Source organism: Symphalangus syndactylus, chromosome X (assembly GCF_028878055.3).
Source record: "Symphalangus syndactylus isolate Jambi chromosome X, NHGRI_mSymSyn1-v2.1_pri, whole genome shotgun sequence".
NCBI lineage: Eukaryota > Metazoa > Chordata > Mammalia > Primates > Hylobatidae > Symphalangus > Symphalangus syndactylus.
The window spans coordinates 74,013,742-74,157,920 of NC_072447.2; the positions used below are offsets into that span (position 1 = coordinate 74,013,742).

Below are 144,179 nucleotides of genomic sequence, written 5' to 3' on the forward strand. Positions count from 1 at the left end.
ATGTTTGTGGGTTCTAATCCAAAAGCCTGAGTCACAGAACCTTGGAATATGAGAGCTGAAAGGGACCTCAAAGGCCAGCTAACACAAGGCTCTTATTTTCCATGTAAGAGGACTGAGGTCCAAAGAAGGGAAATAGCCTACTCCAGGTAACACATAGGTTTGTGGCAGAGAGGACTGGAATGAAGTCCTCACTATTGTGCCCAATTATATCAAACTAAGTTGTCATTTTGGAGAGGAAGCATGGTATTTTTTTAGTCCCTTAAATAATATCATGAACATGATCACTTCCTTCAGCCAGTGGTTAGGCCAGCCATCATGGAAGCATTTTCTAACACGGTTCTGTGGGGATGAAGAAAGTATTGGGCATGACAACAAAGAAAAATGGGGCTTGAAAGTCAGAACTGCATTGTAGGTGCCCAAGGAAAAAAAACACTCTCCAAAAGACAGCTACTTCTCTTGCTGTGAGAGGAGGGCGAGACGGCACTAACTGGCATTTTTGCTGAGGAGTTCTAAATTTACTAGAAAAAGGAACCAATGAACAGAAGGTAGAAGGCGGCATAAATTTGGCTATTTAATACGGGAAAAGATAATCTAGAGTTGCCTTGAGAGATAATTGAGTGAGTTCTCAGTTATTACATGTATCCAAGCAGAGTTCATATAGCCATTTGGAAATAATGCTGTGGGTATATTTGGGAGTTTTCAAGTTAATTTTACCAAAACTTATTCCTTCAAACGAAAGGCTACGTGGCTGCATTTACCCATTTAATATGTATCCATTCTATTAAATGGATAAATGCAGCCTTCTGAAGAGCCCTATGAGGCAACATAATTTGAAAGCAAATGACAACCATGCCTTCTGAGGCTTCATTTTGTTCACTATTCTTCTAACCCAAGGTAACCAAAGATAATTTGGGGGTTAGGTGCTTAGAGGAATAGGGCTGGGCCAGTGGATGGATTGATTGGAATAGTACAGGAGTTGGTAGTGACATACACACAGTCCTTTCAGAAACAAACTTGGTCAAACAATGAAACTGCCAGGTACAATCAAGTCAACCTTTTAACTAGAAAAGCCTCAAGTCATCTTCTGAAATGTGAAGTTAACACACACTTTTTTTTCTAGTAAGATCTAGCTGACCTTCAAGGTCAGCTCTAAGGCTGCTGTCTTATTCTTTCACTAATCATTCATGGATTCATTCATCCAGCAAATATTTATTGAGCACCAACTCTGTATCAAGTGCTGTGCTAGGCATTGAGGCTACAGTAGGGAGCAAGTAAAATGTAATCCCTGACCCCACAGAGCTTCCATTATAAGGTGAGGAGAGAGTTAAGCAAACAATTTCAACAAATTGTGGTTAGATGTACGGGGTGACTTGGGAGCACATCACAGGAGGACCTCACCCAGAAGCATAGAAAGTCAGGGAAAACCTCTTGGAGGAAGGGACTTCTAAACTGAGACCCAAAAATGAGTGGGTGAATGAATAGGTGAAAAAGTGATTGAGGCAGATGAAACAACATATCAGAATCTGTTGGAGGGAAGAGAGAGCACCATGCACATTGGAAACTGACAAACTGACAGAGCTCTGGCATGGGTAGGACGCATTGAGTGTGAGGAGAGGAAGGGCAAGCAGTGACCTAGAAAGATTAGGAAGGGCTGGGCCATAAAATGCCATATAGGCCATGTTAAGAAGTTTGATCTTTATCCTAGTGAAATAATAAGGAATTAATTTTCTTAATGTAACAGATATGAGTTTCTTGAGAGAATAGAAATACAAAGAAGAAAACAAAAGTGGCTTCATATTCACTTTCCAAGTGACCTTTTTTTTTAAACAAAAGTAACTAATATATAAGGCTTGAAAATCTAAACAGTTCAAAATGAAAAATTAAAGTCACGCTTCACCCAACCAAGTTACTCTCCCCAAGGAAAACCACCAGTAAGAATATTTTGTGTTATTTTCAGAAGAAATATTCCTTGTCCCCTCATGTAAGTATGTGTATATATATATATATATGTATGTGTATATATATATATGTATGTGTATATATATATATATGTATGTGTGTGTGTATATATATATATATATATGGAGATATCTGTATCTCTATGCATGACCAATCACAGTATGCTCACTCTTTTGCACATTGCTTCTTATTTAATGACATATATTGAAAATATTTTCATATGTGCATTCACACACACACACACACACACATACACACACACGCATACATGAAATATTTCATCAGTTTGAATATCATCCTTACTAGGGAGTCTTACTAATCTCATTATTATTCCAACTTTAGTCAATAAGGGAGGCATTGCTGGGGGATTTTAAGCAATAAGGATTTACAACCCCGTTTGTGTTAGGGAAAAATAGCTTTGACTGTTATTTGAAGACCAGATTATGGGGGGTCAAGAGTGGAGTCATAAAGAATTATAAGGAGGCTATTACGCTGGTCCAATTAAGAGATTATGGTGGCTTAGACCAAGTCCATGGCAGTGGAGATAGAGAGAAGTGGGTGCATTGAGAAAAAGATGTAAAATATAAATATGACAGGACTTATCGATGAAATGGTTGTAGAGAGTGAGAGAGAAGAGAGTAATCTCAGATGACATTCAAGTCTCTGGCTTGGTATATAGGAATGAGAATGCTAATTATGTCATTCAGTCATTCAGGAGGCTTATTCTGAATGACACTCACCCATTGAAAATATCCTCTCCGTACTCTAAAATGTTATATCACATTGTACAGACCTCTATTCTCTTACTTACTATGTCTATTTATAGTAATGACACTTTATTTGTACATTGTTTTAGCCTTCTTACATGCTATGTAATCCTTAGTAGTGTGGCTGGAAGTAGGCAGGTATGAGGAAAATAGAGGAAGAAAAAAAAAGACTAACATTTACTGATCATTTACTATGTAACATGTGTTGCACAGGGCCCTTTTTCAGATATTGCATTTTATTTTCACAGCCTGACTTTACAAATAACAAAACAGAGGCTCAGAGAACTCAGGTGACTTCCCCAATATCATACATTTTAGGGAGAGACAGAGCTAAGATTCAAACTAGGTTTGTCCATGCCCGGGGCCCACCATCAGGAAGCCAAATGAGAAAGTATAGAAGAGTTGGGAGGAAGAGCTGATGCCATGTATAGAGCTGCTCTAGGCAGGCAACAGAGAGGAAAACATGTTAATTGCACAGCAAGAGGAGAGGAAGCTTCACCCAGGCAAGCAGAAAGATTCTTGGGCAAAGGGAATGGGGAAATAGGTGTTGGGAGGACTCTCAGGGAGACGCCACATGAATGAGGTACCAGGAAGCTGAATACAATATATTTTTGACCTAGGGCCAAAGAGTGAATACTCGAAGACCAGGGAGGTCTGGAGCTAAAGAATCAGTCTGCAGATGCAAGTAAGCTGGTGGTGGTGGGAGGTTGGGGGGTGAGCTTCAGAGCAAGCTTCCCTTACAGCAGTGGTCCTCAAACCAGCAGCATCAGCATCCCCTGGGAACTTGCCAGAAATGCAAGTTCCTGGGCCTCACCCAAGATTTACTGAAGCAAAAACTCAATATCTTAACAAACCCTATAAGAGATTCTGGTACATGTTCAAGTTTGAGACCTACAGCCTTGGAGGACTAGGGAAAGCAGCAAGTGGAGTTTAAGAGCTAGAGTACAAGACCCAAACAGTGTACCCAGAGCAAGCCTAGGGCTGTTACACATCACAGCAATGCAGAGCAACCTTTCCAAAGCATAACAGAGTCTGCTGGTCAGAAGTGGTGGTGGGGAGTGGCTTCAGAGATGTGGTCTCTGGGGGACAACCCCCTCTTCCCTGCACCCCTCCACCTTTCCCCAGAGGTCTTCTTTTTAAGAAACTGCCAAAGACAAGCTCATCGGAGGATCCTGAGGTAAAGGGGTTAGACTGTCTGTGCTAAGGCACTACCCATGGCTTTTAATTTTCTCCTGGTACCTGATACTGTCACAAAAATTACTGTGGAAAATATAGGAAGGAAAACAACATTTACTGGGGGTCTGAACATGCTGAGCACTGTGCTAAGGGTTCACACAAATGCCAGCTGACTTAATCCTCACAATATTTCAGTCATGGAAGTGTTATTATTCCTATTCTGCAGATGAGGAACCAGAGGCTCGAAAAAGTTAAGTGATTTGCCCAAGGTCACGTAGCTCAGAGAAAGGCAGCCAAGATACAATCCTTAGTCTTTCTGACTCCAAACGCCATGCTTCTCATCCTAGACCATGTTGACTGTAATGTGAAGGTCTCTGGGGTCCTCTCCTCTTTGTAGCCACCCCAGGGCCATGTGTTACTGATGGCCATGTGTTACTGATAGATGAGTAACCTGGAAATATTGGTCGAATGAATAAATGAAAAGATGTTCTAGTGACAGAGTTTAACACATGAAGGCCCCGTAAGGATATTCTGGTCTTACGGTTTTCAAATCTGTTTTTAGCATCCTAGACATTTCTTACTGGTGCTCCGGACACAGTCACATTGTCTAGGAAACCAGTCATACCCAGCGGACAGGTTCCTCTGTCCCTTCACCCTTGCCCATTTCTATCTCCTTCCCTGCCTTACCTAGAACAAATCACTTTCATCTTCCATAAGTAGTGGGTGTTTACTAAGATTCTGTTTGGGGAAAGGGTTCTGCTGCCAAAATTAATTTTGAGAAACCCAAATCTAGACCACCTTTTTCATGTTATAGGTGAAGAAACTGAGTGATAGAAAGGCAAAAAGACTTGTCCAGGGTCACTGTGTGCTCTTTAGTAGCATAACTAGAACGTGAAGCCAGGATTCTTGAAACATTCTTCTTTTTTGACACAAATTAATACAGTTTGCGTCCTAACGAGGAAACAATTATTTAGATTTCAACAATTATTTAGAATTGAAAAATTAAAAATTATAACTCTAATTTTTGCCTTTACTATGTTCCAGTTATTGTGCTAAATAGTTAATACGTATAGCCTTATTTAAGTTCTTATAACAGTCTTATAAAATAGGTAATATTATTATCTCCATTTGAAAACTGAGGTTTAGGGGGATTAAATTACTTTAATCATAGAATCAGGAAGTGGCAGAGTTGGGATTTCAGTTCAGAATATCTGATTTCAGTTTTCATGCTCTTAACAGTGATGCCATATTGCAAATGTCTATATTGAAAAAAAAGTCTATTATTTAGCCTGCTGCTTATTTTGTAAATTAATTTTTATTGGAACAATGATATACCTTGAGAGCTACAAAGACAAATTTGTGTAGTTATGGCAGACAGAAATTGTATGCTCTGGAAATAAATGATTTAGTAGCTAGCCCTTTATAGAAAAAATTTGCCAACCTCTTGTCTGTAGACATCAACTTTAAAATGTTTTTCAAGTGACCTCCAGGAGAAGGAACCAGAAATGTACCCTGGATTTGCAGAAGAGGTGGGTGCTGTTTGTACTGTCAGTGAAATTGGTGAATGAATAATACAAATCTGGAAACCTGGCCTACCTGGCCTCCTGCAGTCTTCACTGTGTTGATTCAAGTCTATTATGACCTGTTCTTGTTGTCTTTCATGAGTCAGAGCAGAGGCCTTATCCCTTCCCCTCCCTGTCATAAATGCCTTAGAGCTTGGACTTGGATCTCAGCTTAATGAGTTTTGTCTCCACTTCCCCTTTCTTGCTTCAAGGTTCACATGTGTGCAAGGCAGATAATTCTAGGGGCTGCCATGGCTTGGCTAAGCTTCCCTTGACCACTGAGCATTTCTAAGGGAGTTGAGGCTGGTGGCTCCTCCTTCCTTCCTACTGGTGCTTCCACCTGCCTTGGTCTGAGTTGCTGTCCATGGGGCAGCGCCTAAGTGTCTGAGCACACTTAAGAATCTCTAGTGGTTTATGACCCAGACTTTGCCCTACCAGCTCAGTCTTCTGAATGTTCTCTTCCCTGGACCCTGCTCCAGACACTTTAAATTCAGAAGAGGAAAATGTGCCCAGCCTGCCTGGAGAAAAGCATCTGCTCCTAGCCAAGATCTCCTCATCACAAAGTAAGAATATCAGGTGGTGGAACCTCCATCATACCTGTCCCCTTCCTATACCTGGGTCTGTTGGGTAGATGCAGTCCTTTTTAGAGAGGCATAGTATTCTCGGACCTGTTGCCACAAATTGCTCCCCACTCATTCTTTCCCTATACTTTGTGTCTTTGAAACCTCTTTATCTTCTATGTTTAATATCTAGACTATACTTTCTTCATGGAATTCTAGGTGTGTAAATTTACAGGGCTGGGAGGGTCAATATCTAGTTTAAGACCCTCATTGTAGAAATAGAAAGAGGCCCAGAGAAGAGAAGGGAGTGGGCCAAATCCACAAAATCCACATAGCTGATTACTCCTAGAGCAAGTGGGGTGAGAACCTTGGTCACTTGACTGAAGACAGTGACTTTTCACTGTTCTCTCTTTCCACCAGGAATGGGAATGACCTTTGACTTTAAACAAATCCAGACTCCAGTTTTACCCTGAATTGTTGGGGGAACATTTTGTTTTTTTTTCTTTTTAGAATTTTCAATTCTTCCATGTCTTAGTTTTTAGGGTGTTGACCTGTGTTAATCCAGGCTATCTTCTAGCTATATCTGGTTTCTTCAGGTAGAAAATGTTAAATATAGTTAATATAAAATTTCACTCTAGAATCTGCTGGAAATGACAGAGGCAAAGTTAATGTATGTATAAAAAAATCCACCAGTGACTGGTGGCCAGTAGGCTTTCAATAATTGTGAAGTCCCTCCTACCCCCTCGAAAGTTTCTCCCCTAAGCAGCACATTGTGTGTGGTGGTTTCATGGTTAAAAGTTTAGACAGACCCAGGAAATCTCTCTTCTCTTTTACTTTCTAAGTGTGTGACCTTGGACAAGTTACCTTCCCTCTTAGAGCTGAATTTTCCTCAGTTGTAAAATAGAGAGAATTAGAGTATTCATCTCACAGGATGCTTGTGAGACTTAAATAAGAGAATCCATGTAAAATGGTTAACATAGGGCTTAGAATGTAGAAAAAAAGCTCTTTGTTTTATTGCCAGTTTTATTTTTACTTATGACCAAGCAGCCATGACCTCAGAATAATAGTCAGGGCTGACAATTGTGCTTCAGAGCAAGAAGGGAAAGAGCTGGTGAGATGGAGGCTCTTTCCATTTCTACTTCATTTATTAAATGGAGCTGTTGAAATCTACCCATGAGCTTTGGCTGGCCACACTGACAGTGTCCTCCTCTCAGCAAAGACCAATTAGCAAGTCCTGATAACAGAAGTACAACCCACCCCCTTGTAATTCCTCCTGAGATCCTAACCAGGATTTGTAAAACACCGGGATTTGGGTAAAGAACCATCCCGGGTTTTGTATAAAACCAGGCCCCAGAGGAACAGGACATTCCAGTAGTTTTGTGTCTGGAAAAGAGGGCACCCGGCCCTTCCCCCTCCCTCATCCTCCCATCCCAGTAAACCCTGCCAAACTGGAATCCTGGACTTAATTTAGGAGAAAGGCCCTGTAACCAAGATACTGACTGAACATGGCTGGCGGACTCAGGCTGGGGTCTGCAGTGCAGCATTAATGGGCCGCTGACATGAATATGGAGTAGTTTTCTCTAGCAAAGGTAAGCTTTCTTTTCTCTCTTCTCAAACCCTACCTCACCTGCCTTCCTGTGCAAAAATGTTTATTTAGCTGGGTTTAGGGGGGTCCTGGCCACTAGGAGAAAAAGTCAGTGGCCAAAAAGTTGGAGGAGGTTTGGCTAATGTGCAGGAAAGTTAAAGGAGACAATAGGCTCCTTTTGTTCCTCTCGCCAAAATAGCCAGGACTACACTGGCTTGTCTGTTTCAGGGCCAATCCTGGAGCCATACAGAATAGTTCATTTTCCTGTCGAAACAGCTTGCTCATCTTCTGTCTCACAGGTTGAGGAATTTATTGAGGTGATGGGTCTGAGGATTATATAAGTGGGAACTCAAATACTTAAAAATAACCATGTTTGGTTTCATATTTTGAGACCAGATTGGCACAGAGTAAGCCAATAAATGATAGCTGAACTAAGCTAAACATCTGAATTTGAGTAGTCTTAGTTTCTACATAGCAAAAATCTTTTAGAAATCATTGGTTCAAATTCTGGATATTTTTAACAACTGGCTGCCTGACTTTGAGCAAATCCCTGCACCTCTCTGGTCTCAGTTTTTTATATATCAAATGAGGGTGATTGAAAAAGATGGTTTCTAAAGGTTTCGTGCATGTGTGAATCTATAACACATTCAGTTTTTCATTACTCAGCATCTATTATATGACAAGCAATTCTTTTGCTAGGGACTCAAATATCCATGGTTTTATTTGGGCCTCAAGACAATTCTGTGAAATAAATATCATCCCATTTTTTGGATGAGATGACTAAGGCTAAAATAATTTATTGAAAGGTCACATAGCTATCACAGACAAGAGATGGGATTTGAATCAAGGTCTTTAACTTCAAATCAGTGTGTTTTCTATCACAGAGTTAAGAAAGCAGAGGACCAAAAGGTGAATTTTGATGGAGGTTTTATTAGGAAGGCTGCTGAGAGATTGGAGACAGGGCCCCAAAGATGGCTCAGCATTCCCTTATTCAGTTGAGTAATCCTTCGTTTAGGATGAGCCTGTCTAGCCCAAAGTAGTATAACTGAGAAAGGGAGATGGAGGGAGAGAAAAGAGCATTGTCACAATAAAGGAACAGTTAGAAAATTCTAGGGAACACAGCAATGCAAATTGTTATGAATAATAGGGACCAGACCCAGGTGACACTGGGATGGCAGGAAGGTAAGGTAAAGGTAAGGGAGGCTTAACTTTATATTGGCTGATCTCTCCAGGTTGGCACAAGGTTTCAGTATATCTTAACTAAACTATACAAATAGCCTAGAATTTGTCTTTCTCTTTTCCTTCCTTTGAGTGCCTATTCCTTCTGCCTTCCTTTTTAATTTTTTTTTTTTTTTTTACTTTTTTCCAGGATTCTTTCTCAACTTACTTATTTCATTTCTCCTTTTATTTCTTCCTGTTCTTTTTCCTTATCAGTCTGGTTCTTCTCTATGGGCTTAGCTGAGAAAAAAAAAATCCTTGCCCAAGTGAAAAGCTTACACAGGGCTTTCACATCTTTCATATTATTTGACCTTTATTAAAAACTAATGAGGGGCCCAAAGTAGAGACAATCCTCATTTAAGACATGAGGAAACTGAGGCTCAGGAAGTTAGGGACTTGTTCAAGGTTATATAACCAATAAGTGATGAATCCAGAGCTAGAACTTACTTTTTTCTGGTGCCTGAATGCTTTCCACTTTACCATGAAATATCTAAGTGGTTATATTTAATTTAATTTAATTTATTTATTTATTTATTTATTTTTTGAGACCCATGTTTTGCTCTTGTTGCCCAGACTGGAGTGAAATGGTGCGATTTCAGCTCACCACAACCTCCGCCTCCCAGGTTCAAGCGATTCTCCTGCCTCAGCCTCCTGAGTAGCTGGGATTACAGGCATGCGCCACCATGCCTGGCTAATTTTTTGTATTTTTAATACAGACGGGGTTTCTCTATGTTGGTCAGGCTGGTCTTGAACTCCCGACCTCAGGTGATCCACCCATCTGGGCCTCCCAAAGTGCTGGGATTACAGGCGTGAGCCACCGTGCCCGGCCTAACATCTAAGTGGTTATAAAGGATTTTATGGGTTTTTCATTTTTTCTGCTCTTATAGTATATGATAAAACCAAATTAAACAGCAGCAATAACAATGACAAATTCAGATTTGAGGAGGAAAGAAAGGATGTCAATAATTAGAAGGAAGAAAAATGCTTATCAGGTGCCTACTAAGTCCTAGATGCTGCAAAAAGTTATCTTATTTAAATATACAGTAAAACAGTACTTAAACCTAAGTTTGTCTGACTCAAACATTCTAGTTCTTTACATTATACCATGTTGTTTCCAAGAAGAGAGTTCAGCTTGGGCTATGAGCGTTTTCATACCTATGTATATATTCCTGTATGCTTAGAATGTGTTACCATATATGGGAATTTATGAGTGTGCACATATTTGTTGCTATTCATAAAATGGAAAATCTTTATGGCCCTGGCAAGTTTCATTTCCAAACTATTTCCTTACTTGCAATAGTAATAGCCACTAATACCTTTTGATCACTTACATGTGCCCTTAAAGTACTTACAGATCTTAATTAATTTAATCCCCACAAAACTCTATGAGGTAGCTAATAGTATTAATACCATTTAAAAAATAAAGACACTGTGGCTAAATAAATGAAGAAGTTTCCCAAATCATACAGCTAGGAAAAATGGAGCCAAGATTCACTTAGGTAGCCTGATACCAAAGCCTGTGCCCTGGATGTAAAATCGAGTAAGTATTCCTTATCTCTCAAGATCTTGAGAATTATATAAGATGGCAGATATGAAAAACACATTGCAATCTGGAAACTGCTAGGGATATGTTAGGTGGCATTTCCCCCCATTCCCCAGATTCTATTGTTTAAGCCATTTGGATCATAAGTCACCACTGTTCACTGTATGCTGACGGCCTGCGCTAGTCTCTCCCAGGAATATTTTCAATTTTATCATGTGTTTCTCCAGTTGTGGAGCTCTTGCCTGGGACAGTTTTCTGTCTAGGTAAATGAGTTCAAGGCACAACTGCTTTGTTGACACCTCTCTGAGAAAGAAGATTGAAAGGGGTCCATGTTGCATTCAGACTTGGAATGAACCAAGGACACTCCCTCCCTGTTGAGGATTCCAAAGCATGACTATTTGTGTGACCATATATAGAGTTATATGTAGGTGTATGTGAGTATGCCTGTGTTTCATCGGTGAACGTGAGTATTGGCAGCATGTGAAAGCTGGAAGGACTCTTTGAGAGCTCATTACATACCACATTTTTATGGTTCTGCACTTAGATTATCACACTTCTGTGACTCCCTCAAAAGGTAAGAACTATATAGTCCAGCTTTATATAGTCAATTATTTTATAGATGGGAAAAATGAGGTGAAGAAACTTGCCTAAATTCACCCTGAACAAGTATTAGAACTTGAACTAGACCCAACTGATGGAAAAATGTATGTTTGTACTTCTTTATGTCACTTTAACAATAGCTGTTGTTGCCCATCTACTTGGCCTCCATCGCCATGTCTGGTAATAGATACACACCGAACTCTAAAAAATGACATTCTCTCTCAAGGAGTGTGTAGTCCCATCTGGGAAATGAAGACAGTTCATGAGGCAGGTCATGAGATGGAAAGGTAACAATAATACAGAGTCTGACTTAATCTAATTGGGTGCTATAGACAGTAAGTAGCCATTCAAAAGATAGTGATATGGAGAGGCTAGAGGTGGCCTTCTGGAGGAATATAGAAAGTATGATGCATGTGAGACTGTAGAGATGAATTAACAAACTGTAGCCAGGAGGGAAAAGGAAGAGGAAGGCAACCAGTGGTTACTACTGCCTACTATGTTCCAAACATGGATTATACTTGTCCCTTTCATGTAAGCTTTCTGATTTATTTCTCCAGGGCTGATATTATTAAACCCATTTTACAGATGAGAAAACTGGTTCTGAGTGGTTAAGTAATCCCCAAGGCTACACAGCTGGTCAGTGGGAGAGCCAGGTTTTGGAAAAAAGGACCCCAAAACAGATCCTCTCTTACATCAAGGACTTTCTGCCAAATATAATATGGAATGTAGGGATTAACACTTGGGTCACTGCTGCATATGGAGAGGACTGAGAGTTTGTGAAGTAGTCTATAAGTTTATTTCTTAAAAAGGGTAAATATCTGGGGATTTTCTATCCATATGTGAATCTGTGCATATATTTGATTGTCTATTTTTTATTAACAATGCCTATTTCATGTGCTTGGGTTGAAGATTTAGCGAAATAATTTATATAAAGCACTGGACATGGTGCTACTATGTAATGCTCTCTCAGTGAATAGTAGCCATTATCATCATTATCATTAATACAATCTATTAGGTATATCTCTGCCTACATGAGTATGTATGTCTGTTTGTAAAGTGATTATAACTTGCATGTAATTGCTTGTTTCAGAATGTGTGTGTTTTTCGTAGATATGGCTGTTGCTATAGGCATATGTATGTTCTCTGTGTATATACATGTGAGTGTGCAAGTATATTTTTGTGGAAGGTAGTACAGCATGGTGGTTATGCTGGCGCCACACTTCCTGGGCTCAAATCCCAACTCCACCGATTTTTATCTAGATGGCCTTGGGCAAACTACTTTACACCTCTGTTCTGCAGTTTCTCCATTGTAATATGGGGATAATAATGGTGTCTACTTCATAGGGTGGTTGTGAGGAATAAATGATTTAATCTGTGTAAAACATTTGGAACAGATGTACCATGCACATACAATAAATATAGCTTTATTATTATTATTCTGAAGTTGACTAAGATTTTATGTAACAGAGTGATTTTATGTGTAAATGGAAGTGTGTGCATCTCTGCTTTTAGGTAAGACTACATGTACCTGTGTGTGAAAGTTTATGTATTTATGTGATGTTGTCTGTTTCTGTGTTTGACTGTAACTGTGTACGGTATCACTGAGTGCTTCGTCTTAGTCCCAGGAAGTCTAACGTCCTGTCTTATGTATTGAAGTGAGAGGTTAGAATCTTGGGTCTGATTCTGATTCAGGATTAGACCTATGAAATGAATTTATGAATAGCTTTGGGAATCAGCAGACAACATTTCTTCTGAGAAGTTCAAATACTCCTCTCACATATTGCCATTTATTTTTGGTTCATTGTTAACTTTTGAAGTATAATACACATAAAGTGCACAAATCTTGTTTATAGCTCAATGTATTTTCATAAACTGAACACGTTTTTACAACCAGCATGTAGATCAAGAAACAGAGCATTACTTAGAAGCCCTCCTCTTCCCTTCCCAGTCACAGACTCCTACTTCAAGGCAAACATTATCTTTACTTCTACCAGCATAGATTACACTGGCCTGATTTTGTACTGTATTTAAATGAAATCATACAATATGTACTGTTTTGTGTCTATTTTTTTAAACATTACATTTGTCATAGTCATTCATATTGTTGTGTGTAGTTGTAGTTTGTTCATTATTATTGCTATAAAGAATTTCATTTTATGAATAAAATGCATGTATTCATTCATTATAGTGTTCAGGAATATTTTGACTGTTTCTATTTTGGGTTTATGAATATTCTAGTAAATATTTTTTGGTAAATTCTCACTTGTTGTTAAGTACAATTTATAGAGGATGAGAAGTGACAACAACAATGAGTGTTCCCCTTTTGCCCATGGGAAAGGAGAGGCAAAGGGAGAATTAGTGTTAGTGGCCCAATAAGGCTCCTGGTGCCTGTTTCCTGATTCTTGGGACAGAGCACATTCTTCCTGCTACACCATTGAGAAAACAATCCAGATCTGTATTCTGAAGGAACTAGTAATACACGATTAGCAGCACAGGTGACTTTTTAACTATGCCCTTCAAAATCCAATCACTGAGCACTTATTGAACTAAAAGGAATCAGGTAAGTTAAAGAAACTGGGCTAATTGGGTTTTGCTTTCTCAGTCACTCAACCTGGCTCTTGCCTCTTCAGTTTTCTGGACACGTAGAAAGCCCCTTTGTTCTCTTTCTTCTACACCAGCAGTTTTTATTTGCCTGTTTCCCAGAGTAATGTGGGCCATGGAGTCAGGCCACCTCCTCTGGGCTCTGCTGTTCATGCAGTCCTTGTGGCCTCAACTGACTGATGGAGCCACTCGAGTCTACTACCTGGGCATCCGGGATGTGCAGTGGAACTATGCTCCCAAGGGAAGAAATGTCATCACGAACCAGCCTCTGGACAGTGACATGTAGGTTTAATTTCTTGTGGTATTTGAGGGGAAGTTGTGGGAGCACCCTTGAGGTCAGGAAGTAGCATCTTGAGACCCCTTTCCCAGAGTGTGGTAGCAGCCAGCTCCTGATCGCTCCGAGCTGTACATACTCAGTGGCAGATTTCCTGGGAAGAAGGCTAGTTGACTCAGAAGCCAGCATTTCATCTGGAGTTTTCCGTAATATTTTTAGAGTCCTAAAGAGAATTCCATATTTGCTGTTTTCTAATCTGATACCCACAATGCTTACTTATTTAATAACAACTGTTTGACTTTAAAAAAGAATAATGAAATATATACAGTGTTTATAAGATGTATGGGTGGGAGCTATGCTTCTATAGTTTGGTGAAGCTACTGTATATTTATTTCAGATATGTGAAAATGTGAAAAAAGAAAGTAAGCCTTAGAATCAAGGAATTAATGGTAATAGCTCTCACTTATGTAATACTCTGTGACACAGACCATACTAGAAATTTACATACTTTGTCTCAACTCTCACAAAAACTCTAGAAGGAAAGTATGTGTGTAGTTATTTTATAGATGAGAAAACTGAAGCTCAGGGAGGTCAAGTGACTTATCCAAGTCCTATAACTAGTAAATGAAAGAGATAGGATTTGAACCTGGATAACGTGAATGTAAACTAATACTCTTCTCACCACTCTGTCCCTCATAGATCCCACAGGATTAACCTTTCCTGATCTTAGAAAATAGCAAGTGCTCCACAAATATCTGTTAAAGAATAAATGAATGTATGAAAAAATCTTTTGTGACTATGACTGATTTTTTCTCTCAAAAGCTTTGGAGTTTTCCAAAGTTGATTGTAACATCTCTGAGTTCTCTGAGAAGAATTAGAGTATAGTAGGAATAACAACTCTGTCTTTTTTGATATAAAGTATTCATCTAGTTTCAGAGTCAGAGTCCTTGTATTAATTTTTTTGAGGGAATAAATTCATTATCCTCCATCCCTAATACTTTGTAGTAATATTCCACATTTATTGAACTTTTACTATTTGCCACTGTCCTAAGCTCTTCGTGTATTTGAATTTTTTTTTTTTTTTAGTCACTAATAAAAGCTGTCTGAGTTAGGAACTATGATTATTTCCATTCCATTTTACAGATGGGCAAATTGTGTATGGAGAAGTTAAGTAACTTGTTCAACATCCCACTAATTTGGAAGTGGCAGAGTAAGCAATCAATCCAAGTGGCTTGGCTCCAAAGCTTGGAGTTATAAGCACTATGCCCTAAGGCCTCCCATATGTATCAGAATGATGCTAAGTCAGGCTACATTGATGAGGAGTCGATCACTTAAAGAGTCAGTCCACAGTTGGTTGTCTCTTTGTTACTACATATTGTGTCAAACTGTGAAATTGCCTTTTATGTGAGTTTAAAGTGGTCAAATATCAGCAATTTCATATGCTGATATTTGAAATTTTTAATAGTTAAATCTAAAACTTCCATGTTTTGATCAGTACAATGCCATTTCCTCTTGTTTTGTCCTAAACAAAGATAGTCACTTTTTGGTCAGTCTCCTCTGGAAAAGGAACCTCCCAAGGCTTGAAGATGGGGGGCAAAATTATGACTCTCTTTCTTCTTTCCCAGAGTGGCTTCCAGCTTCTTAAAGTCTGACAAGAACCGGGTAGGGGGAACCTACAAGAAGACGATCTATAAAGAATACAAGGATGACTCATACACAGATGAAGTGGCCCAGCCTGCCTGGTTGGGCTTCCTGGGGCCAGTGTTGCAGGCTGAAGTGGGGGATGTCATTCTTATCCACCTGAAGAATTTTGCCACTCGTCCCTATACCATCCACCCTCATGGTGTCTTCTACGAGAAGGACTCCGAAGGTAAACTGTTCCATCATTTCTTTCCCCCATGCCCAACAAATATCAGTTTTCCTTTACTGCCATGTGAAGGAGAAGAGTTGGTAGTGAAGATTTTCTTTTTTTCCTATTTAGCTGAGGTGGCAAAGACTCTCCTCAGAGTAAACAAGGGTGGGCAGTGGTATCAGTTCTGCCATTCATATACTGTGTGACTTGGACAAGTCATTGTCTCTCTCTGGGTCTCAGATTCCTTCTCAGAAATGTGAAGACACAGTCTACCTCTTAACACAAGGAACTGTTTGAATGGCATCTCCATAGAATATTTGAATATTCTATGAAAAGAAAAGAGAATGCTACATATATGAAGGATTGTCATCCTAGTGTCACAGTCTTCTGAAAGTTCCATTTTGTTTTTCCCTAAGGGGGAGTTCAGCTTATTTATCTCTACCTCCCTTATTCCTGGCCCAGTGATTTATAATACTGACAACAGTGAGTAAGAGGAATAGAAAGGGAAGTCAGAAGACTCCGGCTGGGCCACTAAATCCCTGTATGATCCTGGACAAGTTACTTTTCCTTAGTTTTCTCTTCCATACAATGGAGAAGTGAACCAAATAATCATTAAGTTGACTGCAGACTGAAATTCTGTGATTGCCTGATTTTTTATTTTAAGTGAGTGTTTGAAGGGAGGGAATTCTGTCTTCTTGCTTCTATGCCACCAGCTTTACGCTATGGCATTACCAGATCAGGCCAAGCTGTAGTTTTCCTAGTCACAGAAATTTTCCAGTGGCTACAAGCTTTCCACCCATTGCTAATGTGAGGACTGGATTTTTTAGGTTAAATGTCACCTAAATCTGTGCTCTCCTTAGGTTGTGAAGAATACTATGCAGGTCATTAGCATGCTACATTTTTTAAGACTGGACCTAGGGTTCTACATGTCAGCTCTGTCTTAATTTACGTATTTGCCACTGTCCCTCACTTATTCTGGGCCTGGGCATGTGCAATTTCATTTCTAGGTTCCCTATACCCAGATGGCTCCTCTGGGCCACTGAAAGCTGATGACTCTGTTCCCCCGGGTGGCAGCCATATCTACAACTGGACCATTCCAGAAGGCCATGCACCCACCGATGCTGACCCAGCATGCCTCACCTGGATCTACCATTCTCATGTAGATGCTCCACGAGACATTGCAACTGGCCTAATTGGGCCTCTCATCACCTGTAAAAGAGGTACAGGTCCCAAGGATCAGCTATGAGGTGTAGTGTCGGACATCTAGGGGTAGCAGTGATATGGTTGAACCACCTACATATTGGGCAGCAACCTGAGGAGTGCTAAGTCAGCACTCTTGTTTATTAGCAAGAAAAATCTCTGCTAAACTCACTTTGCACTATTTTTTTTTTTTGGCAATTTCATTACTTTTTTTCTTTGGGGGTTAGGAACAATTTTTTTTTCAATAGGTTATTGTGGTACAGGTGGTATTTGGTTACATGAATAAGTTCTTTAGCGGTGATTTGTGAGATTTTGGTGCACATATCTCCTGGAACTATACACTACACCCTATTTGTAGTCTTTTATCCCTCGCCCCCCTCCCAGCCTTTTCCCCAAATCCCCAAAGTCCATTGTATCATTCTTATTCTTTTGCACCCTCATAGTTTAGCTCCCACATATCAGTGAGAACATACAATGTTTAGTTTTCCATTCCTGAGTTACTTCACTTAGAATAGTAGTCTCCAATCTCATTCAGGTCGCTGCAGATGCTGTTAATTCATTCCTTTTTATGGCTGAGTAGTAGTCCATCGTATATATGTACCATGGTTTCTTTATTCACTTGTTGATTGATGGGTATGTGAGTTGGTTCCAATTGATTTTGCAATTGTGAATTGTGCCACTATAAACATGCATGTGCAAGTATCTTTTTTGTATAATGACTTCTTTTCCTCTGGGTAGATGCCCAGTAGTGAGATTGCTGGATCAAATGGTAATTCTACTTTTAATTCATTAAGCAATCTCCACAGTTTTCCTTGTGGCTCTACTAGTTTACATTCCCACCAGCAGTGTAGAAGTAACTGTTCCCTGTTCACCACATCCAAGCCAGAATCTACCGTTTTTTGATTTTTTTGATTACGGTCATTCTTGCAAGAGTAAGGTGGTAGCGCATTGTGGTTTTGACTTGCATTTCCCTAATCATTAGTGATGTTGAGGATTTTTTCATATGTTTGTTGGCCATTTGTATATCTTCTTGTGAGAATTGTCTATTCATGTTCCTAGCCCACTTTTTGATGGGATTGTTTTTTTTTTTCTTGTTGATCTGTTTGAGTTCACTGTAGATTCTGGATATTAGTCCTTTGTCAGATGTATGGATTGTGAAGATTTTTTCCCACTCTATGGGCTGTCTGTTTACTCTGCTGACTCTTCCTGTTGGCGTGCAAAAACTCTTTAGTTTAATTAAGTCCCAACTATTTGTTTTGATTGCATTTGCCTTTGGGTTCTTGGTCAGGAAATCCTTGCCTAAGCCAATGTCTACAAGGGTTTACCTAACGTTTTCTTCTAGAATTTTTATACTTTCAGGTTTTAGATTTAAGTCCTTAATTCATCTTCATTTGATTTTTGTATAAGGTGAGAGATAAGGATCCAGTTTCTCTTACATGTGGCTAGCCCATTATCTCAGTACCATTCGTTGAAAAGGGTGTCCTTTCTACACTTTATGTTTTTGTTTGATTTGTCAAAGATCAATTGGCTGTAAGTGTTTGGGTTTATTTCTCAGTTCTCTATTCTGTTCCATTGGTCCAAGTGCTTATTTTTATAGCAGTACCATGCTGTTTTGGTGAAATGGCATTATAGTATAGTTTAAAATCAGGTAGTGTGATGCCTCCAGATTTGTTCTTTTTGCTTAGTCGTCTTGCTTTGGCTATGCAGGTGCTTTCTTGGTTCCATCTGAATTTTAGAATTGTTTTTTCTAATTCTGTGAAGAATGATGGTGGTATTTTGATGGGAATTGCATTGAATTTGTAGATTGCTTTTGGCAGTGTGGTTATTTTCACAATATTGATCCTACCCATCCATGAGCAGGGGATGTGTTTCCATTCGTTTCTGTCATCTATGATTTCTTTCGTCAGTGTTTTGTAGTTCTCCTTGTAGAGGTCTTTCACCCCCTCAGTTAGGTATATTCCTAAGTATATATGTATGTATGTATGTATTTATTTATTTATTTGTTTATTTATTTTTTCAGCTATTGTAAAAGGGGTTGAGTTCTTGATTTGATTCTCTGCTTGGTCACTGGTAGTTTATAGAAGAGCTACTGATTTGTGTACATTAATCTTATATCCAGAAACTTTACTGAATTCTTTTATCAGTTCTAGAAGCTTTCTGGAGGAGTCTTTAGGGTTTTCAAGGTAAATTATCATATCGCCAGCAAACAGTGACAGTTTGACCTCCTCTTTACATATTTGGATGCCCTTTATTTCTTTCTCTTGTCTGATTGCTCTGGCTAGGATTTCCAGAACTAAGTTGAAGAGGAGTGGTGAGAGTGGGCATCCTTGTCTTATTCCAGTTCTCAAAGGGAATGCTTTCAACTTTTCCACATTCAGTATAATGTTGGTTGTGGGTTTGTCATATATGGCTTTTATTACATTGGAGTATGTTCCTTGTATACCAATTTTGCTGAGAGTTTTAATCACAAAGTAATGTTGGATTTTGTCGAATGCATTTTCTGCATCTATTGTGATGATCATGTAATTTTTTAAAAATTCTGTTCATGTGGTGCATCACATATATTGACTTACATATGTTAAACCATCCTTGCATCCCTTTCATACCCATCAAGTGAATATGAAACCCACTTGATCACAGTGGATTATCTTTTTGATATGTTGTTGGATTCCATTAGCTAGTATTTTGCTAAGGATTTTAGGGCCTACGTTCATCAGGGATATCGGTCTGTAGTTTTCTTTTTTTTTAATTTTATTATTATTATACTTTAAGTTTTAGGGTACATGTGCACAATGTGCAGGTTTGTTACATATGTATACATGTGTCATGTTGGTGTGCTGCACCCATTACCTCGTCATTTAGCATTAGGTATATCTCCTAATGCTATCCCTCCCCACTCCCCCCACCCCACAACAGGCCCCAGTGTGTGATGTTCCCCTTCCTGTGTCCATGTGTTCTCATTGTTCAATTCCCACCTGTGAGTGAGAACATGCGGTGTTTGGTTTTTTTTGTCCTTGTGATAGTTTGCTGAGAATGATGCCTTCCAGCTTCATCCATGTCCCTACAAAGGACATGAACTCATCATTTTTTATGGCTGCATAGTATTCCATGGTGTATATGTGACCTAGGCAATACCATTCAGGACATAGGCATGGGCAAGGGCTTCATGTCTAAAACCCCAAAAGCAATGACAACAAAAGCAAAAATTGACAAATGGGATCTAATTAAAGTAAAGAGCTTCTGCACAGCAAAAGAAACTATTATCAGAGTGAACAGGCAACCTACAGAATGGGAGAAAATTTTTGCAACCTATTCATCTGACAAAGGGCTAATATCCAGAATCTACAATGTACACAAACAAATTTACAAGAAAAAAACAAACAACCCCATCAAAAAGTGGGCAAAGGATATGAACAGATGGTTTGTAGCTTTCTTTTCTGGTTATGTTCTTTTCTGGTTATGTTCTTTCCTGGTTTTAGTATTAGGGTGATGCTGGCTTCATAGAATGAATTAAGGAGGGTTTCCTCTTTCTCTCTCTTGTGAAATAGTGTCAAAAGGATTGGTACCAATTCTTCTTTGAATGTCTGGTAGAATTCCACAGTGAATCCATCTAGTCCTGGACTTTTTTGGTTGGTAATTTTTTAACTGCCATTTTAATCTTGCTGCCTGTTACTGGTGTATTCAGGGTATCTATTTCTTCCTGGTTTAATCTAGGAGGATTGTATTTTTACAGGAATTTATACATCTCATTTAGATTTCTAGTTTATGTGCATAAAGGTGTTCATAGTAGCCTTGAATCTTTTGTATTTCTGTGGTGTCAGTTGTAATATCTCCCGTTTCATTTCTTAATGAGGTCATTTGGATTTTCTCTTTTCTTTTCTTGGTTAATCTTGCTAATGATCTATCAATTTTATTTATTTCTTTCAAAGAACCAGCTTTTTGTTTCATTTATCTTGTAGTTTTCTTTGTTTCAATTTCATGTAGTTTTTCTCTGATATTGGTTATTTCCTTTCATCTCTAGGGTTTGGGTTTGGTTTGTTCTTGTTTCTCTAGTTCCTTGAGGTGTGACCTTAGAAGGTCAGTTTGCACTCTTTCAATCTTTTTGATGTAGGCGTTTAGAACTATGGACTTCCCTCTTAGCACCACTTTTGCTATATCCAAGAGGTTTGGTTTTTATAGGTTGTGTTATTATTGTCAATCAGATCGAAGAATTTTTTTTATTATACTTTAAGTTCTAGGGTACATGTGCACAACGTGCAGGTTTGTTACATATGTATACATGTGCCATGTTGGTGTGCTGCACCCATTAACTCATCATTTGCATTAGGTATATCTCCTAATGCTATCCCTCCCCCCTTCCCCCACCTCACAACAGGCCCCAGTGTGTGATGTTCCCCTTCCTGTGTCCAAGTGTTCTCATTGTTCAATTCCCACCTGTAAGTGAGAACATGCGGTGTTTGGTTTTTTGTCCTTGCGATAGTTTGCTAAGAATGATGATTTCCAGCTTCATCAATGTCCCTACAAAGGACATGAACTCATACTTTTTTATGGCTGCATAGTATTCCATGGTGTATATATGTCACATTTTCTTAATCCAGTCTATCATCGATGGACATTTGGGTTGGTTCCAAGTCTTTGCTATTGTGAATAGTGCGGCAATAAACATACGTGTGCATGCGTCTTTATAGCAGCATGATTTATAATCCTTTGGGTATATACCCAGTAATGGGATGGCTGGGTCAAATGGTGTTTCGAGTTCTAGATCCTTGAGGAATCACCACACTGTCTTCCACAATGGATGCACTAGCTTGCAGTCCCACCAACAGTGTAAAAGCATTCCTATTTCTCCACATCCTCTCCAGCACCTGTTGTTTCCTGACTTTTTAATGATGGCCATTCTAACTGGTGTGAGAGGGTATCTCATTGTGGTTTTTATTTGCATTTCTCTGATGGCCAGTGATGATGAGCATTTTTTCATGTGTCTGTTGGCTGCATAAATGTCTTCTTTTGAGAAGTGTCTGTTCATGTCCTTTGCCCACTTTTTGATGGGGTTGTTTGTTTTTTTCTTGTAAATTTGTTTGAATTCTTTGTAGATTCTGGGTATTAGCCCTTTGTCAGATGAGTAGATTGCAAAAATTTTCTCCCATTCTGTAGGTTGCGTGTTCACTCTGATGGTAGTTTCTTTTGCTGTGCAGAAGATTTTTAGTGGAATTACATCCTAATTGTCAATTTTGGCTTTTGTTGCCATTGCTTTTGGTGTTTTAGACATGAAGTCCTTGCCCATGCCTATGTCCTAAATGGTATTGCTTAGGTTTTCTTATAAGATTTTTTTGGTTTTAGGTCTAACATTGAAATCTTTAATCCATCTTGAATTAATTTTAGTATTAGATGTAAGAAAGGGATCCAGTTTCAGCTTTCTACATATGGCTAGCCAGTTTTCCCAGCACCATTTATTAAACAGGGAATCCTTTCCCCATTTCTTGTTTTTGTCAGGTTTGTCAAAGATCAGTTGGTTGTAGATGTGTGGCATTATTTCTTAGGGCTCTGTTGTGTTTCATTGGTCTGTATCTCTGTTTTGGTACCAGTACCATGCTGTTTTGGTTACTGTAGCCTTGTAGTATAGTTTGAAGTCAGGTAGTGTGATGCCTCCAGCTTTGTTCTTTTGGCTTAGGATTGACTTGGCAATGGGAGCTCTTTTTTGGTTCCATATTAACTTTAAAGTAGTTATTTCTTCCAATTCTGTGAAGAAAGTCGTTGGTACCTTGATGGGGATGGCACTGAATCTATAAATTACCTTGGGCAGTTTTGGAGGAAATATTCTGTATGTATCTGTTAATCCTATTTGTTCCAAGGTATAGTTTAAATCCATTGTTTGTTTATTGACTTTCTGTCTTGGTGACCTGTCTAGTGCTGTCAGTGGAGTATTGAAGTCTCCCACTACTATTGTGTTGCTATCTATGGCATTTCTTAGGTCTATTAGTAATTGTTTTATAAATGTGGGAGCTCCAGTGTTAGGTGCATATATGTTTAGGATTGTAATATTTTTCTGTTGGAAAAGGCCTTTTATCATTATATAATGGCCCTCTTTGTCTCTTTTAACTGTTGTTGCTTTCATGTCTGTTTTGTCTGTTATAAAAACAGCTTCTCCTACTCACTTTTGGTTTCCTTTTGCAGGAAATGCCTTTTTCCACCCCTTGACTTTAAGTTTATGTGAGTCCTTATTTGTTACGTGAGTCTCCTGAAGCAGGAGATGGTTGGTGACTTCTTATCCATTCTGCATTGTTGTATTTTTTAAGTGGGGCATTTAGGCCATTTACATTCAATGTTAGTATTGAGATATGAGGTACCATTGCATTCATCTTGCTATTTGTTGCCTGTGTACCTTGGTTTTTTTAAATTTTTTTTTGTTTTTGCTTTTTAAATTTTATTTTTTGTTTCACAGGTCCTGTGTGATTGATGTATGCTTTCAAGAGGTTCCATTTTTATGTATTTCCTGGATTTGTTTCAAGATTTAGAGCTGCTTTTAGCAGTTCTTGTAGTGGTGGCTTGGTAGTGGCAAATTCTCTCAGCATATGTTTGTCTGAAAAAGACTGTATCTTTCCTTCATATATGATGCTTAGTTTTGCTGGATACAAAGTTCTCGGCTGATAATGTTTTGTCTGTGGAAGCTGAAGCTAGGGCCCCAATCCCTTCTAGCTTGTAGGGTTTCTGCTGAGAAATATGCTGTTTATCTGATAGGTTTTCCCTTATAGGTGACCTGGTGTTTTTGTCTCACAGCTCTTAAGATTCTTTCCTTCTTTGTCTTAACTTTAGATAACCTGATGGCAATGTGCCTAGGCGATAATCTTTTTGTGATGAATTTCCCAGATGTTCTTTGTGTTTCTTGTATTTGGATGTCTAGGTCTCTAGCAAGGCCAGGGAAGTTTTCCCCTATTACTCCTCCAAATATGTTTTCAAAACTTTTAGAATTCCCTTCTTCCTTAGGAATACCAATTATTCTTTAGGTTTGGTCATTTAACATAATCCCAGACTTCTTAGAAGCTTTGTTCATGTTTTCTTATTCTTTTTTCTTTGTCTTTGTTGGATTGGGTTAATTTGAAGACCTTGTCTTCAGGCTCCAAATTTTTTTCTTCTACTTGTTCAATTCTATTGATGAGACTTTCCAGAGGATTTTGCATTTCTGTAAGTGTGTCCAATGTTTCCTGAATTGTTTTTTCTTTATGCTATCTATTTCCTTGAATATTTCTCCCTTCACTTCTTATTTTTTGGTTGTTGTTGTTTTTATTATTTTCATTGGGATTCACCTTTCTCTGGTGCCTCCCTGATTAGCTTAATAACTAACCTCCTGAATTCTTTTTCAGGTAAATCAGGGATTTTTTAAAATCTTGGTTTGGTTCCATTGCTGGTGAGCTAGTGTGATTTTTTTGGGGTGTTAAAGAACCTTGTTTTGTCATATTACCTGAGTTGGGTTTCTGGTTCCTTCTCATTTGAGTGGGCTCTGTCAGAGGGAAACTCTAGGGCTGAAGGTTGTTCTTCAGATTCTTTTGTCTCAAAGGGTGTTCCCCTGATCTCTCCCTCCTTTTTTATGGATGTGGCTTCCTGTGAGCTGAGCTGCAGTGATTGTTATCTCTCTTTTGGGTCTAGCCACCCAGCAAGTCTACCTGGCTCTGGGCTGATACTGGAGGTTGTCTGCACAGAGTCCTGTGATGCGAACTGTGTATGGGTCTCTGCTGTGAATACCAGCACAGTATTTGGGGTGTCTCCCGAGTCCTGCAGGAGCAGTCCATTCCCTTCCGAGGGTCTGTGGGTCCTCTTGGGATTCCTGGTGTGTTCGTGCAGGGTGCTGGAGCTAAAATTCATGACGCAAGCCTCCACATGCTGCTCTATCCGTCCGAGTCTGAGCTGCAATCTAGTCCCGACTCTTGTCCACCATGATGATCCTAGGAACCTTTTTTAAAATTATTGTTATTAAAAACAACAAAACACCAAACTTTTCTCCTTTTTATTTTTTTCTTGCTTCACTTTTAAATCTCAAATTAGTCATTATAGGAGTCAAGTCACATTGAAATCAGATATGTAGTAAGAGTTTAGATATGGATAAGATTGAAAGTGTGGTCATCAGGGTTTCAGAGGATTTTGCTAACAATAGGATATGTCAGACTTGAAGACCAGAGGGTGGCAGGAATGTGGTCAGATTCAGGTCCTGGGTTGAAGACATAGGCAGGGATGGTGGGAGGGAATTATTGTAGATCTTATGTGTCCTAACATCAAGTCCTAGGTTCAACTGAATTGGTGGTTTTAAATGGGGAGTTTGGAAATGGAAATTAATCTAAGAGGGTTATATCTGCTTTTCTGTTGCTTACAGATTCTTAAGATCCCTCTCTTTCTATTCCTTTCTTATGAGTACCCCTTTCAGCTTACTATTGCTAAGGAAAGGATCTTTTCAAGGGAAACTTTCTTACTTGCCCTAGGAGCCCTGGATGGGAACTCCCCTCCTCAACGGCAGGATGTAGACCATGATTTCTTCCTGCTCTTCAGTGTGGTAGATGAGAACCTCAGCTGGCATCTCGATGAGAACATTGCCACTTACTGCTCAGATCCTGCTTCAGTGGACAAAGAAGATGAGACATTTCAGGAGAGCAATAGGATGCATGGTGAGTTGGGAAAGGGTGGCCACATTGTGACAGGGCACATTGTTGGAGGGTATCCACTGGGCCTAGTATTTGGTGGATGCTTTCACATACATAGTCCTTTTTAGTCATCACCAGGACAAGGAGTAGTAGATGGCTCTTCCCTGTTTTACATGTGAGGACACTGAGGCTCCTAAGATTATGCAGCAGATAAATGGCACAGCTAAAATTCCAACTCTGATCTCTCTGACTGCATAGATTGTGCTCTTGCCGTTAGGCTATTCTGCCTCATAATGTGGAATAGCACACAGGCTAAAGTTATATACTATATGCTCAATTACTTTGCTGTGGGTTGCCCACTGATACAATTAATTAATATTGATTTGTTTTAAAAAGGAAGAAGTTAGCAGAATTATCCACTTTGTGGAGAAAAAATGGTTTCTTTCAAGCTACCTTGCTTATATCTCCCATCCTACTCTGTTCTTATGTCTATAAGGGCATTGACCATATTAATTAAATTAAAAAAGAAACTAAAGGCACAGAAGACCCGAGGCATGAATAGTGAACTGATTTTAGGAATATAAACAAGTCAGTTTTGTTTTTGTTTCATTAAGGAAGTCATTTACTGGCCATTCGTCACAGGGGTGGGCTAAAAACCATACAGTCCCCAAAGGAGGCAGAAATTCAGAAGGAAGATGTAAAGGATGGCTTGGACAGCTCAACTTTTTCTTGAATTTTATATCAATTGATTATAATAGCCATGTTAATTAGTCAGCCAATTTGACAGTTGTCCTGTGGAAATTTTTAGAATGAAACCACCCTGAAAGAATAGCCTGCAAAATAACTAAATTCCTTAGAGAGCTTCTTCACATTTCTGGTTTGGAATATTGGCTTTAAGCATTTATTAGCTCTATGACATTGGGAAAGAAGTAACTTCACCTCTCTGAGCCTTGGTTTTCTCTCTCTCTCTTTTCTTAATGAGACTAATGATATCTGCCTATTTCTCAGGGATGTTTTTGAGATTTAAAGAAGATAATACATAGGTCAACACAGTGTGCTGCTTATAACCTCATTTAAATGTTCTCTATTATTGTCAAATGGTAAGGCTTCTTCCGTTTGGCTGTCCTTTCCTAATCCTGATATTTTCTTTGGGTTTTCTTTTGCAGCAATCAATGGCTTTGTTTTTGGGAATTTACCAGAGCTGAACATGTGTGCACAGAAACGTGTGGCCTGGCACTTGTTTGGCATGGGCAATGAAGTTGATGTCCACACAGCATTTTTCCATGGACAGATGCTGACTATCCGTGGACATCACACTGATGTGGCTAACATCTTTCCTGCCACCTTTGTGACTGCCGAGATGGTGCCCTGGGAACCTGGTACCTGGTTAGTTAGCTGCCAAGTGAACAGTCACTTTCGAGGTGAGATCCAACATTTCTGACCCTTGGGTTGTAAGAGAGAGGTATGATAATGGTTAAAGGAGGCTGGGTTTCTGGCCTGAAGCCATAAATAAGTCCTCCAGTTGAGGCATCTTGGGATAAAGGATAGCACACTAGATTAGAAGTCAGGGGACCCAGGTTTTTTCCTGAATCTGCTGGGAAACTTGCTGGATAACTTTGGGCACATCTCTCTGTGTTTAATCTTCCCCATTTTGAACATAAGATAGCTTGGGGATGGATAGGTAGACTTTTAATCAGCTTTTTATTATTTGCTTAGAATTCTGAACAATTAATACCTGGAGACATTTTCAACATATTGAACAGGGAGTGAAGTAGAGATTAATTAAAAGAGAGTAACATTTCTGTAGGAGATCATGGTGTATTGTAGGTACATAGTTACACTCTGGTTGGAACTCAATAGCAGTAGGAGTGGAAGGTTTTATTTTCAAAGGGAGAAACATTAAAGTAATGTCATTGCAGAGCAATGTATTGAGGAGCATCAGATGCATCAGAGGGGAGGAAGAACATATGAGGCAATGGAAAGAGTAGTAGTAGGTTTGTGAAAAACTTTATATGACTTTAGACAGGTGCCTTTCCATTTCTAGGTCACATTTGCCACATCTGTAAAATGGGAAAGTTGGTCTAAATCGTCTCTTAAATCCTCTTCAGCTTTCATTTTCTAGAATTATTTGATTTATGGTAAATTAGAAGGGTGTCAGAAAAATGATATGTGAGTACTTGAAGTGGATTTTAGTAGGTTAGGAGTTGTAGACTAATAGGATAATAAATCTTGGGTGTTAGGTTTGACACAATAGGGGCCAGTTACATGTGCTCCATTATCCAGGGTATGTCTTACCCCAAAGCTTCCTAGGTAAGAGAGTATAAATATGGATTGGGATTAGAGATGCAGTATGATAGTGGAATAAGCATGGACCTTAGAGACAGACATGCCTGGATTCAAATCCTGGTTCCATCACTTGTTTAGCCACCTTTGATAAATCATGTCACTTCTCTGAGCCTCTTAATAGAAGTAGTGATGTATACCTTATAAAATTGTAATGAGGTTTTAGAGTAAAAATGTGATTTTGAATCTTAAAGAATAGGGGGATGATGTAACCAAGATAGTAGATATAAGAAAATAAAATGAACACTTAAGATCTGCAGTTGAAAGATGAGAGTTTAAGTCTCAACTCCACCTCTGACTAGCTGTGCAACCTTCGGCAAGTTATTTAACCTGTCTGACCTTTAGTTTTCTTCATCTGCAAAAGGGGACATTAAAAGTCTATTTCATACAATCGTTGTAAAGAATGATAGAGGTAACATATGTACTCCCTGGGACTGAAATTTTAAAAAAGATGTAAAGCACCTGACACAGAACCTACCTAACATAACACATGTTGAAGAAAATGAATATTTTTTCCTCTCCCTTCATCATACCTCAGGTTTCTAATTTACAAATTTCAAATCTCCCTGGTATGCTGCGGGATGCTAATAAAATAATATAGCTGAGTGACCTCTATAAGTTGCTAAGCCAATATAAGACAGTGCCATCCATTGCCATTATGACTCAATGTAGTATATTCCACATTTGAAAACACTACTTAGAATCTACGTTTTCCTTACAGTCCCAAGTCTGAAGCTTTATCTTCACTGATAGAAGATGTTCTATTATTTTGGGAACTTCCCAGTTTATAAATAATTAACACCTATTTTAAATTTGATGCTCCTACTAGCCCCATGAGGTAGATTTTCCTATTCTCTCCTTTGGCAAAAGAGGGAAGCTCAGATTGAGGAAGTGACTTGCCTAAGGTCCTGCAGATAGTGCTTAAAGCTTGGGCTTGAACTCAAGTTTCCTTACTTCCGTCTCTGTGATGTTGCTACAATGTGAGCCTTTATGCAGAGGCAGGAATGAGGATCTAGTAAATGCATCAGTGGTGGTATAAGCAAGTGGAGGTACTTGAATTCTACCCTGGACTCTCTCTCTCAGCCAGGCACTTTAAGAGTGAGAGAAATTTGTTTGAGTTCATTGTAGATTCTGGATATTAGCCCTTTGTCAGATGAGTAGGTTGCAAAAATTTTCTCCCATTGTGTAGGTTGCCTGTTCACTCTGATGATAGTTTCTTTTGCTGTGCAGAAGCTCTTTAGTTTAATGAGATCCCATTTGTCGATTTTGGCTTTTGTTGCCATTGCTTTTGGTGTTTTAGACATGAAGTCCTTGCCCACGCCTATGTCCTGAATGGTATCGCCTAGGTTTTCTTGTAGGATTTTAATGGTTTTAGGTCTAACATATAAGTCTTTAATCTATCTTGAATTAATTTTTGTATAAGGTGTAAGGAAGGGATCCAGTTGCAGCTTTCTACATATGGCTAGCCAGTTTTCCCAGCACCATTTATTAAATAGGGAATCCTTTCCCCATTTCTTGTTTTTGTCAGGTTTGTCAAAGATCAGATAGTTGTAGCTATGCGGCATCATTTCTGAGGGCTCTGTTCTGTTCCATTGATCTATGTCTCTGTTGTGGAAAAATATGGAATGCTTCACGAATTTGCGTGTCATATCCAGAATCTACAATGAACTCAAACAAATTTACAAGAAAAAAACAAACAACCCCATCAAAAAGTGAGCAGAGGACATGAACAGACACTTCTCAAAAGAAGACATTTATGCAGCCAAAAAACACATGAAGAAATGCTCCTCATCACTGGCCATCAGAGAAATGCAAATCAAAACCACAGTGAGATACCATCTCACACCAGTTAGAATGGCCATCATTAAAAAATCAGGAAACAACAGGTGCTGGAGAGGATGTGGAGAAATAGGAACATTTTTACACTGTTGGTGGGACTGTAAACTAGTTCAACCATTGTGGAAGTCAGTGTGGCGATTCCTCAGGGATCTAGAACTAGAAATACCATTTGACCCAGCCATCCCATTACTGGGTATATACCCAAAGGACTATAAATCATGCTGCTATAAAGACACATGCACACGTATGTTTATTGCGGCACTATTCACAATAGCAAAGAGTTGGAACCAACCCAAATGTCCAACAACGATAGACTGGATTAAGAAAATGTGGCACATATACACCATGGAATACTATGCAGCCATAAAAAATGATGAGTTCGTGTCCTTTGTAGGGACATGGATGAAACTGGAAAACATCATTCTCAGTAAACTATCGCAAGGACAAAAAACCAAACACCGCATGTTCTCACTCATAGGTGGGAATTGAACAATGAGAACTCATGGACACAGGAAGGGGAACATCACGCTCCGGGGACTGTTGTGGGGTTGGGGGAGGGGGGAGGGACAGCATTAGGAGATACACCTAATGCTAAATGACGAGTTAATGGGTGCAGGAAATCAACATGGCACATGGATACATATGTAACAAACCTGCACATTGTGCACATGTACCCTAAAACCCTAAAGTATAATAAAAAAAAAAAAAAAGAGTGAGAGAAAACAGCCCATTTTGGAGCAGGAGTAAAGAGAGTAGTGGAGGGTGGGAGGAGGAAACACTAACAGAAGGAGGAAGGTGAGTCCTCTGGGTTAAAATCCTATTGGATAGAATGGGGTCAGCCATAATGTTCTTCCTTCAGATGGCATGCAGGCACTCTACAAGGTCAAGTCTTGCTCCATGGCCCCTCCTGTGGACCTGCTCACAGGCAAAGTTCGACAGTACTTCATTGAGGCCCATGAGATTCAATGGGACTATGGCCCGATGGGGCATGATGGGAGTACTGGGAAGAATTTGAGAGAGCCAGGCAGGTAAGAGGCAGTGGGATCCCTCTCTTTACTTCTGGGTCCAGCTCCAAACATTTATTATCTTTCTTCCAGAAATCTCTCACTTTACTCAGGGATCCAAATCATTGTCTGGCTGGGGTTATATGAACCAACTGTTAGCCAAGTTCTTGTGGCCCCCTGGAGAACTTGCTCTTGGGGAGATACAGGTAGCAAAGCTTTTTGTGGGGTTATTCCATATCCCCACAAAGGGTCCAAGCAGAGTTTGAAGTTGGTCCTACTATAATTCCTGGCCATTTTCATAAAGGAAAGCCCAGGTGGGACCAGTTCTTGTATCAGTTGAAATAGCTTTTTTTTCCAGGTTTCTTCAGTTTACCCATTATTTACATCCTTGCTCCTTCATTTCTTTTCTATAGTCTGAATGAGGCATTTGAGCAGGGGTACAAAAAGCACTCTGAGAAATGTAGGAAGAGAGGCAACCTGCTTTTTGGCTATCACGTGCCCATTCTTTTGAAGGAATTTCTCCAAGTTCTCCTGCTTCATCCATGACCCAGATACGGGCAAGATAGAGTAGGAGGTTAGTGCCCTACTCAGTTGCTGGGTCTTAAGTCATACCACTCACTGGGCAATCGATGATGACAGGTCTTCCACAGAGGAGGCACTTGATAGATAACTAAGAGAGGGGTTGGGGGAAGATCCTTCATGGTTATACTTCTAGCAGGAAATAATAGAGTAAATCTGGAGAAAACTTAGGAAAGTTGGTGTTTGAGTCTCAGCACGGATTCCACGATTTCCAACTGGGCTTATTAACATAGTGGGCTTTCATTTTGGAGTGAGAGAAAGGATTATTAATACCTAAGGGTGATTAAGGACAGATGTAGACTATGAATCTCTGGAGGGCAGAACTGGTCCCAGTGCCTGGAAATTATAAGCAAGAATATTCCAACTTACACTAAAATAGAATTCCAATAATTTAAAATATCCAACAGTAAGGGAGATTGTCTCCTCTGGATATGAGTTTCCTATTTTTGGAAAGGCTTAAGCAGAAGCTGTATATAACTTTCTAGTGGTGCTACCAAAGGAGATATCTTCACTGGTGGGAGTTAACTTAGATGAGCTCTGAGGTCCTTCCTAAACATAAAGATTCATAACTAACTTGATGAGACTAAGGATGAGATGGGCATCTATTTGATACCTAATGAAATCATATCATATTTTCCTTTTTACACATCAGTATCTCAGATAAGTTTTTCCAGAAGAGCTCCAGCCGAATTGGGGGCACTTACTGGAAAGTGCGATATGAAGCCTTTCAAGATGAGACATTCCAAGAGAAGATGCATTTGGAGGAAGATAGGCATCTTGGAATCCTGGGTGAGGAATTTTTAAATTATGAAATTCATTTACTAGAGCCAGAGTATTGAGGAAGACTTTGAAACTGAGGCCTGGACATCACTTAGGAGCACATTGTAGACCAGCATCTCCCAAAGTGAGTCTTATGAGATGATTGTTTTGTGAAAGAGTTATGAGTCTGTCCCAGCTACTCGGAGAGGCTGAGGCAGGAGAATGGCGTGAACCCGGGAGGCGGAGCTTGCAGTGAGCCGAGATTGCGCCACTGCACTCCAGCCTGGGCGACAGAGAGAGACTCCTCTCAAAAAAAAAAAAAAAAGAGTTATGGGTCTGAATGTGTTTGTAAAATCACTAAGTTAAGCAGTTAAATAGTGCTTTTTATGCTACAGGATTTCTAAGAGCCTTAGGTTTATTTTTGTTTATCATGAATCTCCACTTTTTTTTAGTGAATGTCTTCCAATACCACTGATGTACAGTACACATTTTTAGAATTCCTTCTCTAGAAGTATTCCTAAAGGGCTACATAAGGAAGTAGGATTGTATAGGTTCTCAGCAATCTGGGGCCAGTAGCAGATTGGCATGACATGCAGACATACTTGAAATAGGAGGAATGCAGAATAGGCTTAGAGTCTGAACTTGAAGAAGGTATCTAGAAGGGCTAAACCAAGGTTAGATGTGGTTTAGTAACATGATGAAACCATAAAATAAAATAGGCCAGATGGAAAAAAACTTTGGAAATTAATATAATGGACCATACTCGGGATAGGTGTGTGCCAGTTGATTCTAGATCTGATAATGGACAATAGATCTTACATCAGCTGGATAGGGAGATACAATGAGAAGAAATCCACCATAGGAAAGAGAGATGGTCGTGAGCCTGAAGGAATTATCATTGGCTGGACTTCAGTATGAGTGTCCCGTCTTTGAGATGAGGTGAAACATTAGATATGGAAATTGAATAGGAAACCAAGCTAGAAACTCTGACCAAGGGTTAGAGCCAGAATAAGTGCTCAGTTTTGGTACTTTTTGTCGGCTTCGAAGATGACCTAAGCTAGATTACATGTGGTGGGTAGTGAAGTTCAGAAGAGTCCAGGAGTTGTGGCTAGATTACCTAGTCCAGTGCCTGGATAGAAGATATCATAATTCTCTTTGCTCAGAATTGGTTTCAGATTGAGGCAAGCACAGGTCTTAGATAGGTCCACAAAGACATGTAGCTGTGGGATCTGGGACAATAAAGTAAGTGAAAATGAGATTGGGGCTGACAATGGGATGAGAGAAATTAATGGCCTCTGGTCCTGGCTGAATGGCTAATTAACCATTTAAATTTGCATAGGTAAATTCCACCTCTCTCAGCTGAAATTTTCTCATCTGTAAATTAGAGTTAATAATTCCTGCCCTATATGACTTAAAATGATGTTTGAGAATCAAAATAAGATAATGGATTTTCCAGTGTTTTCTGTAACTGTAAATTGCAATATACTTGAAAGGGATTGTTATTATTATTACAAAGAAAAGAGTTTTTTATTTTCTTCTTCACTTTCACTTTCCTTTTCTTTCCCACCTTCTTCTTCCATTTCCTTCCTTCATGTTTATCCCTTTCATCATTCTCATTGCCTCTCTTTCCCATTTTCCAGGGCCAGTGATCCGGGCTGAGGTGGGTGACACCATTCAGGTGGTCTTCTACAACCGTGCCTCCCAGCCATTCAGCATGCAGCCCCATGGGGTCTTTTATGAGAAAGACTATGAAGGCACTGTGTACAGTGATGGTGAGCCAACAGGGTTTCTAGTAAATGTGGGCTCTAGGTGGTACCATGTGTCTCTAGAAAACAAATAAATGGGAGATGGGGAGGATGAAGTAGGCAGAATTAGTTGCCATATGTGGATGTTGTTGAATGAATGAATAATATAATAGTAAAACAGGGCTAGGCTTCAATAATAAGAGAAAATTTCTTTTAAATATATTTAAATATATCCTGATTTAAAAAATAAGTTTATTATAGAACTCTGAAAAGCAGACAATTACAAAGTAAATAAGCATCATTTATAGATTGTCACATAAATTTTGATATACCTTTAAATATTTTTATGTGCTTATACAAGTCTATATACAGAGATATGTGATCATATGGTTTGTACACTTTTGCATCCTACTATTCTCAGTTACCATTGTATTGTGTTTGTTTTTCTATGCCATTATAATGCTACAAACATTTTAATGACTATAAAACACTTTATCTCAAGGATTTGTCATAATTTATTTACTTTTTCCTCTATTGCTTGGACATGTAGGTTTTTTCAGTATTTTTGAATATTGTAAGTCAGGTTGCAATGAATGAATGCATATATCCTAGCTTGCATTTTGGATTACTGCATCAGGAGAGAATCTTAGAAGTGAGAATATTGTGTAATTAATTTTTTACTTTATCTGAGAACATTAATGCATGCTAATTCTAGCCAAAATATAAAAGAAAAACTGAAAGCATAAAGAGCAAAGTTGCAGACAAATCTAGAATGAACATGCTATAAGGCAACTGGTCTAGTCTCTTCAAGAAGTCAATACTATCAATAAGGGGATTAGAGACATAACAAATGAAATGTGTGAATTTTGATTGATTCTGCTTGTAAAAATAGCTTTAAGAGACATTTTGGAGATAATCGCAAAATTCTTGATATAGACTGGATATTAGATGTTATTAGGGAATTTTCTTAGGTGGAATAATGGCATTATAGTGACATAGGAGATGCGTGCTAATATCATGATGTTTGTATTCTACTTCCAAATGATTCAACAAAAGCAAACAAACAAAAACTGTATGTATGTGTGTGTAGATGTATATACACATAGATTAGATAAATAAAGATGGCAAAATGTTAGCAATAGACTCTAGGTGATAGGTTGATCGTTGCACTATTTTTTAAAGTTTTCTGTGTATTTGAAAATTTGAAAAGTAAGAAATAATGAATGAATAAGGAAAGATAGGTTAAAACCATCCTAAATTATAGCCCCTTGTTATAAGCTATACTAGAAATATCCTTCCATATGTTTCTTTGGACGTTTTCATAAACCTTTCTTCAGAATATGTTTTTAAGTTGGGGAATTGCTATATCAGAGGATATGTACATTAAAATTTTTGGTGCCTACACCCAAATTGCTCTCTGGAAAGATTTGCAGTCCTATCAGTTTAGAGTTCCATTAGCAGTACCTGAGGAGGTCTCCTTTTCTTACAACCTCATCAGCACTGGGGAAATCTTTTTAATCTTGTCAAAATGGCAGTCTTGTAGGCAAACGACAGCATCAACAAAACTCACTGTTGTTTTGATTTATGTTTGTTTGATTATTTCATGTTGAAAATTCAGTATTTGTTGCATATATTATTCTACTTGTGCATATGAACCTTTTAAAGAAATAGCTTTGTCTACATTTTTGTGTACTTTTTTTTTCAAATTTTGTCTACATTTTTTTTCAAAAGTGTTATTCCCTTTTACATTTACACTCTTTATAGGTGAGTGAGTAGGGTAGGTGCCATCTAAACCACTTCTTACCATCATGCATTATTACAATTTGTAAAATCTTTGCTAAATTAATTTGTAAAAAAGTTATCTAGCTATTTTCAATTGTACTTCTTTGATTACTGATGGCATGAAAATTTGAAAAAGGTCTGTACATTGCTTGACCATGTCTTGTGTCCATTTTAGAAATTACAGCCTTAGTGTTTTTTATATATATGTATATATATATACATACATACATAACATATACACACTCACATGTACATAATACATATTAAAAGAAAAAAATATTAAATAATCAGAGCCGTTCAAAGATGACATGGACTATAATAGCAGGTAGTGAGTCCCCCATCACTGGAGAGTTTTAAGCAGAAGTAGGGATGTAAGAGCAGATTAATGTATGTTTTCAAGTGAGAGATGTTCCAAATAAGTCTTAAAGTCCCTTTTAGTTCCAAGGTCCTATGATTTTTGGAAAACTAAAACATAGGGAAGATTAAATTGCTGCATTTCATATAGTAAGTAGTGGCAGAACGAGAAAATAAACTCATCTCTTGACTCCTTGACCAGAGTTCTCCTCAATATTCAATATTCCATGTTGCTGCTACTGCTGCTCCAAAATGCCTTTGTAGTTCATAATCTTTATTTCACTGTTTGGAGCTGATGATTCTCATTCTAGTCAATCTAGGTAATGAGTCCTGTATTTTCCCTGCAGGCTCATCTCACCCTGGTTTGGTTGCCAAGCCCTTTGAGAAAGTAACATACCGCTGGACAGTCCCCCCTCATGCCGGTCCCACTGCTCAGGATCCTGCTTGTCTCACCTGGATGTACTTCTCTGCTGCAGATCCCATAAGAGACACGAATTCTGGCCTGGTGGGCCCGCTGCTGGTGTGCAGGGCTGGTGCCTTGGGTGCAGATGGCAAGCAGGTATTGTCAGGGTTATCTGGCTGGAAAGCCTGCTGGGAGAAGGACAAAGCTGGGTTGCTGGATAGGGGTTAAGCATGGAACTGGGTTCTAAAGTTTAGGGAACAGAAGAAAAATAATCAAGCTGGTCCATCAGAAATTAGTAGTTGGTGACCTCATGCTATCTTGCATGTTATTTTTTGTACTGACAAATATATATATCTTCCTTAGCCTTGCAGATAATTCATGATATCCTTTCATCATCTTCTTCTTTCCTCCCTCCTTCCCTCCCTGCCGCCCTCTCCTTTTCCCTCTCCCTCACCTCGGGGGCCCCTAAACCTTGCTCCTGATCCATAAATCTGCTTTAATATTTGCTTGTCTTCTTTTGTATTCAGCCCACGATTTCTAGCTGTGTAACACTGGGTGAGCTACTTAACTTCTCTTTGACTCTGTTTCCTCATTTGTAAAAACGGGATAACAATGGAAGAAGACACATTGGATTTCTGTGAAGATTAATTAAAATGATCCATATAAAGTGCTTAGCACAGTGTCTGGCACATATTAAGCACTCAGTAAATGTTAGTGGTAACAATAATTACCATTGATATTACTTATCTTTTATTTTCTAGTTTCCCCCCAAGACCCTCCCCTGCTTTTCTAGCCACCTCCCCTCATTCCTCTCCCCAGGTGATTACCAGCTCTCTTCTTTTACACTCTTTACCTCTTATTTCCTATCCTATGCTCCTTCCTTGCCCACTTTTATACATTCTTCCCTGTCAGGCTTGTCCTTTTATTCTGATTTTCTTCTCTCATCTGCAATTTGAGATTACCTAAGGAAAAACTGCTGCAGCTCTGGATAGGAGATATGGGCTCAAAATGGGAAAAGGAAAGGGGAAAGAATCTGGCATCCCTTGATCTGTAACGACACAGTCCACAACTGCTGAAACTGTTGTCATTATTCCCTCTACTTTCTTCTATTGGGCCTGCAGAAAGGGGTGGATAAAGAATTCTTTCTTCTCTTCACTGTGTTGGATGAGAACAAGAGCTGGTACAGCAATGCCAATCAAGCAGCTGCTATGTTGGATTTCCGACTGCTTTCAGAGGATATTGAGGGCTTCCAAGACTCCAATCGGATGCATGGTATGGGGAGTACTTTTGCCCTGGGCTAAATTGAGGGTCCTAAGTAAAGTCTAACTTTATCTGTAATCATGACCAATCCTGAAAACACTGATTTTATTGGTCATCTCTGTCCAAGAGGTGAGCTAGATTGAGAGATTCAACCGAACACAACAGATCTTATACTTAGTATCTTTGGGTGCTGTGTTCTGTGTTACACAGTATGGGGGAAACTGGAAGAAAGTTCTGCGAAATGAGGGTTTTGCACAAGAAATCTACAAGAGATTGTGAAGAATAAGCCAGATGATACCTTTCCAATCTTATCTCCCGTCTTCCTTATATGTTAGTACCTTGGCTCCCCCACCCCATACTCCAGCCAACTGGGGCTATTTTTCTTTGTAAACATGCTGATTCCATGCTTTTGCAGTGCTGTTCCCTTCACTTGCAATGCTCCATCTCTTGGTTCCCATTACTAGTTAGTTTCATCATTTGGAAAAAGTAAAACCATCTCATGAGCAAAGTTCATTCCAGTTAGAATTTACTGAGTGCCTAATTGGTACTAGGTAATGTGCTAGGTGCTCAGGCAGTCACATAGATATAGAAAAAAAAATGATATGCTTCCTGTTATGTCAATCCAGTGCAGGAAATAGATTTGTAAGTAAATCACCAGAAAGTATATCAGTTACAATCCATGGCAACTGATACTGCAGAATTTTGTGGGATAAAAGTTTCATGGATCAAAGAAAGAGTAATAACTGCTTTACAGAGGATATCTGAACAAAGATACGATGGATAAGTGGTAGGATGCCATAGAAAGAGACCATAAGGGAAGTTTATTCCAGAAAGAGGAAACTATGTGAAAAGTCAACAGGTATTATCAAAGCACCTACAATGTTTAAAGCTTTGATAATGCAGAGAAAAATAGAGCTCACAGGACAATTGTGTGTGTGTGTGTGTGTGTGTCTGTGTGTGTGTGTGTGTGTGTGTGTATGGAAGAGGATGGGAGGACAGACTGCAGGTAGGGGTACCAGAGAGGAGGCTATTTTAGGAGTTCAGGCCAGGGAGGATGAGGGCCAGAACCAGGGCAGTGGCAGTGAAGATGAAGAGGAGGAAACAGGTTGAGAGCTGAAGATGGAATTTTCAGATCCCCAACACGTTATGGGGGGGTGGAAAATGAGATCAATATGGAAAAGGAACAATCAGAGTGGTTGTAAAAGGACCAGAAAGTATGTTGCCACAGAAACCAAGGAAGGAGAGTTTCAAGAAATAGGGAATAGGAGAGATTGGGGTGTGTGTGTGTGTGTGTGTGTGTTTGTGTGTGTGTTTGTGGTAGTGGAGAGTTGTTCAATGTTGTCAGGATGTGTATCATGGTGGAGGTGAGGCCAGAAAGGACAGTTGAGTGCTCATCCCAAACACAGAGATATTCACGAGTAGAGTTAAAGTGGCTTAGAGAGGAAGGCAGAGGAGTTGAGGATGACTCAGCAGTTTCAAGTTGTGTGAAACCATAGTACATAGCTGATGCCATGCTCCTGGCCAGTGCTGGAGTAGTCTGGTCTCATCTCCCCACCTTGTCTTGTGTTTTTGTTTTCCAGCCATTAATGGGTTTCTGTTCTCTAACCTGCCCAGGCTGGACATGTGCAAGGGTGACACAGTGGCCTGGCACCTGCTCGGCCTGGGCACAGAGACTGATGTGCATGGAGTCATGTTCCAGGGCAACACTGTGCAGCTTCAGGGCATGAGGAAGGGTGCAGCCATGCTCTTTCCTCATACCTTTGTCATGGCCATCATGCAGCCTGACAACCTTGGTAAGTGCCTTAGCGGCTGACCCTAGAGGCTTTGTTGGGTATAGGGCCAGGAATGGGGTCGGGAAGAGGGAGGGATGGTGAAGAGATAAGAAGAGGTATGTTGAGGGTTCTAGGAAGTTTTTAAAAACACTTGTCTTTTTCTTCTTCAATGTGCTCTCCATGTTCTGGTTACTTGGATTCCCTACTCAGCTGCAGGCAGAATAGAGTTAGTAGAAGGTGGAGGAAGTTCTTTTCTGGAACAACAGAAGGGAAGTTGGGATGTCGCTCAGCTTTAGTGAAGTTCTTATATGGCAGGGAGTGGACTTGACCACAGAGAGATTTTATAGGTACAGTACTTTTATTGGGAGGAAGGTCAATAAAATGCACTTATAAGTGCTATCAAATTGATATTCTGTGAGGCTTTCTACCGACTCTCATTTCTGATCTCTCCCTCTCTCTTTCTCTTTCTTCCCGTGATACACCCCACCTCCTGCTCCCTGCCACCCCGTGTGTGTGTGTGTGTGTGTGTGTGTGTGTGTGGTGATGTAACAGTTTCAGCCTGGAAATCAGAACACAGGAGCCCTAGTTCAGGCTCTTTCATTAACTTGCTGTGTAACTTTGGTCTAACTGCTTCCCTTCTCTCTAGCTAGATTTCTTCCTCCCTTGATTCTTTCCTTTCTGCCTTCCTTCCTTCTGTCCTTTTGTCCTCCCTCCATCTCTCCTTCCCTCTATATCCTTTTTCTTCCTTTTATGAAGATACTTGACTATAATGTTTCTTCGGATTCTATGTATTTCTAGCATTTCATAATGGAGCAGTTACCTTCTTTAGTCCCTATGGTGTATTTCTTTTTCCAACCATTAGATGGCAATAGTGTTTATAAGAACAACCTGTCAGCTCCACGCAGTTCCTATTAAACTTTTGTTTCACTCCTGTAAATTCCATTCATATTTGGAGGGAAAAACATCCTTGAACAAGTGTCTTCAACACTTTAATAATATTAACCTAGTCCTGAGTTTCACAAACACTTGGCATAAAGCTGGTCTCCTCAGAAATAGAAAGGACAATTTGGAGGCTATTGCAGTTTTCTCTGTGAGAGAAGCTTGTGGTTTGGACTAGGGAAGTGGCAGTGGAAACGAAAAAATAATTTTGAAGGAATTGCTGATAGGATTTACTGATGCAATAGATAAGGGTGTTAAGGGAAATAGAAGAAGTAGATGTGGAAAGAAATGAGTAGACCCTTTCTTTCAAGGTGTTTATAAACTAGTAGAAGGGATCATTTTAGAAGAGAGGGGCACTTAGCCCTTTAACATGTGGTTTAGATATAAAGTGCATTAGAGGTGGAGAGGTGAAGAATGTAGGACTCTATTTGGGCCAAAATAGTCAGGGAGGGCTTTCTGGAAAAGAAACATGAATTGAGTCTTGGATAATGAGTGGACTTTCATAGATACTTGGGGGTGGGGTGGGCAGGTAAGTTCCAGAAAGAGGGTAACAAAAAGAATGAAGATTTCAAGGTAGGAATGAATGAGATGTGTGAGAGAAACAGTCAGACTTCCATGTAGTTGGAGTGCTAGTTGAGTTTGAGATAATGTGTGGGAAGTGGAACTGGATTGGTAGTTTGGGGCCAACTCATAGAAGGCTTTGAAAGCTAGGAAGAAGAGTTTGTAGTGATGGGATAAGCACTGAGCAGCAAAGTAAGGAAACAACGAGAGTAATGTTCTAAGAAATTTAGCTTCTTTGGATTGACATTGAGTGTGAGTATCCTTGAGGTAGAAATTTGGAGCTTAAGATCTGGTCCAGGCAACTCCACAACACAGACATTTAAGACTGTTACCTGCGCATTCCATTGTAAAAAACGAGTGAAGGACCTTCTAAAGCTCTCTTAGGTAAGCATCCCTCTGAAATCAAGACATTCTCTTTTTTTTTAGCTAACTATTGAAGTCTACTTTATTTCTTTGGTACTTGATAGGAGACAACTCATCAATGTTTTTCTTGGAATAAGAATTATTACAGCTATATTTACTTATTTATAGCATCACTTAACTGAACATTGAATATGTTCTATACTAAGCACTGTTCACAAATTATTGTGTTTAATTGTAAAACAACCAAATAAAGTAAAATAATCCTCATTTTACTGATGAGGGAACTGAAAAACACAGAGGTTTAGCAATTGCCACAAGGTTTTATGTGTGTGTATATATATATACACACACACACACAATATATTATATATATATGATTTATATATAATAAATGAAAGATAGGGTTACCAACCATGGCAGTTTGCCTAGTACTAAGGGGTTTCTAGGAATATGGGACTTACAGTGCTAAAACTAGGAACACCCTGGAAGAAGTTGGTTATTCTAGTGGCAGAGTTTAGTTTTAATAAATCCAGTGTATGTAGCTTTGGAGCTGGAGCTCTTAACCTTTGAGCTCATTACTCTCAATAAACTTTAAATACTCTTTTATCTATGTGTAGTTAAGGCAAGAGCCTTATCTGAGACTATCTGAAACTAACTATTTTCTGCAGTATGCCTAGGGAAAGGCAGGAAATCCCCCAGGCACCACCCAGGGGTGTTCTGAGTCAGATTTTTCTCTCTGATCCTCCCTCAGGGACATTTGAGATTTATTGCCAGGCAGGCAGCCATAGAGAAGCAGGGATGAGGGCAATCTATAATGTCTCCCAGTGTCCTGGCCACCAAGCCACCCCTCGCCAACGCTACCAAGCTGCAAGAATCTACTATATCATGGCAGAAGAAGTAGAGTGGGACTATTGCCCTGACCGGAGCTGGGAACGGGAATGGCACAACCAGTCTGAGAAGGACAGGTAAGCCTTCAGAAATGGAGAGATTACACTTTTAGAAAAGCATTTTGCAAATGAGAATACTGAAATTCTGAGATGAGGAGACTCTTAGGTCTCCTAAATATGATACCAACAGATTTGGGAGATGGGGCTATAATGCAGCTCTTATGAATTCTAGCTCATTGCTGCTTCCATATTGATATAGGGAGGGAATAAAGCTTGCCCACACCTTCACCCTCTTAATCTTTGTCTCTCTTCTTTCAGTTAGCTGGAAGTATTTACCCTGGGACTTAAATTTTAGAGGATTTACTCAAGGGACTGAATGTCTCAAGCTCAGCTGTCCCTTGACAAAATGGCATTGCATTTATTGAGGTACAGACTAAGATACGTAGCAGAAAATGTCTAAAACAGAGCGATTTAAATATGATAGAATTTTGTTTCTTATTCATATAATAATACAAATACGAGCAATTCAGGGCTGGCAGGTGAACCCTATCATTCTCAGCACTTGCTTTCCTTTCTGGGGCCAAGATGTCTGTTCCAGTTGTAGCTATTCCCAGCTATCATGAAGAAAGAAAGAAGTCCAGGGCAAGCAGCATTGTCTATAAGGACACAGCATGGAAGTTGTATATATCACTTTTTGTTATACTCTGTTGTTCTGAACTAATTCTTACGGTCATCCTTGGCTGCAAAAAGAGTCTGAAAAATGTAATCTCTAATTAGTCAGCCATGTGCTCAGCTAAAAGTTAGGTGATTCTATTACTAAAAAGGAAGGAGAGAACGGAAATGGAGATACAAATTAGCAGTCTCCACTACTTTGTTTTTGGTGCTGTCACTACACTTTAGCAATTTTTACTCTTTATGTTGTTCATTGAAGGTTGAAGTCTTCCTGCTAAACATCTAAAATTTTTACTTTATTTTTAATTCCTGATTTTTGATGTTCAGATAGACATACAATTATCAAAACAAAACTCCATGGAACCTATATTAAGTTTTCTATAAACAGAAGCAGATAACTGGGCTGGACATTTTTTTGAAGATTCCATCTATCACCTCTGTCTATATACATGCTAAAAGGAAAATATATTACTAATTGATATTGACTTTGAAAACACTAATTTAAGCCACAATTGAATTATCAGCAACTACTGAGAATAAAATTTGACTTTATGTGGAAATCAGTTATTTATTTAGTTCCTCTCATTTGTTTCTGATCAGAACCCAGTGAGATACATCTAACAAGATCTTATAATTAGAAAAAAAAAGGAAAAGGAAAAGAGATATTTACATCAGTGTTTTAAAATATATTATTAGTTGCTAGCATTCAGGTAGGGCCCAAGTGAGAAGAGTATTTTTAATAATTTGGACTTTTATTTTAGATTCAGGCAGCACATGTGCAGGTTTGTTACATGGGTATATTGTGTGATGCTGTTTTAGAGTATGAATGATCCTGTCATCCAGGTAGTGAGCATAATATCCAATAGTTAGTTTTTCAACCGTTTTCCCCATCCGTCCTCCCCCTTTAGTAATCCCCAGTGTCTCTTGTTAAATCTTTCTTTTAATTAATTTCAAATTTTATTTTAGGTATGGGGGTACATGTGCAGATTTGTTACATGGGTATATTAAGTGATGCTGAGGTTTGGGGTACAGATCCCATCACATAGGTGGTAGTAAGCATAGTACCCAATAGTTTTTCAACCCTTGCCCCCCACCCCAATTTCTATTGTTGCCATCTTTATGTCCATAAATACCCAATGTATAGCTACCACTTATAAGTGAGAACTTTTTTGTTTTCTGTTCCTGCATTCATTTGCTGAGAAATTAATGGCCTCCAGCTACATCCATGTTGCTGAAAAGGACATAATTTCATTCTTTTTTAAGTCTGCATACAATTCCATTGTTTATACGTACCACATTTTCTTTATCCAGTCCACCATTGATGGGCACCTAGGTTGATTCTATGTCTTTGCTATTGTGAATAGTGCTGTGATGAACATACGAATGCATGTGTCTTTTTGGTAGAATGATTTATTTTTCTTGCTTTTTTTTTTGAGATAGAGTCTCACTCTGTCACCCAGGCTGGAGTGCAGTGGTGTGATCTTGGCTCACTGCAACCACCACCTCCCAGGTTCAAGCAATTCTCCTGCCTCAGCCTCCCAAGTAGCTGGGACTACAGGTGCACGCTGCCACACCCATTTATCGTCCATTTTTAATGGGGTGATTTGTTTTTTGCTTGCTGAATTGTTTCAGTTTTGGGAAATTTTAAAAAGTGACTTCCCCTCTCTGAGCCTGGGTATACTCATCTTGAAAATGATGCAGTATAAGATGAAAGAACAGGACTAGAAAAGGAGGGAGGGAAGGAGCAGCAGACTTGAATCTAAATCCTGGCTCACTTTCTGGCTAACAATGTCACTTGTAGAGTAAGTCCTGTCATCTCTGTGCAACTGATTGCACCTCTGGCACCTACCTACCCCCCATAGACCTATTAGAAATATCAAATGATAAATCTGTTTGTAAACTAAACAGAATCCTATAAGTAGAAAATCTGTAAGATTTTATTCCCTCCCTATGTCTCACCATCTTTGCCCTCTGGTTGCAGCAGTAGTTAATACTTTCCTGCCACCTTGTACCTTGCCTTCTGTAAAACTAATTTCATCAAGACATCATTAGGGCTGGAGCTAAAGCCTGTGGCTTCTGATTCTTAGCCCAGTGCTCTTATAGTATGAATTATATACCAAATTTCTATCTGGATGATGGCAAACAAGGAAACCTGCCATCCTTTTTTTTTTTTTTTTTTTTTTTTTTTTTGACAAAGCCTCACTCTGTTGCCCAGACTGGAGTGCAGTGGCATGATCTTGGCTCACAGCAACCTCTGCCTCCCAGGTTCAAGAGGTTCTTGTGCCTCAGCCACCCAAGTAGCTGGGATTACAGGCGCAAGCCACTACACCCAGCTGATTTTTTTTTTTTTAATTTTTAGTAGAGATGGAATTTTGCCATGTTGGGCAGACTGGTCTCAAACTCCTGAGCTTAAGCAATCTACCTGCCTTAGCATCCCAAAGTGCTGAGATTACAGGCGTGAGCCACTGTGTATGGCATACCTGCCATCTTTAATTGTGGTTATGCAGCCAATGTGGTGGGAAGTCTGACATTAGAAGAAATAGGGGCCAGGTGTGGTGGCTCATGCCTGTAATCCCAGCACTTTGGGAGGCCAAGTTGAGTGAATCATCTGAGGTCAGGAGTTCAAAACCAGCCTGACCAACATGGAGAAACCCCGTCTCTACTAAGAAATACAAAAATTAGCTGGGCGTGGTGGCGCATGCCTGTAATCCCAGCTACTCTGGAGGCTGAGGCAGGAGAATCGCTTGAACCCGGAAGGCAGAGGTTGTGGTGAGCTGAGTTCATGCCATTGCACTCCAGCCTGGGCAACAAGAGCGAAACTCCATCTAAAAAAATAATAATAATAAATAAATTTTAAAAAAAGAAAAAAAGAAATAGGTCCCCCTTTTTTTTTTCTATCTGTGACATGAAGCTGGTTCTGACTTAGCTTCCCCATAAATATTCAAATGAAAATGAGGGGTTGATGGCCAAGTGCTGATAGTACTCTTTGGATTACTCTAGTTACGGTTACATTTTCCTGAGCAACAAGGATGGGCTCCTGGGTTCCAGATACAAGAAAGCTGTATTCAGGGAATACACTGATGGTACATTCAGGATCCCTCGGCCAAGGACTGGACCAGAAGAACACTTGGGAATCTTGGGTAAGGGTATTCCACTTCCCTCCTAGTGTTTAGCAACCTGAACTGCACCTAGGGAAGCTATGTTATACCAGGATGGCCCCACTATTCCCCATTCTCAATGTTTTCATATGATATACTGGAATAATGGAATATTTTATGAAACAACCATGACAATAAACAGTGAAGGGGGAGGAAGGAAATCATGAATTCTGCTGAAACATGAACCAGGTTTTACTGGGTTTTCTATATCTTCAAGGTATGAGTCTCTGAGGATGGTAAGTTGTAATAAATGCTAGGGGCAAGAGAACTTAGGAACATCAAAAAGTGAAAAACTATATATATACACAAGGAATCAGTTTTTTCATTGTACCCCTGTTTAATTATTGCTTTAAGTGTTTTCCCCCTTATTCTAGTTATGGTACAGAAGGGACCCACTGACTCCTGAAGAGATCCTCTCAATTCTATATTGTCTGCCAAACTTATCAATCCTTATCATCAATGATTCCACAGCACCTTGATTCTCTAGACCCTTGGGCTGTTAGAGGGTAGGGGTGGGAAAAGTGGAGGTAATTGGAAGTATAATCTTGTCATTGAAGTACCTTCATCCTGTGGGTAGTAGTAACAGTTTAAGGACTTCTGAATCTAAAAATGGAGCCAGCCGTGCCTTCTAGGTCTTAGAAGGATGTTTTCTCAGGGTAAACCCCTAATTCTATGAAGTGCTCGTGTATGTCCCTTTCTTTAATGCTCCCTGTGCTCCTGAATTAATGAAACTTTATTTATTTACTTATTTTTGTTTACATTAGGTCCACTTATCAAAGGAGAAGTTGGTGATATCCTGACTGTGGTATTCAAGAATAATGCCAGCCGCCCCTACTCTGTGCATGCTCATGGAGTGCTAGAATCTACTACCAGCTGGCCACTTGCTGCTGAGCCTGGTGAGTGGGGACACTTAGTGAAAGAACAAAGGACATGCATCACCTCTGCTTCAGGCTTCTGGATTTTTCCTTAAAAATTAATGTGCTTCAGACTGGAGTGGTAGCTCATTCCTGTAATCCCAGCATTTTGAGAGGCTGAGGCGGGTGGATCACTTGAAGTTAGGAGTTCAAGGCTAGCCTGGCCAACATGGTGAACCCTCATCTCTACCAAAAATACAAAAATTAGCTGGGTGCAGTGGCGCGCACCTGCAGTCCCAGCTACTTGGGAGGTTTAGGCAGGAGAATCTCTTGAACCCAGGAGGTGGAGGCTGCAGTGAGCCAAGATCATGCCACTGCACTCCAGCCTGGGTGACAAGTAAGACTCCATCTCAAATATATACATATATATATATATATATATATGAGCTTAGAGACCTGAAATAGGAATATAGCCAAAACTAAGCCACAGCCTGAGTTTTTCTCTATCAAATACTCATTTTCTCAATCCCAGAATAGGCTATGGCTTAGACTTGGCTAATATTTCTGTTTCAGATCTCTAAGAAAATACCCTTGGATACAGTATGAGCTCCTAATCTTGGCTAGAGAGTGATGTGACCTAGACCACAAGCTGATCATTCAGCCCTTAGCCCAGTAGATAAAGTTCTTGTACCCTTCTTGCAGACTAAATTCTAACCCCAGTCACATACTAAGCTCCTAATACTAAATGTAGAATGATCATAATCTTGTCAATATTCTCTTTTATTAATTCATTCATTGAATAAACACTCACTGGAGGCCTACTGGGTGACAGGAACAATTTTAGAATCTATTGATGCAGTAGTGAACACTTGCTCCTGTCTTGAAGAAACTTGAGCAATTATGATAGAAACAGGTAAACTGGTAACTATAATCCAGTGTGTTAAGTGTTAATAGGAGTTTTTACAGTGTGATAGGCATGTGAAGAAAAGGGTATTTAATCTAATGTTTGGATAGTAAGGAATGGTTTTCCAGATTAGGTGATATCTCAGCTGAGACCTAAATCAGTAGTTTTCAAACCTTAGCATGTGTCAGGATCACCTAGAGGCTTGCTAAAACACAGATTGCTGGAATCAACTTTGAAAGTCTCTGATTCAGTAGGTGTGTGATGGAGCTCAGGAATTTGCTCATTTAAACAAGTTCTCATGCTGCTAGTTTAGAAACTACACTTTGGAAACGGCTGACCTAAAGGATGAAAAAAGGGACATATGGGTGAAGGTAAAGTGTAGTGTGGAAGAAAAGCAGGGAAAAGGAAGTTCCAGATTTAAAGAATGCAGTGTGCAAAGGCCAAGAGATTGAAGTTGGTGTAAAGGAGAAGGGATAGATTCTAAAAAGATCAATGAGGTAAAATAAGCAAGATATGGTGATTAATTGGATTTTGAAGGTGAGAAAGATAAGTATTATTGAATGATATCGGTGTTTTTGGAGAAAGATTCTTAAATAATACCCAGTTTTTGATTTGGACAACCAGGGAAATAGTGATACCACTCATCAAGATAGGGAACATAAGAGAAAGGTGACTTGAGATGGAGTGGGAGGATTGGAGTATTGGATGATGATGAGTTCCCTTTTGAATTTGTTGAATTTGGTGTATTTGTAAGATGATCAAATGTAGGTATCTAGACATAAAGATAGACATACAGATCTGGAGCCCAGGAGGAAAGTATGCTCTGAAGGAATAGATGTGGGAGGCATCAACATCTAGGTAGTGGTTAAAAGCATGAGTGAACACAGTTACCCCAGAAGAGTATATTGAATGAGAAAGTAAAAATACTAAGATGAGACCCCGAGGAAGGCCAATTTTTAAGGGAGGTACCGATTGAAATGTGAGCCTGAGAAAAAGTTAGCAAAATAGGAGGAAAACCAAAATGAGATTACAGATGTTAAGAAAGGTCATGTCAAGGATGAAGTAGTCAACAGCTTCAGCTGCTTCAAAGAGTTCAAATAAAATAAGAGCAGAAAATTTTCTGTTGTTTATAGCAATAGGGAAATGGCTGATGATTTTAATAAATTGGGGAAAGAAGCTATATTAGAATGTATTAAAGAGTAATTGAGAGATAAGAGATTGAAAACAGTGAGTATGGTTTAATTTTAAGACTTAGGCAGAATAATTTTAGGTAATGAGAAGGTCAGGGGTGTGCCCAAAGTCTAAAGTAAAGTGGAGGCAAAGGACACTACAGTTGAGGAGATCTAGGGACTAATAGGCTAGAGTGTTGGATAAATCATCCACATGCACCTTGAAATCACTCAGAAAAATGGTGGGGATTGGGGTGGAAAAGAGGATGGTGATCCAGGTACTAAAATAATCAATAAATGACCATTAAGAGAGAAGGGATACATTGGAAGTTGGGAAACCAGTTAGAAGGTTGTAGTGATCTACAAGTGATGATAGTGGCTTAAACAAAGGTGATAGAAAATGAGAATGGAGACAACTATATAAATTTGAGGGATATTAAGGCAGAATAAATAGGATATTTTGATTGAATGGGTGTTGAGAAGATTAGGGAGAAATCAAGGTTCATAACCAAGTTTTTGGATTAAGCACCTGGATGTTGGTACCACTCACAAAGAAAATAAATGCAGGAAGCAGGGGGCAGTTTTTGTTTGTTTGTTTGTTTAGAGTTGGGAGATATCGACTTTATTTTTGAAAATCTTAATATGAGGTACCATAAAACATCCAGGTGGAAATGAGAGAGCTGTACGGATAGAAGATTATCATCAGTTTGAGATATGGATCTGTAACTTGGAAGAGACACCTGGGATAGCATAGAGATTTAACAGTCATAAGTAATTACAATGGATGATAGTTGAAATCATGATATGCATGTAATCACCCAGTGAGATAGTGTGTAAAGTGACAATGACATCAGCTGAGAATGAAACTTTAGAACATACTATTATTTAAGAGGAGGTAATCTATCTTAAATAATGTATAGGTTTAAAGTAGTTCTAACTGAAATCACAGTTTGATGTTTTATTTTATTTGTACAAATGTAAGGGGTATATGAGAAATTTTGTTACATGTATATTATGTATAGTGATCAAGTCAGAATATGTAGTGTCCATCATCCGAGTATAATATATTTTTGTTAAGTGTAGTAATCTTAATCTGCTATCAAACTTTGAATTCCATCCATTTTACTGTATATTTGTACCCTTTAAATCAGTTTTCTTCATCTTTCCCTTTCTTTCACACTCACTACCCTTCCCAGTCTGTTATCTACCTTTCCGCTCTTTGCTTCCATATGATCAAATTTTTTAGCTCCTACATATAAGTGAGAAAATGCAATATTTGTCTTTTTGTGTCTGGTTTATTTTACTTAAGATAATGACCTCCATTTCCATCCATGTTGCTGCAGATCATATGATTTCATTCTTTTTTATGGCTGAATAGTATTCTATTGTGTATATATACCACATTTTCTTTATCCATTCATCCCTTGATGAACACATGTTGATTTCATAGCTTTGTTATTGTGAATAGTGCTACATGAAATATATAAGTGCATGTATTCCATTGATATATTGGTTTCTTTTCACTTGAGTAAATACCTAGTAGTGACATTGCTGGATTGAATAGTAATTTTTTAGTTTTTTTAGAAATTTTCATACCATGTTTTATAGTGGCTCCACTAGTTTACATTTCCACCAATAGTGTGTAAGAGTTCTCTTTTCTCTGCATCCTTGCCAGAATCTGTTATTATTATTATTTTTTGTCTTTTTAGTAATAGCCATTAAGACTAGGGTAATATGATCTGTCATTGTGGTTTTAATGTGCATTTCCCTGATAATTAGTAATGTTGAGCATTTTTTCATATACCTGTTGGCCATTTGTGTGTCTTATTTTGAGAAACGTCTATTCATGTCCTTTACCCACTTTTTAATGTGTTTTTTTTTCCTCTTAACTTGCTCAAGTTTCTTGGTATTCTAGTATTAGTCTCCTGTCAAATGAATACTTTGTAATTGTTTTTTTCCCATTCAACAGGTTGTCTTTTCACTCTGTTGATTATTTCCTTTGCTGTGCAATAGCTATTTAGTTAAATATAGTCCCATTTGCCTATTTTTGGTTTTATTAACTGTACTTTTGAGGTCATAAATTCTTTGCCTCAACCAATGTTCAGGAGAGTTTCCCTCCAGTTTTCTTCTAGTATTTTATAGTTTCACATCTTACATTTTAGTCTTTAATCCATCATGAGATAATTTTGTTTATGGTGAGAGATAGAGGTCCAGTTTTATTCTTCTGCATGTGGCTATGCAGTTTTCTCAGCACTATTTATTAAAGAGGATGTTCTTTCTCCAATGTAAGTTTTTGTCAGTTTTGTCAAAGATCAGTTAACTGTAAATATGTGGCAATATTTTTGGATTTTCTATTCTGTTTCATTGGTCTATATGTCTATTTTTATACCATGCTGTTTTGATTACCATAGCCTTTTAATATATTTTGAAGTCAGGTAATGTAATGCCTCTAGTGGTTTATTTATTTATTTATTTGTTTATGGCTCAGGCCTGCTTTGGCTATTTGGGCTCTTTTTTGGTGTCACATAAATTTTCAAATTTTTTAAAAGTTTTGTGAAGAATGATATTGATATTTTGAGAGGAATTGCATTGAATCTGCAGATTGCTTTGGATAATATGGTCATTTTAATGATATTAATTCTTTTGATATTTTTTCATTTGTTTTTATCCTCTTCAATTTCTTTCATCAGTGTTTGTAGTTTTTATTGTAGAGATCTTTCACCTCTTTGGTTAAAATTTTTACTATGTATTTTTATTATTCCTAGGTATTTTATTATTTTGTATAACTACAACTGGATATATTTTTGTACTGCAATGAAATTCTTGTTTGCAAAGTTCATTTGGAAAAATAAAGAATACCTGGGCAAGAAGAGCCAAAACATTAAAAAAAATACTAATGAAATCACACCAGCATAACCCAATAGTATAGCATATTATAAAGATGAAGATACAATAACTAAAATGACATGATACTGTAAATAAAAATCAGTAGGACAAAACAAACACTCCTGAAGCAGACCCAAGCTTCTGCCTTTGTCAATAGCAATGGGAATACAGATAATACTAGTCTATTACTAACTGCGCACATCTGCCTTCTAGAACTCCATCAGCTTCAGACAAGAAAGATGTTAATTTGATTAGTCAGAACCTAAAATGTTTGCCAGAAATGTCTTACCAGTGGGCAGGATTACCGTTTCTTTTATCTCAGCACTCCCTATTGCACTGCCCTCTTCCATGTGGTAAGTTGACCTATGCCTGCAACTGGGTAAGCTGGATATGTGAATTAGCACAGGGTCTGTGCTGTAGATCTAGCTATCTTAATTTAATGAAATTTGAGAGTCATTAGCATGTAGGTGATATTTAAAGTCATAATATGTATGAGATCACTCAAGGAATGAGTTATACAGTAAATAGTGACCAAGGTGGCTGGATTAATTCAGGTAAGAGATGATGGCAGCTTGGACCAGCCTGATAAAGTGGAAAGAGTGAGAAGTTTTCTAATTCTGGATGTATTTTGATGGTTAAGACAATTAGCTGGTGAATTGGGGTTTCTAGATACTGTCTTTTTTATTTTCAGTAGTTGCTATATTTTAGTCATTAATCCCTTCTAGGTTTTAAACATGGCAGATATCTTTTCCTGATTTGTCATCCACTTGTTAACTTTGTTTGTGATATCATTTGTTGAACAGATATCCTTGATGTGATGTGATCAAATCGATGGAATTTTGGCCTCATAATTTGTGCTTTTGAAATTTTGTTTATCAAGACCTTCCCAACCCTTGGTCACAAAGACGTTCTGCTGCATTATCTTCTGTTAACTTTATAAGTTTCTTTTTTCACATTCAAATCTGTAATCAGACCAGAGTTTGCATTTTTATATGCTATTAGCTATAGATCCATTTTAATTTTTCTTTATATAGAAAGAAAATTTTCTTAATACCATCTTCTAAACTATTCGACTTTCCCCCCTTTGAGTTGCTTTGCCACCATTATTTCATGTTTAGTTTCTGTAAATACATTAATCAGTCTCTAATCTATTCTGTTATATTTGTCTATTCAGTTCTTGCAACAATATCATATTATTTTTATTATTGTGGGTTTGAAATTTGTCTTAATATTTGAAGAACAAACCTCTTTTATGCAGGATTTACTTAGGTGTATGTTATTTTTCCGTATAGATTTTAGATTAAGTTTCAAGTTTCTCAAATACAGCTAAAATTTTGATTGACATTGTATTAAATTTATAGATTAATTTGGAGAGAATTTACATCTTTATATTATTTGTTGGAATGGATTTCCATTTATTCAGATGGTCTTCTATGACTTTATAGTTTTGTAAAAATGTTGTCATAAAGGTTGTACATATGGCTGGTTAAGCTAATCCATTAATGCTTCTTAGTTTTTCTTACTAGTTTTAAATTATATTTCTAACAGATTATTTATAATATAGAGAAATGCTATTTATTTGTGTAAGTTGAACGTATATCTAGTAGTCTTCTTGAACTCCCTTTATTAGTTTTACTAGTTTGTTGATTCCAGAAATATTGTGAGTTTTATTCTTCTATCTCTTATTCCTTTCCATTTCCATATATGTTTGCCAGGATCACCAATACTAATGATGGTAGTGGTCATCTTCAACTTTCTCCCAATCTCAAGAGAATGCATGTAAAGTTTCTCTCTGTTTGCTATGATTTCCTTTTGGAAATTTATTTAAATTTCCAAATGAACAAAAATTTGTTTAAAATTTTAATCAAGGTAACTGACCTAAAACCTTCAATAGAAGAAGAATTTTAAAACCATTTTCGGGGTGGAGGAGAAAATGGTGGATAGGAAGACTAACTTGCAGCTCCCACTGGGATGGACAGAGCAGCATGTGGAGATCCATATCATGAACTTTTGCTCCAGGAACTACCGCAGAAACATACCACTGAGAGAATCCACAGACCCTTTGAAGGAGGTGCATTGCCGCTGCAAGCTCCATGGGACAGCCAATGGACTGTGAGTTGTCTTGCTTTCTCAGTTGGGAGGCTTATAGCCTGGGGAAAGTTCTCAGCCCTGCTCACCAACTACCTGGAAATAAATTCAGTGCTGCTGGGGAGGCACAGTGCAATTGAGACCAGCCTTTTCGGCTGTGGGCTGTCATCTTTCTTTCACTTCCTTGGTGACCTGTGTGATGCAGCAGAGGCAGCCATAATCCCCCTAGGAACATAACTCCATTGGCCTGGGAACCACACTTGCATCCCCCAAAGCAGCCACAGAAAGCCCTGCCCAAGGAGAGTCTGAGTTCAGGCACACCTAATTCTGCACTCCTGGTAGCCAAAGACAATGAACACAATCTCTTAGAGGCTCTATAACCCTGCATACAACCTGATAAAACTAAACACTTACCCAAAGGCAACCCTATGAGAAGCATGTATCCTCCCTATACACCTGCAGCTGATGTGTTCTTGAAAGCACCACCTCCTGATTGGAGGCCAAACAACACAAAACCAATGCACTTAACAAAAATACAACCAAGGACCCTTACATAGTCCACTTCACTCCCCTGCTACCTCCACTGGAGCAGGTGCTGATATCCATGGCTGAGAGACATGAAGATGGATTATATCACAAGATTCTTTGCAGATACTCCCCATTGCCAGTCTGGAGTCCAGTAGCTCTGCTGGGTGGCTGGATCCAGAAGAGAAATAACAATCACTGCAGTTCACCTCTCAGGATGTGGTGCTCTCCCCTTTCCCTAGGGGAGAGGGAGCACCCTGTGGGACAAAATAATTTGAACAGCAGCCGCTGAGTCCCAGATCTTCCCTCTAACATAGTCTACCCAAATAAGAAGGAACCAGAACACCAATTGTGGTAATATGACAAAAGAAATTATTTAACAATCCCCAAAGATCAAACTACCTTACCAGCAATGGATCCAAATCAAGATAAAAATCTCTGAATTGCCAGAAAAAAAATCAGAAGGTAGACTATTAAGCTAATCAAGGAGGCACCAGAGAAAGGTGAATACCAACTTAAAGAAATTAAAAACATGATACAGGATATAAATGAAAAAATATCCAGTGAAATAGACAGCATAAGGACATAGTTACAGTATGACAAAATGCACTGAAAAGTCACAGCAATAGAATTGAAGAAGTAGAAGAGCTTCAAAGTTCAAAGACAAGGCTTTTAAATTAACTCAATCCAACAAAGACAAAGAAAAAATAATTTTTAAAAAAGCCTCCAAGAAGTTTGGGATTATGTTAAATGACCAAACCTAAGAATAATTGGTGTTCGGGAGGAAGAAGAGAAATCTAAAAGTTTGGAAAACATATTTGAGGGAATAATAGAGGAACATTTCCCTGGCCTTGCTAGAGATCTAGACATCCCAAAACAGGAAGCTCAAAGAACACTTGGGAAATTCCTCTCAAACAGATCGTTGCCTAGATACATAGCTATCAGGTTATCTAAAGTCAAAACTAAGGAAAGAATTCTAAGAGTTGGGGGGCAAAAGCACCAGGTAACCTATAAAGGAAAACCTATCAGATTAACAGAAGATTTCTCAGCAGAAATCCTACAAAGTAGAAGGGTTTTGGGTCCTATCATCAGCCTCCTCAAACTAAACAATTAGCAGCCAAGAATTTTTTAACCAGCAAACTAAGCTTCATAAATGAAGGAAAGATACAGTGTTTTTCAGACAAACAAATGCTGAAAAGAATTTGCCACTACCAAGTCAGCACTACAAGAACTGCTAAAAAGAACTCTAAAACTTGAAACCAATCCTCAAACTACACCAAAATAGAACCTCCTTAAAGCATAAACCTCACAGGACCTATAAAACAGCAATAATTTAAAAAGCCAAGGTATTCAGGCAACAAACAGCACAATGAATAGAGCAATACCTTACATCTCACTACTAACATTTAATGTAAATGGCCTAAATGCTCCATTTAAAAGATACAGAATAGCAGAACAGATAAGAATTCACCAACCAAGTATCTACTATCTTCAAGAGACTCACCTGATACATAAGGACTCACATAAACTTTAGGTAAAAGGGTGGAAAAAGATATTCCATGCAAAGGGACACCAAAATTGAGCAGGAGTAGCTATTCTTATATGAGACAAAATGAACTTTAAAGCAACAGCAGTTAAAAAAGACAAAGAGGAACAGATGTAATATAATAATAAAAGGACTAATCCAACAGGAAAATATAACAATCTTAAATATATATGCAGCTAACACTGGAGCTCCCAAATTTATAAAACGAGACCTAAGAAATGAGGTAGACAGCAACACAATAATAGTGGGAGACTTTAATATTCCACTGACAGCACTAGATAGGTCATCAAAACAGAAAGTCAACAAAGAAACAATGGACTTAAACTATACCTAGAACAATTGGACTTATCAGATATTTACAGAACATTTTACCAACAACTGCAGAATATGCATTCTATTCATCAGCACACAGAATGTTCTCCAAAGTAGACTATATGATAGACAAAGTCCAAGATAGACAAAACAAGTCTCAACAAATTTAAGAAAACTGAAATTATATAAAGTACTCTCTCAGATCACAGTGGAATAAAATGGGAAATCAACTCCAAAAGGAACCCTCAGAACCACTCAAATACCTAGATATTAAATAACTTGCTCCTGAATGATCATTGGATCAACAATGGCATCAATATAGAAATTAAAAAACCTTTTGACATGAGCAATAATAGTGACACAACCTATCGAAACCTCTGGGATACAACAATAGTGGTTGCAAATGTAGCAGGACAAGCTACAGACAAAACCCATCAGACACTGAGTTAAAGAAGGAAGGGCTTTATTCAGCTGAGAGCTTCAGCAAGACTCATGTCTCCAACAACCGAGCTCCCTGAGTGAGCAATTCCTGTCCCTTTTAAGGGCTCACAACTTTAAGGGGGTCCATGTGAGAGGGTCATGATTGAGCAAGCAGGGGGTACGTGACTGGGGGCTGCATGCACCAGTAATTAGAATGGAACAGAACAGGACAGGGATTTTCACAGTGCTTTTCTATACAATGTCTGTAATCTATAGATAACATAACCGATTAGGTCAGGGGTCGATCTTTAACTACCAGGCCTAGGGTGTGGCGCCGGGCTGCCTGCTTGTGGATTTCATTTCTGCCTTTTAGTTTTTACTTCTTCTTTCTTTGGAGGCAGAAATTGGGCATAAGACAATATAAGGGGTGGTCTCCTCCCTTATTCCCCCACTTTGAGAATCTCACTCAATAGTGGGAGTTCTCACTTTCATTCTCACTACCTATGTCTTCTTGCAAGACAGATCGATAGTGATTCATATAGTACACTTGTGATGAAGTATTTTGGTGAACTAAAGTAGTGATGAAGCTTTTTATCATTTGAAGAAGTACAGGTAGCAAGGGAGCAGTAAGCAGGTTTCTATTACTATTATAACTCCTATTAGAAGAGTTTTAAATCTTTTTAGCACTGAAAACCACTTTCCAAACATGGCCCCAGGATCAAATCCATGCCACACTTGCACGGGCACATGTGCCAGTTTTGTCATATTTCTAACTATGTCTTCAACTACTTGCCTTTGATCATCTATGTGTAGACAGCAATTAGTAAGGTTAAATTTTCTACAGACCCCTCCTTCAGCTGCTAGAAAATAGTTGAGAGCCAATCTATTTTGATAGATAGCATTTTTCATCTGAGTTTCTTGCCAGGCCAGAGTAGTCAAGGCTCTGCTGGTCTTATTAGTGATTATTTCTAAGACAGCTTGTAACCGTATGATTCAGTTGAGCATGTAAATAGGGGTCAGGTATCCCCACAAGCCATTTTGTGCCTAAGTACCAGGGCCATAATATTGTATGATTCTCTCAGGGGGACATTTATCATCTTTTTTATTTTCTATAGCTATGCTTCTCTTTTTGTGGGAAGCACAGACAGGGAAGCCCAGGAGTTCACCTGTCTTTATAGGCAGTAGGAAGAAAGATGGTTTAATAGTGCCAGTAACACAACTACCTGCCCACTGGTCGGGTATTTTGGTGTAAGCTCTATGCCCACATATCCAGTATAATCCAGTGGGGGCTGTCCAGTCCCAGTGGGACGCTGGGTGGGTTCACACAGTTTGCAACTTTGGGGATTTACTAAATGGATTTTTCTTAGTGTGGTTTGAACTCCACTAGGTGGCTGTTTTTGTAGTATTATTATACAGTTTTTGCCCAAGGCAGCTGAGTCTTCCCACAGGAAAGGTGAAGTCCTTCCTAACTCTTGCTATACAGTATTGTCTAATGATTGAGGCTTTTAGGACCCAGAAGTTATCAGGGTGATTCTTTTGAGCCAGGAATTCATCAGGAACTGGGTCTGTAGGTACTAATTATTTGGCTTCTTATGGCCATTGATCTCCCATTACAGTTCTCCTACATACATAACATGAAGTGACATTGAGATACTGGGATACATGCTCAGCTAATTGCAAAAACAAATTTCTTGTTTTTCCTGGAATTTCTGGTACTGGCACATTCAGTTTATCATAGAAGGTTTGAAATACTGGCTCAGGAGAGAGTTTATAAACTTCTCCTCAAACCACGATATTTACTCGAGGATCCAGTCCAGCTGCATTGATTCCTAGGTCTACACACTCCCCTTTTTTCCAGCAAGGATCAAGGGGGTTGGTTATTACTAGCTTTAAGGGGTTACACTGACCACTGGTACAGGAAGGGCCACTTTTCCTTTTCTGAAGGTGGACAGCATCCTTTTTATTTTTTATCCAAGTAGCCTAAATGACACAAGACCAGTATCCACATTCATTTCCACACAGTCCTAACTCATGACAAATGTACTTATTTTCTGCCATATAGCCTCTTAATTAAAAGAACCACATCTTATTCTTAACTTATTACTATTAATAACAGCACAGGCATCAAACTTCAAAGTGACTTGTTTGGGCACCCCTTTTTCTTTTGTTTCAGCTAGCACTTTACTTGTATCATTTGTGAGCCCCCACCAGTCCTCAGTCCTTAATCTTACTTCAAAATCTGTGGTCATGGGAGGCTCAGATGGGTCATAACACATCAGGTTGGTCATTTCCTGGGCTACATACCTTGCATAGGATAGCATGATACAAACAAGTTTTTTTTTTTAGATTCCTGGTACACTTATAATAATCATAAAATAATAGGACTGTAGCAAATTTTTGTCCTACCTCAGTAACTTGATGTATACACTGGGAACAGTCCTCATTCTGAGGGAGGTCAGTTAAAGTCCTTACTGCACAAGTCCAAATTTTAAGGAAAATGAGTCCCGCAATGGGTTTTCTCATGCTTCAGCTGTGCGTGGACCAGTCAGCTTCCGGGTGTGACTGGAACAGGGCTTGTCATCTTCTTCAGAGTCACTTCGCAGGGGTTAGAACAGCTGCTGCTGTCCACATACTGCTCACAGTCTACTGATGTTCAAGGATGGTGTCAGAGGTTGGGCCTGCTAGCATAAACTGAGTCAAACACCTCCACACAGTTATGCTTGACTGGGCTCTCTGATACTGGGAGCAAGGTGGCGGGGTTAAGGGTGTTGCAAACTTCAATGGTTATGTGGAGATTTTCACATAGCAAGCTTTGGTACTTGGTTAATCTAGCATTTGTTAACCAATGATGTCCTTTGGTAGTCATTTAAGTTACCACAACATGGGGGGCCTTTATATTCAGATTTTGCCCAAGGGTTAGTTTATCTGCTTCTTGTGCTAACAGGGCCGTTGCTGCCAGGGCCCTTAGACATGGGGGCCAGACTTTGGAAACCCCGTCTAGTTGTTTTGAAAGACAGGCCACTGGCTTTGGCCAGGGCCCCACAGTCTGGGTTAAAAGTCCAACTGCCATTTTTTCTCTTTCTGACACATAGGATGTATAGGGTTTTGTTGGGTCAAATAGCCCCAGGGCTCAGGCTGACATGAGTTTTTCTTTTAACTCATGAAAAGGTCATTGCTGTTGGTTGTAATAGATGTAGTACATTTTTATTAACTGTCTCCTACCAAAATATTGACTCAAATCCTGCAGCTATTTGATTTCAAGCTTTTAATTGGTCTGGTATTCTCTGTGGGACTCCAATGGACACGAGAGTCGAAAGACCCATAAGGGGTTTCTCTTGCATTACGATGTCTTATTTTTCCTCCCTCTGGTTGATGAAATGCCAGGGTGAAAGGGATAGCCAATTGGACTAATGTACAAGTGCCACTCCAGTTATTCGGCAGAGTGCCCAGTGAAGGTCCACCACAATACCACCACACATCTGCTCGGGGATGAACAAGGGCTGACTGATTGGTAAGCTCTTGAAAGTGTTTAAGCTCACTGCATCCTCTCAGATCTCCAAGGAATGCTAAGTTTCCTCCCTGTCATGAGAGACACAAAGTGAACTTATGTTGGGAGACAGAGGTTGGATGGCCCTTGGGGGCTGACCCACAGGGTGCCAGACTTTGGGATATAGCAGAGAGAGCTTGGCATGACTTATTACTCCAGGCTGTAGAATCCTGGAAAAGAGCTACCATGCAGCCCACACCTGGTTGACTGGAGGACCACCTTAGTGGAAAGGGGACAATCTGGGCCTCTGGCTTGCCATGTGCACAAGCATAACAATTGCTTTTGTTTGTTTAATGTGTGGATGGAATATTTGATCCATTCCAACCAGGCATTTGCATCTTGGTATGCTGTCTTAATTGCCAAAGTTTGTTTTAAGTCTTTAACTTCTATGATCCTCTAGTAAAATGAATGTATGATTTTGGAAAATTACAAAAACTCGTTGGGGCAGTCCATCCTTGCTCTCTAGTGGTCCACAGAATGTTGGACCAACTACAGCATAAAAGCTCTACATTTGGGGAGCAAGACTCCTGGTTGACATTGGAGTCTTTATTGAAATTTCCGCAGATTAAATGGTCCTGATTTACTAATGCCCAGTCTGAGGAGAGTCAGGAGGGACAGAGGTACTTTTCTGAAGTAGAGAGCTATCTTTGACTTGGCAAGTCCCCACAGGGTATAACAAGGCAAGCATTAAATACAATAGTTTGAGGCAAAATTGACTTGGTTATGTTAATAACCAGACGGTCAGCAATAGAACAAGGAAAGAAGAAAGAGTAATAGAATAGATGAAAGAGTTAAATTTTTCTTACCTTTAGTTTGGTAGGGTTTTCCCCTGGCACTGTGGTCTATGACTCTGGAGGGGGTGGCGCTTTAACTCGGGTGTGATGAGTCCATCCCTTTTCTGCTGTACGAATGGCAGTCTCGGTGGTTAGCAGCACAAGGTAGGGTCCTTCCTAGTCTGGCTCGAGTTTTTCTTCTTTCTACCCTTTGATAAGAAGGTGATCTTCAGGCTGGTGCTGGTTTACTGGAAATTCTAGGGGTGATGCCTGTGCTAAAAGACTTTTAGTTTTGAGGGAAAGCAAAGTGGAAGATAAACCAAGTATATAATTTCTAAGAAATTGACTTTTTGTTTTAAATGTGGGGACATCAACCATGGACTTTGTAGTCTTTGGTGCCTTCTTACTGAGAAATATCCTTTAGCACCTATTTTTATTAGTTTTTAGACCAAAGAAAGCCAAACACCATTTTATATTTAATAATGCTTCTTGTATGATTTTATACTGGATAAGCTAAATTTCACCTTTATATTAGTATGCTATTAATGTTAAACTTAGTTTTAGTAAACTTTGTATACATATTTATTCAATTTTTAATGTCAGACCATAAGGTAAGATTTTTATAGACTCTTTTTAACCTTTTATAGTCTTTGTTAAAAAGCAGATTAATGCTTTAAGAAAAACCCATTGTGTTTTTACTTTAATGTCCAGTTCACAGAAAAACTGGATGATACTCCTTTAACTTTGGCTAATATGTTTACATACAGATTTTTTTTATAATTAACATTTTAAAACTTGCTTAAACCGTCAAAACAAAATTTTTTTAACCTTTTAATGTAGGTAAAAATTTACATTCTTCTGCCTCCTTATAATCTTTTTACCAAAGTTTTATTTTACTTTCCTTATACACCTGGCACATAAACTTTTTTTTTCCAATAGCTTTACATTCAGGAAGCCTAGTTACTTTTAAATTATACAACATTTCTTGCATAAATTCTTTTTTATAACATTTTTCTCTTTCACAACTTTCACAGACAATTCTTCGACATGCCTTAACTTTCTGACTTCTTACAAACATTTCTTTCTTTAAACAACCAGTTAATTTATTTCAGGATAAGAATTTACCATATAACACCCTTTTTACTAAATTCTGTGGCCCCTTTCCCCCCCTTTTTTTTGAAGATGATAACCATTCTTTTCCAAAGTGAACTTCTTTTATGTCTGTGGACTAGACTGTCTAAGGCCACAAGATTATAAGTTACTATAATGCATGTTATATTGTTAACTTTTAGCAAACTTTACTTTTGTTGAAAACCTTGTAAGTTTGGGATTTTAATTATCCTTTGCTATTAATAAGACCTTGTTTTGTCCAAATTAACTTAGAATTGGTGTAGATGGCTTTTTTTTCCTTCAATTACCTGGGAGGAACCATTGATTGTCCTGTCCTGAAGGGAGTTCCTCCTAGGTCTGGTCGGAACTTTGTATGGTAATTAAGATTTAGATCCCCTGTTAGGAAACCTGCTGGGTTAAGGGAATTTTCAGTGGTTAATGTTAAATCATCCTTTTCTTTTTTTTCCTTAGGATACTTCTGAACTAGTGAGAGGTACTCACAGTGAGGTTTCCTCTAAAAGTTATTTTTTTTACTTTTTTCTGTTAGCAAAGCAGTTGCTGCTACAGATTGAATGCATTTGGGCCATCCGCAGGTTACTGGGTTAAGGATTTTTGATAGAAAGGCCTCAGTGCTTTTGGGATACGCCCTTGTTTACACTGACAACAAAGTGGTATTGGAGTGTTATAGGGTTACAGAGAATACCTTTCATTATCAATTATGCGTTTTTAATTTACCTTGGCTTTTAAAGGAATAGGGTACACTGTCTTTTTCCTTAACCACTTGTATCTCTCTCTCTTTCTTTCTTTATTTCTTTCTCTTTTTCTTTCTCTCTCTCTCTCTGATTTTCTGTCTCTTTTTCTCTTTGACTTTCCTTTTGCCTCTGTCTGTTTCTCTCTCTCTGCCTCTCTCTCTCTCTGTCTCTCTGCTGATCTTTCCTTACCTCTGCCAGCCACTTATGCTGCTGTTCTCTCAACCACTGTGGTGGGGGCTGGTGGGGGAGGGGTCTAAAACCAGCTGTAACCAAGTGTCTGTGTACGGGAACTGGTCTGGGTGCCTTGGCTTACAGGTTACCTTGTGCCATAACTTTGAAACAAGGGACCTGTCCAGGCTTCCTTCTGATGGCCAACCCACCTCTAATGCTGGCCAGTCTATCTTACACAATGTTTTAAGTTTTCCTGGTGTAATAGTACTCCATAGTGTCCCTTAAATCCTTTCTTGAAATTTTTCAACATAGTTCCTAGTGGAGTGGGCTTACTTTGTGCCTGACCCATGCTTCTTTGAAACAAAACACCAAGCTCACACCACACGCACACCACAAAACAAAGAATGGGTAAAAAGGGCACACACACACTTTTACAGTTTACACCAAACCAGAATCAAAACGAAAATCAGAGTATCAAGAAATCCAAGCCAGGTCAAAACTAAAACCAAAGTATCAAGCAATCCAAGTCAAGTCAAAAACAAAAACTAAAGTGCTGGTACAAGCACACCATGGGTGATCAGGCCACGCTTCCACTCAAATGGAGTGGGCAAGTTCCAAAGACTAGTCTTACCAACTTTCAGATGTCTGGGCTCCAGGTGCTAGTTCCTTCCCGGTGTTCAGCCACTGCATTGATCCTCCATGGGGGCCTGCCATGCGCTGCTCTGGCAAGGCGTTCCACTGGGGCAATTGCCTAGTTGGGAGCGCTCTCAGGATCTGTGTCACTCAAGCTGGCCAGAGTCCCCCACAGAAATGCTCCACAGGGCAGGCTTAAGCCTCCTAAGGGGCTTCCTCAACTGTCCATTAATCACCTCGCTTCCTGGTCAAGGAACCAAGAAATGTAGCAGGAAAAGCCACATATAAAACCCCTCAGACACTGAGTTAAAGAAGGAAGGGCTTTATTTGGCTGGGAGCTTCGTCTAGACTCCTGTCTCCAACTGAGCTCCCTGAGTGAGCAATTCCTGTCCCTTTTAAGGGCTCACAATTTTAAGGGGGTCTGTGTGAGAGGGTTGTGATCTATTGAGAAAGCAGGGGGTATGTGAATGGGGGCTGTATGCACTGGTAATTAGAATGGAACAGAACAGGACAGGAATTTTTACAGTGCTTTTCTATACAATGTCTGTAGATAACATAACCGATTAGGTCAGGGGTTGATCTTTAACTACCAGGCCCAGGGTGTGGTGCTGGGCTGTCTGCTTGTGGAATTCATCTCTGCCTTTTAATTTTTACTTCTTCTTTCTTTGGAGGCAGAAATTGGGCATAAGACAATATGAGGGGTGGTCTCCTCCCTTACTAAGAGGAAAGTTTAAACATTTAAATGCCTACATCAAGAATTCTGAAAAAGCATATATAGACAATCTATGGTCATGCCTCAAGGTACTGGAGAAACAAGAACAAATCAAGCCCAAACTCAGCAGAAGAAAGGAAATAACCAAGATCAGAGCAGAACTAAATACAACTGAAACAAAAATAATACAATAGATAAATGAAATAAAAAGCTGGTTCTTTGAAAAGACGAATAAAATTGATAGACCATTAGGGAGATTAACCAAGAAAATAAGAGAATCCAAATAAGCTCATCTCAAAAAGAAACAGGAGATATTACAACTGATACCACAGAAATACAAAAGATCACTCAAGGCTGCTATGAACACCTTTACATGCATAAACTAGAAAACCTAGAGGATTTGGATAAATTCCTGGAAATATACAACGCTCCTAGTTTAAAGCAGAAAGAAATAGAAACCTGTACAGACCAACAGCAAGCAACGAGATTGAAATGGTAATAAAAAAATTGCCAACAACAACGAAAAACCCAGGGTACACAGCTGAATTCTATCAGACATTGAAAGAATATTTGGTACCCATCCTATTGACACTATTCCAAAATACAGAGAAAGATAGAATCCTCCTCAAATCATTTTATGAAGCCAGTGTCACCCTAATACCAAAACCAGGAAAGGACACAACAAAAAAAGAGAACTACAGACCAATATCTCTGATGAACATAGATGCAAAAATCCTCAATGAAATACTGGTGAACAGAATCCAACAGCATATCAAAAATAATCTACCATGATCAGGTGGGTTTCATACAAAGGATGCAGGGATGTTTTAACACCCAAAAGTCAATAAATGTGATACACCACATAAACAGAATTAAAAACAAAAATTACATGGTCATTTCAATAGATGCAGAAAAAGCATTTGACAAAATCTAGCATCCCTCAGTAAAATCGTCATAGAAGGCACATACCTTAAGGTATGACAGGCTATACCTTAAGATATGTCAAGCCATCTATGACAAAACCACAACCAACATTATATTGAATGGGGAAAAGTTGAAAGCATTCCCCCTGAGAACTGAAACAAGACAAGGATGCCCACTTTCACCACTTCTATTCAACATATTACTGGAAATCACACAAGGGAAAGAAATCAAGGGCATCCAAATTGGTAAAGAGGAAGTCAAACTGTCACTGTTTGCTGATGACATGATTGTATACCAACAAAACCCTAAAGACACATCTGGAAAGCTCCTAGAACTTGTAAATGAATTCAGCAAAGTTTCAGAATACAAAATTAACATACACAAATCAGTACCATTTGTCATACCAGTACCCAGCACCTTCTGTTGAATAGGGTATTCTTTCTACACTTTATGTTTTTGTTTGCTTTGTTGAAGATTAGTTGGCTGTAAATATTTGGCTTTATTTCCGGATTCTCTATTCTGTTCCGTTGGTCTATGTGCCTTTATTTATACTAGTACCATGCTGTTTTGGTGACTATGGCCTTATAGTATAGTTTAAAGTTGGGTAATGTGATTCCTCCAGATTTCTTTTTGCTTCACCTTGCTTTGGCTATGTGGGATCTTTTTTGGTTCCATATGAATTTTAGGATTTTTTTTTCTAGTTCTGTGAAGAATGATGTTGCTATTTTGATGGAAATTGCATTGAATGTAAAAAAATGAAACTGAATCCTCACCTCTCACTGTATTGGTCCATTTTCATGCTGCTGATAAATACATACCTGAGACTGGGCAATTTACAAAAGAAAGAGGTTTAATGGACTCACAGTTCCATGCAGCTGGGGAGACCTCACAATCAGAGCAGAAGGTGAAAGTTACATCCCACATGGCAGCAGAAAAGAGAAGAGAATGAAAATCAAGCAAAAGGGTTTTCCTCTTATAAAACCATCAGTTATTGTGAGACTTATTTACTGCCATGAGACAGTATGGAGGAAACCACACCCATGATTCAATGATTTCCCACTGGGTTTCTCCCACAACATGAATTATAGGAGCTAAAATTCAAGATGAGATTTGTGTGGAACACAGCAAAACCATATCACCTTATATAAAAATCAACTCAAGATGGATCAAAGTCTTAAATATAAGACCTGAAACCATAAAAATTCTAGAAGATAACATTGGAAAAATCCTTCTAGACATTGGCTTATGCCGAGATTTTATGATCAAGAACCCAAAAGCAAATGCATCAAAATCAAAGATAAATAGATGGGACTTAAATAAACTAAAGTTTCTGCACAGCAAAAGAAATAATCAGTAGAATAAATAGACATCCAAGAGAGTGAGAGAAAGTCTTCATAATCTATACATTTGACAAAGTACTAATATCTGGAATCTACAAGGAACTCAAACAAATCAGCAAGAAAAAAACAATCCCATCAAAATGTGGGCTAAGGATATGAATAGACAAGTCTCAAAAGAATATATACAAATGGCCAAAAACATATGGAAAAAAATGCTCAACACCACTAATGATCAGGGAAATTCAAATAAAAACCACAGTGTGATATCACATTACTTCTGCAAGAATGGCCATAGTCAAAAAAATAAAAAAAATAATGGGTGTTGGTGTGGATATGGTGAAAAGGGCACACTTTTAAACTGTTGGTGGAAATGTAAACTAGTACAACCTCTATGGAAAACAGTGTGGAGATTCCTTAAAGAACTAAAAGTAGAACTACCATTTGATCCAGCAATTCCACTCCTGCATATCTACCCAGTGAAAAGAAGTCATTATACAAAAAAGATACTTGCACATGCATGTTTATAGCAGCACGATTTGCAATTGCAGAAATATGGAACCAGCCTAAATGCCCATCAATCAAAGAGTGGAAAAAGAAAATGTGAGATAGATATATAGATATAGATATATGCCATGGAATATGACTCAGACAGAAAAAGCAATGAAATAGCAGCATTTGCAGCAACCTGGATGGAATTGGAAACCGTTATTCTAAGTGAAGTAACTCAGGATTGGAAAACCAAACATCATATATTCTCACTCATAAGCGAGAGCTGAGCTATGAGGATGCAAATGCTCCATGATACAATGAACTTTGAGGATTTAGGGGAAAGGGTGGGAGGGAGGTGAGGGATAAAAGACTACACATTTAATACAGTGTACACTGCTCAGGTGATGGGTGCACAAAAGTATCAGAAATCACCACTAAAGAACTCATTCATGTAACCAAATACCACCTGTTCCCCCAAAAACCTATTGACATAAAAATAAAACATTTTGAAGACTACCTCTATAAAGTACCTTTTCCAAGATGTTTATACCAGATATATCTTAATCTCTAAATTGTATTAGATGACATAGATTCTAATAAGTTTGATAAGCTTGGAATTTGTTCCTTTCATCCCACTCTCCAAAGAAAATTTACTCTAAGGGTTGTTACAATAATACTGCAGAAGGCATACAGCTTCTCCTGTATTTAGTTTTCTCTTAATAGAGAATAAAATCCAACTTAGTTATGACGTCAACCATACCATTGTTGAAAATCTGCACTATCTGCTTCAGAATGCTGACATGAGCAATTTTTATGTTTTAATATAATGTCCGTATGAAATCCTAGTGTAGTATTAGTATTGTCAGTTATGAGGTTGGTTAATATGTGGTGTAATGGGGATGTATGCAAGTTATAATGTAGCATAACATCTTATTTTTATGAAAACAATTCCAGTCTAGTGAGGAGAAAACTACCTGTACACTCACCTTAATGATAAGCTCTCCTATGTATCAATGTACAATATTTAATTTTAAAATACATAAAAAATACATAAATAGCACCAAAATACATAAAATAGTTATGAGAAATGCATATGGTATATTTTATCAGTAAATCTGATGCCAGATTTACTTTTTTTAGGATACTGTAAATTATTACATAGAAAAATTGTACCCTTGGAAAAGGTTTTGCTCTGTCATAGTGATGTGTGATTGGACTTAATGGGCCCAATTATTAAATATCTGGATTTAGTTATAAGTTGTATGGGCTTACTTAAGTAAAAATGCAGCATATTATAAACAATTTTTTACAAATATGTCACCCGTTAAAATTAACATAGTTTACACAATTAATTACAAAACACCATACAAACTGCCTCTCTGTATAACCAATTGACCAACTGGATATATATGTATATGATGAACTAATTATTAAGAAAGGATGATACACGTGTGAGCATGCTGCAAAATCCCACCAGGTATGATTCACCAGCCTCCTGAAAGGCATCCATCACTGCCTTACCAAACCTCAAGCCTGTTTTGAGGCCCCAGACAGCAGATGTCAAATTAGATGCTTTGTTCATGTCTGGTAATGACAACAATTCTGGGTTTGTGAGGAGGCTCTATAGTGCTTTGGCTGAGAGGGTTGCTCTTTGTGTCTGCCTTAATTGCCAGCTATTTGTGAGGAGCTTTCCTAGAGTGGATTTATGAGCACTGGGATTACTGAGCAGTCTGTTTGGACAGAACATTTTCTTTTGCCCAATGTTAAACTTTTAACTACTTCACTGCCAACATTAAACATTAAAACCATTAACATAAAAAAAAATTAAGTAACTCAGTGAAGAAAATCTTCTTCAACAATGGCTAATCTGTGCATATAGTATTAGATTTTTTGTCTTTCTCAAGGAAACATTATTAGTGACTATACTATATATTAAAATTAAATTGAATATATATATTTCTAAAAAGCATAACATGGAAATCAAGACATCCATCAAATTTATGTACTGAACCAAAGTCTTGATTTTCAGAATTCACTGGTCAGTCATGATTCTAGACCAAGGCTATCAAAACATGTTTTTATTTTTATGTATTTATTTATTTAGTTTATTTAATTTTTAATTTTTTATTTTAAGATCGTGGTACATGATCAAGTTTGTTATATAGGTAAACTTGTGTCATGGGCATTTGTTGTACAGACTATTATCTCACTGAGGTACTAAGCCTAGTACCCAATAGTTATTTTTTCTGATCCTTTCTCTCTTCCCACCCCTCACACTCAAGTAGGCTCCAGTGTCTGTTGTTCCCTGATATGTGTCCGTGTGTTCTCATCATTTAGCTCCCACTTATAAGTGAGAATATGCAGTATTTGGTTTTCTTTTCCTGCATTAGTTTGCTAAGGATAATGGCCTCCAGCTCCATCCATGTTTCTGCCAAGGACATGATCTCATTCTTTTTTATGGCTGCATAATATTCTACAGTGTACTTATAATGCTTCTTTTTTTTTTAAATCCAATCTACTATTGATGGGCATTTCAGTTGACTCTGTGTCTTTGCTATTGCGAATAGTGCTGCAATGAACATATTCATGCATGTGTCTTTATGATAGAACAATTCATATTATTTGAGTATATACCCAGTAATTGGATTGCTGAGTTGAATGGTAGTTCTGTTTTTATGTCTATGAGGAATCACCATACTATTTTCCACCATGGTTGAATTAACTTACACTCCCACCAACAGTGTATAAGCATTCCCTTTTCTTTGCAGTCTTGCCACCATCTTTTTTTTTGACACTTTAATAATAGCTGTATGGGTATGAGATGTTATCTCACGTGGTTTTGATTTTTTTAGAGGTAGTCTTGCTCTGTCATCCATGCTAGATTGCAGTTGCATGATCTCAGCTCACTGCAACCTCCGCCTCCTGGGTTCAAGCAATTCTCATGCCTCAGCCTTGTGAGTAGCTGGGATTACAGGCACATGCCACACCTGGCTTTTTTTTTTTTTTTTTTTGTATTTTTAGTAGAGATGGGGTTTCACCATGTTGGGCAGGTTGGTCTCGAACTCCTGACCTCAAGTGATCTGCCCACCTCAGCCTCCTAAAGTGCTGGGATTATGGGCATGAACCACCACACCCGGCCATTGAGCAGTTGTTTTTTTTTTCTATATGCTTGTTGGCTGCATGTATGTCTTCTTTTGAGAAGGGTCTGTTCATGTCCTTTGCCCACTTTTAAATGGGGTTGTTTTTACCTTGTAAATTTGTTTAAGTTCCTTATACATATTGAATATTAGACCCCTCTTGGATGCATAGTTTGCAAAACATTTTTCAATTCTGTAGGTTTTCAGTTCACTCCATTGATAGTTTCTTTTACCATGTAGAAACTCTTTAGTTTAACTAGATGCCATTTGTCAATTTTTGCTTTTGTTGCGATTGCTTCCTGCATCTTCATCATGAAATCATTGCCTTTTTGTAGATCCAGGATGGTATTGCCTAAGTTTTCTTCCAGTGCTTTTACACTTTTGGATTTCACATTTAAGTCTTTAATCCATCTTGAGTTGATATTTGAATAAGTTGTAAGGAAGGGGTCCAGTTTCAGTCTTCTGCATATGGCTAGTGAGTTATCCTAGCACTATTTATTGAATTAGGGGATTGTTTCCCCACTGCTTGCTTCATTTTTAGCTTTGTTGAAGATCAGATAGTTGTAGGTATGTGGCCTTCTTTTTGGGCTCATTATCCTGTTATATTGGTCTATGTGTCTGTTTTTGTGCCAGTACCATGCTGTTTTGGTTACTGTAGCTTGGTAGTATAGTTTGAAATCAGGTATTGTGATGCCTCCAGCTTTGCTCTTTTTGCTTTGGATTGCTTTGGTGAACTATTTGGGCTCTTTTTGGTTCCACATGAATTTTAAAATAGTATTTTCTAGTTATTTGAAGAATGGCATCTGTAGTTTGATAGGAATAGCATTGAATCTATACATTCCTTTGGACTGTATGGCCATTTTAATGTTATTGATTCTTTCTATTCATGATCCCATATTTGCATTTGTATCATCTCTGATTTCTTTGGGCAGTGTTTTAGGAATGGAATGGAATGGAATGGAATGGAATGGAATGGAATGGAATGGAATGGAATAGCATTCCTGATTTAGCTTGTGGCTTAACTGTTGTTGGTGTATAGGAATGCTAGTGATTTTCCTGAGACTTTGCTGAAATTGCTTATCAGCTTAAGGAGCTTTTGGGCTGGCACTGTGTGGTTTTCTAGATATAGGATCATGTTGCCTGCAAACAGGGATAGTTTGACTTCCTCTCTTCCTATTCATATTCCCTTTTTTTATTTCTCATGCCTGAATGCTCTGGCCAGAACTTCCAATACTATATTGATTGGGAGTTGTGGGAGAGTGCATCCTCTTCTTGTGCTGGGTTTCAAGGGACAAAAGGTGGTTTCCAGTTTTTGCTCATTCAGTATGATGTTGGCTGTGTGTTTGTCATAGATGGCTCTTATTATTTTGACATATGTTACCTCATTACCTAGTTTATTGAGAGTTTTTAACATGAAGGAGTGTTGAATTTCATTGAAAGCCTTTCCTGCATCTATTGTGATAATCATGTGGTTTTTGTCTTTAGTTCTGTTTATGAGATGAATCCCATTTATTGATGTGCATATGTCGAACTGATCTTGCATCCCAGGGATAAAGCCAATTTTATTGTGGTGGATAAGCCTTTTGATGTGCTGTGGAATTCGGTTTGCCAGTGTTTTGCTGATGATTTTTGCATCAGTGTTCATCAAGGATATGGCCTGAAGTTTTCTACTTTTGTTGTGTCTCTGTTGGGTTTTGGTATCAGGATGATGCTGGCCTCACAGAATGAGTTAGGGAGGAGTCCCTGCTTCTCAATTTTTTGCAATAGGTTTAGTAGGAATGGTAGCAGACCTTTGTACATCTTATAGAATTTGGTTGTGAATCTGTCTGGTCCTGTGCTCTTTTTTTATGGGGGATGTGGCTGGTAGGCTATTACTGATTCAACTTCAGGGCTTTATATTGGCCTGTTCAGAAATTCAATTTTTTCCTGGCTCAGTCTTGGGAGGGCGTATATGTCCAGAAATTTATCAATTTCTTCTAGATTTTCTAGTTTATGTCCATAGAGGTGTTAATAATATTCTTTGTTGGCTATTTGTATTTCTGTGGGGTCAATGGTAATATCCCCTTTGTCATTTCTAATTGTGTTTATTTGGATATTCTTTCTTTCTTCTTTATTAATCTAACTAGAAGTCTATTTTATTAGTTACTTCAAAAAACAAACTCCTGGATTCATTAATCTTTTGAATTTTTTTGTGTGTGTTTGTGTTTCTCAGTCTCCTTCAGTTCAGCTCCGATTTTTTTTTTCTTATCTTCTACTAGCTTTGGGATTGTTTTTTTCTTGTGCTTCTTTAGGTCTTTTAGTTGTGATGTTAGGTTGTTAAATGGAGATCTTTCCAACCTTGCAATGTGGGCATTTTGTGCTGTAAACTTTCCTTTTCTCTCTTCACACTGCCTTAGCTGTGTCCTAGAGATTCTGTAATGCTGCGTCTTTGTTCTCACTGGTTTCAAAGAAGGCCTTGATTTATGCCTTAATTTCATTATTTACCAAAAAGTCATTCAGAAGCAGGTTATTCAGTTTCCATGTAACTGTACGATTTTGAGTGAATTTCTTAGTCTTGATTTCTAATATGATTGGACTGTGTTCTGAGAGACTGTTATGATTTCAGTCTTTTTTGCATTTGCTTAGCAGTATTCTGTGTTCGATTATGTGGTTGATTTTGATGTACTATGTGGTGATGAGAAGGATATATGTTCTGTTGTTTTGGGTGGATAGTTATGTAGATTTCTACCAGGTCCATTTTATCCAGTGCTGAGGTCACATGTTGAATATCTTTGTTCATTTTCTGCCTCAATGATCAGTCTAATACTGTAAGTGGGATGTTGAAGTCTTCCACTGTTATTGTGTGGGAGTCTAAGTATCTTTGAAGGTCTCTAAGAATTTGCTTTATGAATCTGTGTGCTCTTGTGTTGGATGCATATATATTTGGGATACTTAGGTGCTCTTGTTGAAGTGAATCCTTTGCTATTATGTAATACCTTTTCTTTCTTGATCTTTGTTGATTTAAAGTCTGTTTTGTCAGAAACTTTGATTGCAACCCCTGCTTCTTTGTGTTTTCCATTTGCTTGGTAGATTTTTTCATCCCTTTATTTTAAGCCTGTAGGTGTCACTGCATGTGGGATAGGTTTCTTGAGGACAGCATGCCAACAAGGTCTTGGTTCCTTATGCAGCTTTCCACTTTGTGTCTTTTAAATGGGGGCCTTTAGCCCATTCACATTCAAGGTTAGTATAGGTATGTGTGGATTTGAATCTGTCATCATATTAGCTGGTTATTATGCAGATTCGTTAGTGTGGTTGCTTTATGGTGTCACTAGTCTGTGTACTTCAATATGTTTCTGGAGTGGCTGGTAATGGTCTTTCCTTTCCGTATTTAGTGTTTCCTTCAGGAGCTCTTGTAAGGCAGTTCTGGTGGCAGCAAATTCCCATGACATTTGCTTATCTGAAAAGGATCTTATTTTTCCTTTGCTTATGAAGCTTAGCTTGGCCAGATATGGAATTCTGAGTTGCAATTTATTTTCTTTAAGAATGTTGAACTTGGGTGGCTGAAGTGTGAGGATCCCTTGAGCCCAGGAATTCAAGGTTGCATGTAGCTATGATCATGCCACTGCACTCCAGCCTGCATGACAAAGTGAAACCCTGTCAAAACAAACAAACAAACAAACAAACAAACAAAAGAATGTTGAACATTGCCTGGCTTGTAGGGTTTCTGCTGAGAGGTCCACTGTTAGTCTGATGGGTGTCCTTTTGTAGGTGACCTGCCCTTTCTGTCTAGCTGCCTTTAACATTTTTTTCTTTTATTTTGACCTTGGAGAGACTGATGACACAGAAATATAGAGCTGTGAAATGGGAAATCAGGGGTTTCACAGCCTTCAGAGCTGAGAGCCCTGAACAGAGATTTACCCACGTATTTATTAACAGCAAGCCAGTCATTAGCATTGTTTCTATAGATATTAGATTAACTAAAAGTATCCTTTATGGGAAACGAAGGAATGGCCCTAAATAAAGGGATGGGTTGGGCTAGTTATCTGCAGTAGGAGCATGTTCTTTAGGCACAGATCGCTCATGCTATTGTTTGTGGTTTAAGAATGCCTGTAAGTGGTTTTCTGCCCTGGGTGGGCCAGGTGTTTCTTGCCCTCATTCCGGTAAACCCACAACATTCCAGTATGGGCTTTATGGCCATCATGAAAATGTCACAGTGCTGCAGATATTTTGTTTATGGCCAGTTTTGGGGCCAGTTTATGGCGAGATTTTTGGGGGCCTGTTCCCAACATCCAGTATCCCTGGTGGTTGAAGGGTCTCTTCCTGTTGGGATTTCAGAGGCCCATGGTGACAGGAGGTTGCTGCTTGTCAGTTCAACTCACCCATTCCCCCTAATTTGTTGGGGACCAGGAATGAGTCCAGGTGCATGGTGGCCCCTTGTAGAGTCCCCAGAGTCTTTCCCCTACAACCCAGCTTTTGTGTCTTCCCTCCATCCATTCTCAGTATCTTCCCTTTGAATACTTTTTAGGAGCATGCCATTTGTCTCAGTACCTCGGTGGCATCTGTTCCACCTGGCTGTGTCTGGTCAGCCACTTTACTTAACAAATGTTTACAAATGGTTAAGATTTCTTGTTCATAAATGGAACAGACCATCCTCTATGTGATAATTACTTCCACATAATCATTTTGGGGTCCTAGATATTTTAATTGTTGTTCTACTTCATCATGCGAAGATTTGCATGATTCTTAGCCAGAGAAAAATGTGAAACCAAGCAGGATCTAGACCCTGACCTCATAGAGCATGGCCTGGCCAAATCCTATGGTTCCAGAGCAGAAAGGACACACTCTTATTAGATTTTTAAAATTTAAATTAAAACTTTATATTTAGTAAAATTCTCTCATAATGTAGTGTTTTTATGAGTTTACAAAATGAGTCATATATCTACCATAACAATCAAGATAAAAATTAAATCACCTCACAATTATCCCTTATGCTGTCCCTTTGTTGTCAAGCCCTTCTCCCTCCTTCATCACCCTTGGTAAACACTGCCACTATTTTCTATGTTTCTAAGCTTTATCTTCTTCACAATGGCATATAAATAGAATAATACAGTCCATACTTCTGAGAAACAAATACATCAAACAAACCAGATTCCGATAATGATATAGATGTTGGAAATGCCTGAAAAGGAAGTAAAGATAACTATGATTAAAATGTTAAAGGCTCTAATGGAAAAGGTGAACCACATGCAAAATAAGATGGGTAAGTTCATTAGAGAGATGAAAACTATAAGAATAAAATGGAAATGCTAGAAATTAAAAACACAATAATAGATATAGTCTCTTTATTGGCCTTATCAGGAGACTTGACACAGCTGAGAAAATCGTTAGTGACCTTAAAGATATGTCGCTAAAACTCGTCCAAACTGAAACACTAGGAAAAAAAAGGAAGAAAATGAAATATATCATCCAGGATCTGTGGGATAATATCAAACTCCCTAACATAAATACAATTCTAATTGTATAAGGAAAACAAATATGTGACAGAAGAAAGACTTCAAATAAAATGGCTGATAATTTTCCAAAATTGTTGACAGATGTTAAACCACAGACTCAAAAAACTCAAAGAACCACAACTTGGCTAATTATTAAAAAAAAAAAAAAAAAATGCACCCACCCCAGGCATACAACGTAAAATCTACTGAAAACCAAAGACATTCAGAAAATTAGAAATTAAAAAAAAAAAACTACGAAGAAGAAAAAGCCCTGGAATAGACAGATTTACAGCCCAAGTCTATGAGATGTACAAAGAAGAGCTAGTACCAATCCTACTAACACTATTCCAAAAAATGAAAAAGGAGGGAAACCTCTCTAACTCACTCTATGAGGCAATAATCATCTTTATACTAAAACCCGGCAGAAACACAACAAAAGAGAAAACTTCAGGCCAATATGCCTGATGAACTTAGACACAAAAATACTCCACAAAATCCTAGCAAATAGAATCCAGCAGCACATCAAAAAGCTAATCCACCATGATCAAGTAGGCTTTATTCCTGGTATGTGAGGCTGATTCAACATGTGCAAATCAATAAATGTGATTTACCACATAAAGAGAACTAAAAACAAAACCACATGATTATTTCAGTAGATACACTAGATATAATTTAGTATCCCTTCATGTTAAAAATCCTAAACAACTAGGCTTTGAAGGATTATACCTAAAAATAACAGCCATGTATAATAAACCCACAGCCAACATCATACTGAATGAGCAAAAGCTGGAAGCATTCCCCTTGAGCATTGGAACAAGACAAGGAAGCCCACTCTCACTACTCCTATTAAACATAGTACTGGAAATCCTAGCTAGAGAAATTAGGAAAGAGAAATAAATAAAAGGCATTCACTTTGGAAGAGAAGTCAAGCTATCATATAGATGATATAATTCTATACCTAAAATATCATGTAGTCTCTGCCCAAACACTCCTAGAACTGATAAACCACTGTAGTAAAGTTTCATCATACAAAATCAATGTGCAAAAATTAGTAGTATTTCTATACACCAGTAGCATCCAAGCTGAGAGCCAAATCAAGAATGCAATTTCATTCACAATAGCCACAAAAAGAATAAAATACTTAGGAATAGAGCAATTCAGGGAGGTGGAAGATGTCTGCAATAGAATTACAAAACACTGCTCAAAGAAATCAGAGATGACATAAACAAATGGAAGAGGATTCCATGCTAATGGATAGAAAGAATCACTATTGTTAAAATGACCATACCACCCAAAACAATTTGTAGATTCAGTGATATTCCTATCAAACCACTAAGGACATTCTTCATAGAATTCGAAAAAAACTCTTTTAAAATATATATGGAGCCCAAAAAATAGCTTGAGTAGGCAAGACAATCCTAAGCAGGAAAAAAAAAAAAAAAATTGAAGTCATCACATTACCCAACTTTAAACTATACTACAAGGCTATATTAACCAAACAGCAGGGTATTGGTACAAAGGCAGACACATAGACCAATATAACAGGTTAGAGAATGAAGAAATGAAGCTGCACATGTAAAACCATCTGATCTTTTCCAAATATGACAAAAGCAAGGAATCGGAAAAGAAGTCCCTAGTCAATAAATGATGCTGGGATAAATGACTAGCAATATGCAGAAGATTGAAACTGCACCCTTTCTTTAATCATATATGAAAATCAACTCAAAATGGATTAAAGACTTAAATGTAAAACCTAAAACTGTAAAGACCCTAGAAGAAACCTAAGACATATCATTATGCACATAGGCCTTGGCAAGATTTTATGACAAATACTCCAAAAGCAATTGTAGCAAAAACAAACACTGTCAAGTAGAATCTAATTAAACTAAAAAGTGTCTGTACAAAATAAACTACCAACAAAGGAAACAGACAACCTACAGAATGGGAGAAAATATTTTCAAACTACGCATCCAACAAAAGTCTAATATCCAGAATCTATAAAGAACTTAAACAAATCAACAAGCCAGAATCAAACAACCCCGTGGACAAAGGACATGAACAGATACTTCTTGAAGACATAGACGTTATATCCTGTTGCCAACAAGCATATGAAAAAATTCTCAACAACACTAATTATTAGAGAAATGCAGATTGAAACCACAATGAGATGCCATCTCACACCTGTCAGAGTAGCTGTTATTAAATAGTCAAAAACTAACAAATGCCAATGAGATTGTGGATAAAAGGGAATGCTAATACACTGCTGGCAGAAATGTAAATTAGTTTAGTCACTGTGGAAAGCAGTTTGAAGATTTCTCCAGGAACTTAAAACGGAACTACTGTTTGACCCAGCAGTCTCATTAATGGGTGTATAACCAAAGAAATATAAATAATTCTATCATAAAAACACCTGACGTGTATATTCGTCACAGCACTTTTCATGATAGCAAAGACATGGAATCAATCTTCATGCCCATGAATGGTGTATTGAATAATAAAAAGTGGTACTATTCATTATGGTATACTAGGCATCCATGAAAAGGAATGACATATTTTTGCAGAAACATAGATGGAACTGGAGGCCATAATCCTAAGTGAACTAATGCAGAAACAGAAAACCAAATACCTTGAAGAAAACTGAAGACTATGCACACTTGGAATAGTCATCTTGTATAGTATCTTTCAGGTGTGCTATGCAATTCCTGGATTTGAATGCTGGCTTCTCAAGTGAGCTAGGTGAAATTTTCATGGATATTTTCAAGTGTGTTTTTCAAGTTGTTTGCTCTGTCTCTTTTTCAGGGTTGTCAATAGGTCATAGATTTGGTATCTTTACATAATCTGATATTTCTCAGAGATTTTGTTCATTCTTCTATTTTTATTTTTGTCTTAGTGGGTTATTTCAGAGAACTAGTCTCTGAGCTTTGAGATTCTTTCCTCAGCTTGGTTGATTCTGCTGTTAATACTTGCAATTTTATTATGAAATTATTGAGGTGAATTATTCAGCTCTATCAGATTAGCTTGGTTCTTTCTTAAAATGCCTATTTTCTTTTATCTCCTATATAATTTTATTGTATTCCTTAGATTTTTTTTAAATTGGGTTTCTACTTTCTCCTGAATGTTGATCTTCATTCCTATCCATATTCTGAATTTTATTTCTGACATTTTACCCATTTCAGCCTGATTAAGAACCATGGCTGGATAACTAGTGTGGTCATTTGGAGGTAAGAGGACACTCTGGCTTTTTGAGTTTTCAGAGTTTGTGTGCTGATTCTTTTTCATCTGTGTAGGCTGATGTTCCTTCAGTCTTTGAAATTGCTGTCCTTCAGATAGAATTTTCTTGCTTTTATATTCTTTGATGCCCTTGGGGATTTGATTGTGGTGCAAGGTGGGTTCAGTAGAATGTTTTTTATTAAATGATGCTCTTAAAAATATTTAAGTACATAGAATGTCATTTATACATATTATTAAAGCAAATTATGAAGCATTATGTGTAGAAAACTTCCATTTATGTAAAAAATAGGCCAACTGAGGACCAATTGTAAAGACCATCGAGGCTAGGAAGAAACTGCATCAACTAACGAGCAAAATAACCAGCTAACATCATAAAGACAGGATCAAATTCACACATAACAATATTAACCTTAAATGTAAATGAGCTAAATGCTACAGTTAAAAGACACTGACTGGCAAGATAAAGAGTCAAGACCCATCAGTGTGCTGCATTCAGGAAACCCATCTCACGTGCAGAGACACACATAGGCTCAAAATAAAGGGATGGAGGAAGATCTACCAAGCAAATGGAAAACAAAAAAAGGCAGGGGTTGCAATCCTAGTCTCTGATAAAACAGACTTTAAACCAACAAAGATCAGAAGAGACAAAGAAGGCCATTACATAATGGTAAAGGGATCATTTCAACAAGAAGAGCTAACTATCCTAAGTATATATGCACCCAATACAGGAGCACCCAGATTCATAAAGCAAGTCCTGAGTGACCTATAAAGAGACTTAGACTCCCACACAATAATAATGGGAGACTTTAACACCCCATTGTCAACATTAGACAGATCAATGAGACAGAAAGTTAACAAGGATACCCAGGAATTTAACTCAGCTCTGCACCAAGTGGACATAATAGACATCTACAGAACTCTCCACCCCAAATCAACAGAATATACATTCTTTTCAGCACCACACCACACCTATTCCAAAATTGACCACATAGTTGGAAGTAAAACACTCCTCAGCAAATGTAAAAGAACAGAAATTATAACAAACTGTCTCTCAGACCACAGTGCAATCAAACTAGAACTCAGGATTAAGAAACTCCCTCAAAACTGCTCAACTACATAGAAACTGAGTAGAATGGTTTTGATTCTAGTCTACTCCTTAGTGTTTAAATAACTCCCTCTGATTACTGTCTCTGTGCCTATGTTTCTTTTGTTGGGTGTTCTTATCCATGAAGCTCCCTCAGGCAGAGGCTGCAGTTGCAGACAGGCCATATCCTTGCCGGGTCAGCTGTAATCTGCTGTCGGAGTGTTTCCTGGGGGAACATGGGTTTGTGCCTGCCCACAGAGTTCCAGCAGAAATGGGACTGCTGGGTTGGAAGCTCTATCAGGTATAGCCTGTCTGTCCATGAGAGGTGGAGGTGGATGGAATTGATTGCCCTGTTGTCTGGGTGTTTCCTGAGAAAACAGGAAGCTTAACAGGACTGAGTTCAGACAGAAGTGAGACTGTTGGGTTAGAAAATCTAGCAGGCATTGCCTGCCTGGCTACCAGTGGCAGGAGTGGGTGGGATTGCCGTTCCTGCCATCTGGGTGCTTTTTAAGACAGCAGGGGGCTACAGATGTTGGCTGAGTTTAGGTAGAAGTGAGACCATTGTGCCAGAAGCTGGTGCTGAGCCCTGTCTGATGAGGGGCAGTAGGGCAATCTTACTCCTTCTAGGCACCATGACTTTAGTCTCTATTGGGGCTATGGTGTCAGTGCTGGTCTATTCTGTGGCCTAAGACTTGTAGAGTTCCCCTTGGAGTCAAGAGTTTCCCCTGCAAAGCATCCAGATGGTCCTCTGCCTCAGTCTAGAAGCATGGTGGGGGCAGTGTATGGGGGCCAGGGTGATTCTGCTGTTCCCAGTCTTGCATAGGTTCCTGTGGAGGATGTGAGTATCCCAGAAGATTCTCACTTACTCACCCTTTCCCCTTTTGGAGAGGTTCTTCTGGCTCTTTGCTGCGCCTATACAGGCTGGTGCTCAGCTTCCCTCTTCTCTGATTTCTGTAGCCCTGCTGCCTTGATGAATCCTGACATGGTTTCTCTGTTGATTGGCCTGTAGGGCCAGTGTTTATTAAACTTTTTGTTTCCTCTCTGTGAAAGTGGAGTACATGTGCTGCTTCTATTCTGCCATATTAGCCCCTCCCACCCTCTCGTTTTTGAAGGGTCATTTTGTCAAATATAGAATTCTTTGTTGACGAGTATTTTTTTCTTTCAGCACTTTAAATATGTCAGTTGACTTATTTCTAACCTCCATGGTCTCAGAGAAGAAATTGGCTATTAATCTTATTGAGAATTTCTTTTCTGTGACAAATCTTGTTTTGCAACTTTTCCGGTTCTCTTTGTCTTTTTAAAAATAGTTCAATTACAGCGTGCCTTGGTGTGGGTAGAGTTTTGCTAATGCTACTTTTAGTCAGTTGAGCTTCTCGGATGTGTAGATTCATATGTTTTGTCAAATGTGAGACATTTTTAGCCATTATTTTTTCAGATATTTTTTCTCCTTCTTTCTCTCTCCTCCTTCTTTGACTTCCATAATGCATATATTAATCTGCTTGATGTTGTCCTACAGGTCCCTTATGCTCTGTTCACTTTTCTTCATTATTCTCTCCTGCTGCTCCTCATACTAGATATTTTCAATTGTCCTATCATCAAGTTATCTGATTCTGCCTTCTGCCTGCTCAAATCTGCTGTTTAACTCTTCTAGTGAACTAAAATTTCAATTCTACTTTTCCATTCCAGAATTTGTTTGGTTCCTTTTTATTTCCATATCTTTATTTATATTTGAATTTTGTTCAGATATAGTTTTAAGAGTTTTTCTTTACTTTTTATTTATGTTGTCAGTTCTTTAAGCATATTTAAACAGCTGTTATAAGTAATTATTTCAGTGACATAGTGGGAACAAAAGTCAAGTTACATGAACCAAAGAGTGAAAAGGAGTTGTAGGGATGAAAATAGGGAGTATCAACAACTTTTCTCAAGGCTTGTTTTAAAGGGTATTGAAAAATGGGATATTGTAGTTCGATAGAAATGTGTGACTAAGGAAAGTTTTTTAAATGGCATAGTTTGGGCTGAACTGTCCAATACCATAGCCACCAGTTACATATGGCTATACAAACTTAAATTCATTAGAATTAAACTAAATTATAAATTAAGTTCCTCAGTTATGTTAGCTACATGTGACTACAGTATTGGACAGCACTGAAAACTCCTCTGATTTGCACCATCTTCCCTTTCTTTTATCCAGTTACAAATAATAAGGCATCTTTTCTCTCATTAAATATTAATTCCTATCATTCATACTCTGGATCCCATTCCCTCTCCATTTTTTTACTTACCTAGGTCCTATGGTTATTATTTCTCTCTCTCTCTCCCACCTAATTATCAGTCTCTCCCTCTTTGCTAGATCGACATGCTCTAGTACTGTAGTACCACCTCATTCCTGGTTTCATTTTCTATGCTTTCAGTTATTCATGGTCAATCATAATCTGATAATAATAAATGAAAACTTTCAGAAATAAACAATTTATAAGTTTTAAATTTTGTATCATTGTAAGTGGTGTGATAACATCTCATACTATCCCACCTGGGATGTGAATCTTTCCTTTGTCCAGCATATCCACACTGGATATGCTACCTGCCCATTCGGCACATAGCTGTCTCAGTTACCAGATCAACCGTTACAGTTTTGCAATGCTTGTGTTAAAGTAGCTTTTATTTTACTTAATAAAGGCCCCAAAGTGCTAGAGTAGTGATGCTGGCAACTTGTATGTGCCAAAGAGAAGCCATAAAGTGCTTCTTTTAGTGAAAAGGTGAAAGTTTTTGAATTAATAATGAAAAAACTTGTATGCTGAGGTTGCTAAGATTGATGGTAAGAATGAAGATTCTATCTATGCAATTGTGAAGAAGGAAAAATAAATTCATGCAAGTTTTTCTGTAGCACTTCAAACTACAAAAGCTATGGCCACAATGTATGATAAGTGCTTAGTTAAGATAAAAAAGGCATTACATTTGTGGGTGGAAGATATAAAAAGAAATGTGTTTCAATTGACAGTAATCGGTTTCAGTACTCTCTGTGCTTTCAGGTTTCCACTGGTTTTGGAATGTATCCTCCATGGATAGAGGGGACTACTGTATAGTGAGAGAAGTTTGCGGATTTTACAGTAGTATGATGAGAGATTTTTCCGATGGTTTCAATTTTCTTATTCATATCTGGGTAAAGGCCATCAGTGTTGTGGAGGTGGGTGCGCTGGTGTAGGAGGTTTGAAGAAAAGGAAAAAATGTATGAAATTGTTGATTCAAAGGGTAGAAAAACAAACTTTTCTGAGAAATGGAATAAGACTGATGAACAGTATCGAGGACCCACGTGAGGTTTCAGATAATGAATTCCAAGAAAAATCAATTTTCTTGATTTTCTGTTGTATCTTTTTTATGTCTTTTGATTTTCAATTTGGCAAAGATTTTTAAAAATTGTAGTATCCTGTTACTGAGGATACAGTGTAATGTGCACTACTCTTGAAAGTTTACATTGGGGTAACATTTCAGAAGGGAGATTGACAATGTGTATCAATATCACTAAACATTTTCATCCACTTTGATTTTTTAATTCCACTTCTAGAAATTCATCCTAAGGAAGTAATCATAGATATATTCAATGATTTATGTACAAGGCTATATAGTACAACATTATCCATAATAGAAAAAAGATGAATGCAACCCAAATGCCCAAAGGTGAAAACGGTCAAATTTAAGTCAGGCTCCAAACCATATTAAAAAGATAATTTCAATTTTATAAAATAAGAAAATATTCATATGTATGCCTATATATATCCCTACCTATCTACATATACTTATATGCCACAAAAGAAAATGCCCTTAATATAAAAAAGTACTGATTTCTGCATAATGGAATTATAGTGACTAATTTTCCTTTCTATGCTTTTCATAGTTTTCAAAATATTCACCATTGAACATGATTTAGTTGTGTATATTTTTGAAATATATTTTTAATCATAGAACTAATACATGAATGCATTCTCATTATAAAATATTCAGATAGTACAGATAAACAGAAGTCCCTTTGGTTGTCTTTCAATCTCAGTTTTCTTTCCAGAGGTAGCTCATCTTATTGGTTTGGTGCGTTTCCATCTAGACGTCTTTCTCTGTATTTGCATATACTTTCATATAAATCTATTACTTTAATACCTAAAAATTGTTATTTGTTAACTTTATTTTAAAATAAAAAGAGAGAGATGGGTAGAGAAAAAATAAAGCGATGAAAGGGGAATGCAAGATTGGTGAGTGAACCAGGAAGCAATGGTGTTTGGAAGTCAAATAGAGTTTTAAGAAAAGGATGGTCTAAGCGGTCAGATAGTGCAAAGGGTGAGAATAATGTTTGAATCCCATCCATATTTCCATTTCTCACCCCTGAACAGCTAGGAAGTCTTCATCTGGGTGACCAGCTAGGCAGACTGGCTTGGATGTTGTTTTGAGATTCTATAACTTAGAAGGTTTTATTGTAGACTAGAAGACAGCCCAATGTGGGAAGTGCCAGAGGAGATATGGTTTGGAACTCACTTTCTTTAATTAACCTCTGATTCTTGAAAGAATGAACAAAAGTTGTATTTTTTTTTAAATCTGTAAACAAAACGTAACTGTAACATTTACTCGAATGCAGCCTGACTCAGTATCATATTGCTCCACAGGTTTTAGCTACTTTTCCTTAATGAGGATATGGATGCTTGACATTACAGCAGATAATTCATAACCTTCATATGGCTAACTTCTTAGGTTGGAACATATTAAATAAAGAAGTAGCTCAGAGCAAATGAAGATATGATGTCAGGTTTGGGACCTTCAGTGAAAATGGAAGTGGTCAGGCATTGCTAGTTCCATTCATTCAATTGTAAAAGCTGGATACTAAAGTACAGGAGCCAAGCTGCAATGGGAGATGGACCTAACATGCAAAAGTGAAGTGGAGAAAGAGACTTGAATCAGAATAAGAGAGCATCAGGAGCTAAGAGAGGAGGTTTCTGAGTAGTTGCTGGAAACACCTTCATGGTATCAAATATTTGCATATTTTAGGGTGATTGTGTGTTAACATATTGTTTTAGCTAAGCTTTCGGGAATGAGGCACAAGGTCAGGAAAGAAAGGATTTAAATTATCTATTTCTTTTGATAGTGTCTCAGTCCATTTTGCATGTTAAAAAGGATTACCTGAAGCTGGGTCATTTATAAATAAAGGAGGTTTATTTGGCTCATGGTTCTTCACGCTATGTAAGGAGATATACCTAATGCTAAATGACGAGTTAATGGGTGCAGCAAAACAACATGGTACATGGATACATAAGTAACAAACCTGCACATTGTGCACATGTACCCTAAAACCTAAAGTATAATAAAAATAAAAATTAAAATAAAAAAAAAAAAAGAAGCACGGCACTGGCATCTGCTTCTACTGAAGGCCCAAGAAAGCTTTCAATTATAATGGAAGGTGAAAGGGGAGCAAGTGTGTTACATGATGAGAGAGGGAGCAAGAAAGAAAGAGAGGAGGGGTGCCATGATCTTTTAAACAATCAGCTTTTGTATGAAGTAGTAGACCAAGAACTCACTCATTGCTGAGAGGACAGCACAAAGCCATTCATGAAGGATCTGCTCCTATGACCCAAACACCTCCCACTAGGTGGCACCTCCAACACTGGGGATCAAGTTTCAACATGATATTTAGAGGGGACAAAAATTCAAACTACATCAGACAATATGAAAGTTGTTGGAGGTTGTATTAGTTTGCTAGGGCTGCCATTATGAAGTACCATAAACTGAGTGACTTAAACAACAGAAATGTATTGTCTCATAATTCTGGAGGCCAGAATTTTAAAATCAAGGTGTCAGCAGGTTTTTTTTTTTTTTTTTTTTGACTATGAAGAAAGACTCATTAAGGAGTGTATAGGAAGTGAGGAAGTAAAGAAAGTAGATGCTGGCAGGAGTTTAAAAATGCTTAGCTGTTGAAGAAGACAGATAGAACAAGGGAGAGCAGTAGCTTGAGGGTCACAGGAGAGAGAAAGGAGAGACTTGAGCATGGTTTACATGGGGAAAGGAAAAAGCAGAGGAGAAGTAGAAGACCCAGGAGGAAGAAGAGGAAATTCAAATCTGGCAAGAAATGGGAGAAAGTATGAACCTTGAATTGGAGTAGGAACACTTCCCCCTCTGAGGCTCAAAGGCTTGGTAGATGTGGATAAGGAATGGAATTTTAAAGGATGAGAGCCTTTGAAGAGTAGTAGTAAAAGGAATTTTCAAGATAGACTGCATGGGCTCAAATTTCAGCTATGATGTGTGGTCTTCAGAAAGTGATATAATATCTATGAGCTGAAGCCTTAGTTATTTCATATATACAATGGAATTAATAGTAATATCTGTCTCATAGGGATTTTGAATTAATGTATTTTAAGTGCTATGCAAGTTTTTGCCAATATTATTCTTATTCTGTGAAATTTGAGTTGAATTCAGTTGTTGAGAGTGAGGAGGTAAGGAACAAATGAGTCTTGAGGAGTGTAGTGAAAGTTTGGAATTGTCACCAAGAGGAACAGTATTGGAAGCTATTGAACCAAACAGCACTGAGGACACAATTGAGACTGGAAAATAGAAATTTGAAGAAGCAGCACTACAGAAGGCTGTACAGTTTTCTCCAGCTGTGTTCAGCACATCACAGTCTAAGATCAGAGGAGGCAGATTGTAAGATACACCTAGGGAGGTTAGTGGTACCCAAATTTAGTGGACATGAGAGTCACTTGGAGGGATTGTTAAATTGCCCGTAGGTTGCTGAGCCCATGCCCAGAGTTTCTGAATCTTCAGGTGTGGAGAGATTCCCAACAATTTGCATTTCTACAAATTGCTAAGTGGATTCTGATGCTGCTGGTGGAAGCAATAAACTTTGAGGACCACTGATTTACAGGAAGTTATTATGGGGTGGGAGTGGTGAAGGGGATGCATTGTGTAGAATAGAGTAACAGGCAAGAAGACATGAGAGTGCAGGATATTTGTTAAAGAGCAGTTCAAATGCTGACCGTGGCAGTGAGGGAATTTGGACCAGATAGGGAAAAGGATGGACTCAGGAGGGACCTGATAAAAAAGGTAGAGGAGAGTAGGGATCTTCACAAGGACATAGCACTTATCCCAGCTTGTAATTCTACATGTTTTTTTTGTTGGTTTACTTGTATATTGTTTCCTCTCCTGACTAGATTCTAAGAGGACAGGCACTATGTTGTTTTGTTTATGACTCTCCAACACTCAACATGTAGTATGTGTTCAATACAGCTTTGTTGATCGTATGAGGGAAAAATCTTGCATGCTTTCACCTCTGACTCTTCTTTAAGCTCTCCTCATTCCTTGAGATTCAGACCAAGTCTAAACTCTAACACTTTCTCTGGTGATTAATACCTCTAAACTCCTGTATTTGTTTAAGTCTTACAATATAATTGACTTTTTTGATGTACAGTTGTATGAATTTTAACACATGTATAGATTAGTATAATCACCACCGCAATTAGGAATTAAAGCAGTTACTTTCTTGCTATCCCCACCCTCTTTGAACCACTTATCTGTTCTCAATTCCTATTGTTACATCTTTGCTAAAAAGAAATGCATATATATGTATATATTCTTTGATTTACATAGTGATATCTACATAAAATGGAATATATTTATGTATATAAATGGAATAATAAAGTATGCAATACTTCAGGATTAACCTTTTTCACTCAGCATAATTCTCTGGAGATTCATCTAAGTTGTTGTATGTGTCAATAGTTTACTATTTTTTATTGCTGAGTAGTATTCCATGGTATGAATGTACCACATTTTGTACAACTTTTCAATGTTAAAGGGAATTTAGATTTTATCCAGTTATTAGCTCTTATTAATAAAATTACAATGACTATCTTTATAGAGGCATTGATTGATTGATTGATTGAAGCAGAGTCTCGCTCTGTCACTTAGGCTGGAGTTTAGTGGCACAACCTTGGCTAACTGCAACCTCTGCCCCCCAGGTTCAAGTGACTCTCATACATCAGCCTCCTGAGTAGCTGGGATTACAGGTGCCCACCACCACACTAAGCTAATTTTTGTATTTTTAGCAGAGATAGGTTTTGCCATGTTGGCCAGGCTGGTCTCAAACTCCTGACCTCAAGTGATCCACCCGCCTTGGCCTCCCAGTGTGCTGGGATTACAGGTGCTCTGCAGAAGCTTTTGTGTGAACATCGTTCACATTTCTCTATGGTAGATACCTAGAACTAGGATTTCTGGATCATATAGTAAGGGGATATTTAACTTTATAAGGAACTGCCAAACTTTTTTCCAGAGTGTCTGCACCATTTTACATTCCCATAAGCAAAGTGTGAGTGATTCAGTTGTTCCACATCCTTGCGAGCATTTGGTGTTATCACTGATTTTTAAGGCCATTGTGACAGGTATGTAATGATATCTCATTGTAATTTTGATTTCCTTTTTCTAAATGGCTAATAATGTTTAACATCTATCATATGTTTATCTGTCATTCTTATATCTTGTGAAATGTCAGTTCAATTTTTTTTGCCTATTTTTAATTGGGTTGTTTTTATTTTGTTAAAATTTAAGAGTTCTTTATGTATTTTAGATACAAGAGTGAAGCCTTGACTACTATGATCAGTCCAGGGCTCTGTGAGGAAATTATATTTAGGCTGATACTTGAATGTAGCATAGAAATCAGCCATATTAAGAAAGTTACAGGAGACCTTCAACTGCAAGTGTAAATACCTTGAGACAGGAATGATCTCAGTGTATTTAATGAATAATAAGAAGACAGTGTGGCTGTAGCATACTGAGAAAGATGAAGAATAATAAGAAATGAGTTTGTAGATATAAAGAAGGATAAGTAAGATCATGTAGAGTGTCGCAAGCCATGGTAGGGAATTTTTATTTAGTTTTACTCACAGCGAGGAGCTGTTGCAGAGATGTGGCATGGTTTACTTTGTATTTCAAAAAGTTACATTTGTTGTTATGTAAAGCATATGTTATGAGAGGAACAAGATAGGTGACTATTGTAGTTTTATCAGGTGGCAGAAGATAGTGGCACAGACTACGGTGGTAGCAGTGGAGATGGGTAGAAGTGGATAATATGAGATATACTTTTCAGGTAGATCCTTCGGAATTTTGATGATGGATATGAGATATGAGGGAGTGATAATAATCAAAGATAACTCTTGAGTTTTTGGCTTACATAACTGGTGGCACTATCTATTGAGATAAGGAAAACTGAAGAGGAGAAGGTTTGGGGGGAAAGTCAAATATTTATTTTTAATATATTGAGTCTGAGATAAAAATTAGACAAACGGAGGTGCCAAGAAGGCAGTTGAATAAGCCTTGAACTCGATAGAGAGGTTGGGGAGAAGTTCATGCAAACAGAACAACATTACAAAAGATACAGAGCTGTGAAAGTATGAGGTATGCCCAGAGGTGTGCAAGTAGTTAGGTTTGACCAGTATATATTTTGCAGAACTAGAAAGAGTAAGAGATATGGCTGAAAAGGCAGGCCAGGGCTGAGTTAGAGAGGGCTTAGCTGATGGGGAAATTTTTGAAATTTATTATTTGAATATTAGGGAGACATTACAGGCCTTTGATAAAAGGTATGACATGAACAAAGAAAGATTTTGGAAAGATTAATATGGCATAGCCAAAACAATGTTAAAAAAGAAGAAAAACGTTGGAGAACTCATACTTACTGGTTTCTAAACTTACTACAAAGCATAGAATTCAAGATTGTGTGGCATTGGCGTAAGGGTAGACAGATAGATCAATAGAATAGAATTGAAGATCCAGAAATAAACCCTCTCATTTTTGGTCAATTGATTTTCAACAAAAGTGCCAAGACCTTTCAATGGAAAAAAATAGTCTTTTCAGTAAATTGTGCTGAGGCAATTGGATATCCACATACAAAACTATGAAATTGGACCTCTAACTCACAACATACAGAAAAATCAACTCAAAATGGATCAAAGACCTAAATATGAAAGTAAAGCTATAAAACTTAGAAGAAAACAAAGGAGCAAACCTCTATAACCTTGGATTAGGCAATGGTTTCTTATATACAACACTAAAAGCACAAGTCAACAAATAAATTGAAATACCTTAAAATTTAAAATATGCTTTAAAGGACACCATAAAAAAGTGAAAAGACAATCCACAGGATGTGAAACAATTTGACAATCATATATCTGATAAGGGACTTGTATCCAGAATCCATAAACAACTATTGCTTGATGTCATTGTTATTTGACAATGCTATTATCAAAAAACCCATAACCCAATTTAAAATGGGCAAAGGATTTGAATAGACATTGCTCCCCAGAAGATGTTAAAATGTATATTAATCACAAGAGAAGATGCTCAACATGGTTAGCCATCAGAGAAATGGAAATCAAAACTGTAGTGAGATAACACTTTTCACATGCTAGGATAACTAAAATAAAAGATTTTTAAAAGCAGACAATAACTAGTTTTCATGCAGATGTTGAGAAATTGGAACCCTAATATGTTGCTGGTGAGAATACAAAATGGTGCAGGTGCTTTGGAAAGCAGTTTGGCAATTCTTTAAGTGGTTGAACGTAGCATTACCATATAACACAGGAATAAATGAAAACATATATCCACATAAAAACTTGTACACAAATGCTGATAGCAGCACTATTCATAATAACTAAAAAGTAGAAATGACCCAAATCTTCATCAACTGAAGAATGAATGAATAAAATGTGGTGTATCTATTCAATGGAATATTATTTGGCAATAAACACAGTTAAGTATTGATATGTGCTACAACGTGGGTGGACAATGAAAATATATTAAATAAGAAAAATTCAGTCACAAAATAAAATGTATGATATAATTCAATATCTATGGAATGCCCCTAATGGACAAGTCTATAGAGACAGAAAGTAGAATATTGATTACCTTGGGTGGGGTGGGGCAGGGGTGGATGGGTGGATTAGGGGATGAAGGCAGTACAGGAGTTTTTTTGGTGGTAATGAAATGTAAAATGAATCGTGGTGGTTACGAAGTTCTGGTATTATACTAAAAACGTTGAATTGAACATTTTAAAAGGGTGAATTGTATGGTACGCAAATTACATCTCAATAAAGTTGTTAGAAAAGATTAATATAGCATTATTTGGAAGATGAATTGGAGAGGGCAAGGCTGGAGGCAGAGAAACATGTTAGGAGGCTTTGTAATGGTTGAGTTAAGAAAACAAGGGTCTAAACTAGGGCAAGAGTAATGATAATTGAAAGGAGAAGAGGATGGTTCTAAAATATAGTGTAGAGGTAGAATCAATAAGACCTGCCATTTGGTTAGATGTCGAATTACGAAAGTGAAGAAGTAAAGATTAAAGTTTTGAGTCTGAATAAGTAAAAGAGTGATAATGTTATTTCTAGACAGACACTGAGAGCACAGATTGGGAAACAGGGTGGTTTTTCAAAGGAGGGAGGTGAGTTCATACAATCTGTTTTCCTGGTGCTGTCAGGACAATCTTTAAAAGATATTCAGCATCTAATTGAATATTTGGAGTTGGAGCTTAGTAACAAGGGGAGTCTGGCTGGAACTAAGTATTTAAGAGTCATCGATGCACAGATCATAGTTGACATCAGAAAGGTGACTAAAGTTTCCAAGGAGAGAGTATGGAAAGAGAGAAGAGAACTGAGACAGAACTTTGTTCAAACAACTGCATTTAGGATATAGCAGCTAGAAAAAATAAGCCAAAGCAGAGCACCCCACCCCACCCCCACCTGCAAAGAAAAAGATGATATTAAAAGCAGAGAAAAAAAGTAGCAAGGCTGCCTTACTAGAGGAGTGGACCTGGGCCTTTGAGAATAGGGAAAGTAGAAAAGAAAGGTTGAGGGTGTCCCAGGAGGGAGAAGAGCAAGGCCACAAAAATAAAATGATGGAGGAATGATGAAGAAAGATCTTAAAGAAGATGGGATTCACTCACCACTGCCTCTTGGGGAGACCTGGAAATTGAGAGAAATTTCTCGGTGCAACTGGAGGTTCCTTGTTACACTTCTAGGTGAGGTGCTCACTTATCAGTGGAACATCCCGGAGAGATCTGGCCCTGGGCCCAATGACTCTGCTTGTGTTTCCTGGATCTATTATTCTGCAGTGGATCCCATCAAGGTAAATACAAGATTGGCTACCTGGAGGTGGGTCAAACTCCCTGGCAAAAAGAAGCTATTAACCAGGTGTAGTAAGAACTTACTCCTGAGATTCTAGATCCTAGAATTTGGGGAACATTCCTCAAAAGCTGGACTTATTTTAATAGACAGGAGGAGGGATGAAGGGAATGGGTAGCACCAGATATTTGTCATGAAGATTTTCTTCCTTATCTTTTCATTTTGGATCCTATAAAGCAACATGTTCTCATTATAAAAAAAACAAACACACAAACAAACAAAAAACAGAAAAGAAACCTGGGATTGGTTGTACAGAGATTGAGGTTCTAGTCCCAAATTTGGTTATAGCATGCTTTTAGAGTGACCTTAAATAAGTCATTCTGCCTCTGTTTTCTCATCTGGAAAATAGATTTATCAATCTAGCCATCCATCTGCAGCCAGCCATTAGTAATCATTTATTGAGTGCCTGCCACATTTTAGGCATTTTTCTTGGTGCTTTGGATGATATAAATTTAAGATACATTTCCCACCTTCAAAGAGTATGGTCTAGTTGAGCAAGAGGGAACCTGGAGAAGGCATCACAATGGGAGGTGCGTGTACTCTCAGCCTTAAAAGCTGAGTCACATTATGCCATCAGATAAGGGATATGATGATGGGGAGGGCATTGCAGGCAGAGGAAACAGCACAAAAAAAAGACACTAGGTTGTAAAAATGCTTGGTAGGCTAAGAGGTCAATAAATAGTTTAGCCTAGATAAAGCATAGGTCAGATAGTGCATCTTAACTAAGTCCCAAGATAATTGTTAGAATGAATTCAAATAACATAGTGGGGTACTTATAAATGTAAGATATCATGAGGAAATGCTGAGAGGCACAGTGGGCTTGTATGAGAAGCTGGCTCCCTGCAGAGTACTGCTACCCAGAAACAACTCCATCTCTTTCTCTCTCTCCCACTTCCTCCCTTCCTCAGGACATGTATAGTGGCCTGGTGGGGCCCTTGGCTATCTGCCGAAAGGGCATCCTGGAGCCCCATGGAGGACGGAGTGACATGGACCGGGAATTTGCGTTGTTGTTCTTGATTTTTGATGAAAATAAGTCTTGGTATTTGGAGGAAAATGTGGCAACCCATGGGTCCCAGGATCCAGGCAGTATTAACCTACAGGATGAAACTTTCTTGGAGAGCAATAAAATGCATGGTCAGTAATAAAAAACCTACTCTTCTTCCAAAGCAGTCCCTGCTGGTAACATGGGGATATTTAATAGGCCTATTGCTACCTAAGGGAACATAATCCCAGAGGGGACATGAACATGGGAAGGTGAAATGGGGATGAGTTAGAAGCATTTCCTCTTATTGTACATTTACATATACAAAGGCAGATATGTGGTCCAGGTTAGATTGGGTGCCCAGAAAGCAGGAAGTTGACTCTGTAAAGTTGCCATGATGATACCAGCAAATTTTAACATACTAGAGAAGGCAAAACGGTCGTGTATGACCTTCAATATACTTGTCAAGCTGACTGCTTAGTGCCCCTCTATTGTAAAACCTTGAGTTTAGTCTCCCAATATCATCTTATTTATTTACCACTCTAAATTTGGGATCTGTTATTTCAATGGATTCCAATACAGCCAGATGAAAGCTTGTATTTTAGTCTCTTTTTAAAAGAGTTTCAATTTATAGATGGAAGAATTGAAGAGAGCTTCAGCGAGAAGCATACTGGATTTATGTCAGATACAAGGAAGAACATTTTGGTACTTGAATGGATTTTGGAGAGAAATTGTGCATCAAAGCCTTCCTTTGCTTGAGAGATCTGTGTAGCTTTTCAAAAACAAGAGAAAGAGGGGAGGGCGTAAGTGCAGTAGAATGAAGTGATCTTCACTATTCCTTCTAGCCCAAGATTTCTTTGATCTGTGGATGAGGAGTATCTTTGATAGTGATTCTGATGGAACTAAAAAGTAGTATATTATTATCCCACCGATTTTAGCTATTTCTCCTTGATGGAGTGATGAATGATTCACATTAGAACAGATGACTCACAGACTTCACAAGGCAGACATTTTAGCAACTGTCAAAACAGAGAAATGGCCCAGGACAAAAAGGGAAAGAGGACACAGTTAGGTCCTGTTAATGCAGGGGTTTGGCTAATGCTCACTTTCTTCTGTTTGTTTATGTGTCTATCCACACTCTTCCGGTATAAATCTACCTACCTATCCATCTAGCAGGTATTTGTTAAGCAGTTTCTGAGTGCTAGCCCTGGAGATATTTGCATCTGAGGGGTAAATAAATAACATCCCTCTCTTCCTTTTCAGGTTCCTGAACCAACTGAGAAAGAGAGATGCTTAAGATCAAATGTGAACCTTATTACTAAGAAGGCTAATTGAAAAACTGATTTCAGTTCTACAACTAAATGGGCTTACTAACACTTCTCTGGCAAGAGATAGACATTTCCACCTTATCATTGACATAGATGGGCAGCAATACTCTCCTCTTTGGCAGAGGGAGAATCACACCCCACAGTGAAATGATGAATCGGCTATTGCCCATTTCTGTGGCCTGATTGATGAGGGAGAGAAAAGATCAATAAGAGGCTGAGTTGATCATGTTTAGTTTCCTCTCTGAAATCCACAGTTTGGTAGAGGTAGACATAGAGACAGATTATAAATGATTGCTTCCTCTCTTGGGTAATAAAGTGGAAATTATCTTCCCTCTGTAAGAACATGAGAAGTAGGGGGAAATTGTCCAGGGAAAAGTTCTGGAAGTGTGAGTTATTATAACAATGAGTAGTTTGATGTCCTTGGAGCATAGGTTGTGGCCTGGGAAGAGACCCATCCATTAATATCATTATTAATTCCATGCATTAATATCATTATTAATTCTATGCATTAATGTTATTAATTCCATGAATGTGGCAGGTCTTTTTTTTAACATTTATTGTAGGCTCAGCTGTCTACTGGGTGTTCTGAAAAAATACAAGGAAGCTATAGTAATGCAGTGCATACATACATTCTTTCCTGCATATTAGGAACCTATAGTCTAATTGGAGACGTAAGCTTTCATGTATGAAAAGACAGGTAAATGTAGAAGACAATTTCTTATGAGTTTCAATGAGTCATGCAGACAGTACTGGAGGAATTCACAGGTGGAAGGGGATGCAGGGGATGAGAGGTATGGAGAGGAACTAGGAGATCAGGAAAGTCTTTCTGGGGGAGTGAAGATTTGGCTGGGCTTTAAAAAATGGATAAAAGAAGGCAGGATTTCTAGTAGTGAATCTTAGAAACACAAGAACACAAAGAACATGCATGGACCATTTGAGGGATGGTGAAGAAATCACCCCAACTGGAATAAAAGTGTTGGGTAGTGGGAGATGAGTCTAGGAAGGTGGTTTGGAGTTATATTTTGAAGGATCTTGTTGGGTGAGGTAAGGATCCATGGACTTGATCTTTAGAGCAGGAGAGAGTAATTAAAATATTTTAAGCAGCAGAATGATGTCATCAGATTCAGTCACTTAGAGAGATAATTTTGATAATATCAATGTAAGAAGATACCTTGAAGAGGGACAGGTGGAATAAAGATGAGACAAATTAGGAGCTCATTGCTATCTTCGGTAAAAAAGATTAGGCCTAGGACAGTGGCAATGGTAAGTCCAAAGGAGAGATGTAAGAAGCTTTTTCTTTTCTTTTCTTTTTTTTGACAGCAATCAATGGGAAACTCTATGCCAACCTTAGGGGTCTTACCATGTACCAAGGAGAACGAGTGGCCTGGTACATGCTGGCCATGGGCCAAGATGTGGATCTACACACCATCCACTTTCATGCAGAGAGCTTCCTCTATCGGGTGAGCTGGAAAGTGGGCTGAGTCCCTCAAGGATGATTAGAACAGTGATTTAACAGCAATTGAGAGAAAAGGTAATAGTGTGGAACAGGTAACAATTAGTTAAAAGAGCAGAGATCTAGTATATGGAGCACTGAGCTGGAAATTCTAGTCTGGCTGTATATCCTAGGGTCAATAACTTCCTGCTAGGCCCTAGCTTTCCCTTCTGATGTGGAAGAGAAAAATGGCCCATTTATCAGTAAGGAGACAGAAGGAATCAATATCAAGTCTCAGTCAAGGACTTGAGACTCAATGAGCAGTGATTTTTAAGAACAAGGAATTTCAGAGTGGCATCTCAGAATTGCTGAAAGTCCTTAATCTGTTATAAGAAAAGCTTCAACTTAGGGGGTACATGGAACAATATGTAGATTTTTAAAACAGTTTAGTCTTAGGTAAAGGAGGAAGAGTTGGGGGCATTGATACAGACTTCAAGATTTAGAAGTGCTGAAAAAGACAATGGCAAAGATAACTTTATTTGAATCAATTTCTAAAGGAAATATATGCCTCATTCAATAGGGGTCAAAGCTTAAGCCAAATTCCCCATATTTTAGCCTGCTGAAAATTATAAAGATATTTGTTTGAACCCTCTAAAGTAACCTAGAAATTCTTTTACTTTGGGACACTTTAAGAGGAGAAAGTCACCTCTGTTGATTTAGTTTCTATGGGTGGGTTCACTGGAGATGTGAATAAAGTGGGCTTTTTTTTTTTTTGAGATGGAGTCTCACTCTGTCATCCAGGCTGGAGTGCAGTGGTGTGATCTCAGCTCACTGCAAGCTACGCCTCCTGGGTTCACACCATTCTCCTGCCTCAGCCTCCCGAGTAGCTGGTACTACAAACACCTGCCACCATGCCCGGCTATTTTTTTTTTTTTTTTAGTAGAGACGGGGTTTCACCATGTTAGCCAGGATGGTCTTGATAAAGTGGACTTTTAAAGCCACTTACTGGTCTCAGAACCTTGGAGTCTCAGCTCCCTAATGTGGACATCAAAATTTTTTAGTTCCTGAAAGCTCTAAGATGATTTTTATACCTTTCACTTCCTCTCCCTCATTCCCACTCTCTCTTGCAGAATGGCGAGAACTACCGGGCAGATGTGGTGGATCTGTTCCCAGGGACTTTTGAGGTTGTGGAGATGGTGGCCAGCAACCCTGGGACATGGCTGATGCACTGCCATGTGACTGACCATGTCCATGCTGGCATGGAGACCCTCTTCACTGTTTTTTCTCGAACAGGTAAATCCTAACTTCCCCAAAACGATCATCTTCTAACACTTTATCTAGCCTATAGGAACCAGATAATACCAAAAAGCCTCTTGATTGTCTCCTTCTGATCCCACAATAAGCAGGTCTTAAGAAAGATCATAGCCTCCCTCTAGGTATTGCCCCAACCAGTATTTCTAATCCTCCATTGCACCTGTCCCTCCATTACCCCAACTGATATTTCTCATCCCCTGACACCTGTCCCTCTCCAAATTACTTCAAAACCTGTTGAGCTCACATGAGTTGACCCAGCCTGAAACTGGTTTGGCTCTATGCATTGAAGCCTAGTGCAAGCCTGCTTCTTTTGAAATAAATTTAACTTATATACAAATGTATTACTTGACTTCATTAGAGTAACTGATTATTTCAAGGAATATTGCTAATTAGTCTTTTTAAAAGAGAATAAAAATAATTCTAATAGTCACCCATTAAATTGATTTGTTCTGTGGGGTTGTGAAAGGCAATTCTTTCCTTTTTTCTTTTTTTTTTCTTAGAGTCAGGGTCTTGATCTGTAACCCAGGCTGGAGTGCAGTGGTGTAATCATGGCTCATTGGAGCCTCAGACTCTTAGACTCAAGCAATCCTCCCACATCAGCCTCCTAAGTAGCTGGGACTGCAGGAATGTGCCACCACCTAAGGCTATTTTTTATACTTTTTGTAGAGAAGGGCGTCTACCTATGTTGCACAGGCTGGTTCTAAACTCTTGGCCTCCTTCTGCAGCAATCCTCCCGCCCTGGTCTCCCAAAGTGCTGGGATTGCAGGCATAAAACACTGAACCTGGCCTAGTTTTTATTTTTCAGGCAGGGTTTTACCTAGGCTGGTTTCAAATTTCTGGGCTCAAACCATCCTTCCACATCAGCCTCCCAAGTCACTGGGATTACAGGAATGAGCCACCACATCTAGCAAGACAGTTCTTTTTGGTTTTTGAATATCTTCATCTAAGGCTAGAAAGAGATATTGACCTTCAATTACAGCTTATCTGAGTTACTACCAAGGGTGGAAAAAATTTTCGTTATATTTTATATGGAGAGGGAGCAGCTGGGACAATTTCTTTGCCAGCCACTCTTTGTTCTTCACCAAAAAATGTAGATGGGTAGGCTGTGTGGCTTTTGTGTCTTTGGATAATTAAAGGGTCAAATGTCTTACTTCTTAAGGTTCTTGACCTGAGTCCAGTCCCCAACACTATTTGCCTTCCAAGAAGCCCTGTAGAGCCTTTTGGGACCCATACAAATCAAGGGTTTTTTTTTTTGTTCTACGCTTTTAAAGAATATATAGTCACCATTTAAACAAAAATGGTATTCTGGGGTTGTCAGTCATTGGCATTCTATCAACAGGAATAGTGAATGGGAAAATGTCTTTGAATATTCAAATAGACTTAGCAAATGTGGGTAGAGAATACAACTCTTCTGTTTACCCTCAGGGAGGGAGATGAATGACTGTACATTATGACTTCCTATATAATTTAAAAGATTTATTCTCTATCAACTAATACTGCTAGAATGCAGCTTCCACTTAACTACTCAGGAGCTATTCCCTAGCACCCAGATTTACAGAAACTTCTTTGTTGTGTTGTAAGTACATAGAACAAAAGTCAAGTGATCAACTGATACATCGTCAGGGTGATATAGATCCAAGACAACAGGTTTTCTCTGTATGTAGTAATGGGTTATCCCAAATATGAACCATCCAATATATGAGACCATTTCAATACATATTGCCAGGGTACTTCCATGAGGAAGGATAGCTCATATCTCTCTGTGACAATGAGCCAGCCCATAAATCTTTTCTATTTGCCTTTTTGTTTTTTTATAACCCGCTATGGCCTAATTTCATATTGTTTCAACTCCATGTGTGTTAACAGGCCAACAGGAAGGAAGAGTTAAAAAGACAGAGGGAAAAGACTAATTTTTGGAACAAGGTTTCTGATAAGGCAGCAGGGAATGAGAATCAGAGCTAACAGGAAAGATTAGCGCAAGAGTGGATTAAAGTCATCTTTCTACTGTAAGAAGAAAGAAGACAGAAAATATAAGGATCAAGGTGTAGGTTTGACCAGGGGGTTTGACAGACTGACAGATAATTTCAGCCTATGGTCTTTCTCTGCTCTCTGACGGAGCAAATAGAGTCATCTGCTGAGAATGAAAGGCAGGTGATAGGGTACAGGGCTTGAGAAAAGTGGACAAAAGTTTGAAATAGCCACTCTGGGGGATGGGAAATAAATAATTATCCCCAGCCAGCATTGAGGGCTTAGTTGAAATTGGACACAAAGAATATTAATCTTTACAATTTTGTGATTTTCTCTAACAGCATTAAGCATACCAGACAAAATACAGGGAAATTAGTTACTGGAGTTTTGGTAGATTATTGCAACACTCTTGGTAGTAGTTGAAGTGATAGACCTTGGAGTCTCACTTGGTCAGGAATGGAAGAAAAGACAGGATGAAGCTACTAGGTTGAGGAAAAAAGTTGAAGGTTTTGAAAGCTAGAGGTCTCATAGCGGGGAGGATAACAGGTTTTTTAAATGAAGTATATTAGAGCACTGAAAGGATGGGAGGTTGTTGTTAGATTTTAGATTTCTGAGATGTAACAATTCTTGATAACAAGGTTAATGTGACCATGGGAGTGGTTGGTAGAATTGGAGTAGACATCAAAGTTATTGGAGTTAAAAGGGCCAGAAACTGTGAGGCTTGAGTATTTGATGGGTCAGCACCCGTGGTTGGAATTGAGGGAGAGGAAGACTGAGCCAGGTACTAAAGACTTCCATAAATGAAGATAACTGCTAGCTAACAATAACAAGAAATGATTGTAGTTCTAGCCAAATAATATGAGCCTCAAAAGAGATATATTTTTACAAAAAGAGGAGGAACAATGATCTCAAAGAAATATTGAGAGGATGTAAATGAAGTATGGTCCTCAGAGAAGAACTCAGCTTTATTAAATCAAGGAGAGGAAGAAGTGTTCTGAGAAGATGTTGAATGTGTAGAGAAGTATGTTTGACAAGGAGCAGGGATTTCCTGAAGGAAGTGTGGCAAATGGTTGGAAATAGAGCAATAATGGGGATAGAGGAAGTGCCAAGAAATGTGTAAATAATAGCAGAGGGGTGATTTACATTTTGGACTCCAAGCCTGTTCTCTTGCCCATATTTCATGTCACTGTTGAAAATCAAATCAACATACCAATATTGACTTTGACTATAAAGTAGTAAATTCTACCTTTATTTTACTTACTTTATCACAGAGAAATTTCTGCAACCAATGTTGACCTTTCATAGGGGGCCTATGGATTGATAGGAAGAACAACAAGGCTAACCTCTTGTCTTTTTTCCCCCCAACCAGAACACTTAAGCACTATCACCATCGTCACCAAAGAGACTGAAAAAGGTACGTAAAATGATGCACAGACTGGGTAGTTATACGTAGTGTGTCTGTGTGTGAGGTTGGGTGAGGTACCTTTAGGGGATGGGACTTATGTGACTGAAAGTTAGAACACATCAGCAGAAAGTATCTTGAGACTTCTGCAAGACTTCAGAAGCCAAAGAACCAAGGTTTAGCTTCCCTCAGCAAGTTTATTCTCTCTGGCTTCCACCCCAAACCTCCTGAGTTGGGGAAAACAGCCTCCTCTGCATTTAAAGGCTGCTGTCTTAGCCTCTCATCTAATGTGTGAGGGGGGAAGAAAATTCTAGATACTAGTCAAAAACCAAATACTGCAGGTTCTCACTTCTAAGTGGGAGTTAAGCTATGAGTATGCAAAGGTATACAGAATGGCATAATGGACATTGGAGACTCAGAAGCAAGGAGAGTAGAAGGGCAGTGAGGAATAAAAAACTACCTATTAAGTATAATGCACATTACTTGGGTGATGGGTGCCCTAAAATCCCAGATTTACCACTATACAATTCATCCATGTAACCAAAAACCACTTGTACTCCTGAAGCTGTTGAAATTATATATATATATATATATTAAATCTAGGTCCTGCTGGGTTGGACATGGAAAAGTTATAGCACAAATATGAATTCCCGCTAGGGACAGTGTGAGACTAGTTCAAACACCGTATGTTCTTCAACAGCTATTTTTATTGTTGCCTCTTTCCCTTTCATCTATGGAATACCAAGGAGTTAAACCTTTGGAACCAGCCATTTCTGACCTTGAATATGTAGAGATTATTTTTCTGTGCAGCCCAGGTCCAAATAGTGTTGTTATTCTCCACCTCATTTGTCTCTGGACTGGTAAAGATCCAGAAAGTTATGAGCACTAAAAGGAACATTAGAGATAATTAGTAGTTTAGTCTGAGGTTTTATAGCTGTTTGGAGAAGTCTTAATGATCTGCCTAAGTATCTCATGAACTGTTAACCAGGGGACCAGGATATGTCCTGGAGGGGGTGAAGAAAGGTAAGGTGTGATTGTGTGGGTGGGCTTTCAGGCCATGTCTCTTTCAACCTGAGCAACTAAATTATTTTATATATATATATAATTTTTTTAAATATTTAAATATTTTATATATTTTAAATATTATATATATTTTAAATATTTAAATATTTATATATTTTAAATATTATATATATTTTTAAATATTTAAATATTTATATATTTTAAATATTATATATGTATTTGTGTTCACACATACTTTGTGTGTATATTTGTATATATACATACATATTTTGTGTACATATATACATTCCTCATAAGCTCTCATTTGTTAAAAAGTTTCCACAATGGGGAAAAAAGCCTTTGAAACTGTTGTTCTAATAAAACCCAATAATTTTCTACATGAGAAGCTGAGAAATTGAAAGTGATTTGTTCAATGTCACAAAAGGAGTATGTGGTAGAATGTAAACTCAGAACCAGAAAGTTTTGAGCTTCTATTTGAACTCATTATATTCTGTCTTCTCTCAGTTGTGTTAGAACATTAATTCAACCAGTTATACAATCATCAAACAAGTGTCAGGTACCAGTGATATCAAAATAAGTAAGACATAGTCGCTATTTTTCAGCGTCTAAAAATGGAATGAGGTACAGAAATAATAATGCTGGATGCTGTGTGCTGTACAAAAAGACTAAACAATAATAACAGTTAACATTTATTGGGTACTTCCTGTGTGCTAGGTGCTATACTAGATATTTTATAAGTATTAATTCACTTAAATTTTACAATATGCCTTTGTGTTAGGTATGGTTGTTATTCTGATTTTATAAAAGAGGGAACTGAGGTTTAGATGGGAAGTGAGGGATTCGGTCACTTGGCCCAACGTCACACAATAAGTAAATTATGGGGGTACAAGGTACAGGTGCTTGGAAAACATAGAGGAAAGAACAATTAATTGTCTAATGAAATCAAAGAAAACCTTGCAGAGACATGTAACATTTAAGGTAGGGCTAGAAAGATAAGGAGTAAAGTGTGTTCAGACAAAGGGATTAGCATGAGCAAAGTCTTAGAAGCCTGAAAGGGGATCACTTTTTATGAGGAGGAAAGAATGAGTTGCTATGGCTGAAAAGTAGTAGATAGGACTAGAAGGAAAGATTAAAGCATGGTAGTGAGAGTTGGAATGTCTGGTTTAAAAGTCTGAGCTTTTCTCTGTAGGCTAATTGGGAATCATCAAAAGTGTGTATGCCATGAACTAACAATCAGATATTTCACTTGGAAAGGTCTATGTGACATCAGTGTTAACATCACCCAAAGAGGTAAGACTGGACAGCCTAGCAGCAGGTTCTTGTCATGGTTTAATTGTCAAAATTGCTATTGATAAGCTGGATGATTGAGTAAAATTTCTTTCTGAAGTTTCCCTTATTGCCTCCAATTCTACCTTCTGAAACCATACGGAACAAGTCAAATTCATCCTTTTTTATATCACAGTCCTTTAGATATTTGAGAAAATGTATCAAGGGCCTTCCCAATATGAGTCTTAGCTCTTTCCATGAGTGGACTGGGGGCTTGGTGATTCTCAAGGACCCTTATAGCTGTTACATCATGTTTCCTTGATTCTCTAACCTCTAAATCTGTCTTCATCAGCTGGTTTTGTGAAGGATAAGGACAGGTCTCCTGTCCTATTTGGATTGACTTATTTTTTTCAGGTGATGACTATAGATATCTTTTAGAGTACTCCCCATCCCAGGATGCCCGTTTTTTTTTTTTCTCCATTTCAGCAGTGCCCCCCAGAGACATTGAAGAGGGCAATGTGAAGATGATGGGCATGCAGATCCCCATAAAGAATGTTGAGATGCTGGCCTCTGTTTTGGTTGCCATTAGTGTCACCCTTCTGCTTGTTGTTCTGGCTCTTGGTGGTGTGGTTTGGTACCAACATCGACAGAGAAAGCTACGACGCAATAGGAGGTCCATCCTGGATGACAGCTTCAAGCTTCTGTCTTTCAAACAGTAACATCTGGAGCCTGGGGATATCCTCAGGAAGCACATCTGTAATGCACTCCCAGCAGGCCATGGACTAGTCACTAACCCCACACTCAAAGGGGCATGGGTGGTGGAGAAGCAGAAGGGGGAATCAAGCTTATCTGGATATTTCTTTCTTTATTTATTTTACATGGAAAAATATGATTTCACTTTTTCTTTAGTTTCTTTGCTCTACGTGGGCACCTGGCGCTAAGGGGGTACCTTAGTATCCCACATCACAAATTTCAACAGCTACATTATGTTGTCTTCTGACACTTGGAAGGTCTTGAAATTTCTAGAAATGTATCCTTCTCACAAAGTAGAGACCAAGAGAAAAACTCATTGATTGGGTTTCTACTTCTTTCAAGGACTCAGGAAATTTCACTTTGAACTGAGGCCAAGTGAGCTGTTAAGATAACCCACATTTAAACTAAAGGCTAAGAATATAGGCTTGATGGGAAATTGAAGGTAGGCTGAGGACTGGGAATCCAAATTGAATTTTGATTCTCCTTGGCAGTGAACTACTTTGGAGAAGTGGTGAATGGGTTGTTGCTGCCATGAGCATGTACAACCTCTGGATCCAGAAGCGCCTCAGGAAAGCCATTTCTCCAAGTTCCTAAACAGTGGCACTGAAAGGAATGTTGAGTTACCTCTTCGTGTTTTAGACAGCAAACCCTATCCATTAAAGTACTTGTTAGAACACTGAAAGACTGAATTTGATGACTTTTGACGGTCTCTGTGGCTTCTGTCACTGTGATTGAAACAGAAAACACTTAGTGGGTGAGTGAGTATAGTATGTATTTGTCTAGCCTTTGTAGAACCTACAAGTTTTTGTTTTAGAGATGAGGAAGCTGTTCCAGAGGAAGCATCAAAGAGTGCTGAATACCACCCTACAAAAGGAGCTGTCGCATAAATGACAAAAATGTTCTGAGTGCCAAGAAAATTTGCCAGAGGGAGATAGAAGTCTGAGATGAGACTCAAACCTTTCCAGTGGGCCAGGGGAAGTAGGACCATATCTTATGGGTCCTTTTTGGCAGTGGTGGTGTGAAAGGTCTAGTTGCAACTTTGGGGGCTTCCTTATAGGATGGAGTCATTCTTTCCGGTATTTTACAGCAATATTCCTTTGTTACATGCAAATTTGAGCCTCTGTAAAGTATCGGTTAGAGAGCACAGATAAGTGATAAATTTTAGATTGGGTAAGATGGCCCACCCCACTGCTATATCCATAATATTGTACTACATGGCAAGTGGAGAACAGAAGAGGTATCAAGGAGAGAAAAGATGATAACTATGTACTGTTTTACACTTTAAAAAGCATTTTAATTCTTGATTGCATTTGGATTACCTCAGGGCAAGTCATTTTACATTTGAGTAATGTTATCCATTTATACATTTAAGTGAACAAAAGCTTGTGGACATTAAGTAACTTCATCCAAGACCCCTCAGCTAGAAGTTGAGCAGGGATTCATGTATTCATCTGTTTGACTCCAAATACCTATTTCATCCTCCTTTATCATGAAAACATCCCCTAATCTCCATCCACCTTTCCCATATTGATTCCAACTTTTCTGTCTGTCCAGCAATCTGTCTGTCTAGGTAGCAATCTCTTGAAGATAAAATTCAGAAACCCACAGAGCTGGTGTTCAGTTACCGTATAAGTTTGGAGGGGAAAACATAATCCAGAGGCTATTATTCCTCTTGTTTTTCCATGGTCAATGGGTTTCTGGAGAGCTTTACTGATAATTTCAGAAATACAATGTGGGTGGAAGGGGGATTTAGATGGCTAGTTATCCAAGAGTTAGTGTTTAAGCCATTGCAGAATCAATGATTTAACAGCAGCAGAGCTCTTTTGGCCTGCAGTTAACATGAATGTTAATGAAGACCAAGTACATGCTAGGAATTCCAGTCAATTAATGGTTATAATTTACATGCAACTGGGAGTTTCTTAGCTTGGTCTCACTTATAAATTTAAGAGACTAGGAGAGGTAGATGAGATGGGATGCATTTCTTCTTATTTTGTAATCCTGCTCCAGGTCAAGGAATAGAAACTCAGAGCCCATGTATTTAGGAAAGAAATGTATTTTTGTGGTAAGTTTGCTCCAAGTAGGGATGCAAGTATCTATTTTTGACAATCAAGTGACATTGCCGTCTATTCAGTTGCTCAAGCTGGAAAGTATCAGTGTCAACACATCAGTGAGTCTCTGTTTTATCTCCAAAATGTATTTATCCTATTCATTTGTTTCTATCTCCATTGCTATTCATTTGTTTCCATCTCCATTGCTACCACCTAAGTTTAAAACACAACCATGTGATCCAAAGCAATCTATAGATTCAGTACAATCCCTATCAAAATACCAATGATATTCCTCACAGAAATAGAAAAAAAATCCTAAAATTTATACAGAACCACAAAAGACACAGAATACCCATAGCTATCCTGAGGAAAAAAAAAACTGGGGGAATTACATTACCTGATTTCAAATTATACTGCGGAGTTATAGTAACAAAAACAGCATAGTACTGGAATAAAAGCAGTCACATAGACCATTGGAAAAGAATAGAGAACTCAGAAACAAATCCACACACCTACGGTGAGCTCATTTTCAACAAAGGTGCCAAGAACATACACTGGGAAAAAGAAAGTCTCTTCAATAAATTATGCTGGGAAAACTGGATATCCCTATGTGGAAGAATGAAACTAGTTCCACTATCACTCACCATACACAAAAATCAAATGAAAATGGATTAAATACTTAAATTTAAGACCCCAAACTATGAAACTACTATAAGAAAAAATTAGGGAACATCTCCGGGACATTGGTCTGGGCAGAAATACCTCAAGGAATACCCCACAAGCACAGGCAACCAAAGCCAAAATGGACAAATGAGATCACATCAAGTTAAAAACCTTCTGCAAAGCAAAGAAAATAATCAACAAAGTGAAGAGACACCAAACAGAACGGGAGAAAATATTTGCAAACTACCCATCTGACAAGGGATTAATAACTAGAATATATAAGGAGCTCAAACAAATCTACAGGAAAAAATCTAGTAATCTAATCAAAAATTGGCAAAATACTTGAATAGACATGCCTCAAAAGAAGACATACAAATGTCAAACAGCCATATGAAAAGGTGCTCAATATCATCAATCATCAGAGAAATGCAAATCAAAACTACAATGAGATATCATCTCACCCCACTGAAAATGTCTTATATCCAAAAGATAAGCAATAACATGCTGGCAAGGATGTGGAGAAAAGGGAACCCTCACAAACTGTTGGTAGGAGTGTAAATTAGTACAACCATTATAGAAAACAGTTTGGAAGTTACAAAAAAAATTAGGGAGTGGCCAAGATGGCTGACTAGAAGCAGCTAGTGTGTATTGCTCTATCCTTCATGGAGAGGAATGGAAGGGGTGAGTAAATACGGTACTTTAAATTGAAATATCCGAGTACTTACATTGGGACTAATCAAGTAAACAACTTGACCCATGGAGAATGAAGAAAAGCAAGACAGAACAGTGGCTCACCTAGGGGCAACACAGAGCCAGGGGAACTATTGTAGCATGGTTCTCCCAAGTATCTTTACAGCCCTTAGGTCAGGAGATCACCTGGTGAAGCCGCTCCACTGCGGCCTTCAGTCTGAACATGCAGGGCTATGTGGAGTCTTGGCAGGGCATCTGCTCAGGTATGCTTGGAGACCCTATGGCCTTAGCTATTTGGGTTTTTTGGCAAAAATAGCTGCAACTTGGGCAAAGTGGGAGGTTAGACTCCCATACATACCCCTAGGAAAGAGGCTAAATTTACAAGGCCGAGCAGCAACAGCCTGCAGTCCCAACTTCCATGGCACATGGCACGTCACGAGATAAGATCCACTGGCTAGGAATTTCAGCCAGCCTCCAGTAACCGCATTGCACCCCCTAAGAAGGAGGTCCTGGGAGGAGGGGTGGACTTCCATCTTTGCTGTTTGGGTGCCTTAGTCATTCCAGCCATCAGGCTTTGTAGAGTCCAAGCTGATGGGTGGCAGAAGGGATCCCTCAACACAGCCCAGCTGCTCTACCAAAAGGTGGCCAGACTCCTTCTTTAATCAGATGCCTGATTTCATTTCTCCTCACTGAGTGGGAACTTCCAACTGGGGCCCCCAGCCATTGCTGTTGGCGTTCTACAGCAAACAGAGATTTGTAACCTCCCTGAGATGGAGCTCTCAGAGGGAGGGGTGGGCCACTATCTTTTCTGTCTGGGCAACATATCCATTCCAGCCTTCAGGCTTCAGAGTGTCTGAGGCAACTGGTGTGCTGAAGCAGATTCCAAGCACAGCACAGCTGCTCTACCAATATGTGGCCAGACTGCTTTTTAAAGTGGATTACTGATCCTGTTCCAACTCACTGGGTGGGACCCCCCAACTGGGATCTTCAGCCACCTCCTACAGGTGTGTTTGGGCCAGCAACCAGCCCATATCTCCCTGACACAGAGCTCCCAGAGGGAGGAACAGACTGCCATCTTTGCTGTTTCACAGCCTTCACTGGTGATACCAGGTACTGGAAAATCTGAGGTGACTCAGGGCTGGAGCAGTTTCCAAGCATACTGCAGCAGCCCTGTGGAAAAGTGGCCAGAGTGTTACATAACTGCCTGTTACCATTTCTCCTTACCAGACAGGTCCTCCAGACCTAGGACTCCAGCCACTTCCTGACAGAGCTATTGAGCCAGTAACAACTCAGAAACTCTCTGGACAGAGCCTCCAGGAGCAACTGAAAGCCTTTCTGCCACTGCCTCTGCAGTGGAATTGCTTTTGTCACTTACAGACTAATGAAGGAACAAAGACTCTAAGTGTCCTATCCACACCTCCAACAAGCTGCAGTGGACCAAAGGAGAGGAGGCAAGTCTGTCCCCCATGAGTCCCCACACACAGCTACTGCTCATGACCAGAAAACCCCTAGCTTGGGCCCACAGCACAGGCATCCCATCCTGGGCCGATTGCACTGAGCTATTGCTGACCTGCATCTTTCTGAGAAGTATGGGGTTATGTAAAAAAGCCGAATCTCCAAATTATTGGCATCCCTAAAAGGGAGGGGGAGATAGCAAACAACTTGGAAAACATATTTCAGAATATCATCCATGAAAACTTTACCAACCTTGCTAGAGATGCCAACAGTCAAATTCAGAAAATACGGAGAACTCCTGCAAGATTCTACACAAGATTATTTCCAGGACACATAATTGTCAGAAATTCTAAGGTTGAAATGAAAGAAAGAATGTTAAAGTCAGGAGAAATGGGCACGTCACCTACAAAGGGAACCCTATCAGGCTAACAGAGGACCTGCTAGCTGAAACCCTACAAGCCAGAGTCATTTGGGGCCTACATTCAACATTCCTAAAGAAAAAAATATCTTCAACCAAGAATTTCACATCCAGCCAAACTAAGCTTCCTAAGTGAAGGAGAAATAATGTCCTTTTCAGACAAGCAAATATTGAGGGAATTTATTACCTCTAGACCTGTCTTACAAGAGATCTTGAAAGGAGCACTAAATATAGAAAGGAAAGACTGATACAAGTGAATACAAAAACACACTCAAACACACAGAGGAGTGTTAATGTATAGCAACTGCACAAACAAGGCAACATAATAACCAGCTAACAACACAATGGCGGGATCAAATCCACACATATCAATGCTTGCAAAGAGCAAGTGTTGCAATCCTCAATTCAGACAAAGGAGATTTCAAACCAACAAAAATTTAAAAAGGCAAAGAAGGGCATTACATAACGGTAAAGGGTCCAACTCAATAACAAGAAGTAACTATCCTAAATATATATGCACTCAACACATAAGCATCCAGATTCATAAAGAAAGTTCTTAGAGACCTTCGAAGAGACATAGATCCCCACACAATAATACTGGGAGATTTCAACACTCCACTAACAGTGTTAGATAGATCATGAGGCAAAAAAAAAGAAGATATTCAGGATCTAAACTCAACATTGGACCAAATGGATCTGATAGACCTTTACAGAACCCTCCAGCCCAAGCAACAGAATATACATTATTCTCATCACCACATGACACATACTCTAAAATCAACTACAAAATTAGACATAAAGCAATTCTCAGCAAATATTAAAAAAATCAAATTCATACCAAACACACTCTCAAACCACAACACAATAACAATAGAAGTCAACACTATGAAAGTTTCTCAAAACCATGAAATTAAATGGAAATTAAACAACATGCTCCTAAATGATTTTGGGGTACATAATGAAATAAAGGCAGAAATCAAGAAAATCATTTAAAATAATGAGATAAAACATACCACAATCACTGAGACACAGCTAAGGCAATGTTAAGAGGGAAATTCAGAGCATTAAATACCCACACCAAAAGTTAGATCTCAAGAATGTAACTTCAAAACTGAAGAAGCAAGAACAAATCAACCCCAAAGCTAGCAGAAAATGAGAAAAACAACAAAAAATTAGAGCTGAACTGAACAAAATCAAGACACGAAAAGCCATCCAAAAGATCAATGAATCTAGGAGTTGTTTTTTTGGAAAAATTAATAAAAGAGGACACTAGTTAGAATAATAATAAAACAGAGAAGATCCAAATAAACACAGAAATGATAAAGGGAATGTTACTATTGACTGCACTGAAATAAAAACAACACTCAAAAACTACTACAAAAACATCTACACACACAAACTAGAAAACATAGAAGAGATGGATAAATTCCTGGGTACTTACATCCTCACAAGACTGAGCCAGGAAGAAACTGATTCCCTGAACAGACTAATCATGAGCTCCAAAACTGAATCAGTAATGAATAGTCTACCCACGGGAAAAAAAAAAAAAAGCCTGAAACCTGACGGATTCACAGCCAAATTCTACAAAAACGATGGTATCGTTTCTACAAAAACTATTTCTAAAAATTGAGAAGGAGGGACCCTTCCCAAACTCATTTTATGAGACCAGTATCATTTTGATAACAAAACCTGACTGAGACAAAAAAAAAATTTCAGGCCAATATTCTTGATGATCATCAATGCAAATATTGTCAACAAAATACTTGCAAACCAAATTCAGCATCACATCACAAAGCCAATCCACATGATCAAGTAGGCTTCATCCCAGGATGTAAGATTGGTTCAACATAGGCAAATCAATAAATGTGATTCATCACATAAACAGAACTGAAGACAAAAACCACATGATTATATCAATAGATGCTGAAAAGGCTTTTGATAAATATCAATACCCTTTCATATTAAAATCTCAATAAATTAGGTATTGAAGGAACATATCTCAAAGTAATAAAAGCCATCTATGACAAATGCACTGCCAGTATTACAACAAATAGGCAAAAGCTGGAAATATTTTCCCTTAAAACCAGCATAAGATATGCATGCCCTCTCTCACCACTTCTATTCAACATAGTGGAAGCCCAAGCCAGAGCAGTCGGGCAAGGGAATAAAATAAAGGGCATCCGTATTGGAAGAGAGAAAGTCAAAGTATATCTATTTGCAGATGACATGATTCTATATCTAGAAAATCTCATAGTCTCAGCCCAAAAGCTCCTCCAGCTGATTAACAACTTTAGCAAAGTTGCAAGATAAAAAATTAATGTACGAAAATTACTAGCATTCCTATACACCAGCAACAGCCAAATCAGAAAAACAATCCCATTCACAATTGCCACGAAAAGAATGAAATACCTAGGAATACAGCTAACCAGGGAGGTGAAAGTCCTCTACAATGAGAATTACAGAACACTGATCAATGAAATCAGAGAAGACACAAATGGGAAAAAAATCCCATGCTCATGAATAGGAAGAATAAATAAATAAATATTATTAAAATGGTCATAATTCCCAAAGCAATTTACAGATTTAATGCTGTTTCTATGAAACTACCAGACATTCTTTACATAACTAGAAAAAACTGTTTTGAAATTCATATGAAACCAAAAAAGAGCCCAAATAGCCAAGGCAGTTCTAAGCAAAAAGAACAAAGCTGGAGTGTATACTGTTTGTGGGAGTGTAAATTAGTTCAACCATAGTAGAAAACAGTATGTTTACACTCCCACCAACAGTGTATAGTGAATCACCTGATGGCGATTCTCCAAAAAGCTTAAAGCAGAACTACCATAAAACCCAGAAATTCCATTACTGGGTATATACCCAGAGGAATATCAATCATTCTACTATAAAGACACATATATGTGAAGGTTTACTGCAGCACTATTTACAATAGCAGCAACCTGTAATGAGCATAAATGCCCATCTATGACAGATTGGATATAGAAAATGTGGTACACATACACCATGGAATACTATTCAGCCATAAATAAGAACAAGATCATGTCTTCTGTGGGAACGTGGATGGAGCTGGAGGCTATCATTTTTAGCAAACTAAGGCAGGAACAGAAAACCAAATACCATGTGTTCTCACTTATAAGTGGGAGCTAAATGATAAGAACTTATGAGCACAAGGAAACGACAGACACTGGGGTGTATTTGATGGGGAAGGGTGGGAGAAGGAAGAGCAGAAAAGGTAACTATTGGGTACTGGGCTTAATACTTGGGTGATAAAATAATATGTACAAAAAAATTCTGGTGACACGTGTTTGCATATGTAACAAACCTTCACATGTACCCCCCCAAGCCTAAAATAAAAAGAAAAAAAGAACTAAAAATTTAGGTACCATAGCATCCAGCAATCTCACTTCTGGGTGTATACCCAAAATAATATAAATTAGTATATTGAAGAGCTACCTGCATTTCCATGTTTGTTGCAGCACTGTTAACAATAGCCAAGATTTGAAAGCACTCTAAATGTCCATCAGCAGATGAATAAAAAGAAAATGTGGTAAGTATACACAATAGAGTACTATTCAGCCATAAAAGAATGAGATCCTGTCATTTGCAACAATGTGGATGGAACTGGAGGTCATTATGTTAGGCAAAATAAGCCAGACACAGAAAGACAAACTTCACATGTTCTCATTATTTTTAGGATCTACAAAGCAAAACAATTGAACTCTTGGACATAGTAGAAGGATGGTTACCAGAGGCCAAGAAGGGTAGTGAGCAGGGAGATAGATACAGTTAATGGGTAAAAAAAAATAGTTTAAAATGCATAAACCTATTTAATAGCCAAATAGGGTGACTATAATCAATAATAACATAACTGTACATTTAAAAATAACTGAAAGAGCATAAATGTATTGTTTGTAACACAAAACATACATTCTTGAGGAGATGGATACCCCATTCTCTATGATGTGATTATTACACATTAAATGCATGCATCAAAACCACTCATGTACCCCATAAATATATACACTTACTATATACCCATGAAAGCTAAAAATTAAAAATTCCCACAATGATATGTTACCTGAACTATTATAGTAGTCTTCTGCTTAATTTTCTCACATTCTCTCTAGCTCCATCCAATTTATTCTTCACATAGAATAGTAATATTTTGCAAATAAATTAGGCTTCTATTTTGGACAAAATATCATAGACTTGTCTCTCCTTTAAGATGAACAGACACTGGAAATTGTGAGAGAGACAACAATAAAAGTATTCAAAATGTTAAAAAGAGAAAGGCAGACTGGCTAGGGACACAGACCTGAAGAGCAATACAGAAACTTGACATCATATAAGACTCAACCCAGAAACTGAAGTTGATATAGGCCCAGCCTCTCCCAATGTAGCAAAATGCAGCCTGAGGTTGAGGGAGAGTCCTACTGACAAGTCCAGGTGGGCCTGGCAGCAGTGGCAGGAGACACTGAGAAGCTTTGTTAACACTATGTAGTCAGGGGAACTGCTCTTCCTCTTCACTAGCCAGTGATTCCAGTCCCCCAAATAGACACAAGGCAGCACTTGCAAGGGGGGAACGCATCCCAGCAAGGTGCCCAATCCAGGAAGCACTCTTTGTTCCTTCAAGCTAGAGAATCCTTCTCACTGTCCAGAGACACCAACTGGCTCTGGCAGAGATCAATAAGAGCCCTCATGACACTAGAGAATCCAGGCAAAATAATACAGCACATAAAGATCTCTGAAAATTATTTTGTTATTGGAACTCAAAATTATGCCACGACCTGTTTGCTAAATGTAAACAGAGTGACTGCCTGCTAAAATAGAGAATTTCTATACAGCCTAGAATTTTATCATATGAAGAACAAGGAAAATTACAACTTGACTCAGAAAAGTCAATCAATAGATACAAATACTGATATAAATGACGTGTGGGACTTACCCAAAAATTATTTTAAAGCAGCAGCCATCATAAGAATGCTTCCATGAGCAATTATAAATGCTCCTGAAGCAAATGATGTATTAGTCTGTTTTCACACTGCTATAAAGAACTGCCCAAGACTGGGTAATTTATAAAGAGGTTGAATTGACTCACTGTATTAGTCCATTTTCACACTGCTAATAAAGGCAAGCCCGAGACTGGGCAATTTACAAGTGAAAGAGGTTTAATGGTTTTACAGTTCCACATGGTTGGGGAGGCCTCAGAATCATGGCAGAAGGCAAGGAGGAGCAAGTTACATTTCATGTGGATGGTGGCAGGCAAAGAGAGAATGAAGAAGATGCAAAAGCAGAAACTCCTGATAAAACCATCAGATCTTGTGAGACTTATTCACAACCACGAGAACAGTATGGGGGAGCCTGCCCCCATAATTCAATTGTCTCCCACTGGGTGCTTCCCACAACATGTGGGAATTATGGGAGAACAATTCAAGATGAGATTTGGGTGGGGAAAAAGAGCCAAATCATATCACTTACAGTTCCACATGGCTGGGGAGGCCTTAGGAAAATTACAATCATGATGGAAGGGGAAGCAGGCACATGTTACATGGTGGCAGGTGAAAGTATGTAGGAGGAACTGTCATGCGCTTATAAAACCATCAGATCTCATGAGAATTCACTCACTATCATGAGAACAGCATGGAGAAAACTTCCCCCATGATCCAACCAACTGCCACCAGGTCCTGCCCTCAACACATGGAGATTATGGGGATTACAATTTGAGATAAGATTTGAGTGGGGACACAGAGCCAAACCATATTATTTCACCCCTGGCTCTCCCAAATCTCATGTCCTTTTTACATTTCAAAACCAATTATGCTTTCCCAACAGTCCCTCAGTCTTAACTCCTTCCAGCTTTAACCCAAAAGTTTATGGTCCAAAGTCTCATCTAAGACAAGGAAAGTCTTTTCCACCTATGAGCCTGTAAAATAAAAAAAAAAGTTAGCTTTTTCCAAGATACAATGGGGGTGCAGGCATTGGGTAAATACACTCATTCCAAATAGGAGAAATTGGCCAAAACGAAGGTGCTACAGGCCCCATGCAAGTCCAATATCTAACAGGGCAATTATTGCATCCAAATGCAAACAAAGCATGGGCTCCCAACACCTTGGGCATCTCTTCCTCTGTGGCCTTGCAGGGTTTAACCTCTGTGGCTGCTCTCATTGGCTAGGGTTGAGGGCCTGCAGATTTTCCAGGTGCACAGTGTGAGCTGTTGGTGGATCTACCATTCTGGGGTCTTGAGGATGGCGGTCCTCTTCTTGCAGCTCCACTAGGCAGTGCCACAGTGGGGACTCTGTGTGGGGGCTCCAACCCCACATTTCCCTTTTCTACTATCCTAGCAGAGGTTCTTTATCAGGGCTCTAGCCCTGCAGCAGACTTTTGCCTGTACATCTAGGCATTTCCATGCATCCTGTGAAATCCAAGCAGATGTTCTCAAATCTCAATTCCTGACTTCTGTGCATCCACACTCCCAACGCCACATGGAAGCTGCCAAGGTTTGGGGCTTGCACTCTCTGAAGCAAAACCTGGAGCTTTACCTGGGTGCCTTTTACCCACAGCTGGAACTAGAGTGGCTGGAATGCAGGGCAGCAAGTCCTAAGGCTGCACTCAGGAGTGGGGTCTGGGGCCCTGGGCCCAGCCGTAAACCATTTTTTTCTCCTAAGCCTCTAGGCCTGTGATGGGTGAGGCTGCTGCCAAGATCTCTGACATGCCCTTGAGACATTTTCCCCATTGTCTTGGTAAATAACATTTGGGTCCTTGTTAATTATGCAAATTTCTGCAGCCAGCTTGTATTTCTCCCCAGAAAATAAGTTTTTCTTTTCTATCACATTGTCAGGCTGCAAATTTTCCAAACTTTTATACTCCTCTTCCCTTTTAAACATAACTTCCAATTTCAGATCATCTTTCTCAAGTTCAAAGTTCTACAGAACTCTAGGGCAGGGGAAAACTGCCCACCAGTCTCTTTGCTAAAGCATAGCAAGAGTGATCTTTACTCTAGTTCCCAATAAGTTCCTCATTTCCGTCTGAGACCATCTCAGCCTGGACTTCATTGTCCACATCATTATCAATATTCTGGTCAAAACCATTCAACAAGTCTCTAGGAAGTTCCAAAGATTCCCACATTTTTCTGTCTTCCTCTGAGGCCTCCAAACTATTCCAGTACCTGCCCATTACCTAGTTTCAAAGTTGCTTCCACATTTTTAGGTTATCTTTATAGCAGTGCTCCACTTTCGCTACCAATATCCTGTATTAGTTCATTCTCACACTGCTATAAAGAACTACCTGAGATTTGGTAATTTATAAAGAAGAGAAGTTTAATTGACTCACAGTTCCACATCGCTGAGGAAGCTTAGGAAACTTACAATCATGGTGGAAGGGAAAGCAGGCACAACTTACACAGTGGCAGGCAAGAGTGAGCATGTTTAAGAGGAACTGTCAAACACTTATAAAATCATCAGATCTTATGAAAACTGTGAGAACTCACTATCACAAGAACAACATGGGAAAAACTTCCCCATTATCTAATAACCTCCCACCAGGTCCTGCCTTCAACATGTGGAGATTATGGGGATTACATTTCAAGATGAGATTTGGGTGAGAATACAGAGCCAAACCATATAAGATGAAAAATATAAAATCTCAACAAAGCAACAGACATTAGAAAAAGAAAACAAGTGAAAAAAACAGATCTGGAAACTATAACTGAAATTAAAAACTTACTAGATGGATGGGCTTAACAGTAGAATGGAGATAACAGAAGATAGGATTAGTGAACTTGAGACCAAGTCAACAAAATTTACGAAATCCAAACAGCAGAGAAAATAGACTGAATGAACAGCGTCCCAGGGGCTAATATAACTATTACAATACATCCATATTCATATTATAGGAGTCTCAGAAGAGAAAAAATGGATGAGATTGAAAGAGTATTTGAAGATATAATGGTTGAAAACTTACCAAACTTATGAAAAGTTATGGTTCCACAGATTTAAGAAGCTGAGTTTTCCCCAAATATGATAATCCCAAAGCAGTCTGTGCCAAGACACAACATACTTAAGTTCTGAAAACTAAAGACCAAAACCAATCTTGGAAAGATCCAAAGAGAAACAACATATTACCTACAGTGGAACATCAATTTGAATAACAGTGGGCATTTATCTGAAGTTCTAGAGGCCAGAGGGAAGTAGCATGCCTTTTTTTTTTTTTTTTTTTGACAGAGTCTTGCTCTGTCACCCAGACTGGAGTGCAATGGCACGATCTTGGTTCACTGCAACCTCCACCTCCCAGGTTCAAGCAATTATCCTGCCTCAGCCTCCTGAGCAGCTGAGATTACCCACACCTGCCACCACACCTGGCTAATTTTTTGTATTTTTAGTGGAGACAGGGTTTCATCATGTTAGCCATGCTGGTCTCCAACTCCTAAAATCAGGTCATCCACCTGCCTTGGCCTCCCAAAGTGGTGTGATTACAGGCATGAGCCACCACACCCAGCCTGTATTCCATTTTTTAAGTGATGAATAAAAAATATTGTCTATATCCAGTGAAACTATACATCAAGAATGAAGGAGAAATAAAGACATTCTCAGACTAAGAAAATTTAAGATACATTTTTAATATCAGACATACTTTTAAAGAATAGCTAAAAGGAAGTTCTTGAAACACAAAATACATAATAAAAGAAAAAATTCTGAAACATTATGAAGGAAAGAAAAAAACAGAAACAGAAAGCAAAAATACGTATAAATGAAGACACAGAAGGTTTGAACAATACCATCAATCAACAGGATCTAACTGATATATATAAAATACTCTACCAAGAATAGCAGAATACACGTTTTCAAACAACCATGGAATATTCATCCAGATATACCATATCTTGGACCATACAACAAACATCAGCAAATTTGAAATAATTGAAATCATACAGTGTGTGTTCTCCAATCACAGTAGAACCAAACTAGAAATCACTAACCAAAAGACAAAGGAAAAATCTTTAACACTCAGAAATTTAAAAACACATTTCTTAATAATCCATGGATAAAAGAATTCTTAAAGGAAATTAAAGAAATACATAGAACTGGTTGAGAGCAAAAATACACTGATCTATGTCTCTGTTGTGGTACCAGTACCATGCTGTTTTGGTTACTGTAGCCTTGTAGTATAGTTTGAAGTCAGGTAGCATGATGCCTCCAGCTTTGTTCTTTTGGCTTAGGATTGACTCAGTGATGTGGGCTCTCTTTTGGTTCCATATGAACTTTAAAGTAGTTTTTTGCAATTCTGTGAAGAAAGTCATTGGTAGCTTGATGGGGATGGCATTGAATCTATAAATTACCTTGGGCAGTATGGCCATTTTCACGATATTGATTCTTCCAACCCATGAGCATGGAATGTTCTTCCATTTGTTTGTATCCTCTTTTATTTCACTGAGCAGTGGTTTGTAGTTCTCCTTGAAGAGGTCCTTCACATCCCTTGTAAGTTGGATTCCTAGGTATTTTATTCTCTTTGAAGCAATTGTGAATGGTAGTTCACTCATGATTTGGCTCTCTGTTTGTCTGTTATTGGTGTACAAGAATGCATGTGATTTTTGTACATTGATTTTGTATCCTGAGACTTTGGTGAAGTTGCTAATCAGCTTAAGGAGATTTTGGGCTGAGACAATGGGGTTTTCTAGATATACAATCATGTCATCTGCAAACAGGGACAATTTGACTTCCTCTTTTCCTAATTGAATACCCTTTATTTCCTTCTCCTACCTGATTGCCCTGGCCAGAACTTCCAGCACTATGTTGAATAGGAGTGGTGAGAGAGGGCATCCCTGTCTTGTGCCAGTTTTCAAAGGGAATACTTCCAGTTTTTGCCCATTCAATATGATATTGGCTGTGGGTTTGTCATAGATAGCTCTTATTATTTTGAGATACGTCCCATCAATACCTAATTTATTGAGAGTTTTTAGCACGAAGGGTTGTTGAATTTTGTGAAAGGCCTTTTCTGGATCTATTGAGATAATCATGTGGTCTTTGTCTTGGTTCTGTTTATATGCTGGATTACATTTATTGATTTGTGTATGTTGAACCAGCCTTGCATCCCAGGGATGAAGCCCACTTGATCATGGTGGATAAGCTTTTTGATGTGCTGCTGGATTTGGTTTGCCAGTATTTTATTGAGGATTTTTGCATGAATGTTCATCAAGGATATTGGTCTGAAATTCTCGTTTTTGGTTGTGTCTCTGCCAGGCTTTGGTATCAGGATGATGCTGGCCTCATAAAATGTGTAAGGGAGGATTCTCTCTTTTCAGAGCCCTCAGAAATAATGCCGCATATCTACAACTATCTGATCTTTGACAAACCTGACAACAACAAGAAATGGGGAAAGGATTCCCTATTTAATAAATGGTGCTGGGAAAACTGGCTTTCCATTTGTAGAAAGCTGAAACTAGATCCCTTCCTTACACCTTATACAAAAACTAATTCAAGATGGAGTAAAGACTTACATGTTAGACCTAAAACCATAAAAACCCTAGAAGAAAACCTAGGCAATACCATTCAGGACATAGGTGTGGGCAAGGACTTCATGTCTAAAACACTGAAAGCAATGGCAACAAAAGCCAAAATTGACAAATGAGATCTAATTAAACTAAAGAGCTTCTGCACAGCAAAAGAAACTACCATCAGAGTGAACAGGCAACCTACAGAATGGGAGAAAATTTTTGCAACCTACTCATCTGACAAAGGGCTAATATCCAGAATCTACAAAGAACTCAAACAAATTTACAACAAAAAAAAAACAACCCCATCCAAAAGTGGGCGAAGGATGTGAACAGACACTTCTCAAAAGAAGACATTTATGCAGCCAAAAAACACATGCAAAAATGCTCATCATCACTGGCCATCAGAGAAATGCAACTCAAAACCACAATGAGATACCATCTCACACCAGTTAGAATGGTGATCATTAAAAAGTCAGGAAACAACAGGTGCTGGAGAGGATGTGGAGAAATAGGAACACTTTTACACTGTTGGTGGGACTGGAAACTAGTTCAACCATTGTGGAAGTCAGTGTGGCGATTCCTCAGAGATCTAGAACTAGAAATACCATTTGACCCAGCCATCCTATTTCTGGATATATACCCAAAGGACTGTAAATCATGCTGCTATAAAGACACATGCACACATATGTTTATTGTGGCACTAGTCACAATTGCAAAGACTTGGAACCAACCCAAATGTCCAACAATGATAGACTGGATTAAGAAAATGTGGCACATATACACCATGGAATACTATGCAGCCATAAAAATGATGAGTTCATGTCCTTTGTAGGGACATGGATGAAACTGTAAAACATCATTCTCAATAAACTATTGCAAGGACAAAAATCCAAACACCGCGTGTTCTCACTCATAGGTGGGAATTGAACAATGAGAACTCATGGACACAGGATGGGGAACATCACACTCTGGGGACTGTTGTGGGATGGGGGGAGAGGGGAGGGGTAGCATTAGGAGATATACCTAATGCTAAATGACGAGTTAATGGGTGCAGCAAACCAACATGGCACATGGATACATATGTAACAAACCTGCACATTCTGCACATGTACCCTAAAACCTAAAGTATAATAATAAAAAAAAAGAAAAAAAGAAAAAGAAAACCATAGCTCCGTCATTATTCTATTTCTGTATTTAAACAATAAATCTGTGACCAGAAAAACAAAAAAAAGAAAGCGAAAATACAAAATAACAAAATTTGTGGGATGCAGCCGTACCAGTGCTAAATAGGAAATTTATAGAACTAAATTGCTTACATTAGAAAAGGTCAAAGCTTGTCCCCTCCATAGAGTATTAATTACCATTCCATTTCACAGTGATTTAAAGTATCTAAAAAAGGGCAGTATTTGTCATTTACAACTCATGGCTTTGAGCTGTTCTATAATTTCTAACAAATTCTATTCTTACAGGTGAGGAAACTAAGAGTCAAAGAGAGTAGGAGTGTTTATTAGGCCGTAAAGCCAGGGTGGGACTTAAATGGTGGTCTGCTGGCACTGTTGAGTGCCCTTTCCACTACAGTATATTGCTTCTAAGTGTTACATATAAATGTATTGCTTTGTGAGATGCAGCTAAAGCAGTACTTAGAGGAAAATTTATAGCATTGAATAAGAATATTAGAAAAGGAGAAAGATTTAGAATTAATAATCTAATTTCCTATTTTAGGAAACTGGAAACAGAAGAGCAAATTAAATGAAGAATAAGCACAAGAAAATAATAAAAATTGGAGCAGAAAGTAATGAAAATAAAAGTAGAAAATCAATAGAGAAAATAAAAAAAACAAAAGTAGATGATTTGAAGATATCAATAGACAAGCTAACTAAAAAATAAGAAAGAATGAAAATTACTAATGTCAAAAATTCAAGAGGAGTCATTACTGCAGTTTCTGAAGACATTGAAAGGAAAACATATGGATACTATGAGCAACTATATGTCCATAAATTAAAACCTAGATGAAATTGACCCATTCCTTGAAAGACATGATCTGCCAACATTCACACAAGAAGAAATAATCTGAATATGCCCATATTTATTAGAGAAGATGAATCAATAATTAATAATATTTTTAAAAGAAAGCACTAGACCCCAGTGGATTTACTTAGTGAAGTCTATCAATATTTAAGGAAGAAATCACACCAATTCTCTATAATCTCTTTCAGAAGAAGGAATATTTTTTTAACTCATTCTATATGGCCAGGCAGCATTACTGTAGTACAAAAAGCAAAGACATTGCAGAAAAAAATAACTACAGACTACTCTCTTGCATGACCATAAATGTAAAAATTCTCAGCAAAATACTAGCAAATCAAATCTAATCATGTATAAAAAAAGTATACACCATGACGAAGGGGGATTTATTCCATGTATGAGATGCTGGTTCAAGGTTTAACAATCAAATAGTGTAATCAATTTTATCTACACACTAAGAAGAAAAATCGCATGATCATACAAATAGATGAAGAAAAAAGCATTTGAAAACTTCCAGCACCCGTTCATGATAAAAACTCTCAGCAAATTAACAATATACAGGAACTTCCTTAATTTGATAAGAACATCTACAACAACCTACAGTTAACATGGCCCTTAATGATGAACTAGAAACTTTCCCACTAAGATCAGGAACAAGGCAAGGATATCTCCTCTCATCACTCCTTTTCAACACTGTAGTGACAGTCCTAGCCAATGCAATAAGACAGGACAATGAAAGAAAATTTATACAGATTGGGAAAGAAGAAATAACAGTCTTTGTTCACAAATGACATGATTGTCTGTGCAAAAAATTTGAAAGAATAGATAATAAAACTCCTGGAACTAGAAGGCAATTATAGCAAGGTGGCAGGATACAAGGTTAATACACAAAAGTAAATCACATTCTTATATACCAGCAATAACAAGTAAAATTTTGAATTAAAAACACATTACTGTTTACATTAGCATGCCCTAAAAGAAAATGCTTAGGTATAAATCTAAAAAATATAAGTACAAGATGTATATTAGGAAAACTACAAAACTGTTGAAAGAAATCAAAGAACTAAATAATGAAGAGTTGATAGGAAGGCTTAATATTGTCAAGATGTTACCTTTTCCAAGTTGACATATAGACTCAATACAATTCCAATTAAAATCCCATCAAGTTATTTTGTGGATATCAACAAATTTATTTTATAGTTTATATGGAAAGACAAAGGACAGAATAGCCAACACAATATTAAAAGAAAAGAACAAAATCAGACTGACACCACTTGACTTCAAGACTTATTATAAAATTGTAATAATCAAGACAGTGTGATCTTGGTGAAAGAGTAAATAAACAGATAATTCAGCAGACTAGAGAGGCCACAAATAGATCCACATAAGTATAGTCAACTGATCTTTGACAAAGGAGTAAAGGCAATACTATGTTGAACACAATGTTGAATGTAGAACAATGCTGAAAATACTTAACAAGGCCCTGGCTAGAGTCTGTGCACCATCCTGAAGACTGCCTGCCAAACCAGGGATGAACCCTATAGCTCCTCATCATGGGAAAGCCTGGAGAGGACTCACTTGAGTAAGCTAATGGCAGTGCTAGTTTACCACTCAGATCGGATATACTTTAATATTTAACTGTTAAGTTTGTTTCTGTATATGCCAATAGATCATCAGTCTTGGTGGCCCGCAAAGACAGGCAGAGACAAAAGCCACTCCAGGGGACTGCAAACTCTAAGGACTCAGGGCCTAGATTCCATTTAGGACAAATCAGTACCAACCAAATTGAATGTATCAACTGGAGATCATTCAAGACTTTGGGCGTCAGAACCACATGGCCTTAAACTTCACCTTGGCCAGTGAGAAAGAATGTGAGGGGTCTTTTACCGGCAAAGAATAAGTAACCTTATCCTGCCAAAACATATGTCACCCAAGAGTCAATCAGCCTCAGTTAGGAAGGAGTAGCCACAATGTGCCTGACAGAGAGGCTGGGGACCTTTGAGGGCATTTCTGGGGATAAATCAATTATACAAGGAGTTGCAGGAATGCTAGAATCCCGAATTCATAGGCAGCAGGAATGGTTATTGAATGAGGCCCAACTATACCTTAAATGCTGCATAACAAACCCTTCCCCTGGACACAAAAGAAGCAGTGGGAGGAATGCTGAGGTCAGGAACAAGCACTTCAGAAGGATTCAAATCTAAGGTAAGGGATCAAACACAGGCCCCTTAGTGAAGGACTGAGGAAGCAAAATTCTGCTTGCCCTTAGTCTACGGTATAATAATCTTCCTCTGGCCTTTCACTTTCCACATTGTACATTTTGATGTTCACAATTATTCCTCACCAAGTGCTAATGGAATCCCGTAGTTGACCTTGAAATCTACAGGTTCCTAACTAGTAGTCAAGAGAAATCTCAGCAAGGTGAGTAGAAAATGTTCCTCTTCATCCAAAACTTAAAAGGAAGCCACAATCCTGTGTCAGGAAGCGGTCCTTGTGGGTGTTATATTTAATGACATCAAAAAAACTTCAGAAATTGTTACTACACCTTGTGAAAGTGCCTCCAAACTCTCAATTTTGTGAGTTCCAAGGGGCTGTTTCAGCAACTTTCCTAGGTTAATAATACTGAAATACTTCTTCCCATGAAATCAACTGATGACCCTGCAAGATTTCTTATAAATGAGGAATGAGGAAATCTATGTCTCATTTAAACTAACATAGAAATAGGACAAAACTGTAACTCTCAGGCTATAGAAAAAGAGGATTTTAACATAATTTTCAAGTGTAACATTTGCTACTTACAACGTGTAAATAGTGCCCCTTCCTAAATGGTTAAAATAAAGACTGTCAAGAAATAAGTCAAGCTACAAAATTGGAGAAAATATTCACAAAAGGCATATCTGTTAAAAGACTGTTATCTAAAATAAAAAAAGAGGCTAGGCATGGCAACTCACATCTGTAATCTCAGCATTTTGGGAGGCCAAGGTGGGAGGATTGCTTGAGACCAGGAGTTCAAGACCAGCCTGGGCAACCTAGAGAGACTCCCATCTCGTGTGTGTGTGTGTGTGTGTATATATGTATATGTGTGTGTGTATGTGTGTCTGTGTCTGTGTATATATATGTATATATACACATATATGTGTATATATATGTATATATACACATATATGTGTGTATATATGTATATATTATATATTATATATATATAAAATATATATATATATAAAAAATTAGCCAGACATGATAGCATGTGCCTGTCACCCTAGCTACTCAGGAGGCAGAGGTGGGAGGATCACTTGAGCCCAGGAGGTTGAAGATGCAGTGAGCTATGATTGTGCCACCACACTCCAGCCTGTGTAACAGAGTAAGACCCGGTCTCTAAAAATAAATATAATCAAAAATTTAAAAATTTTTTCACTTCAGATTTAGTAAAAAATTAAAAAAACAAAAACTTCCCCAAATAAAGTATACAATAAACTCTTAAAATCCAACAATAAAAAACCAAGCAACCAAATTTTAAAAATGGGAAATGCCCTGATATCCTCCCTACTCTCTCTCAAAATTATCATGCTTAATTTTTCAATAATGGCCCTAGATGATGCTCTCCTAGAATAATGTCCCATGTTTCAAATGTATTCTTCCCTCTTCTCATCAGAATTCTTATTCTTTCAGAGTATTTATCATTGCTTTCAGAGTACTAATTCACAGTTTAGAATTAATGACTTAGCAAATGAAGGCATAATCTGACTTAGAAATATTTTCCATTTTGAAAAGTAAAGCTTGGTGGGGTAATTCAATAACCTAAGGTGATGGAACTCAGAAAATGAAAGACAAGTGGCAACAAAACTTTATTTAGTTCCCATTGTCTCATTCCTTTTTTTTTTTTTTTTTTTTGAGACAGAGTCTCGCTCTGTAGCCCAGGCTGAAGTGCAGTGGCATGATCTCGGCTCACAGCAACCTCCGCCTCCTGGGTCCCTGTTCAAGCAATTCTCCTGCCTCAGCCTCCTGAGTAGCTGGGATTACAGGCATGTGCCACCATGCCTAGCTAATTTTTGTATTTTTAGTAGAGACAGGGTTTCACCACATTGGCCAAGCTGGTCTTGAACTCCTGACCCTGTGATCCGCCCACCTCAGCCTCCCAAAGTGCTGGGATTACAGGTGTGAGCCACCACACCCAGCCCTCATTCCTTCTTAATTCCCTCCCATGACAAGTCCTATAGTAGGGACCAAATATCTGGAGTCTGAACCTACAAGCTGATATTGAGCCAGAGTGGCATGAAGTTTTGGGGATGATTGTGTGGGGGCTGAAACTGAGAATCGTAAAGAAGTGAGGCTAGGGCCAACAATTTCATTGCAGTGGAGGCACAGAGTGGGAAGTTTAAGGAATTTTGGCTCCAAGTTTACTATGAAGATTTTTAGACACCCTACAGCAACTGTTTCCATAGCTCTCCTTGATCTCTTCTGTGGCCTACCTATACACAGGATTTTGATCTCTATCAAGATAATCTGAACAGTGCTGATGGGGCTACCACATCTCCAGAGCCCTCTGCCCTAGGGAATATAACAGACCTACCACTTACGTTACTTTAACATTGAATGGGATGTTATTTATAAATAATTGTGAGGTAAAAGTCAGATGCCTGGTTTTATGGAGTCAAGGGATGATGACTCTTTCGGGAAACAATGGAATCTAGGAAGGAATCTTGGTCTGAGGACAGAAGCTAGACATTGCACCTTTCTGAATTAAGCCAGGCACAGAAAGGCAAACATAGTATGTTTTCACTTATTTCTGTGATCTAAAAATAAAAATAATTAAACTCACGGTCATAGAGGGCAAAAGGATGGTTACCAGAGGACAGGAGCAAAAGTAATGCCAATTTTTAATGCACGTTCTTCCACATAGAATGCCCTCTTTTTATCCTTCTTTCTCTCTAGCAGCTCTCCATGCTTGGAGAGCTAATTACACCTGCCTTCATTGACCTGAGCTTCCACACTTCCATACCACAAAGAACCTGTACCACATTACATATCACTTAGTCTATTGTATTGTGAGCTGTTTACAAATTGTGCCCAGTTGGGCAGATGGCATAGGATACTGGTCAAGAACATGAGACATATTCAGACACACCTGTAATAAATTTCTACCCCACACTAACTAGTAGTTTAACTTAGTGTTGCATTTGGCTGTAAGTACGAGAAATCCAACTATAGTGGCTTATAAAAACAGAAGTTTTTTTCTCACATATCAAGAAATGTAAAGTGTTGCTGTGGTTCAGTAACTCAATCATTTCAGGGCTGAGGTAACCGAGATACTTACGATATCTTCCTCAAAAACACAAAATGATTACTGCTGCTGCAGCCATCATAACTGTATTTAAGGCAAGAAGAAGGAGGAAGAGGCAGTGCTCACACATTTGTTTTTTTAATTTTAATTTGTTTTTTTTGTGAGTACATAGTAGGTGTATATTTTTATGGGATACACGAGATGTTGTAATACTGGCATGCAATGTGAAATAAGCATATTGTGAAGAATGGCATATCCATCCTCTCAAGCATTTATCCATTGAGTTACAAACAATGCAATTATACCCTTTACATTGTTTTAAAATATACAATTAAGTTATCATTGACTATATTCAGCCTGTTGTGCTATCAAACAATAGGTCTTGTTTATTCTTTCTCACTGTTTTTTGTACCCATTAACCATCCCCATCACCCCACTCAGCTTCTCACTACCCTTTCTAGCCTCTGGTAGCCATCCTTCTGCTCTCTATGTCCATGAATTAAATTATTTTGATTTTTAGATCACAGAAATAAGTGAGAACATACTATGTTTGTCTTTCTGTGCCTGGCTTATTTCACTCAACGTAATGATCTTTGGTTCCATCCATTTTGTTGAAAATAAATGGATCTCACTCTTTTAAGTGGCTGAATAGTACTTCATTGTGCATATGTACCACATTTTCCTCATCCATTCATCTGTTAATGGACACTCAGGTTGCTTCCAAATATTAGCTATTGTAAATGATGTTGCAATAAAAAAGAAGGGCAGATATATCTTCAATATATTGATTTCCTTTCTTTTGCATATATACCCAGAAGTGAGACTGCTGACTTGTGTAGCAGGTAAATATTTTACTTTTTTGAGGAACCTCCAAACTGTTCTCCATAGTGCTTATGCTAATTTACATTCCCACCAACAATATACAAGTGTTCCCTGTTGTCCACATCCTTGCCAGCATTTGTTATTGCCTGTCTGTCGGATATAAGCTATTTTAACTGGAGTGAGATGATAGCTCATTATATTTTTGATTTATGTTTCCCTGATGATCGATGATGTTCAGCATCTTTTTATATGCCTGTTTTTTATCTGTATTACTTCTTTTGTAAAATTTCTATTCAGATCTTTTGCCCATTTTTTGATCAAATTATTAGATTTCTTTCTATAAAGTTGTTTGAACTCCTTATGTATTCCGATTGTTAATCCCTTGTCAGATGGGTAGTTTGCAAATATTTTCTTCAATTTTGTGGGATGTCTCTTCACTTAGTTGATTGTATTCTTTGTTATACAGAAGCTTGTTAACTTGATGTGATCCCATTTGTCCATTTTTGCTTTGGCTGCCTGTGCTTATGGGGTATTGCTCAAAAAATTTTGCCCAGACCAATATCCTGAAGATTTCTTCCAATGTTTTCTTATAGTAGTTTTGTAGTTTGAGGTCTTAGATTTAAATTTTTACTCCATTTCGATTCAATTTTTGTATATGGTGAGAGGGGAGTAGTTTTATTCTTCTGCATAAGAAATATCCAGTATTCCCAGCACTACTTCTCGAAGAGACAGTCTTTTTCCCAGTGTATGTTCTTGGCACATCTGTCAAAAATGAGTTCACTGTGCGTATGTAGATTTGTTTCTGGGTTCTCTATTCTATTCTATTCTATTTATGTGTCTTTTTTTTTTCTCAGTACCATGTTGTTTTGTTTACCATAGCTCTGTAGTACAATTTGAAGTCAGGTAATGTGATTCCTTCAGTTTTGTTCTTTTTCTTTAGGATAGCTTTGGCTATTCTAGGTCTTTTGTGGTTTCATATAAATGTTAGAATTTTTTTTCCTATTTCTGTCTAGAATGTCATCGGTATTTCAATAGAGATTACATTGAATCTGTAGATTGCTTTGGGTAGTATGACAATTTTAAGAATATTGATTTTTTTTCAATTTACGAACATGGAATAGTTTTCCATTTTTGGTGTCCTCTTGAATTTCTTTCATCAGCATTTTATAGTTTTTATTATAAAAATCTTCTAGTTATTTGGTTAATTCCTAGATATGTAATTTTATTTTTGGCTATTATAAGTGGAGTTTAAAAAATTTGTTTTTCAGATTAATCACTGTAGGCATATAGATATATTACTATTTTTGTATGTTGATTTTTTATTCTGAAACTTTATTGAATCTGTTTATCAGTTCTAATAGTTTTTTGTGGAATATTTAGGTTTTTCCAAATATAAAATTTGATTATCTGCAAATGAGGATAATTTGACTTTTTAAATTCCAATTTGGATGTCTTTTATTTCTTTCTCTTGTCTGATTTCTCTAGCTAGGACTTCCAGTACTATGTTAAAGAGCAGGAGTGAAAGTGGGTGTCCATGTCATGTTCCCAATCTTAGAGGAAAGGCTTTCAGTTTTCCCCCATTCAGCATAATACTAGCTATGGAACTGTCACATATGGCTTTTATTATGTTGAGGTATGTTTCTTCTATAACCAGGTTTTTGAGAGTTTATATCATGAAGGGATGTTGAATTTTATCAAAAGCTTTTCCAGCATCAATCGAAATAATCATGTTATTTAATCTATCATTCTGTTGCTATGAGGTATCACATTGGTTAATTTGCATATTTTGAACCATCCTTGAATCTCAGGGATGAATCCCATTTGGTCATGATGAATGATATTTTTTATGTATTGTTGAATTTTGTTGGGTAGTATTTTGTTGAGAATGTTTGCATAAATATTCAGCAGATACTGGTATGTAGTTTTCCTTTTTTCATGTGTCTTTGTTTCACTTTGGTATCAGGGTAATACCAGCCTCTTAGAATGAGTTTGGAAGTCCTCCCTCCTCCTTTATTTTTTGTGAAAGTTTGAGTAGGATTGGGATTAATTCTTTTGATATGCTTGGTAGAATTCAGGAGTGAAGCCATCGGCTCCCAGGCTCTCCTTTATGGAGAGACTTTTTATTATGACTTTGATCTCATTACTTGTTATTGGTCTGTTCAGGTTTTAAATTTCTCCCTGGTTCCATCCTGGTAGGTTGTATGTGTCTTGGAATTTGTCAATTTCATCTAGATTTTCCAAGTTATTGGCATTTAGTTCCTCATAGTAGCTACTAATGTTCCTTTGAATTTCTGCCATATCGATTGTAATGTATCCTTTTCATTTCCGATTTTATTTATTTGGATCTTCTCTTTTTTCTTAGTCTGGCTAAAAGTTTGTCAGTTTGGTTTAACTTTTTAAAACACAACTTTTTGTTGAATTGGTCCTTTGCATTTTTTTAATATGAATTTTATCTATTACTGTTCCGATCTTTATTATTTCTTGTTTTAAAACTAATTTGGGTTTTTTTTTATTGCTTTTCTAGTTCCTTAAGATGCATCATTAGATTGTTTACTGAAAGATTTTCCTCTTCTTTGATGTGGGCTTATAGCTATAAACTTCCCTCTGAGTACTGCTTTAGCTATATCCCATTGGTTTCAATATGTTTTGTTTCCATTATAATTTCTGTCAATAAATGTTTCACTTTTCTTTTTAATTTCTTCATTGACCCACTGGTAGTTTGGGAGCACTTGGTTTAATTTCCATGTGATTGTATAATTTCTGAAATTCCTCTTCTTATTGTTTTCTAGTTTTATTCCATTGTGGTCAAAGAATATGCTTGATGTTATTTCAATTGTTTTTGTATGTTTTAAGAATTGTTTTGTGACCTAACATATGGTCTATTTTTGAAAATTGTGTGCTGAGAAAAAGCATGTGTATTCTGCAGCCATTGGATGATATGTTTTGTAAATATTTATTAGATCCATTTGGTCTGTAGTGCAGATTCAGTCCAATGTTTCTTTGTTGATTTTCTGTTTGGAACATCTGCCCATTGCTGAATGTGGGGTGTCCAAGTCTCCAGCTATTATTGTATTGGGGCCTCTGTCTTTAGCTTTAATATTTGCTTTATATATCTGGGTGCTCTGGTGTTGGGTGCCAATAATCCTCTTGGTCTGAGCCCCAGTTTTAAGGTTCACTTGCGTCATATTTATATTATAATTTGGAAAGACGTTCACTAAAATAGACAACAATATGTCTATTATTGGCTTGACTCAGGAAAGCATCCAAGAGTGAGCTGACAGTGAAAGAAAGCAAGTTTATTAGACCAAGAGTGTACAGCAAGACGGCTGCTCCACACACAGAGCAGGGCTATGCCATAGGGAGCATAGCACTTGTGGAGTGCCGGTTAGCTACATTCGTACCTACTCCTAATTATATACTAAATAAGGAGCAGGCTATTGACAAATTTTCTAGAAAAAGGATGGGAATTTCCTGGAACAATATAAGGTAAATTCTGGGTTGTTGCCATGGCATTTGTAAACTGTCATAGTGCCAGTGGGAGTGTCTTATGAAAACGTATTATAATTCCTAGTCCTAGCTGGTTTTAGCCAGTTTATTTGCTACAACCTGTTTTGATCAGCAGGGTCATGAAAACAAGTCTCGCTTGTCTGCTACCTCAAATATACAAGCAAACATTTATACATGTATATGTATTTATATATTTATGCCTCTCCCCCCTTTTTCTTAATATAAATGACAGTACACTCACTATACAAGATATTCTATAACCTTTTCTCCATTTAATATATCTTGGAGATTGCTCCACTTCAGTACATAAAGAAGATTCTCATTCATTTTAGCACCTGTCAGTAAGATGTGTAAAAAATAAATGTAGTTTTAAGTGCAAATTATAATGCATCAGGTAGAGCATCTCTTTGTATTCTTGAGTTATTTGGTTTTCTTATGAATCATTAAGATTTTTAACCCCATAACATAGTACAGTAGAACTGCAATAGCACTGGGTTAGTAGTCAAGAGATCTTTCTGAGCACCACCAGTGTATATCTGAGCAACAAAAAATGTCAGGGGTAAATTTCCCCTAAGGATCTTTAGTTGCTAAGATATTGTAGAAGTCTATGAGGAAGTACTGAGGCAATTATTCAAGGCAAAGAGAGCAATAGGTGAAAAAATCTCAGAGGAGGAAAAATGCAGATCAGTTTCAAGGACCCAAGATGTCCATTTGATAGAAAGGCAAAAATCTATTACCATGATTATTCAGCATCATTATAGACTAAACCCAACTTACAGGCAGAATTTTTGGATATGTACCCAGAGAGTTTGGGGAACATGCTTAAGAACCTTCTGAACCAAATAACCTTGAAAGTGCCTGTTATAGCTCACCATTACAGAGACATTCATACACTTGTAGAATTTCACAATTGAAAGGAGCCTTAAAGGCCCTCTAGTCCAACTCCCATCCAATATTTGCATCTGCCCTGCAACACTGTGGCAATTAGACACACAGCCTTGGCTCACATACCTCTAGTAATGGTGAATTTCTGACTTCATATATTCGTCACTCAATTGTTGGCTGTCTCTCAGTAGTGGAAAGGTTTCCATTGTGTTAGGCATTAATATATTATCTGCTTATATGCTAAACAAATCTCTCTCAAGCCTTCACTATTTCAGGTACTGTATACTGTGCTAACATTTGTTAAAGAATAGACCCTCAACAGATCTACTTTTAATCCTAGTTCCATAGGGCTGTAGGAATTATTTGAAGCACTTTTCATAAACAGCTAATCTGACATTTTAAGAAAACATTCATGTCTCTTGTCTCTCCACACCACCATATCCAAGCTGAAATTTTCCAGAGCACAGTTGGATTGCCGAGAGCACTCATATTCACTCTTCAATTAAAAAGCTCCTGTTTTTCTGTGGTCCAGAACCGAACTCAAAACACAGCGAAGTGCAGAGTAAAGAGGAGCTATTACGATTGATTATAGCAACATTCTTTTCCATTAATATAGCCTAAGGAGATATTAGTATACATCTACAAAGGCTAAGAGGATATTAGCATTTTTATGCAACTAAGTTTCCCTTGACCCATAGGAGGCTTTGTTGCCAGCAAAACTCCCAAGGTCTTTTTCACATGAGCATCTTGACTATAAGCCACATTTTGACCATCTTGTAATTGGGTAGCTGATTTTTTTAGTTGAAGTGCATGATTTTACATTTATTCCTATTAAATTTCATCTTGTAAAAATTGGTCCGTTGTTTCGGTCAAGATCTCTTTGGATCTCAATTTTATCATCCCTTACATTAGTTTCTCCTCCTAACTTTGTGTCAGATGCAAATTTGATCAGCAAAACATTAGTGTCTTTATCCAAACCATTGTTACAAATTGAGGATAAATTAGACAAGAGTCTAAATTGTGTGCTACTTGACAAATCATCAATTCATACTGTTTGGTGTTTCTCACAGGCATAAACATCCACTAAACTGAACCATTATCCAGTTCAATTGATATTTGACTTTGCACACTAGCCTGTGACAGCAAAGTTTGTAAAATAGTTTCCGAAAACCATGAAGCCCTAATGTCTTCATCATTCCTATCATTTACCAGCATAGGGACACTATTAACAAAGAAAATTTAATTGTCTGGGGATAGGTTGTTTCTAGTGAAACTGTTGGAATCTCTGGTGATCATTGCTTTACCAAGTGTGATCATCCTGCAGTATTGTAGGGATAATGGTTTCAAGACCCCTGTAGATAGGAAAATCTGTGGATGCTCAAGTCCATTATATAAAAGTCCATTATATACAATACATGTAAACACTATTATATATAGTGTTTACATATAACCTATGTGATTCCACCTGTATAATAGTATCTAGATTACTTGTAATAACTAACACAATGAAAATGGCATATACATAGTTGCTATACTGTATTTTTTAAATTCTTATTTTATTGTCATATTGTTATTGTTCTCTAAAATTTTATTTATTTATTTATTTATTTATCTATTTTTTATTAGTATATTTTATGTTCTGGGATACATGTGCAGAACGTGTGTGTTTGTTACATAGGTATACACGTGCCATGGTGGATTGCTGCGCCCATCAACCCGTCATCTCCATTAGGTATTTCTCCTAATGCTATCCGGCCCCTAGCTTCCCACCCCTGACAGGCTCCAGTGTGTGATGTTCCCCTCCCTGTGTCCATGTGTTCTCATTGTTCAAATCCCACTTATAAGTGAGAACATGCAGTGTTTGGTTATCTGTTCCTGTGTTAGTTTGCTGAGAATGATGGTTTCCAGCTTCATCCATGTCCCTGCAAAGGACACTATTAGCTCATCCTTTTTTATGGCTGCATAGTATTCCATGGTGTGCATGTGCCACATTTTCTTTATCCAGCCTATCATTGATGGGCATTTGGGTTGGTTCCAAGTCTTTGCTATTGTGAATAGTGCCACAGTAAACACGTGTGCATGTGTCTTTATAGTAGCATTATTTATAATCATTTGAGCATACGCCCAGTAATGGGATTGCTGCATCAAATGGTATTTCTGGTCCTAGATCTTTGAGAAATTACCACACTGTCTTCCACAATGGTTGAACTAATTTACACTCCTACCAACAGTGTAAAAGCATTCTTATTTCTCCACATCTTCTCCAGCATCTATTGTTTCCTGATTTTTCAATGATCGCCATTCTAACTGGTGTGAGATGGTAGGTATCTCATTGTGGTTTTGATTTGCATTTCTCTAATGACCAGTGGTGATGAGCTTTTTTTCATATGTTTGTTAGCCACATAAATGTCTTCTTTTGAGAAATGTCCATTCATATCCTTCACCCACTTTTTTTTTTTTTTTTTTTTTTTGAGACGGAGTCTCACTCTGTCGCCCAGGCTGGAGTGCAGTGGCGCAATCTCGGCTCACTGCAAGCTCCGCCTCCCGGGTTCACGCCATTCTCCTGCCTCAGCCTCTCCGAGTAGCTGGGACTACAGGCGCCCGCCACCACACCCGGCTAATTTTTTGTATTTTTAGTAGAGACGGGGTTTCACCGTGGTCTCGATCTCCTGACCTCGTGATCCGCCTGCCTCGGCCTCCCAAAGTGCTGGGATTACAAGCGTGAGCCACCGCGCCAGGCCCACCCACTTTTTAATGGGGTTGTTTTTTTCTTGTAAATTTGTTTAAGTTCCTTGTAGATTCTCGATATTATCCCTTTGTCAGATGGATAGATTGCAAAAATATTCTTACATTTTATAGGTTGCCTGTTAACTCTGATGATAGTTTCTTTTGCTGTGTGGAAGCTCTTTAGTTTAATTAGATCTCATTTGTCAATTTTGGCTTTTGTTGCAATTGCTTTTGCTGTTTTAGTCATGAAGCCTTTGCCCATGCCTATGTCCTGAATGCTATTGCCTAGATTTTCTTATAGGGCTTTTATGGTTTTCAGTCTTACATTTAAGTTTTTAATCCATCTTGAGTTAATTTTTTTATAAGACATAAGGAAAGGGTCTGGTTTTAGTTTTCTGCATATGGCTAGCCAGTTTTTCCAACACCATTTATTAAATAGGGAATGCTTTCCCTATTGCTTGTTTTTTTCAGGTTTGTCAAAGACCAGATGGTTGTAGATGTGTGGTGTTATTTCTGAGGCCTCTGTTCTGTTCCATTTGTCTATATATCTGTTTTGGTACCAGAATAATGCTATTTTGGTTACCGTAGCCTTGTAGTATAATTTGAATTCAGGTAGGGTCATGCCTCCAGCTTTGTTCTTTTTGCTCAGGATTGTCTAGGCTATATGTGCTCTTTTTTGGTTCCAAATGAAATTTAAAGTAGTTTTTTTCTAATTCTGTGAAGAAAGTCAATTGTAGCTTGATGGGGATAGCATTGAATATATAAATTACTTTGGGGAGTATGGCAGTTTTCACGACACTGATTCTTCCTATCCATGAGCATGAAATGTTTTGTCATTTGTTTGTATCCTCTCTTATTTGCTTGAGCAGTGGTTTGTAGTTCTTGAAGAGGTCCTTCACATCCCTTGTAAGTTGTATTCCTGGGTATTTTATTCTCCTTATAGCAATTGTGAATGCAAGTTGACTCACGGTTTGCCTCTCTATTTATTATTGGTCCATAAGAATGCTTGCGATTTTTGCACTTTGATTTTGTATCCTGAGACTTTGCTGAAGTTCCTTATCAGCTTGAGGGGATTTTGGGCTGAGATGACCAGGTTTTCTCAATATATAATCATGTCATCTGCAAACAGAGACAATTTGACTCCCTCTCTTCCTATCTGAATACCCTGTATTTCTTTCTCTCACCTGATTGCCCTGGCCAGAACTTCCAATACCATGCTGAATAGGATTGGTGAGAGAGGGCATCCTTGTTTTGTGCTGGTCTTCAAAGGAAATGCTTCCAGCTTTTGCCAATTCAGTGTGATACTAGCTGTGGGTTTGTCACAAATAGTTTTATTATTTTGGGATATGCTCCATTTATTGAGAGTTTTTAGCATGAAAGACTGTTGAATTTTGCCAAAGGCCTTTTCTGCATCTATTGAGATAATCAGGTGGTTTTGTTATTTGTTCCATTTATGTGATGAATTACGTTTATAGATTTTTGTATGTTGAACCAGCCTGGCACCCCAGGGATGAAGCTGACTTGATCACGGTGGATAAGCTTTTTGATGTGCTGTTGGATTCGGTTTGCTAGTATTTTACAGAGGTGTGTTGCATCAATGTTCATTAGGGATAATGGCCTGAAATTTTTTGTTGTTGTTGTGCCTCTGCCAGGTTTTGGAATCAGGATGATGCTGGCCTCGTAAAATGAGTTAGGGAGGAGTCCCTCTTTTTCTATCATTTGGAATCGTTTCAGAAGGAATGGTACAAGCTCCTGTTTGTACCTCTGGTATAATTCGGCTGTGAATCCATCTTATCCTGGGCTCTTTTTGGTTCATAGGCTATTAATTACTGCCTCAATTTCAGAACTTGTTATTGGTCTATTCAGGGATTTTACTTCTTTCTGGTTTAGACTTGGGAGGGTGTATGTGTCCAGGAATTTATCCATTTCTTCTAGATTTCCTAGTTTATTTATGTAGAGGTGTTTATCGTATTCTTTGATGGTAGTTTGTATTTTTGTGGGATCAGTGGTAATATCCCATTTATCATTTCTTATTGTGTCTATTTGATTCTTCTCTCTTTTATTCATTATTAGTCTAGCTAGTGGACTATCTACTTTGTTGATTTTTTCAGAAAATCAGCTTCTGGATTCATTGATTTTTTGAAGGGTTTTTCGTGTCTCTATCTCCTTCAGTTCTGCTCTGATATTAGTTATTTTTTGTCTTCTGCTAGCTTTTGAATTTGTTTGCTCTTGTTCCTCTAGTTCTTTTAATTGTAATGTTAGGGTGTTGATTTTAGATCTTTCGCCCTTTCTCCCTGCGGGCATTTAGTGCTATAAATTTCCCTATAAACACTGCTTTACCTGTGTCCCAGAGATTCTGGTACATTGTCTCATGGTTCCTATTAATTTCAAAGAACTTCTTTATTTCTGCCTTAATTTATTATTTACCCAGTAGTCATTCAGGAGCAGATTGTTGAGTTTCCATGTAGTTGTGTGGTTTTGAGTGAGTTTCTTAAATGAAAAATCCTCCAAGAATATGGGATTATGTGAAATTACCAAACCTATGTTTAATTGGTGTACCTGAAAGTGATGGGGAGAATGGAACCAAGTTGGAAAACACTCTTCAGGATATTATTCAGGAGAACTTCCCTAACCTAGCAAGACATGCCAACATTCAATTTCAGAGAATTCAGAGAATATCACAAAGATACTCCTTGAGAAGAGTAACCCCAAGACACATTATCATTAGATTCTCCAAGGTTGAAATGAAGGAAAAAATGTTAAGGGCAGTGAGAGAGAAAAGTTGGCTTACCCACAAAGGGAAGCCCATCAGACTAACAGGGGATCTCTTTGCAGAAAACTCCATTCCAGAAGAGACTGGGGGCCAATATTCAACATTCTTAAATAATTTTCAAACCAGAATTTCATATCCTGCCCAACTAAGCTTCATAATTGAAGGAGAAATAAAATCCTTTATAGACAAGCAAAAGCTGAGAGATTGTCAACACTAGGCCTGCCTTACGAGAACTCCTGAAGGAAGCACTAAACATGGAAAGGAAAAACTGGTAGCAGCCACTGCAAAAACATATCAAATTGTAAAGACCATTGATACTATGAAGAAACTCCATCAACTAATGGGCAAAATAACCAGCTAGCATCACAATGACAGGATCAACTTCACACATAACAATATTAACCTTAAATGTCGGTGGGATAAATGCCCGAATTAAAAGACACAGACAGGCAAGTTAGATAAAGTGTCAAGACTTATCGGTGTGCTGTATTCAGGTGACACATCTCATGTGCAAAGACACACATAGGCTCAAAATGAAAGGTGGAGGAATATTTACCAAGCAAATGGAAAGCAAAACAAAGCAGAGGCTTGCAATCCTAGTCTCTGTTAAAACAGACTTTAAACCAACAAAGATCAAACAGACAAAGAGGGCATTACATAATGGTAAAGTGATTAATGCAACAAGAAGAGCTAACTATCTTAAATATATATGCACCCAATACAGGAGCATCCAGATTCATAAAGAAAGTTCTTAGAGACCTACAAAGAGACTTAAACTCCCACACAATACTCGTGGGATACTTTAACACCCCACTGTCCATATTAGATGGATCAACAAGACAGAAAATTAACAAGGATATTCACGACTTGAACTCAGCTCTGAACCAAGTGACTTAGACATCTACAGAACTCTCCACCCCAAATCAACAGAATATGCATCCTTCTCAGCACCACATCACACTTATTCTAAAATTGACCACATAATTGTAAGTAAAACACTCCTCAGCAAATGCAAAAGAACGGAAATCATAACAGTCTCTCAGACCACAGTGCAATCAAATTAGAAATTATGTTTATTTTTATTTATTTATTTTGAGACAGGGTCTTGCTCTGTCACCTACCCTGGAGTGCAGTGGTGCAATCTCAGCTCACTGCAACCTGCGCCTCCTGAGTTCAAGTGATTCTCCAACCTCAGCCACCTGACTAGCTGGAATTACCACTGTGCACCACCACACTCAGCTAATTTTTGTATTTTCAGTGGATATGGGGTTTCACCATGTTTCTCAACCTGGTTTTGAACTCCTGGCTTCAAGCAATTTGCCTGCCTTGGCTTCTCAAAATGCTGGGATTACAGGCATGAGCCACAATGCCTGGCCTTTATTTTTTATTTTTATTTTTATTTTTTGCAATTATTTTTGATCTGCAGCTGGTTGAATCTGAAGTTGCAGAACCCATGCAGGCAGAGGCCTGACTTACTCAGAAACTGTCTGTTCATAATAATTTTTTCTGGAACCTTTTTCAAGCTCACTAGGCTTTAGCTCCTGGAATTATCATCACTTCCCCTTTGGAAAAGAGAAACAGCATTTAATGAGCTCCAGTCTTTTAGCACCTGTCTTGTTTCTACACTTTCTCAAAGATGATCAACAGTGGTGCCATGATTGCTTCTTCAAGTTTGTTGAATGTCACAGTGATGTGTTTTATAAAATTCTATAATATTTGAATTAGAAGGAGCCTTAGAGATTGTCTAGTTCAAGCTCCATATTGTACAGGAGGGGAAATAGAGCTCCAGAGAGGGAAAATGACTTGTCTTAGATAAGCAAGTTAGAGGCCAAACTTAATTTTTGTTCAACAGAAAGGTGGGATGGAGAATATGGTAGACGTGTTTCCCCAATACTACCATTCTGCTGAAAGACAACACTTCCTGCACAATTTATTCATCACTTCAAGCAAAGCCTCTCTAAAATTAGGCTTCAGAATATGAAAGATTAAATTGGAATGCAGGCAGGAACTTGGGACAAGCATGGGTCTTTCATAAGTTTCCCCAAAGTGCAGTGTAGTGGGAAGAGCACTGGACCAAAAGTCAAGAGCCCTGGATTTTAATCCCTCTCTGTAAATCACCTACTGTGTGACATTAAGCAACTCACTTGCCATCTCTGAGCTCAGTATTCTTATTTCTTTAAGGTCCTTCAGATTATGCCTCTGCCCATTCACTCAGCAAATATTTATTAAGTGCCTACCTTCTTTCAGGCTCTGTGCTAAGTCATCTCAGCAGAGATGAGTTTCTTAAGATGAATTTTAACAGCAAATAGGAAAGGTAAATTTTGATGGATGGAACAAGGATGGGGTAGGTTGCAAGGAAGCAAAGAAAGGTCCCCTTCATAATAGTTTGTTCTGGGGTATGTAGGCTTGAATAAAACACACAGTGAAAGAACTATAAGAGTGTCAAACAACTCATGAGCCAAGGAAGTCAGAAATGAAGAAGGGACTGTGGAGAAAGGGTAAAACAGAGATCAAGGGGGGCACTTACATTTTCCATATTTTCAAAGCCACTGAGCCCAAAATGTGTTGGTCTTTCCAGTTTTTTTTTCTATCTTTCCTCTTCCATTCTTCTCCCCTTCTTTTTTTCTCTCTCTTCTCCACTCCCTCTATCTCAGGTGTCTGAATTTAACTACCTCCACTGAGTTTCAGATTCATACTTCTTTGTTAATACCCCACTTGGGTTCTTCTGCTCCAGCTTCTCCTCTCTCCTCTGCCCACAAGAAAATTCAGGAAAATATCAAGCACATTGGTATAAATGCATCAATTTTTTTTTCTTCCTCTGCCAGATAAGGTGCCTAAAAGTAGGTCTGATGACAGAGTAAAAAGTAGGCAGCCAAATGAAAACAGGACAACAGCCTAGGGAGCAGTACATGCCTCAGAAGTGAACAGCACCAAGGCTGTCTGCATACTCTCCTCCTGCACATTTCCTCCACCCTTAGGAGCTAAGGCTGTTTGGCAGGTTTTCTCGTCCAGAACGAATAGAAGAAATTCCTTTTCTACTCTTTCTGGGTGAGCTGGACAGTGTGGCCTCTGCCATCCATCATATGAATATAATGTTTGACACCTCACAAATCATCTTTAAATCTGTTATTTAATTTCATTTTTCTAATATCTGTCTAGTAGGAAGAAAGTAGAACTTGGATTTTACATTTTTTTCCTCAATGAATAAGTTAAAGCTTAGAGAGGGAAAGGGATTTGTCTAAGACCTCACAGCCATAAGTTAGTAGCAGAGAACAAGATCCCTGAGATTGATCTGGTGTTCTTAACTTTATGCTATGCTTCCACTGGCATTAGAGAAGCTGTGTACCCATGTTTTATAACCATAGGACTCATCTCCTTTCATTGATAGTGATGGAGTTAAGAATACAGACTCTGTAGCTAGATTGCCAGGGATGATCGCTCATCTCTGCTGCTTAACAGCTGTATGATTTTAGGCAAGTTACTTAACCTCCCTGTGCTTCTGTTTTCTCACTGTAAAATGAGGATTAAGAATACCATTTTCTAGAACTTTTGTGGGGAGAAATTTAAATGAATTAAATAAACTATTATTTGTAAGACACTAAGAGCAATGCTTGGCTTCTAGTAAGCCTACTCATTGAGTGCCAACATTCCACTCACAAGCCATCAGAAACAAAATGAACTTTTTTCTTTCCTTTATTTTCCTCATTTGGTTAGTTTATAAATTTGATCCAGTGGACAGCATGGTTTCATGCCAAGGACGCTGGGCCTGGAGCTTGGACTTATGAGTTTGAACGTTGATATATTTATCACTTATAAGACAATGAGAGAATTATTTTCCCAATCTAAGTCTACATTTTCTGTTCTGTATAATGAGATTTACAATAAAGGCATGTGAGATAGTGTGATTTTGTTTCAGACACCTGCAATAAAGCAAGTCACATGAGTTTATTTTTGTTTCCCAGTGCATAAAAATGTTATGTTTATACTATAGCCTATCAAGTATGCAATAGCATTGTCTAAAAAATGCATATACCATACTGAAAAATAGTTTACTGCTAAAAATGCCAACAATCACCTGAGCTTTCAGAGGGCTGTAATTTTTCTGACGGTGGAGAATCTTGACTCAATATTAGTGGTTGCTGACTGATCAGGGTCATGGTTGCTGAAAGATGGGATGGCTACGGCAATTTCTTAAAATAAGGCAGCAATGAAGTTTACTACATTGATTGACTATAAATGTCATGAAAGATTTATCTGTAGCATGCAATGCTGTTTGATAACATTTTACCCACAGTAGAACTTCTTTCAAAATTGAAATCAATCCTGTCAAACCCTGTCACTTCTTAATCAACTAAGTTTATGTAATATTCTAAATCCTTTGTTGTCATTCCAACAATGTTTACATCAGTCTTCACCAGTTGTAGATTCCATCTCAAGAAATTCCTTTCTTTGCTCATCTATAAGAAGCAACTCCCCATCTGTTAAACTTTATTATGACATGGCAGCAATTCAATCACATCTTCAGGCTCCACTTTTAATTCTAATTCTCTTGCTATTTCGACCACATCTGCAGTTACTTCCTCCACTCAAGTCTTGAACCCCTCAAAGGCATCTTTGAGGGTTTGAATCAACTTCTTCCAAATCCCTCTTAATTTTGATATTTTGAGCTCCTTCCATGAATTACGAATGTTTATAGTAACATCTAGAAAGATAAATTTTTTTCTAGAAGGCTTTCTATGTATTTTGCTCAGACCTCTCAGAGGAATCACTATCTATGGAAGCTATAGCCTTACAAAATGTATTTACTAAATAATGAAACTTGAAAGTCAAAATTGCTCCTTGATCTATGGCTGCAGAACGGATGTTGTGTTAGGACACATGAAAACAACATTAACTTCCGTTTACTTCTCCATCAGTACTCTTTGGTTACTAGATGTATTGTTACTGAACAATATTTTGACAGGATCATCTTTTTCTGAGCAGTGGATCTCAACAATGGGCTTAAAATATTCAGTAAACTATGCTGTAAATGGGTGTGCTGTCATCCAGGCTTTTTTTTCTTTTTTTTAATTATACTTTAAGTTTTAGAGTACATGTGCACAATGTGCAGGTTTGTTACATATGTATACATGTGCCATGTTGGTGTGCTGCACCAATTAACTCGTCATTTAGCATTAGGTATATCTCCTAATGCTATCCCTCCCCTCTCCTCAAACCCCACAACAGGCCCCAGTGTGTGATGTTCCCCTTCCTGTGTCCATGTGTTCTCATTGTTCAATTCCCACCTATGAGTGAGAACATGCGGTGTTTGGTTTTTTGTCCTTGTGATAGTTTGCTGAGAATGATGATTTCCAGCTTCATCCATGTCCCTACAAAGGACATGAACTCATCAATTTTTATGGCTGCAGAGTATTCCATGGTACATATGTGCCACATTTTCTTAATCCAGTCTATCATTGTTGGTCATTTGGGTTGGTTCCAAGTCTTTGCTCTTGTGAATAGTGCCGCAATAAACATACGTGTGCATGTGTCTTTATAGCAGCATGATTTATAATCCTTTGGGTATATACCCAGTAATGGGATGGCTGGGTCAAATGGTATTTCTAGTTCTAGATCCCTGAGGAATCACCACACTGACTTCCACAATGGTTGAAGTAGTTTACAGTCCCACCAATAGTGTGAAAGCGTTCCTATTTCTCCACATCCTCTCCATCACCTGTTTTTTCCTGACTTTTTAATGATCGTCATTCTAACTGGTGTGAGATGGTATCTCATTGTGGTTTTGATTTGCATTTCTCTGATGGCCAGTGATGATGAGCATTTTTCCATGTGTCTTTTGGCTGCATAAATGTCTTCTTTTGAGAAGTATCTGTTCATATCCTTCGCCCACTTGTTGAGGGGTTTGTTTGTGTTTTTCTTGTAAATTTGTTTGAGTTCATTGTAGATTCTGGATATTAGCCCTTTGTCAGATGAGTAGATTGCAAAAATTTTCTCCCATTCTGTAGGCTGCCTGTTCACTCTGATTGTAGTTTCTTTTGCTGTGCAGAAGCTCTTTAGTTTAATTAGATTCCATTTGTCAATTTTGGCTTTTGTTGCCATTGCTTTTGGTGTTTTAGACATGAAGTCCTTGCCCACGCCTATATTTATAGGACAGAGGTAGAGTAGACTTAGCATTATGCTGAAGGCCCCAAGGCTTCTTGGAATGGTAAATGAACGTTGGCTTCAACAGAGTCACCAGCTTCATTAGTCCTTATGCAATAGTCAGCCTGTCCTTGGAAGCTTTGAAGTGAGGCCTTGACTTCTCTATAGCTTTGAAAGCCTTAGATTTCTTCTTCTTCCAATAGAAGGCTGCTTTGCCTACATTGAAAATCTATTTTTTAATTAAATACACATGAACACAAAAGAAGGAACAGATACCAGGGACTACTTGAGAATAGATGGTGGGAGGAGTGTTAGAATGGAAAATCTACCTATTGGTTATTATGCTCATTACCTGGTGATATAGTTTGGCTGTGCCTCCACCCAAATTTCATCTTGAATTGTAGCTCCCAAATCCCCACATGTCATGGGAGGGACCTGTTAGGAGGTAATTTAATCATGGGGGCAGAATTTTCCTGGGCTGCTCTCAAGATAGTGAATAAGTCTCATGAGAACTGATGGTTTTATAAAGGGAAATTCCCCTGCACACGCT

General features: G+C 38.2%; 1 protein-coding gene across 1 annotated transcript; it reads left to right on the plus strand.

Moving 5' to 3' along the window:
• The first annotated feature begins 5,821 nt into the window (after positions 1-5,821).
• Positions 5,822-104,372, plus strand: HEPH (hephaestin). The gene is made up of 21 exons (XM_055268591.1): positions 5,822-6,027; positions 13,674-13,853; positions 15,471-15,715; positions 16,705-16,917; positions 25,369-25,551; positions 26,694-26,948; positions 30,569-30,737; positions 31,945-32,081; positions 33,692-33,823; positions 36,280-36,491; positions 37,457-37,607; positions 39,176-39,388; positions 41,982-42,195; positions 45,790-45,929; positions 46,712-46,843; positions 92,060-92,166; positions 93,131-93,356; positions 95,853-95,992; positions 97,095-97,257; positions 100,616-100,660; positions 103,424-104,372. Exons 1-21 carry the CDS (start codon positions 5,879-5,881, stop codon positions 103,654-103,656), a joined length of 3,639 nt encoding a protein of 1,212 aa, XP_055124566.1. The 5' UTR covers positions 5,822-5,878; the 3' UTR covers positions 103,657-104,372.
• Positions 104,373-144,179: the final 39,807 nt, after the last annotated feature.

What these genes read in the sequence shown, in the direction of transcription:
- HEPH (XM_055268591.1), top strand. Translation starts at nt 5,879, where the DNA reads ATGACCCAGACTTTGCCCTACCAGCTCAGTCTTCTGAATGTTCTCTTC. An exon ending in CAAGATCTCCTCATCACAAA is followed by an intron (nt 6,028 to 13,673) that starts GTAAGAATATCA and finishes CCTGTTTCCCAG; the next exon opens with AGTAATGTGGGCCATGGAGT. An exon ending in TAGGCATCTTGGAATCCTGG is followed by an intron (nt 32,082 to 33,691) that starts GTGAGGAATTTT and finishes CCCATTTTCCAG; the next exon opens with GGCCAGTGATCCGGGCTGAG.